Source organism: Aristolochia californica, unplaced genomic scaffold, assembly GCF_029961685.1.
Source record: "Aristolochia californica isolate CCGP_79_NKW_82.1479 unplaced genomic scaffold, dmAriCali1.0.hap1 SCAF_14, whole genome shotgun sequence".
NCBI lineage: Eukaryota > Viridiplantae > Streptophyta > Magnoliopsida > Piperales > Aristolochiaceae > Aristolochia > Aristolochia californica.
The window spans coordinates 5,585,158-5,706,454 of record NW_027181815.1 but is presented as its reverse complement, the minus strand read 5'-3'; the positions used below and the strand labels follow the sequence as shown (position 1 = coordinate 5,706,454).

General features: G+C 37.6%; 9 protein-coding genes and 1 non-coding gene across 16 annotated transcripts; 5 read left to right on the top strand and 5 right to left on the bottom strand.

The window, feature by feature from the left end:
* The first annotated feature begins 7,522 nt into the window (after positions 1-7,522).
* On the top strand, positions 7,523-14,622 carry LOC137950022 (clathrin interactor EPSIN 1-like). Of its 2 annotated transcripts, none has more exons than XM_068796362.1 (11): positions 7,523-7,837; positions 7,951-8,020; positions 8,104-8,155; positions 10,948-11,027; positions 11,143-11,221; positions 11,380-11,463; positions 11,593-11,738; positions 11,818-12,185; positions 13,046-13,239; positions 13,583-13,952; positions 14,211-14,622. In XM_068796362.1, exons 2-11 carry the CDS (start codon positions 7,980-7,982, stop codon positions 14,423-14,425), a joined length of 1,629 nt encoding a protein of 542 aa, XP_068652463.1. In that variant the 5' UTR covers positions 7,523-7,837; positions 7,951-7,979; the 3' UTR covers positions 14,426-14,622. The 2 variants fall into 2 exon arrangements, with proteins under 2 accessions (XP_068652463.1, XP_068652462.1); XM_068796361.1 differs by having other exon boundaries at positions 7,523-7,841.
* Positions 14,623-15,014: 392 nt separating this feature from the next.
* LOC137950570 (AP-4 complex subunit sigma) lies at positions 15,015-20,506 on the bottom strand. Its single transcript, XM_068797115.1, has 4 exons — positions 20,205-20,506; positions 17,843-17,929; positions 15,441-15,509; positions 15,015-15,323 (listed from the first exon to the last, which is right to left on the bottom strand). The coding sequence occupies exons 1-4, from the start codon at positions 20,343-20,345 to the stop codon at positions 15,189-15,191; spliced, it is 432 nt and encodes a 143-aa protein (XP_068653216.1). The 5' UTR covers positions 20,346-20,506; the 3' UTR covers positions 15,015-15,188.
* A 2,122-nt stretch (positions 20,507-22,628) lies between these two features.
* On the top strand, positions 22,629-26,336 carry LOC137950025 (serine/threonine-protein kinase Aurora-2-like). The gene is made up of 9 exons (XM_068796364.1): positions 22,629-22,807; positions 23,204-23,323; positions 24,024-24,170; positions 24,281-24,376; positions 24,616-24,711; positions 24,790-24,886; positions 24,967-25,084; positions 25,864-25,936; positions 26,032-26,336. Exons 1-9 carry the CDS (start codon positions 22,772-22,774, stop codon positions 26,173-26,175), a joined length of 927 nt encoding a protein of 308 aa, XP_068652465.1. The 5' UTR covers positions 22,629-22,771; the 3' UTR covers positions 26,176-26,336.
* A 604-nt stretch (positions 26,337-26,940) lies between these two features.
* LOC137950021 (uncharacterized) lies at positions 26,941-50,339 on the top strand. 2 transcript variants are annotated; one of them, XM_068796360.1, is made up of 15 exons: positions 26,941-27,852; positions 29,028-29,053; positions 29,429-29,487; positions 29,612-29,671; positions 29,845-29,928; positions 30,083-30,190; positions 30,361-30,423; positions 34,506-34,586; positions 36,686-36,751; positions 41,240-41,395; positions 41,554-41,631; positions 45,346-45,384; positions 49,076-49,158; positions 49,232-49,304; positions 50,074-50,339. In XM_068796360.1, the coding sequence occupies exons 1-15, from the start codon at positions 27,038-27,040 to the stop codon at positions 50,236-50,238; spliced, it is 1,956 nt and encodes a 651-aa protein (XP_068652461.1). In that variant the 5' UTR covers positions 26,941-27,037; the 3' UTR covers positions 50,239-50,339. The 2 variants fall into 2 exon arrangements, with proteins under 2 accessions (XP_068652461.1, XP_068652460.1); XM_068796359.1 differs by having other exon boundaries at positions 28,998-29,053.
* A 64-nt stretch (positions 50,340-50,403) lies between these two features.
* On the bottom strand, positions 50,404-57,271 carry LOC137950023 (ATP-dependent 6-phosphofructokinase 6-like). Its single transcript, XM_068796363.1, has 14 exons — positions 56,661-57,271; positions 55,961-56,007; positions 55,130-55,169; positions 54,854-54,916; positions 54,633-54,770; positions 54,298-54,456; positions 54,110-54,163; positions 53,786-53,854; positions 53,525-53,654; positions 53,147-53,187; positions 52,707-52,931; positions 52,574-52,622; positions 52,339-52,493; positions 50,404-50,956 (listed from the first exon to the last, which is right to left on the bottom strand). The coding sequence occupies exons 1-14, from the start codon at positions 56,760-56,762 to the stop codon at positions 50,741-50,743; spliced, it is 1,488 nt and encodes a 495-aa protein (XP_068652464.1). The 5' UTR covers positions 56,763-57,271; the 3' UTR covers positions 50,404-50,740.
* A 7,920-nt stretch (positions 57,272-65,191) lies between these two features.
* TRNAL-UAG (transfer RNA leucine (anticodon UAG)) lies at positions 65,192-65,271 on the top strand. Its single transcript has one exon. It is a non-coding gene; the product is annotated as a tRNA-Leu (tRNA).
* Positions 65,272-67,848: 2,577 nt separating this feature from the next.
* On the top strand, positions 67,849-73,258 carry LOC137949884 (deSI-like protein At4g17486). 3 transcript variants are annotated; one of them, XM_068796118.1, is made up of 4 exons: positions 67,849-68,138; positions 69,969-70,256; positions 72,779-72,859; positions 73,057-73,258. In XM_068796118.1, exons 1-4 carry the CDS (start codon positions 67,994-67,996, stop codon positions 73,092-73,094), a joined length of 552 nt encoding a protein of 183 aa, XP_068652219.1. In that variant the 5' UTR covers positions 67,849-67,993; the 3' UTR covers positions 73,095-73,258. The 3 variants fall into 3 exon arrangements, with proteins under 3 accessions (XP_068652219.1, XP_068652218.1, XP_068652217.1); XM_068796117.1 differs by having other exon boundaries at positions 72,964-73,258; XM_068796116.1 differs by having other exon boundaries at positions 72,961-73,258.
* Positions 73,259-74,324: 1,066 nt separating this feature from the next.
* LOC137949780 (mitochondrial-processing peptidase subunit alpha-like) lies at positions 74,325-82,032 on the bottom strand. Its single transcript, XM_068795963.1, has 13 exons — positions 81,909-82,032; positions 80,747-80,986; positions 80,359-80,655; positions 79,981-80,148; positions 79,717-79,884; positions 79,550-79,630; positions 79,251-79,317; positions 78,186-78,283; positions 76,130-76,202; positions 75,969-76,039; positions 75,833-75,882; positions 74,959-75,071; positions 74,325-74,869 (listed from the first exon to the last, which is right to left on the bottom strand). Exons 1-13 carry the CDS (start codon positions 81,945-81,947, stop codon positions 74,817-74,819), a joined length of 1,518 nt encoding a protein of 505 aa, XP_068652064.1. The 5' UTR covers positions 81,948-82,032; the 3' UTR covers positions 74,325-74,816.
* Positions 82,033-82,892: 860 nt separating this feature from the next.
* LOC137949503 (dnaJ homolog subfamily C GRV2) lies at positions 82,893-104,550 on the bottom strand. The gene is made up of 22 exons (XM_068795557.1): positions 103,349-104,550; positions 102,366-102,599; positions 102,097-102,184; positions 98,683-98,891; positions 97,716-97,817; positions 97,548-97,610; positions 95,217-97,436; positions 94,727-95,089; positions 94,404-94,544; positions 93,197-93,589; positions 92,617-93,111; positions 91,986-92,209; positions 91,538-91,882; positions 90,926-91,223; positions 87,255-87,710; positions 86,819-87,164; positions 86,165-86,508; positions 85,159-85,623; positions 84,759-84,883; positions 83,533-83,656; positions 83,389-83,457; positions 82,893-83,301 (listed from the first exon to the last, which is right to left on the bottom strand). The coding sequence occupies exons 1-22, from the start codon at positions 103,805-103,807 to the stop codon at positions 83,089-83,091; spliced, it is 7,776 nt and encodes a 2,591-aa protein (XP_068651658.1). The 5' UTR covers positions 103,808-104,550; the 3' UTR covers positions 82,893-83,088.
* Positions 104,551-105,064: 514 nt separating this feature from the next.
* On the bottom strand, positions 105,065-118,289 carry LOC137950356 (probable histone acetyltransferase type B catalytic subunit). Of its 3 annotated transcripts, none has more exons than XM_068796765.1 (10): positions 118,149-118,289; positions 112,825-112,866; positions 110,766-110,875; positions 110,047-110,142; positions 109,300-109,338; positions 109,152-109,228; positions 108,934-109,033; positions 108,494-108,581; positions 108,223-108,383; positions 105,065-105,918 (listed from the first exon to the last, which is right to left on the bottom strand). In XM_068796765.1, the coding sequence occupies exons 1-10, from the start codon at positions 118,219-118,221 to the stop codon at positions 105,259-105,261; spliced, it is 1,446 nt and encodes a 481-aa protein (XP_068652866.1). In that variant the 5' UTR covers positions 118,222-118,289; the 3' UTR covers positions 105,065-105,258. The 3 variants fall into 3 exon arrangements, with proteins under 3 accessions (XP_068652866.1, XP_068652867.1, XP_068652868.1); XM_068796766.1 differs by having other exon boundaries at positions 110,074-110,142; XM_068796767.1 differs by lacking the exon at positions 105,065-105,918 and adding an exon at positions 106,573-106,637.
* Between the last annotated feature and the right edge of the window lie 3,008 nt (positions 118,290-121,297).

The window sequence follows — 121,297 nt, the reverse complement described above, 5'->3', positions numbered from 1 at the left end:
AACATATTTAATGCCACCAAAACATAATAGTTAATAATTTTGCCACATCTGAATTGCTAATACATCTCAAAATACGATGCTCTAGCAAATTGTACTGCAGACTCCCTCCGAGTTGTTCTTTGAGTGTCTACATCATCCTCAAAATCATCACCACTATCATTGTCTACATATTCATTTGCATTGTTATCTTCACAATGTTCTACCAAAATCATCACTTGAATCATGTTCTTCATCATCAAATAAATCAATGTAATCTTCCATGTGTATATAGTTATGCAATATATAGCAAGCAATCACAACTTTTACATGGACATCAAAATCAAAAGGAGGAGTATATTTTAATATCTTGAAACGAGCTTTTAAAGCCCCAAATGTACGCTCGATAGTGTTCCGTAAAGACGAGTCTCTTCGGTTAAATAATTCTCTTTCATCGGTAATAGTATTAAGCATCAACCAAATAATTTTTGCACGTGATAACGAGTCCCTCGATAGGGAACCAAAAACCCTAGAAGATTTGCATATCCAACATGAACCAAATAATATTTGCCTACAATAAAATATCTATCTATCAAAATCTAATAAAAATAATAATAAATTTAAATAGACTATAGAGAGAAGTGACATTTACCTTTAGGAACACAAAGTTTATCTCATCTGGTTAATGCTGACTTCAATACATGTGAATCGATTGCTGATCCATCTCATTCAGCTAGTATATAAGTGAATTGCATGTCAAATATACATGCTACCATTACATTCTATGAGAGGAAACCCTTCCTATTTCAGAATTTTGCTTGTTGATCAAACGGGATATGACATTTAATATGAGTACCATTAGTGGCAACAGTACAATCCTGATAAAAAAATCATTAATACAAACATACATTTGATATTAACTGAAAATTATTCATCAAACGACTTTATATTTACCTTAAAAGTAAGGATAATAGATATCACTGTTCAAGATCTTTAAATGAGTACGTCTAGAAGGTCATTTGATGTAATCAGATTGTAGTTTGACAATAACATCTAACACCTTATTAAAATACGTACCAATGGTCTAATTTGATCTTTCAAACATCTCTGAGGTAACACTGTTTGATTGTTGTTGACCAAAAGTGGGACAAAAATATTCAAGTTGTTTTTCCACAGATATTGTCCTTGTATCAAATAAGAGTCATCTATTTTTCAAGATTCCAACCAACTTGAGAAAAGTAGTTTGATTCATCCTATACATTTTTTGAAATTTAATAAGCGATATTTCTAATGCTTTTTTAAAATATCGTGGATCACCTATATGATAACAACGTTGTACTCGCCTATTATGATCATTTAAGTATGAACTGACAAGGGCAAGTACAGTTGTGTAAGCTGCAATACAAATGCATATTTTCTCCCTATCTGTTAGATTATCCATGGGTACCTGCAATACTACACATTCAATTATCTATGTGAACGTGTTAACACAACCTGTACCATTAAAGAAGTCTCAACATCTACGTATTGAGACAAACAATAATAATTTTCTACCATTTTGTCATACAAAAAACACTTTCAATTTCTACCCACATTTTGTCATATTACATACACATTCACTATTTACCACAAAGACTCAATAATCAACGTCATTCATACAAAATCAAATGTGTCTCGTAAATATGGGTTAAACCTGTCAACTTCTGTGTAAGTTTATTACATTGCATTAAAGTTACACATCAGCCAGTCATATTGATATTCTTGTGTCATTTTGACAAACATATCCTTCTTATCTTTGGTGTCGAGTAACTGTGGGGCATGAAATTTGATTTCTCTGGGCAAGTTAGGTAATGCCTCAATAGCTTCGAACCATGGAAGTTGTGCATCGACATGTATGGGACTAAAGATCCTCGAAAGGGTTGATGACATATTGTTAATGGCATCAACGACCATTTTATCATTGTCAGCAAATGGTTTAGATCTCTTCCTACGCCGAGTAGTAGAAATTCTATCCTCAGCATTTCTTGGTGTTTTGCTTATCGGAGGAGCCTCACTTGGAGATTCCATACCGTTAGGTATTTGGATCTCCCTAATTGCATCATCATCATCTATGTCCTCAATCATTGACCCTTCTACAATATTTGGAAGGTTGTCTTCGGACTCAACGCTTGTTTGACTTGCTATCCCCATGGCAATAGAATTTTTGACAACTAAAGCCAATTTTTTCTCCCGACATTTTGGAGTTAAAATGAATTCACATGTCGACCAGAGTGAATTCACTTTCACTCGGGTTATGCGTAAAATGGGGGAAAGTGAATTACCCGTATAATTCACTTTCCCACTTAGGACTAACGGTTTTTTGTGCACTTTCAATAGGTAAAGTGAAATCCCTCTCAGGAGGGGTTAGTCTACAATGAAGCAGAGATGAATTACATGCGCATTACTCCGTTCATTCGATTAGGCTGTTAGTGGTAATCTTCTTAGGCAAAAATCGGGGAATCATGTTTCATACCTATTTTGAAAATCATTCACATAAAGCGATCGCGCGGGACACGTCTCTCCCTCCCCCGACGAATTTTTTTTCTCATTTCGCTCTATTCTCCCTCTCTCTCGGTCTTCCTCTCCCGAAATTTTTTTCTCCCTCTCGTCTGCTTCTCCAGATCTCCTCTCCCTCTCGGCTTTTCTCCCTTCTCGGTCTTCCTCCCCCGATTTTTTCCCTCTATCTTCTCCCTCTCTTCTCCCTTCCGGCCTCCATCGCAGAGCACGAGAGACCGAGCCTCTATCACAGAGTCTCTCGGCCCCCCTCTCTTCTCCCTCTTGGTGTACTGTCAAAGCACTGCCTCTGTCATCGTTGCCTTTCGTTGTCTCCCACAATTATCGACACCGTGAAGAAGACGACGCTGGTTTAATTTTTCCTAACTTATGAAAAATTAAACCAGCGTCATAATTTTATTATATTTATTTGGTAAAATAATCTATATTTTTTATTTATAAAAAATAATTATTTTTATTTATTCAGTATATTCGTTTTGTAATTATTGTATTAATTAGTGATTTAATAATATTAATTAAAATATTATTAAAGTAAACATTTGATAAAATATTTTGGTTTAATTATCCCATTGCTATAATTAATTAAACCAATGGTTTTAAATTTTGTGGCAATATATTATTAATTAATAATACATAAAAATATATATTATGTTATTGATAAAATAATCTTAATTTTTTTTATTTTTTTATTTTTATTACTGTATTATATTAGTGATTTTTAATGTTAAAATATATCTTATGTTATTAAAAAATAATTTATTTATTTATTATATTCACTTCTTTTATTTTTTACTTTTTTTATTTTTTTATAATTTTTTTGTCACACGTAATTATTATATTAATTTATAATAAACCGTAATCATTAAGTAATATAATATAGTCTTTCAGTAACACTGGAATCTATTTTCCAATGCACTTGAACTCGTCCACTCTAACGGTATTCGTTAGCAATCTTCATACGTGTATACACCTCTGCAAAATGGACTTGCTGAAAAAAAGAATGACCACTTACTTGAGGTTGCATGCACTATGATGATCCAAATGAAAGTCCCTAAACATTACTAGGGCAATGCAATTTCCACCGTGTATTTTTTAATTAATAGGATGTCTTCCTTTGTACTTGGTGGACAAATACCATTTGAAGTACTCTAGCCCCATATTGAATTGTTTCATCTCTACCTAAGTATATTTGGGTCTATTTGCTATATTCATATTCTTGGTCCTTAGCGGATAAATTGTCTCCTAGAGCAATTAAAGTGTTATTGTCCCTCTAAAAAAAAACATATGTCACTGCAGAAGTTACCTTTTTTATAATGTTTTGTTCTTTTGGCAGTCAATTCAGTCTAATATTGTTCATGTGGGTGTTGATATTGTAGATCCGCTTCTTGTTGAGATGTTTCCAATGATAAGCTAGTTCCTGAGAATATTTCGGTATCACCCAAGCCTTTGCAGTTATACAAGAGATGGACACCTTCCAAGGTTGTCTCTCCCACCTGGCTAGTGCTTTCCTCGTCTTCTGCTCCCAAGGTAAATGAATTGCATCTCCCTGTGTCCCTTCAAAAAGGGGTTCGTATTTGTATTAAAAAATGTACCGGATATCTGATCTCCAAATTTGTATTTTTTGCTCACTTGTCAAAGTCATTTAAATCCTCTGCATTATCATCGTCCTCTTGTTTTATTCTTTCTTCTTTACAAAAAGCATTATTATCACATATTTGGAAACATGTCATAAATGCTAAGATAGAAGCCTTAACTGATAGAGGATTTTGGACTTTGTGCAAGCCACCAATAGATGCAACCATAGTAGGTTGTTGTTGGGTGTATAAGGTGAAATATAAAGTTGATAGTTATGTTGAGAAACATAAAACAAACTTGTGGCAAAGGGATTTAGAGAAACTTACGGGGTGGATGTCTTTGAGACTTTTTCTCTCGTTGCCCGGTTATCTTCTGTTAGCATTTTGATATTCATTGTCATTAATCAGAGCTAGTTGTTACACCAAATGGATATAAAAAAATACTTTCTTGTATGGAGATCTAACTAAAGAGGTCTATATGGAACAACCTCTAGGGTATGTTACTCAGGTGGAGATAGGAAAACTATACAGGTTGCATAAGGCTATTTATGGTATTAGAATCTTAGAGTTTAGTTTGATAAGTTCAATAGGGGTTCTGAGGTCCTTGGGCTTTCAGAGGTGTTATTCTCCTCACTCTTTATCTGTGTGGAAGCAATCCTTCAGAATTGTGGTTTTGATTTTGTTACAAGACACCTACATGTGTAGCAGTGGCATGGCTAATAAATAATGATAAGTTCCATAGAGATAACATAGAATTACAATTATGCAAACTAGTATATGTCGTCTTATGTCTCTTTCCTTTTGAAACATGCAGCTCTAAGGGCATTGTAGTCATCTTAAACATCTTCCCACGACTATAAATATAGCCTCAAGGCATGAGGTAGAACATTCAAGCCTTTTTCTCTTGGCTCAAATTCGTCCTTATTATACCTCTCCCTCTTTTGCTCTTATTTCTCTCCTTTGATTTCTTTTTTCCTATCTCCCAATAGTTAGAGTTCTTCTATTCTCTCCTTCTCTTGAGATCTCTTTTATTTACGTGTTGGCCCTAGAAATCAATAAGGTATCAAAGCGGGCAAAGACCTGACATATAAAAGGAGAAGAAGATGGAGAAGAAAAAGAAAAAAAAAGTTTCTCATTTCCCCTGTAATACTTTTTTTTAATTCCTGTTTATCATTGGATTTTTTACTCTTTTACTATATATTTCATATAAAAATTTATATACCATTGGAATGACCTTTGAGTCTAGTCTCCAAATCAAAAAGAAGTGTTACATCATATTTTTCTAAAAAGAGAAATCGACATTTGAAGTAGCAAAGGTCAAGCAATAAAAAAAATTCAAGTAGTTGCAGAAAGCCTCAACTTTCTGAACAATTTGTACCAACATGACTTAGAAATTATATTGAGAATTATATCTCAATAGAAAGTTATGTGTGTCTACTTTCTATCCCCATAAACTCTTTCTGAATCTGACTTTCTAGAGATAGATATCCACATTGGAAGAATCAAAGGTCATGTTAATAGCCTATTGCATGCAAAAATCCGAATTTAAGCTGGTTATTTTTGTTTCACTTTTTAAGTTGTTAATGTTGGTTAATTTTCTTAATTTTTTTTTTAAATCTAATCAAGATTTTACTAACTTGAGTATCTTTCCTTGAAATTTTCTCTTCTTTAATCTCACATTACATTAGCTTCCTCAAGAGAAGTCTTTCCCTATATGAGTTCAATTTCCTTTTTGACAAAGTTTGAAAATTTTGAATTAGAAAGTCTTGTTCCTCATTCTAAATTCTATATATTAGTATCCCAAATCTCTCTAATTCCATAATTTATCTCTTAATTTTTTTTTTAAAAATAGGTTAAGATGTTTTATATGATAAATCTATTTTTAGAAAGTTTCCATTATTATGTTCCATCTCATAAAAAATTTATTGGAGATTTTTTTTTTAAGTTTCCTCAATCATCATGTTAATAGAGGAATTATTCTTTGAGGTCATACTTGGTAAAAAAAATTGATTTTTACAATTCTACATTTATAGTCTCCTTATAATTTTATTATCGTGGTGTTTATTCTCTCTTCCTTTAATCCCCCATCACCATTTTAATCGGTGGTTTTTCTCCTACCATCATTTTTTTACTCTTGTTTACCCTCTCAGGTTAACACTTTAGTGCGTTGTTGTGGTTATTTTTTTATATATGGGTGTTTTTAAGTCTATTGAAATATTTTTACTGGTAGCGTCAAGTGGGTTTACCTTGTTTAGTAACTATTATCACTATTTTGTTCAAAATCTTTTCAGGTTGGTTTAGACTACTGTTTTATCACTCACTTTTTTTACTTTTTGAGAGTTTATGTCTGATTAAGTACTTATTTTTGGGACACCGTGATGGAATAGATAGTTATTATAATTATTTTTTTGTTTCAAACTAGGATCACTACCATTACCTCCCAACTTGAGTGGGGGAATAGAAGGAGAAGTATGAATGATGAGGTAGGTGACAAAATCTACCATGATGAATTCTACAAGCTGAATCAAGCCTGGTCGCATTCATTACTCAATTGATTTGATGTATGTATATTATTTTTTTTTTGTGTAAGAAATCAAATTGGAAGTTGAGTACTACAATGGTTGTGCATCCTTTTGAATTGAATTATGATTGTTGTTATTAATTAAGAAGAAGAAGTATAATCTACAGTGAAGAATTATATGTGTTGTGGTAATCAAATTTTATGTGAATAAAATATCAAAGTAAGGGAAGAACAATATGAGAAGAAGATGGAGACTACAATTAAGATTTAAACAAGAACAAGATGAATCAAAGTAACACAATCAATTTTTTTTTTTAAATACACAAGTTTCTTGACCAAGATTATTCAAACAATAGATCATGTTGAGCATCTTCGGATGCCTCAATTTATCCTTTTTTTTCTACCTTGAATGGGTGATGGTGGTGTGTTACGGGAGAAAGGCATTGAGTGATAAAGGTGAAAGAGAAAATTGTGTGGAAATAATTTGAGGTGGAGTGAGTGGTCGTCGAGTAAATGGGTCAGCGGCAGAGGACGGGTGAAGGAAAAAAGTTTTTGCAATTCAATTTTTGTAAGTTTTGCTCTATAGCGTGTTTTTCGTATTGGATCGGGACTCCAATAAAATAATTATAATTTTTTTCTCATTGTTTAACATCATTATAATTTTGATTAAACTTCGAAGTTATTGCCATAGGTCATAAAACTTACAAAAAAATTATTTTATCAATAATACGTATAAAAACTTTACTTCCAATCACAGAGCTATACGCTGAGTTTACCAACTGAATAAAAAATTACGAAAAAAATGTCTTTCTCCTGTTGAAAATTAACATACACGAGTAACAACATCTCGAATCAAGCTGTTTTTTTTGTTTTAAACAATCTTGAATCAAGTCGACCGAGTTATCAATTATCTGGAGGGAAGTATATCAGCAGGTGCGATTTGTTGTGATGCAGAGGGCCAAATCGTCGATGACAGGCTGACAGAGTCGGTCGGCCAAGTGCCCCTAATCTACGTGTTAAGTGAAGGGTTTTGCTACGGCGCACGAGGTGAGGGATTTTGGTTCTCTGGTGCCGAATCTCCGCAGTCCAAGTCGGCATCAGGGTCAAATCGGATTCTTCAGCTCAACTCTTATCGACTTGTTTTAAAAGCGGAAAAATCCTGCAGTTACCAAACTACGCCCGAAGATCCTGAGTACTGCATACTCAATCCACTGTAGGTACTGTGTAGAACCTTCATGTTAGTCTGTAAAACTCTAGGGAACTATCAGATCTGGAAATCTGCATGTCCAATTTTTTTTTTTTTTTTTTTTTAACTTGTAAAAGCAGATTTAGGGGCATAATTGGTAGCTCAGACGATGGACCTCATGAAAGTTTTTGATCAAACGGTCCGAGAAATGTAAGATTTCCGATACTTATTGCCTTCATTTGCTTCTGAGTCTTTTGTTCTGTATCTGATTTATTTCCATTTTCCCAACTCAGAAAAAGAGAGGTGAACATCAAAGTTCTTAAGGTTCCCGAATTGGAACAAAAGGTATGCTATCTACCGAACAGTTTGAGTTTGTTGGTGATTGCTAGCTGCCTCTCTAATTTTTGGTTTGTGAGGTTCATTATCTGTAGCTTTTGAAGGAAGAAAATGAATTCTCTTGTTTCATATTTGCAAAATATAAGCAAAAAGTTACTTTTAAAACAGTGATTGAATTTCCTACGTGCATTCAACTTAGAAACCTTCTGGTAGTGCCTAAATGGGTTAGCCGGCGATTATGGCTTCTATCAATAAGCAAGTGTAACACAAACTTGTCATTATTTTCATACTGCTAAAAGCTAATCGCTGATCACATTCATAGGATGCATTACATACCTTGGATACCAGGCTTTGGCAGCAAGGATCAAATTTGCATGAAAGGTCACAAGAAAGATGTTTATTTCACTGTTATTGCCTCGTCAGTATTTGTCCAGTGTTTTTTTTTTTTTAATATGAAATCAATTTCATGCTAGTGCTGAGTATGCTTTAGCTCATTAGTCAAACTTATTTGTAAAGTTAGGTGCCCTGGTTCTAGTGTAAATTGGATGAAGCTTTTAGCTCAATGACCATAGGAGGGCATGCTTCTTTAGGTGAGGTCTGGGTCCAAGTCTGACTGGTAGAGGCATACTTGGGTGCATTTGTGAAAAAAATTAAAAAGAATAGGGAGAATTCTTGTGTGAAGTGGCTTTAAGTATGCTCTTTCTAATGAAGTAGTATTCTAGGTTATTATATAAAACACAGCAGAAAACTCTCAAAAGCAAAAGTATTGAGAGGAGGGGATTGGGTTCTTGTCACCAGGGATCCTCGTCCTTGTGGCCGATGGTGTCCTAGCCGTCTGACGCCATGTCTCCAGTAAGGATGACGCTAAAGGAGACCTGGAAAATGGAAGTATGGAGAAGGAATTAGGGGAAGAATGCTGCAAAACAAAGAACAAGCTCAGGAATCTGAGGAAAATGGCGAAATGGTAATTAATAGGCATAGAATCGTCAGAGAGGAGAGAAACAGCCAGAGGAGGAGAGTTATGGGATGAGACAGGAGGGGAAGGGAGTGACAATAAGATTTTCCTATTGGAAATCCCATTTAAGGAGCAGATTGGAACTTGGATATCGACCAGAGTATGTATCTGAATAACTTCAATCTTCATTCCTAGGGTGGTTCAGGTACTCAGGGCAAGCTGCAGGTCCAACCCCAAGAACTGAGCCACCCTTTTTGGAATCCAGTTTGACTCAGGCTAGTCGCAAAACCCTGCTAACCACACGATGGTAATTAGCTTGCGTTTTGAAATGCACCCAGGAAAAAGACAGCATTTGAGGGCTTAGCAGCTTCCAAATCAGCAAAGGAGATCTATGCAACTCATGTCAAGTAAGCAGTTATAAAGCAGTTCTATAAATTACTTGCCTAGCTGAGATCACTTCCATTTTCACATTTCTGAGTGTACTATTGATCAAGGTCATCATGGTGCTTGCTGGTCTGGAAGGCTTCATCATCACTTATAGAGTCCTAAAATTGAGATTTCAATGTCTTCTGCCATGATATTCTATTAAAGATTCATCAACTAGAATTGAAGGCTCTTTCTCAATTCCGAAGAGATCTGGGTAAAAAATCAGCAACTGAACCCTGCCTGACCCAACAGTCAGTCCAGAATTTCAGCAAGAATCATTTTAAACCTGGAAATGAATGCTGCTTCTTTACTTAACAAAACAGAATTAGCCTTGCCCATTGGAAGTGCAACTGACATTGTTCATATCAGACTATCAACATTTATGTTATGGGTTCTAAAATGTAGGGAGACTTAAGCAGCAAAAAGGAAATCGAGGAGGGTACAAGAAAGTGCACTTTTGAGATGTTTGCAATTCACTTATTTATTCAAGTTGTCTTGAACAGCCTTTTGAGATTCCAACACACACTCTCTATCTCTCTTTTGACTGTTTCTTCAATAGATTTTTTTTTCAGAGGTGAATTATTATGAAATGCCTTCATAAAAAAAATTATTATGAAATGCTATCAAAAGGTTACTTATGCTATTAAAAGGTTTCTTATGCTGTCATGAACATTTATGCATAAATAGATTAAAATTAAGATCTCTTGTGTGCATCCACAGTATGCATGTATCTTCACTGGCATTTCTAATAACATAATTTACAAGATTAAAAAAAATGTAAGAAAAACTATTTAAAGACGTTTTCAAGTAATTCTAACGACAAATACCCATTTTGAAAAAAATAAGAAAAAAATAATAAACTTGAATTTCTATAGCTTTTTATACATATGAGACTACTTTTAACATTCCTGATCATATGTGGGCTCTATTTATGCCTCCTACATGGGGATGACTTGGGTGGAGGCTCACATATGGATAATTGATCTGCTGCCATGTTAGTGTTAGGTCCAAGTCCATCCAAAAATGATTAGCGGAAGTTAGGAGGTCTCTTCTCATGTAGTAACACAGAAATTTTCTAATCCTGGATCGATACAAGGACTATTCTTAACAACACTGAATTAGATGATTTAAGATTTTCATCTATACAAATTTTAAGAAATTTAATCTAACAGCCCACAATTAATGACATACAAATCCAAATTGATTACCAAAAAATAGCCCAAAGCCCATAGATCATTTAGTTACAACTAACAACCTACAATTGGCTAACAACTTACAATTGGTAGTAAGGTGTTTGGATTGAAGCAAGAAATTGATTAGGTTAAAGGAATTTCAGTCATGTATGGTGTGTTTTAGTTCTTTATTTTGGCTAATATGATTGAATAGTACATCTTTGTGTTTTTTTTTTTTGGCATTACAGGTGCTTGATGCCACAAGCAATGAACCTTGGGGTCCACATGGATCTGCACTAGCAGAGATTGCACAAGCCACCAAAAAATTGTAACCTCACAATTGAGATCATTGACTTTCATTGATTCAGAATATTGTTGTTTCATCGTTTGCCCTGAATGGTTACCTCAATTTTCATTCTGATTTTTTGTAATTGATGATGCAGTCTTGATTGTCAGATGGTTATGAATGGTCTTTGGACTAGATTGACAGATACTGGTCGAAACTGGCGCCATGTGTATAAGGTTGTGCTAATTTCTAAAACTACTCTGGCAATCTGTTTATTATTGGAATAATCATGTCTAATCTTTAATTTTCAAGAATATATATATATATATATATATATATATATATATATAGCTTGTATCCATGTGCAGTTTTAATAAAGATATTTCTCTATCAGGCACTGGCTGTTATTGAATATTTACTGGCAAATGGATCTGAGCGTGCAGTTGATGACATTTTTGAGCATTCATTTCAGATCTCGGTAAGGCTGTCTGACTGCAAGCTACAATATTTAGCTTTCTATTTTATGTAGAGCATGGGATGTCTTTCCTTACCTTTTTTACTTTCTTGTAAAAAATGCTATTGTCTTAACTTCTTGGGCTTTGTATAGTCCCTATCAAGCTTTGAGTATGTTGAGCCTAATGGGAAGGATATGGGAATCAATGTGAGAAAGAAGGTTGAAGCCATAATGGGTCTTCTCAATAATAAGGATAAAATACAGGAAATTCGGAATAAAGCTGCTGCAAACCGTGATAAGTGAGTTCAAGAATTAAACTTATGTACCTTGGCTGCTTGGAAATGAACAAATGATCTTTACTATGCTCACTTTGTCTAGGTATGTTGGACTCTCCTCAAGTGGTATGACATATAGGCCAAGTTCAGCTTCTTATGGCAGTGGTAGCTTTCAAAATGAGCGTTTTGGCAGCTCCAAGGACGAATTTTATAAGGACAGTGACCAGTATGGATATGGAAATAAGTGGAGTGAAAATGACAAACTACAGTCAGGTAAAGGTATTTCTGGTGAAAATGAGGGAAACTACTTGAATAAACATTATGGTAGCACATCCAAGTTTTCTGCAAAAGATTCAGATTCATACTCAGATGATAACTATGCGCATGTTCCTTTTGAGAGCTCAAGTGCACCTCCAAACAATGATGAAGACGATTTTGATGATTTCAACCCTCGTGGATCTTCTAGAGCTGGTAAGTTCTATATTTATGGGGTGTGGAAGTAAAAAGTTCTTTATTTTTTACTTCTTTTCTTACTTTTGAGTAAGTCAAATGTTACTTGACCTCATTATGTGGACACCTAGACATTGAAGCATGCAAGGCCATCTGTTCAAAGTGAATTTATCCATCAGAAAATATCAGCATTCCTAAAACAAAAAACAAAACTCCATCTCCGCTCATTTTAGCATACAAAAGAAAAAGGATATTGATTCTTTTTATCACCCTGTAGTTTCCATCTGCAATCAAGCAGTTGAAAAGGAAGAATGAAAAGAGACCCTTGGACCAATTATGTTGTTCTGAGTTCCTTTTATCTGAAATTAGAGAGAGCAGGCAGGAAATCAAATGGGACAACTGGGGGACAGTGCAAAATGGTCATAAAAAGATCGTGATAACAGCAAATGACTGAAGTTGTAATAATACTCTTCATTTGAAATATTGGTGCAGTAATATGTGGAAGGTTGACCGACGTCCAGATTAATGCCAAAATGAGTTAGAAGTAGCTTCTAGAGTAATTGGGTGAGCATATTTTAGTTTTGATACCTTATATATATTAGTTAAACATCAATGCTTTTATGGGAAATTGCTCTTTGATAACACAGGTATTGTTGGATCCTTCTTGGTTTTGATTCAGTTTTGAATAGCTAGCTGGTCCTCTTGCCTCAATCCTATGTGGTAATAACCAAAAGAGGATTAATTTTATCCCTTGTTTTCTTGACTTCTAGAAAGTTGATTTAGTCTGACTTCTGACCCTATATGTTTAACTGAATTTGTGTACTGCACATTCACTGAGGGTGTAATGATTTTTCTTCTCACTGGTTGATTCTTATTGACAGGATCAGCAGCTCTAGCAACTCAGCAGACCAATTTATTTAGTGAAAGTTTAATTGATCTCATGGATGCACCGACATCCATTCCAACAGAAGCAACTGCCTCAAACGTTGATGTCTCAGCTGAGGTTGATCTCTTTGCTGACGCAACTTTTGTGTCAGCTCCTCAGAGAGAAGAACCAGATGGCTCCAATACTCAGGTCAGTTATCTAATAAAAGCACAAAATGTAATGTTGATATTATTTCTTGAGTAAATGCCTTGCCACCTGCTGTAGACTAGTAAATCACTACGTACAAGTAAACCCCCCCGCGCCCCCCCCCCCAAGAAAAAAAAATTATTTCCTGCACTTACCTGGTGAAAAATGTGATTGGGGGAGTGTCACAAATTTTAACTTGTGAAGGTGCAAGTGGAAACTTTCATTCTCCAAAAAGGAATGACATTGATGGAACTGAATGCATTTGGTTAGCTTTGAAGTTCATGTCATCTCCATTGCATGTCCATGTATATGATGATCACTGCATTTTCTTCAAATGGTTCTGCAGGCGAGTGTTGATCTTTTTGCACAGCAATCTGCCCCTCCTGCTTTCTCTTCTCCTATTGATCTTTTCACTGCTCCAACCCCATCAGTATCAATTGAAAATAAACCACCTCAACCGGAGGCAGCAAATCCTGGTGCCTTCGACCCCTTTGCTGCAGTGCCTCTAAACAATTTTGATGGGTTAGATGTCTTTGGTGATTTTACTTCCTCTACTGAGCCAACACAAAATTCTACTGACGGAGACCTGAAAAGCTCAGACCAGAAAACTTCAACAAAATCTAAAACACAGCCCAAGAAAGAAGCATTCCAGGTCAAGTCTGGTATTTGGGCAGATTCATTGAGCCGTGGACTGATTGATCTCAATATATCTGTCCGTAAGTCATCTGGATCCTTGTGTGACATTTGTTTTCATTTTCTTTCCTCATATTAACTTGATGCTGCAGTTCACGGATATTTTGAGCGGGCTCTGACGTTAAAACTCTACTCCACTAGCTTGACCTTTTATGACTAACCGTATGTTGAAACTTGATATGCTGCAGTTCACGGATATTTTGAGCCGGCTCTGACGTTAAAACTTCACTCCACTAGCTTGACCTTTAATGACTAACCGTATGTTGAAACTTGATATGCAGCCAAGAAGGTGTCTCTCGCAGACATCGGAATCGTTGGTGGGCTTAGCGATGGGGCAGATGAAGAGAAAGCCCCACAGGCCTCTGCATACATGGGGAGAGCCATGGGTATGGGATCGGCTATGAATAGATCAGCTTTTCCTTCGACAACAACAGGAAATGGAGGGGATACTAGCTCCTCAGGCCTTGGTCAACATCAGTTTGGAAGCTTCAAATGATTTATTGATTGATCATTGCTTTTGTTTTTCTAATTTTAGGTTTCTAGTTGGTCCAGAGAAATTTTTTGTGAATGCGAGTTCTGACTTTTGGCCATACACTATATCTAGTTTCAACGATTATAGCTGTTGTCTATACTCCAAATATAATAGAGTCTTGAAAAATAAATTGATTTGAGTTATCTTTTACCAATTTTTAACACTTCAAATGTCAATGGCACAACGGTATGGACCTTTTTTAATCTTCTCAGTCGTCAGTCAATCGTGAAAGTGTAAGGTTAAAATTTGCTGCAGATTGGGGTATCAAAAATATGACTCATACAATATTATAAATCATATTGGGTGAGACAAATTTATATTTTTTATCCATTCATACATGTTATGGATTGAAGAGGGTGACTTTGAAACCGTAATCCGTGAAAAAAAAATATGTAACATCAAAATTAAGAAAAATAAAAGGGAAAAGCAAGAAAAATCTAATGCCTATTAAGATTGGTGCGTAGAACGTATATGGAAACTAATCTATTCTTAATCACAAGCCTCGACGAGAGAGCCTTGAGCCACGTGAATACAGAACATGTAATCTTCTACATGCACAGACGAAATAACTGATAATATATAAAGCATTGTATCTGGTAGCAGCCGAACCCCTGACATTTAACATATAAACAACAGCCAATAATCTGAAAATGGACGATGGATCTGCTATTACAAATTCGTATGGTGTTTTAACTTTAAAGCTGGAGCGCAAACCACAAAGAACAAGCTAGGAGGCTTTTTCCATGAGCTGGATGGGAGATAAAATGTTAGATTTGCTCGTCTCCACAATGCAGCCATTCATGACCATCTCCTCCAGCATGAAGTGTGCTTTCTCAAGGTGGAACATGATGTCAAGTTCGCACTGCAAAGAATGAGAAAATGAGACAGTAAGATACTCAAGCCCTTTAAGATGGTGCTAGGAAAAAAAGATCTGCACTCATTCAAATATTCATTTCGTTAAGTCGTCATGAGAATGTACCACATTCCCAAAATGGCGATCCATGGTCTCCACTAACAGGTGTATGAATTCGAGAATAGCCAGCTCATTCTACATGCAAAAGAAAACAATGTTAGACCAAGGTACAAGAAGGTATTCCATGATTCTATGCCACTTGAAGATCAAGTACAGCATGCAGCAGCTTATAAACATGATATGTGAAGAGGTAGCAACTCAAGAATATTGACATTTTCTCTGTTTTTTAAAGAAGAAAAAATAGAACTTAAAAGTTTGCAAAAGATTCATTGTGGACAACATAAAACAAAATGACCCTATTAATGTGCAGAAACTCGGCACAAAGCTTGCCAGAAAAGCAATCCAAAGTTAAACAGCCATCTGTGGCAAATTTCAGTGGAGCTATTTGCAAAGAAATCTTCCCAACATGCTTGCAAGTAGAATCAAGCAAGTTTTCACTAGTTAAGCCAGCCAAAATTTGAGATCCCAGAGCAGCTTGGAAGGAGAGGAACACAAGTAACATGTGGCTTGGCCTCAGACTAAGACTTGTCCAGATCCCTCTAACAGAGCCTTTGTGGCACATCTCAAGTGTGATCAAAATGGAGCTCCCTGCCACTCCACCTGATTAGATAACTCAATCACTAACAATTTTCCCCATTATACCATCAGACAAGAAGCTGAAAAAGGGAAGACTTTCTTTGAGAAATTCTTGTCACAAAACTTCAAGGTCCTCATTTTGCCTGATCAGCAGTCCCTCATTCACAGCAGGAACAGTTTGAGAAGGTAAAACATAACCTTCTTTTATGCTTTCATTTAAAAAAATAATTCCTTCAGACCCAATTCAGTTTAGACACTTTTTTTCCTATAACCTTCTTTTATGCTTTCCAGATCCAATTCAGTTTAAACACCTTCTTTTGTAACATGGGGGGGGGGGGGGGGGGGGGGCGGGCGGTCATAGCCCCAAATATCAACAATACATCATCTACAAAAAAACCACACATACACACACTAACAAAGCTAAATGTTAAAATAAAAGGAGGCTATGACCAACAACAAAATGTGCCCAGGTAGCCCCACTCTCAGTCAAGGAACAAGCAAAGCAGTTGGTGCTTTGAAGCACATGAATCCAAGAGATACTCAACGGTTGGGAAATCTCCACAATCACATCAAAGTACATGGGGGAGTGCCCAGGGGAGATTTTCTCCCCAAGGAGTCTAGATAGAATTTTGTTTAATGACAGTCCCACAAACAGAAAGAGCTTTTAGCTACCAAAATGGCAGTCATCAACTTCAAAATAAGTTTTTTTTTTTATGAAAACTTCAAAATAAATTAATGTTGTTTTCTTTTTCATACAATTTTATTCTTGATTTTAAATGTAAGACCTCGATCCCTTACATTTATGCAACTACTTGGTGACTGTATAATATTTAGTAATAGAAGATATGAAATATTTGGGAAGCACTTTAGTAATAACTCTCACACATTAACTTTGTGAAGTTAGGTCCAAGGACCATCCCAAAATGACTAGCCAACTTAGGAAGCCTCTTCCCAACTAATAAACTCAAGATCTTTGTACTCACTAATCCATGTGGAACTATTCCTTAACACTCCCCCTCATGTGTAGGCCCTCTTTTGTGGTTCTACAACAGGATAATTTAGGTGTAGGCCCTCTTTTGTGGCTTTGGGTGTAGGCCCTCTTTTGTGGTTCTACAAGTAGATAATTTAGGTGTAGGCCCACATATGAGTACTTACTCTGATACCATGTCAAGTTGGGTCCAAAGCTCATCCCAGAATGATTAACCAACTTAGGAAGCCTTTTCCCCAACTAATAAATTCAAGATCTTGGTATTCACTAATCCATGTGGGACTATTCCATAACAACCTTAACTAGATCCTTTTCTTTTTACCACTTCTTCACAGCTTCCAGAATGTGTTAATCACTCTCATTTGCGTTGACAATAGCACTAACAACAAGAACCAAGATAGGATTCTTGTTTGTGGTTTCATAAATCCTCAATTTCCTCAAATAGGGTTCTCACCTTCCAATTTTCAAGACCACATTTTCATCTCCAAGAAGCATGTTGCTCCAAGAAGCTTTTTGAATAGAGACCAAAGCCTGAAAAGAAGCTTAACCTTCTTCAGCGGTTGCATCCTTCATGCGAACATGAAGCATCCAGTGGTTGTCCATACAAGCAGCAGTCTCCTTATTTTTTTTTTCTTCAGAAATCTCCTTACAATTTTTTTTGAGAAAGTCTCCTTCTGGTTCACTACTTTGACAACACGGCACAAAATCTAACATTTCCAAGATGTTTCTTGATAAACAAGAAGGAAAAGAACTGCTTGATGTAAAGTACATAACACAAAAAATTCCCATGACATGCTTAAAAGAAACATTTTACACTAGAATGGCTAAAAGAATGTAAGCTCACCTCATCATTGTCTACGCCTACCAAGAAAAAAAGAGATGCATAGCGCCTGTAGACAACTTTGTAGTTCCGATGCTCAACAAATGAACACTGCATACGATGATTGAACATTAGAAAGAACAAGCAAACAATAAATTTATTGATTGGTGAATTTATCAAACATATTTCACATCATTTAAAAAAAAAAATGTCAAACATAACGTCATTGGATGAAAATTTAATGGTAAAAACTACAGTGGTGTTACTAAGGGTGTGTTTGTACAAACTGGAAAGTGTAGGGAAAAAAAATGCCACGGGAAAGTTTTCCTTTGACTAAAATATTCCAGTGATCTTAATGGAATCAGCTGGGTTTATGGGAAGAGAACTCCCCTTCCCCCACCCCACCTCACAGGACGATTCTTAGTTTACAATGATGAAATTGAGGACCTTTCTGGAAATCTGAACGTTTCATGGCAGCACACCCTAAAAAGTGCAAACGGTATTGCAGATACTTTAACTAGGGAAGGGGTCTCTAGGCAGCACCTCACTGTGGATACCTCTATTCCTATTTCCTATGTGTCTCAACCCTCTTGGGTGCTGCTTTTGACTTTGTTTCCTCTCCTTCGTCTTTTGTCTTGTTTCTCCTTCTTGTATTTCATGTACCCTTCACTTTTTACAGAGCCTCCTTACAGAATCCTCTTTCTCATTGTTATCAAAATTAAAATTTGGTGTTTGTACCATTTTTGGGGATACAATATTTTTTTGCTTGATTCTTCTTGATTCCTCTTGTTTTTGAAAAATGTTAAAAAGATAGGAAAATGAGTTTCCTATTGCTCTACTAGAAAAGATAAAACAAATCAAAAAGTACTAAATGGATCTTGATCGCCTACCTCTTACTTTAACCTTATCTTTTATTTTTATTTTAAAAATAGTTTATATCTAGTGTAAACACAAGCACCATAATTTTTTTTTGTTGTTGTTTCTTATGACAACACAAATGTAGAAAACCGGTCAAAAGGAATTTTTTCCAATAGAAAAAATTTCCAATGAGAAAATTAGTCAAAAGGAAAATAATTTTCCCATCATTTTGTTCCTATGGCTGCACAAGTGATCCCTGGCACTGTCTGTGACCTCTTTCCTCCCCGATATGTGAAGACTGCAAATTTATTAGTAGTTGAAGTAACTGAACAGTTTAAGTGATGCACCTATATTATTTATTCTCAGTAACCCAAAATAAAATTTGACCAAGTGGAACTCAACCTTGTAGACTAAGACACAAAAAGCAGATAAGGCACTCTAAAACCAATCATTAAGAATCCAGTTACATATTTACCACTATCTGTTAATTTAACAGTTCAAAAGAAACCTATGCCGGACACTGATTAGTGAGACCTTTTTTAGCACACGCCCATTCACAGCAGGACCCTAAACTAGTAAATACTTTTCAAACTTTTTGACAAGTATGGCAGCCCACCAAGGTAAAGAATACAGTTGGACTTAAAGAATATTACAAAATTTTCAAATAACAAGACAGAGTGTCACTTGTTGAAGTTTTTAAGAAAAGCAAAAACTTGAAAACATCTTCAGGCAAAAAGGATTTTTTTGCTAGTAAGGAACAGCTCCACTTTGAGGCCTAATTGGATCCATTCCTGGAAAGTGTAAAAGCCACAATGTAAACGAGTAGGCCTTTGGCTCAGTCGCCACATGGAGGGATTTCTACTGGGAGGTCTTCTGTTCAAGTCTACTAGGGTATTCAGCATTCAAACTTAAAATGGGAAGAAAAAAAAAAGCCAATGGAAATTAAATTGTTGGGATCATCTGATGAAGAGAAAATCAGTAAATAAATAACTAAAATAAAACAAATTAAGCAGTGAAAATAATTTATCACGGTGCATACACGAAGATAAAGCATACTAGGGATCAACACACACAATGTCAGCTGAGATCCCTTCACCCTCAACAACTACATTGAGCTGTAATTAATAAACCTTAACAAACGCAGCGGTTCACGAAAAGAAATCCATCTAATGTGTGTATCTCCCATCTTTGTTTTCCTTTTTCCATAATTTCCATATGTACACCATTTGTTGCGAAATCTGCATGTTTCTATGTCCATAAGCAGAAGAGCCGAGACGGATAGATGTCCGAAATCTCTCCCACGAATATCACTAACACATACATAAAATAACGCAGAGGAACCAACCAAAGTAAGAAATAAATAAGATTACGGGACGGAACACAGAAACATAATACACCAACAAACAACAATTACAATATCGAAAACATCAGAAGTTCGGACTACAAAAATAAAAAACCGAAAAATATAAAACGATAAATCATATCGAAATAAATTACGGGATCCGGAATAACGAAGAAAGGAGAAAACCTGCTGTTCTGTTCGGGTAAGGCATTTTCTGACGATCTCGCCCTCTAGAGCCCTCCTTTCTTCCAGGGTAAGGTATTCGTAGTATTGAGCTAGCCTGGTTTGGCCTTGCTTGTTCACCAACAGAATGAAACGGATCCCCATTCTTTTTTTCTAGTTTTCCCTTTTCGTATCTCTCCGTTCGTGCCTTTGAAGAACAGGCGTACAGATCTTGCGATGAAGGAACTTGTTCAGTAGTTCAGGCCAGACCAAACTCTATATACTAACACCCGGACCAATCCACGTTCGTGGCGGCCTCGGCCGCCTCAACTTGTTATGATTTTTTTTCTATATATTTTAGATGTTGTATCTTATTTTATACAAATTTTTAATAACTTTTATAAGGCTATGTTAAAATTGAATGAGTCATGGGGCAACCTTGGCATGAGTTTTGATCATGTTTATGAGTTAGAGATGGGTTTTCAAAAACCCAAACTTGTGCTTACCACTAAATGGGAAGCAAGAGTGTTCACTCCCCTCCGCCTCTCTTTACAGTGGCAAAGGGAGCAAAAGGTGGAGGCCATTTTCCCTCTAGTATAGAAGTTCACATGGAACCTTCTCCTTTTGAAGGTAACAGAGGCACCCCCATGTCACCACTGTCATGCGTACATTCACAAAACATAAAAGTGCAATATGGGAAACTTTCACATGACAATAGGAGGGTGGAGGCCAACACCCCCTCCATAGGAAGTAGGGGGACAGGGAAAGCCCTTCCCTACTAGATTCATGCAACCAAACTCCCTCCTTACTAGGCCAAGGTTCGATTGGATATTGGTTTTAACCTTTCATAATCGGTGGATAGTTTTGTTGAACAAATTCAATCAACCGATCTAGCTTGGGTTTGATGAGATTGATTCTATTTATGACATCAATATATTTTGTTAATTATTCTTAGAGTTAAGTTTGAACAACAAAATATGACTTCTAAAAAATAATAAGGCAAAAATATGACATGAAAATTAATCCATATTTTCAAAGTGCACTAAAAGGCATCTCAAATCCATTTTTTGTTGTCAAATTTATTAGTAAAACCATGGTTATGCATATTGACAAGTTTACATGAGCAAGCCATCTCAAATTTTATTGATCATGGTCTTACTCATTTTAGACCTTTGCCCAACTTGACTCATCTCCAACTAGTCATATTGAATTTGGGCAACTTGAGGCCCCTTCCCTCACTTACAAACAAGAAGTGTTGGATGTCCACCTTTGTATGGGATGAATTCCCTCTTGGTGAAAAAAAATAAAACAAAAAAACTTGTTGGTCATGTTGGGTCAATAAAATTCACTAATGAAACCATTGCTCTTGAACTAGTCCACTTTAGATCTCATAATGCTTTTGATTAAAACATTAATTGAATCTTATTAAAGCTTGTTCAATTAGAGTTTTATTAAAATTTCATCTAGTTAACCATTTTAAAAATAATGATTTCTAAAATTTGCTCGAAATTGAATTTTGTACTTGTGATGTGGTGAGAATAATTAAGTGATATAATGTGGCATAATGCCATATTCGACCACAACCTTAAATTTGAAATAAAAAAATTATTATCCACTTAGATACTATATCTCAAATAATATCATGTATCATTTCTTAACATGACATTGTAATTCGAATGTAAACAGATGATTAAGTAACACCATTACTAAATCATTTGATTAAGTAACACCATTACTAAATCATTTATTAAGTAAGCGGCAACTTTACTCATTTATCATTTATTAAATGGAATAGAAGTAGATAATAGTTATTTAGTACCTGATTACTAATTATCATTTAATTCCAATATTTCACGTAATTTCTACAATATCAAAGGTATAACTTAGACGATATTTATTCTGATTTACCTCTAGAAATAAAAAAGATTAATTTTCTTATAATTATTTTTTAGATGATGTCTTTGTTTTTAAGGGCTATCTTATGTGTTATACGATATTTTTATAGGTCTTTGGATATTATGAAGTGATCTCATGTTTTTATTTTAAAATTTAAATTTTATATATGTATTAATATTTTAGTAATTTTGATTTCTTACCCGATTATCCATTTACCTAATTATAAAAGAAAATAAAATTCTCTTATTTATAATTGGATGAGTAATTTTTATTTCTTACCTGATTATCCATTTACCTAAGTTATTCAAAACAAAATAAGTCAGGGGGGGGGGGTTAGTCAACAAACTAGAAATTTGATCTTCATCTTCATCTCATGCATATACGTGATCTTCATCTTCGAAACGGGTATTATTAACTCATTTTTTATTGGAATTTTAATTTTTTAATTCTAATTTAAAATTAGAATGAGGTCAGTCGAGATTTTTTCTCGTACACCGTGTAGCCGGCACAGTTCCGCCGCGCTCAACCGAGAATTCAAAAATTAAAATTCCAATCAAGAATTTTTTCCGGACAACAGGTGACCGTTAGAGGCAGCCCTCAAAGCTCCGTTTGCATCTCGCCTCGCTGGAACAGACTACACTCCCTTGGGACCCTATCATTTCTCACTGCTGCTGCTCTCATTGCTGCGTTTTGTCATGACGATTGCTTCAGTGGTTCACCTGGAAGCGAATGTAAGTGAAGCACTTCTGTTGAGGATGAGCAAATGGTTTTTCGTCATCTTCAGTAGTAATCTTTCTTTTTCTTTTCCCTTTCTTCTTCTCGGTAGGGTATATCGGGCAAGCACAGAACAGTTTAATTCTTGTAAGATATATGTATTATTTCTTTGGTTTAGTCTAAGATCTCTTGTTTGAGGTTCTGTTGTTCAGTTTTCTTATCTCGGGTTCCTTTTTACTGTTTGAATTTTGACATTTAAGATTCATTCTAGAGAGGGGGCTTTCACATCAAGATTTTCTGTTTTCTCTTTCCAAATTTGTAGAATTAGCGTAGCATGCCGTTCTCACCTGTGATCTCGAATGTTGGCAGCAAATTTCATTTGATCTTATTTGTTTCCCCTCTTCCTAGTACAGGCACAATCGAGAGTTTCGGAATCAAAGAGAGAGCAAAGGTGGAGCCTCAACGATTTTGACATAGGAAAGCCTCTCGGCAGAGGAAAGTTTGGACATGTCTATTTGGCAAGAGAGAAGAAGGTACTACGACCTTTCCTGTTTGACCTTAAAAGAAGTGGCATATATTCGTCGCGGTTAAATAAGATGCTTAAACTCTAGTGAATTCTAAATTGTATAACAGTTCAAGTTCTATTTTTAGATCTCATTCTGAAAATATATTTCTGTTGTTTTCTGGTAAGATTTGTTTTCCTTAATCTGGTTTTGGTGAAACATTTTTTTTCCTGTTAGCTTTTCCTGTGTATTTTTCACTTCTTCTGTAACAACCTGCCATTTAGGATGAAGCTTTGGTTTACTAGTTCTATGGAATCCCACTTCTGTTTTTCGCATTGGAGCCACTTCAAAATAACTACCCAATTGGATGGTATGAGTTAATAGATGTCCTTGCTGTGAGTAGCCAAAATTTTGTCTATAGTTGACTTCAAATTTATTGCCCCATTCTTTTTTGGCTGCCTGTACCATCTCTTGTTCCTTCTTAGAAACGAATGAGACCCTGAAATTGGTGAAAAGAGCTCCGAGGCTTTGGAATTATTTGGCTATCATCTGAAATGGATCTCATGCATTTCGCACTGCTTTAATCACCTTTTAGTGGCTGACATAAATTAAACTGTGTTACATTTGAGTTGGCAATTTTTTGTTAGGAAACATGTGGATATATTTATTCTTTAGAAAACATGCAGAAATATTGAATGTTAGAATTTTTTCAAACGGTTCAATGGAACAGAGCAATCACTTAGTGGCACTCAAGGTTCTGTTCAAAAGTCAACTGAAAGAGTCTCAAGTTGAGCATCAACTGCGTAGAGAAATTGAGATTCAAAGCCACCTTAGACACCCCAACATCTTACGCCTATATGGATACTTCTATGATCAGGTTCATTTTCTTACTCATGCCTTTTCATATTTTCCTCATTTGAAGGCCTCCTGTTATGTGAATGAGAATCAACCGTCCTGATGCTATCTCCTTCGATTATTTGCTGGCAGTCTCGAGTCTATTTGATACTGGAATATGCACATAGGGGTGAGCTTTACAAGGAGCTCCAAAGGTGCAAATACTTCAATGAAAAACGTGCTGCCACTGTAAGTACTTTGAACTGTATCCAATCTATCACTGATATTAATCGTTGTGCTTGCTTTACACCTGTTCTTGAAACTAGGTTTTTCGTTTTCCAGTTTCAGGTTATGCTATATTTTTCTGGGATGGTCTCTCTCCCTACTAATTGCAATTTTATATTTTTTTTACCTAGTCTCTTTGATTTTTAGTAGATGGTAAACTCTGCTACTTCATTGTTAACGGAATTGTGCATTTAATGTTGCAGTATGTTGCTTCAATAGCGAGGGCCCTTATTTACTTGCATAGGAATCATATTATACATAGGGACATAAAACCAGAAAACCTTCTGATCTCTGCACAGGTATGCACACATCCCTTCAATCTTAGATCTCACTGGTTCATTGAAATTGGAATGTTTATCCTCAGCATTTTTCAACAGGGTGAACTCAAGATTGCGGACTTTGGCTGGTCTGTGCTCACATCTAATCGCAGGAGAACTATGTGCGGAACATTGGATTACCTTCCTCCTGAAATGGGTAAGAAAGATTTAGTACTTTGTGGTCCTAAGATATAGATATACAGCCTGAACTTTTACGAATTTTGTGTCTTTTGGCAGTGGAAAGTATGGAGCATGATGCAAATGTAGACATATGGAGCTTGGGTGTCTTGTGCTATGAATTTCTCTACGGGATCCCACCATTTGAAGCAAAAGAGCATTCAGATACATACAAAAGGTGCACTGAATTTTCTGCTTCTCTTTAAGTATTGGAGTGACAACATTCTTCTTGCCTTTTCTTCTGTGTGACTACCATGAACTCTTTTAATTCTCTCATAATTTCTTTTATGCATAGTATTTTGGTATTTTGCCCATTCGTGGGGGTATTCATGCCTTGTTTTCTAACCATTTAATTACTTTATGGCAGTATTTTAAATTGCATCACTGGAAATATTTCAGGTGGAGTTATACGTATTTTCAGCATATAGTATTTCATATTTAGGGTGTTAATGGGAAATACTTATAGGCGCAAACCAGTGGGAGAAGGAGAGAGAGGGATAAAGTGATTAGCCTATAGTGTTGGTGACTCGACCAGGATGACTGGTGGCAGCTCCTGTTGTCTAGGGGTTGGTCCAGCCAACGCTTGCGAGAGAGGAAGGAAAGAAGGAAATCTGAAGCGATGCAGGTTGTCCAGCAGTCGGTTCTGCTGTCAGAAGTGGTACTGGCACTGGCCACCAGAAATGGTGGAGAAGAAGATTACTAGGGGTAGGGAGTAGGAAGAGTTGATTTCTGAAAGTGAGCAGTCATTAATATGCTTACCTTAGTTCTGGTCACTTCCAGTATCTAGCTAACACTAGTGAACTACTGTTAACATTTGGAATACTAAAAATTCCACTTCCAGAATCCTAGCCTCTGGATTCTGCAGTTAGTAAGTTGCATGAATTTTTTTTGCATCATATTTAATTGTTGCGTTTAAAATATTACAGAAATTACCTAATATATTGCATATATTCTCAGGATAATAAAGGTTGATCTGAAGTTTCCTTCGAAACCAATTGTTTCATCTTCTGTGAAAGACCTCCTTAGTCAGGTGAAAACTTCTTGTCTTCCTCAATCGGTTCTGCCATCAACTGTGTTCTTTTAGAAGTTAGAAGTTTAACCCAATCAGCAATTTATCCACTGCAGATGTTGGTAAAAGATTCATCCGAGCGCCTCCCACTACACAAGCTACTTGAGCATCCATGGATTATCCAAAATGCAGATCCCTCTGGCGTATATAGGCACTTGTACAAAGCCTTAGACAACTCTAAGATGAGTATTCAGCTTTAAACCGTTTCTTCTCCGTTTAGACAAGAAAGACTAGATGGAGCTCTCCACTTCTTCCAGTACTTCTGGAAATCCCTCATTTACTTTTGCATTTCACATGCTGGAATTTTAATAGTTGATATCTCTAAAGCGAATTTTTGATCAGGTTCAAGTCGGACCTGTAAGTGAAGATATAATTGTGATCTTTTTCTTGATTTAAGCTTGGCAAATCGTCTAAGTTTAGAGAATCATCCAACTCCAATATTGTCTTGTACAAGGAATTTACTAGCGAACCAATGGTCTCCTAGCAAAAAAAAGGTTTTTAAAAAACAAAAGAAGGAAAAAGAATTTTGGGAAGGCGGAGGAGCTTCTGCGATCTTGGTCAGAAATAAAAAGTTTGAGATGCAACAGTTAAATTTAGAAAACTAGGAAAAGAGAAACCGAAAGGGCTTAAGATCATCTCCGATTCTTCTCCGATTCTGAACGAAGTACAATTCTATTTTATTCGTTTCTCACCAAGGGAAGAGAGGACTTGTCGAGTCACAAAGGGGGCAGCACCCGGAGGGGTTACAAGAGGTCAATCGAATGAAGTGCGGTTCCACTGACCCAGCCATGCCCGTCGTGCCCAACCCGGCTTGGCGAGTATGGTTAGCACTTCGCGGTTCTCGGAGAAGTCCAAAACCATCTTTTGGTACGAACTTGAGACTTGATTTCATTAGACACCGTACTTCTGTCACTAAATCAAAAACTACAGCAAAACAAAGCTAATGCGGGAAAAGTCGGGAACGCGCATTCATAACCTTACCGCGAACTAAGGGCACCGTCTTCCTTAGTTTGAATTTCCCGGCTTTTCCTTATCGACTCTTAATCTCCTCAGTCTCTGTTCATGCAAACTTCTTGTTGGCAGATCCCGGTAACTCCCCAAATGAGGAAGTTTCATCGTCTGTTCCGCGGAGGTCTTATTCTGAATCCTACCAAAAGTAAGTTTGAATCCAGTTGTAGTTTTCTCCCCATCGCATACTCTCGAAAGAATCCACCTCTCCATCATTTACACCTTTTGGAACTGAGAACTATTCATTCCACCTCGAATCGCTCTCAGGAACCAGAAGTCAATGCTGATATTGACCATCCGGGGGCTTTCTTAAGCTCTGATTCAAGCTCTGATTCCTGGAAGGATGAATTTAGTTCGGCCCACGGACATTCCAGTAAACCGTCTGGGGATGTAGGATCTAGCAACGGAGAGGTAAGCCCTAGAAGTTTGTCGGCTTCAGGTTTTAGGAAGCAGAACTTCTCTCCTCAGACACCCACTCGGGGCATTACGAAACCCGAACATGAAGGACCACGTTACAGAGTCCAAAACCGTAAGGCTGAAAGTTCTGCCCTCTCAACTGGTCCTGAGGCAAGGTCACAGTGGTCTACTCTGACGAAGAAAATGGCTAAAAGCAAAAGCAAGATTCATTGGGTATGCGATAATTGTGGAGCATCTTACGGACAATGGTTAGGCTTCTGTCGGCATTGCGGGGAGATGAATACTCTAAAGCAGTTTGCAGAAGCCGAGAAACTTGAGAGCAAGACCAGAGGGGCTGATGTTTCCGAAAAGCTTGTACGTTCCTGGTTCACTCAAAACCCAGTGGATTTGCGTCCTCAGAGTCTATCGGAAGTTTACCAAGGGATGACCCAGACACAATGGAGAACTCCTTTGTAAGTGTCTCTTGGCTGCCCTTCATTTTTCTGGCAAAAGGAGGTAATAGCTATAAAAAGGGAAAGAGCTTCAACTACTAAGAACTAGAGGCACTGTTTACCAGGGCAGATATACTATCCATTATCTACCTGAAGGCATGCGTCCAAATTTCAGATTCCATCACACATAGAAGGATATCCCCGGGGAACTTAATTATATCCAATAAGAGCTTATAGTGGGTCTGTATTATATGAATAAATTAGAATAATTTATCTGCCATAATCTTTATAGAAGGAGCTTTACACTGCACTAAGGTGATTAGTTCATTGGATGTGCTGTCTTCTGAGCACTCCTATTTGAGTTAAAATTGCAGGTGTTCAGAGTAAGAGATGCTCCTTGACAACCGTTATGCCTATTTTAGTCCAACTAAAGTTGAAAGTTTTGTCCATCTTCATTGTCCAAAATAGAGTTCATTAGGAGAAAAAATAGACCAATACTGTAGAAACACGTGGGAAGACATCCTGGTGGCACAGGCTAGATGTCTTGGTATTGATGACCTGACTGCTTTGTTGAGGAAGCAAGTGCACTCTTTGCTACACCCATTAGACTCTGCACTTATCTATTTTCACATATTTACCCTTGTATTCCAATTTCGACAAAAGAAAGTAGAGTTTGAAGACTTATGAGCTGTTGGAGCCATTGAAACATGTACAGGGTGATAAAGTACATTGGTTTGGTGAGCCATCATTTGTGATAAATTAAGGGAAGCAAGCAAATACACTTGCAGAAATCTTGGAAACTAATGCTATTACATCTTCCTGTCCCTGTGGGCCTTGCTTGATTGCATGGCTATGTTGAACATTTCGTGGCCATCCCAGTTCGTAGCTACAGTCATCCTGTAAACATAGGTCATCCATGTGGTATGCTAAAACATGGAGAAGGTGAAATACCTGATATTAGCAGTGATAGATGGAGAGACTCTTTGCCTTTATGCATAACATCATCAAAGCCTTCTCTCCTAAAACACTAGAAAAGGAGGCCTTCTTTCTAACTATGTTGTAGTTGGAGTGATAATAAAAGAAATTCTAACTGAGAAACAAATAGCTTCCACAATTTTTGTTTTTTAATCACGGGCAAGAGTTCCATATAAGGCTGTATTATGTAGGCCTGGGCTTTTTGGCGCAGAGGTTTCCAGAGTACTTGGCGGTGGTCTTGTACCAGGTACAGTTCTTGGACTAATTTTATAGATTGAAATGTTATCAGTGTTTATTTTATTCATGCCAAGGTGTCCATAATTCTGGTAGTGGCCTTGTTTCAGGGTTTGTTTATTTATTTATTTTACTCTCTTGTGCATTACAATAAAAAGTTTATTATTACACTGCAGAGATGTTTAGAATCTGGCTTTCCCTTGTAAAAATGAATTCCTTGCTTGAGCACAAAGATCTCTGTGGTTAAACTGTAGCTGTTAGTTGCACTGTAACACCTATAAAATTAATTTTTTTCTGAAACATATTTTGAGTGCCTTTGAATGCATAGTTCTTGGTTTTTGCATCTGACCTCAGTGAAGGTAGTTCACTCTTGCATGGTGTTGTATAGGCTCCTTGATTTTGGTAGGTGGTGATCCTGGTGTTGGGAAAAGTACACTACTGCTGCAGGTATTTGTGGTGGTTTTATTTGTTAATATTGACAGAAATGGTACCTGTAACTTGTAAATTCTTCTCTTATTCTGATTCCTTTTACTAGTCCAAGCTGATCGTAAGTTCATTTTGTGAATTTAAGATTGCTGCAATGTTAGCTGAAACCAGCAAGACTCGAGTTATCTATATCTCAGCTGAAGAGGTCAGCTAAGTTAACTTCACTTATCATCGTATATGTAACTGAATATAATTCCTCTTATCAGATTCATCTTTTTATGCTGCTCTTGATTTATTAATCATCACTGACTTTGTTTGATGCATCTGTCACTTGAATTCAATACTGAAAAAGTTAATTCATTTTATTTTGTTCTGCAGAGTGTTGAACAAATTGGCCATAGGGCTGATCGCATGAGAATTGGGACAGATGATCTTTTCTTATATTCAAGTACTGATATTGAGGTACCTCACACTTGTTGTTTGATTTCTTTGTTAATGGATGTTAAAGTTGGGCCCAAGTCTATCAAAAAATGGCTAGCTAAAGTTAGGATACCTTTTCTTAGAGCTTTCAATCTTTTTTTGTCTCTTTAGGTTAATATTGTCTGTTTCTGTGCAGGATATATTAGAAAAAATACATGTGCTCTCTCCCCAAGCTGTAATAGTGGATTCTATTCAGACGGTTTACCTCAGAGGAGTACCAGGAAGTGCTGGAAGTATCACTCAGGTTGTATCTTCTCATATTTTCAGGTTCTATATTTTTAGATGATTATAACCTTGTCATGATTCATGGCTGTTAGTGTTGAAAATTTTGATTCAAATATATCTGGATCAGAAAAGCACCATATACAATTACAATGGATTGGTAAAATTTTCTGGCTTTGTGACACTTAACAGGTGAGGGAGTGCACCTCAGCCTTGCTGCGCTTTGCTAAGGAGTCCAAGATACCAGTTCTTTTGGTAAGTTTTTGCAAGCAGATGTATCTTGTCAGTTATGCCGTCTTTTAGTACCAAGTTGAAAAACTTTTTAGTAATTGACATTCACTTGGACCAATTTTATTAAGGGACAATCCACGACTGCATGTGATCCTTGGTCTATTTATCTATGCCTGACCATATTATTCTGTTTAGTCATGGAAAAGCAAAGCTTCTAAAATGGGATTTGAAGATATTAAGAATGGGATGTCATTTTTGAAAATGCTGGGTAGAAACTCAGGAGATAACTTTGATCTTTACAACCTTCAACAACTGGCATCCCTTTGACAATTTTTGAAAGTATGATGGACTATGGAAGTAATAAACACAAGATCTCAAGGGAAGGAGAGAAGAGAGGAGAGTAGAAACCAAGGGAGAGAAAGATGAGGAAGATAGAGAGGTGTAAGGACGAATTTGAGCCAAGAGGAAGAGGTTTGAATGTTCTACCCCATGACTTGAGGTTGTATTTATAGTTGTGGGAAAATGTTTACAATGACTACAATGCCTTTATGGCTACGTGATTCAAAAGGAAAAGGACATAAGAGGACATACACTAGCTTGCATAATTACAATTCTATGCCATCTCTATGGAAGTTCTCTTTATTTACTAGTCATGCCACCCCTACATATGTGGGTGTCTTTTAACACTCCCTCTCAAGGTGGTGTTTGTAACTTCACTTTGCAAATAATTTTGGTCAAGAAACTTGTGTGCTTGAAAAAAAAATTTGATGGCCTTGCTTTGATTCATTCTTGTCCACATTTTGCTTGTAATCTTCATCTTGTTCTCCCCCTTGGATAATCTAGTCACATAAAATTTGATTACCACAACACGTGGAATTCTTTTTTGTAGATTATAATTTTTCTTCTTTTTAAATGTGGAATTTGGAAGGAGGCGCAACCACTGCAACACTCAACTTCTAATTTGAATTCTTACATGTAAAGAAAATAAGAAGAGGACGTACATCAAATCAACAGAGTAATAAATGCGACGTGACTTGATTCAACTTGTAGAATCTTTCATGGTAGATTCTATCACCTACCCCATCCTTCATCCTTTTCCTTCTATTCTCCCCCTCAAGCTAGGAGGTAATGGCAATGATCCCAACTTGAAACAAAAAATAGTTGGAATAATTATCGCCTCCATCAAGGTGTCCCAAGGATAAGTATTCAATCAGAAACACACTCTCAAAAAGTAACATAGGTGATAAAATTGGAGTTGAAATCAACCTCAAAGGATTTCGTACAAAATAGTGATAATAATCACTTAAACAGAGTAATGCCTGTCACTCAAAAGGACTTTCTCCCTTTTTCATTGTAAAAAACTTAATGTTTAAACAAATGTATGAATAGAAGTGCTAAAATGGAAAAAAATGATGAGTGAGAGAGAGAGAGAGAGAGTGAAGGACGGAGATAATGAGAAGGAGAATGATCGTCTAAGAAGGAGAAGCTCTTCTCCTCGTCCCATAAGCAGAGAGGAAGCTCGATTTCAACAACAACATAAAGGTAAGGAATTCTCACATACAGAAAAAGATAATGTACGTGAGATTCTAGAGAAGGAAGATAATTCTAGCTGGAGAAAAATGATCAGCAGAAGGACTCTTGAAGGCATCGGTGAATGACTTTGTTCGATTTGGTTCTTCAATCAATACTCAAAGAGGGATTGTTATATGACTTACGACAAGAACATGTATGAAACCGTGTTTTATTTCTATACCAGTCAATACTTGTTGTTCCTTCATCAAGTAGTTCAAGGCAATCACAATTGCCAACAGTAGAGTACATCTCACGAAGGATCTATGGACTGAGTCCCAGGTTTTCTATTTCTCAATCTTACAGTATCATGGGAAATGGGATTGCAACATAACTTAGATCAGACAAGAAAAAATCATGGGTTATGTTTATATTCTAGAATCCACCAATTCTTTGGATGGAAGACTTTACCGGATTGTCTCCATCAATTTGAGCTTTCAATACCAGCAGAAGAATCACCTCCAAATTCAAATCGTAGTAATTTTCCTCCCCTATCAAAGATAATTATTCGCAGCTCGAGTATTAAAAATCCATCTTTTGAACCTTTGGAAAATTCTTTGAAATATGCATTCCAGAGTGCGGGAAAATTGTTAGAAGTTGACATCTTCTATTGTTGTCAAAATTGATTGTACTCTTGAAAGAAAAGTTTCAAATCTCAAAGTGGTTTGCTGATCATCTACAGTTAGTCTATATTCCGCATTTCTTTTACCTTGGGAATTATTCATGGCTTATTTCATTTTGTTGTTCAAAAGACAAAATCTCTTCATTGAATATTCCTCTTCCTTCTAAACTCAAGATTTCTAAAGTCTATGCTTGGCCATCCTTATCAAAATTTTCAAAAAGTCAATGGCTAAAAATTCATGGTCTTTCGTTGGAGTTTTGGAATACTATTGGGAAGTTAGAACAAATAGTCGAAGCTACTAAAAGGTAGTATCGTCTAGACTATGCTCAAATTTAAGTTATTTTAGAAAAATCATTTCTGAAAAAAGCAATGGTGAAAGTTTCCTCCAACAACAATTCTGTATGGGTTCAAATTTTCTTGGAGACAGTCTCTCCTTTCTCTGAGCTAGTTGCTGAGAATTGGCCAAGACGATTGAGTCGAGTTGACTCAGCTAGGATGGAAGCTGATCTCACTTGGTCTAATTCAGTATCATAGAATCATGGCGGGAATAAAGGGGTTAGTATTGACCTTCCTAAAACTCACATTTCCAATACAAATTTAAATTGCTTAAATGCTTCTCCACAAGCTGTTTGCCCTTCAATTTTGCCTCATGAATGGCATAATGGGAGTAATTACTTCGCTGTCAGAAATGACAACATGCAAAGTCAAAGGGCTTTCAATAGTGTGCCAACTCAGTTGATTCAGTAGAATGATTACGATATAATGCCAACTCCATTTCACCTACCTGCTATTAATGGAGAAGGACAAAAACAAAATGATTATGGTATAATGCCAATGCATGGAGAAATTCCTAAACAAAGTGATTATCAACGCCATTTCACCTACTTGCTATTAACGAAGAAGGACAAAAGCAGAAGACTCTAGAATTGAATCGACAGTTAATTGATTTAATGCTGGTTACTATAATAACCAAGGCCGGGAAGAGCTTCAAATGGAAAGCAAATATCCTCCACCGGAGGCTGCTTTGGTTTTTTTGCCATTTTCTGCTTCATATGTCCATTTCTCTCTCTAGAAAAATTTAATGGCAAAAATTCTTTTTGAATTGGAAAATAGACTCAAAGATCTTTCTAACGGTATGTAATTTACTATATAAAGTGTATGGGTAAGAGAGAGAAAACCAACGAAAAACAAGAATTGGGAAATAAGACTAAAGGGAAAAACGAGAAACTCTTTTTTTCTTTTTCTTTTTCTTCGTCTTCCTCCCTTTCTTCTCTATTTTTTTTTTTTTTCATGTCAGATCTTTGCCTGCTTTGATACCTTGTTGATTTCTAGGGCCAACACATAAACACAAGAGATCTCAAGGGAAGGAGAGAAGAAAGGAACTCTAGCTCTTGGGAGAGGAGAGAAGAAACCAAGAGAGAGAAAGAAGAGGAAGAGAGAGAAGTGTAAGGACAAATCTGAGCCAAGAGGAAGAAGCTTGAATACTCTACGCTTTGGCTTGAGGTTGTATTTATAGTTGTGGGAAAGTGTTTACAATGACTACAATGATCTTAGGGCTACATACTTCAAAAGGAAAAAGACATAAGAGGACATTCACCAACTTGCATAATTACAATTTTATGCCATCTCTATGGAAGTTTTCCTTATTTACTAGTTATGCCACCCTTACATACGCAGATATCTTTTAACACCTGTCATGCATCTCCTTATTAACTTTCAGTTCCCTTTTGCATATGCTTCAATTTTGTGTTTGCACTTATTATTTATGATCAAATTAACAGTTGAAAACAGTTGAAAAATCTTTCCTTTTTACATGCAATATATTTCCCCTAAAGTGCAGTTGGGTGGCTTTTTTCAGTTTTCCTCAGAATTTGGACCTCTCTTAGCTTCATTTCATTATTGTTACATCTTTCAGATTGGACATGTGACAAAATCTGGAGATATAGCAGGGCCACGTGTCTTGGAGCATATAGTGGATACTGTTTTATATATGGAAGTAGGTATATTGTTAAATATGCAGGCACTGCTACTTTTCATGCAATGTTATTGTAGACATTATAGATTTTGTCATATTTCTACAATTTTTTTGGTGAGACAAAAAATATGATCAAAATACTTACAAGCAATATGATGTTTTACCAGTCATTACTTACTCATTTGTGTCCTGTTTAGTCAAAAACCTTTGTTAGTATTTTTTTAATGACAATTAGAAAAAAAGGTATCTGCTAAGAGAGCTCCTAAAGGAAAAGAGTGAGAAGATGATAATTACATTATGGGAGAATCTCAGTTCAAGTGATAAAGAAAAGATAAGAGAACATTTGTTGACATTGTTAGAAGTTATAATTTAGAATTTATGTAGTTTGTTTATTTTCTGGGAAAGTCATTTCCTATAGAAAGTGGTTTCTTTGGTTTTAAGGAGCGCAAGGACATGATTGTAATTTCTAATCTTTGATATATGTGGAACTATTCTTAACAGTAATCAATAGTTCTAAGTGGAAACGTAGTTCTATTGTTTCCCTATTCTTCCTGTGGCTGCACGACTTTGGAAGGCAGTCAGTAGCAAATTGGAATTAAGTTTCTCATGGATGTTTGGGAATGAAAAAACTGCATATGATGAACAAAGTACTCATCATGCCACTTTAGTGAATGAAATAGGATTTTTGAAAGGTTGTCTCTGGGTCATTTAAAAAAAAAAAGAAAAAGAAAGGTTGTCTCTGTTAGTAAGTATAATTACCTGGAAATTGTTGTTACACTTCACCCCAAGGTACCTGGAAATTGTTGTCACATATCAAAATTCATAAAAAAATCTTAATTGGCTGTTAGATTATGGTTGAATGAATGGATTGATGATAGAGGTCTGGCCGGAGCAATACCACATTCTTTCAGGGAGCTAGAGAACTCTCCTTTACATTCATGATCCAATACTTCTGAGAAGTAGGGCATTTGGATAGAATTAATCTCTGGTTAGGGCTAAATAAAGATGAAGCTCTAGTGTCCAGCAATTTGTTCTACGCCTCTGAGGAGGGGACAAGCTAGTGGTCTGACAAGGTGTCAGGTCAATTCTCTGTTGCCTCTCTCTCTATACTGTCATAAAAGCCTCAGCTTGAAATCCAATCCTCCTTGTGCCTCCTTGTGGAAACTCTGGTCCATCTCAATATTTTACATTTTATTTGGTGAGCAACCAGGAGAAAACACAAGGACAACTTGTTATGTTGAGACCGGTAGCTTGGCTGATGGAGCCTGTACCATATTTCCAGGACATGGCATACTTTTGTGCAAAGTTTGGTTTTAATCTGTGTTTTTCTGTATCATGCCTGGGTTTTTTTTTTCAAGCATCCATTAACTTCTCATGGGTAGACATAAACTCTGACTAAAGGTGGAGTAATCAGGTTGTCTTCAGACATTCCATACAAATGCAGCTCAAAAGACGCCTGATTGAAAGAATAATCCAACAGGTTCTAGAATAGGCAAGTCAAACTCAAGATGTCAATGACTACCTTGTGGGGTAATTAATCCAAAGAAGTGGATGTCCATCTTCTTCTCCTGAAGCAGGCCTTTAGTTTATCTGACAGGCCTGTTCCTCAATTAACCACTTAACTTTGATGGTAGCATGAAAGGAATAAGAAGTTGAGTGATCTGTAGTTGCAAACAGAGTATTCCATATTCAGGTCTTCTGGACATTGTGGATTCTGTTGAGGCATAGATATTCGAGGAACTCTGGCTTCTATCAGTTGAAGGATTGCTGTCATAATGACCTGTCTTAAGAAAAAATTCCTGCAGCCATGAAGATGACCATTTCTTTGATGTGGCATCCAACTATATAAACTGATTCTTGAGTACTAGTTGGTGCTTTTTACTCTGGTCTACTATGTGTTGTGGATTCTCACAGAAAGGAGGAATTGCATATCAACATTTTCTGAAGGGGATTCAGCTTCTTTCTTGATGTTATATGCTGTTAATGCTCCATAACTTTTTGGGCTGGGGCGTTGTTTAAAGTTTTTTATCTTTCAGAAAAAAAAAATGTTAGCTTAGTGGTTTAGAAGTTTGGAAGTTTATTCTGTGTGTGACTTGACACAAATTGTGTTCCTTTTGCAGGGTGAGAGGTACTCAGCTCATCGTTTACTACGTTCTGTGAAGAATCGATTCGGTTCAACTGATGAGGTTCTGCCTCTCCAAATTTCCTCAACTGTCAATTATCATTTCTGTTGAACCCGGTATCTGATTATTAGATTTGCGCTTCTTACTGCTCATGTTTTTTTTTTTTTTTAAATGAACTTCTTACTGTTCATGTTATGTTTGTTTTTGTGCTAACTCAAAATCTGTTTGTTTTTGGTACATTATTTGTTTATTTTTTGAATGGCAACTGTAATACATTTTAGATTGAAGGCTTTTCTATAGAAACAGGAACTGTTTAGTCATATTTGTGAGAAAATCAGCTCAAGGGTATTTTTGTCATTTTACATGTTCGGATATTTTATATTATGGCCCCATCTTGTTCAGCTTATTTGATTTAGTCTATGTACAAATATTTATATTTATAGGAAGAGGAGAATGAGAGTTATAAGGGAATAAGTGTTTTCTAAGTAAACGGGGCATTTTTATCATTTCTTTAAATTATGACTTAAACCTAAATAAATAGCATTGAAGGTCGTGCACAACCAACAATGCAGCTCATTCAGAGCTTTTGCATCTTTTCTCTCTTCTCTCTCTCTCTCTCTCTCTCTTTTCCTCTTCTCTGTCTCTAGATTTTTCCCATTTTTTACATGGTATCAAAGCAGTGATCGTTGCTGGGAGTACATCTTAGCCAACAAAGCCAACAAACCTCCTCTTTATCTGGATGTCTTCACAAAATCAAGGTTTTTTTAGATCTCCTCGGTCACTGGTTGGTAAAAATTCAAATTTTTTTCCTTTTTCTTCTGCCATGACCTTAGGGTTATTGGTTCTATGATACTTTAAAGGATTATTCATGTTTTGAGAGATCTTGAGATGCACATCACCTATCCTTAGACCTGTGCTTACATCAGTTTGATGCTGACGTCAACCCTAATTGTGGTCTATTCTTGGAAGATCTTCTATATATTTGGTATATGGTGTTGATTTGAGCATATATTACTTGTGCACTTCTCATTTCTTCTCTAACCCTATTTTTTTACGAAGTGGGACCCACATGTGGAATTTGCAAAAGTGTTTGGATATTGAAATTGAATTTTTTGGTGACTCTATACTTACTCTATGGCTGATTTGGGTGAATTTTATGTACTATCTAGAGATATGGATGGATCTAATGGCAAAGATGTTTGTGCTTATGACATCTAAGAAGTTAACAAGACCAAATTATCTCAATTGGGCTAGGTTTGTGAGAATGTTTTTGAAAGGAAGAAGGAGGACACAGTACATTAGAGATGATCTTCCAATCCCAACGACTGATGATTGGGAGGCTGAAGACAACCAAGTTATGATTTGGATTGTCAATAGTATTTATTCATCATTAAAGAATCAAGTGATGCATTGTGAAACAACAAAAGCCAATGTGGGTTTCGTTGGAGTATCTGTATGCTCAAGAGAGGAATTTATCTAGAGTTTATGTATTGTATTCCAATTTCTTTAGTTTGAAAAGGGGTAACATGACTGTTACACAATATTACAGTGCATTTGTGGGACTTTGGAAGAAAATTAATTTGTATCATTAATTCATTATGGATGAGCAAGAATTAAGTAAACAACATAACCAACAACTGGTGGCGGAGTTTCTTGATGGCTTAGGTGGGGAGTTTGATAGCATTAAGGTACAAATCTTGGCTTCGGAAGAGGAAGGTTCCCCACCACTTTCAACAAAATTGTGAGAGCAGAAACAACTTTGGTAACCAAAGAAGAAAAAAGGGGTAAAGTGACAGATGCTGTTGCACTTAATACTTTGGGCCCTAGTCCTAGCCCAGCAAACTCATCTCAAGGTCGGACAGGTTTTGGGAGAGGTAGAGGTAGAGACAGTTCAAGTAGAGGTGATGGTAAGTCTGAGAGGAAGTGTGGCCAAAGTGGACGAAATAACCTTTACTCTGATAGATGCTGGATAAAATTTGGAAAACCTGCCTGGGCAGACTCTACTAGCCATGAGATTAATGGAACAACATCAGAGGTTGTTGCTTTTCTCCCCTCAGGGGGAGCTGATGAGGTACGACAACTATTTCAGCAACAACAACAAATTATGCAGTGTCTTACTCAGTTATCAGTTGGTTCATCTTCAACATTTGTGGTTCATGCTTCTAATCTTACTTCAGTTATGTCCACTCTTCATGTGTCTTCTTCTTCTACTTGGGTTATTGATTCCGGAGCTACTACTCACATGTCGGGTATGTCATCCTTGTTTTCTAACATGAAAGAGTCATCACATATAAAACAAGTAAATTTAGATGATGAGTTTGTTTCCTCAGTCTAGGGTGTTGGCACTATTAACCTAGCATCATTCTTGTCTCTTCAGTTTGCTTTACTAGTTCTGAAATTTCCCTTAAATCTGCTATCAGTGAGCCAATTAACTAAATCTATGAATTGTTATCGGACGTTTTATCCTACTCTTTGTCTATTTCAAGATCTCGGGACGAAGAGGACAATTGGTTCAGCGTGTGAGAGAGGTGGTCTGTATTATTTGGAGAGCCACTTTCCAGATAATACACTACATGCACTTCATACATTTGCTACCCCATTCCAGTGGCATTTGCGATTAGGTTATCCTTCGCCGACAAAACTGATTCAAGTCTTTCTATAATTTTCTTCCAATCTTACATTTCAATGCAAGTTGTGTTAGCTGGGAAAGCACCACCGGAGTTCCTTTCCAGCCTTACATCATAAGACAAGTCAACTATTTGAGGTTATTCATTCAGATAGTTGGGGTCCTTATCCTATAACGAGTCTATTTGGATTTAGGTACTTTATTTCATTTAGTGATGACTTTAGTAGGTGTACTTAGGTCTATGTCCTTCGGGAGAAATCGGAAGCTTTTGATGTATTCAAACTCTTTTACAATGAAATAAAGAATCAGTTTTGTCAAAGTCAATGGATCATTCATCAAACCGCATGTGTGCTTACTCCACAAAAAAATGGAGTTGCAAAACGTCATCTACTAGAGGTAGCTCGCACTATGATATTATATATGAAGGTTCTTAAGTATATTAGGGGTGAGGTAGTGCTTATTGCATGCTACTTGGAACAATAGGAGGCATTGTTTGATCAAGGCAAGAGCAGCAAATTTTGTCCAGTTGTTTCTGATGTAGGCACTTTTGCAACAGAAATTATTTTCTGGTTGCAACCTATGCAAAGGTCAGGTGAATGATCTTCTCAAGCAACTCCTCATGGGTGGAAGCTTTGTTGGAAAAAACTCCAAAGTTTCTTTCATTCCAGATACACCAAGGGGTGATGGTAAATAATATTTGTCAAAGAATTTTCATAATGTGGAGGGGGAGTAAAAGCACATTGTAGGTTTTTGAATAGGGTGGCACAGGCTGATGTCGAAGAATTGGAAAGCATGGTGCCAGATGTGGAGGGAATATGGGAGTGGATGATGAGGTGGTCGGCAGATTCCTTGAAGTTGTTCAAGATCCTGCAAGGGTTGTTTATAATGGTGGCTTCTCTTCTGTCAAGGTTGTCAGCAGTGACGATTCCATTATTCATTGCACATGAAATGAAAACTTGGGCTCCATTGCACACTCATTCTCTCTTTCTCTTTACATATCTGGATTTTGACAGTATTTTTTGCATAAGTGATATTGTTAATGTTAGGTGGTGTCAGAAGGACCCCCAAGAGAACCAATGCATGTGTGTAAGAATGACTGTTAAGGAATAGTCCCACATGGATTAGGGAATACAAAGATCTTGAGTTTATTAGTTGGGAAAGAGGCTTCTTAAGGTGGCTAGTCATTTTGGGATGGGCCTTGGACCCAACTTATCATGGTATCAGAGCAAGTACTCATATGTGGGCCTGCACCTAAACTATCTACTTGTAGAGCCACAAAAGAGGACCTACACCTAAACTATCCACTTGTAGAGCCACAAAAGAGGGCCTACACCTAAACTGCCTATTCCTAAATTATCCACTTGTAAAGCCACAAAAAGAGGGTCTATACGTGAGGGGGAGTGTTAAGGAATAGTCCCACATGGATTGGTGAGTACAAAAATCTTGAGTTTATTAGTTGGGAAAGAGGCTTCCTAAGGTGGCTAGTCATTTTGGGATGGGCCTTGGACCCAACTTAACAATGACCAAAGCCATAGAAGTAGGAATATTGGGAGGCAACTAAGTATAATTATAGGAGAGTATTTATTTCTAGATTATGTGATAGTCCCTCAAGCCCTGAATGAAAGTTAATCTTGTATAGCAATTAGGGAATAGTCGGTAGCAAACAGTATGGCTGAATGTCAAGCTAGTTACTCCATTTAGGTTATGTTTTTTAATTAATTTTATTGTTTTAGTAAGTATTATATCACTTAGATCTCCTGCTTTTGTAAGTTTTTAGTGTTCTGATGGAAACTTAATGTAATATGATTTTGACTCCAACTCTAGTTGATAGAGGTATTGAAATAGTTAATTGCAATCAACTGCAGTCCTAAACAGGTATTGTCCCTTCCAACAATTTTATGATAAAGTTTGTTTATCTTTGCCAGCTTGGGGTGTTTGAAATGTCTGAAAGGGGTCTGCAAGTTGTTTCAAATCCTAGTGAGATATTCTTAAGTGAAAATAACTACTGTTCTGAGGTTTTGGCTGGCCTTGCTGTCACTGTCATAATTGATGGGTCACGCACTTTTGTAATTGAGATTCAGGTACTGTGCCAAATCCTTTCTTTTGTTTGTGTAGCCTCTATGGGATTTTCTCTGCTAGGGAAAGTGTACTGCGGCTTAACTAGTTACATAAATGATATTTCTTGTCATTGCTTTATTTTTTAATTATTTACTGTGGTGGTTTTGTGTTGCATATGCAGGCATTATGTTCGTCAGGCTCGATGGTTGCAAGGCAAGTTAATGGGGTTCCAGCAAATAGAGCTGACATGATCATTTCAGTAAGTTACAGTCATTATTGATTCTGACCTTTAAATACTGCAAACTTCTGGGGAAGGGACTTTTGGAGAAGTCTCGTTGAGGGGGAGACCTCGACCCCCTCTTCTCTTATTAATTGAAAATGGGTCAAAGTACTTAAATACGCTTATACACTTAACGATACAAAACTACTTATATCTCCCAATATACATAATCAAAATGAATGAAACTAAGTCTAAAGACATAATCAATTATATAGAATAAAACGATTTTAAAAAACAGAAACAGTAGCTAATGTGAAATGATGAAATTGCCCCTTGTCACATCGGAGGTTTTCTAAAAAATTATTTACTACTCATTTAAAAAAAAATTATTTACTACTATTAAATATACTGTAAAATAGTGAAGAAAGGAGAGTTGAGAGTGAGAAGAGCATACTAATATGGATAGGAGGCAAAGTTTGAGTCCCCCTATTCTTTATTAAGCTTGTACACCTTATATCTCCATAGGTCATGTCCGGAAGTTGTGATTATTGGACCATAGACAATTACAGACTTCCTGAAATTACTGGTACTCTCCCTGATATAACCAGACTACTTGAAATGACCAAACTACCGTTTACACATATACCATCATTCATTTATTTACCACTATCAAATGACACAGGGACTAAGACGATTTGAAGCCACCTAACTCGACACTTTTGCTAACTCTAGTGAAGTTCTATATGAAACCAACTTCACACGTGTACTACCTGGCATTCTCTTAATGAGAGCTGAGATGCTTGATATGTGTTGTTGTCTTTGAAGACAACTTTAATATTTGATTCTTGAATTTTTAGTTGGCTGGCGGGAGTTTTTTTCAGTCCTACAAAGTCTAGACCCACTGTACTGTCATTTACTTGTTTAAAACCTCACGTTTCACCTAATTTGTCCATCACCGACCCGCTTGCCTTCTCATGGCACATGCATAAACAGAGAAGCAAAGATGACAAAAATGCAAATCGTAGCACCTATTTATTTTATATTGGTTCAATTGATGAATCAAGAGATTGTTTGAATTGAAAACTAGAAATATGGAGCAAATCTGAGACTACAATGGTTTCATTATTGGTTCATTGAAGACTGAAAATATTTGCTGCAACTTCATTGACAAGTACTAAAGAGTGAGGGTCCAGCATAGACCAAGGTGAAGGATTTCTGTAACCTAAACCATGCTGATCAAAAGGGGAGACTGAGGAAGACACACACCATACAATTTTTTTTTGGCTAGAGTACAGTCTAGTGCCTGTATGAAGGCAAAATTCTACAAACCAACTGTTAGTGCTTTGCCAGAAATAATCTCGGGTGGCGGAGTGGAATGTTTATATGGACTTAGATATTGCATTACTTAGGATATTTAGAGTAGCTCCCTTGAACGATGGCCAAATCAGAGAGTAGTTTGAGATGGTTGTTGCATGTCCCAAGAACACTAGATAATACTGTAGTAAGAAGTATTCTTGTTTAAGTATAAGGGTGGTTATGCAATTTTTCTGTACTTGAGCTCTTGGACTGGAAGAGGTTATGTTCTGTAATTCTTTTCAGTTTACTTATTTACCCCTATTTTATTTACATAATCAGGATCGTATATGTAGTTAGTACTTTTTTCATCTTCTCTTCCCTTTTCTTCCCTAAACTTTGGCACTCGACCCACTTTCTATTAGAAATACTCAACATGTGCATAAAGACAGAAATATTCATCTCTATGAAGTAACAACTTAGGGGTGATCAAGTGTCAGATGTATCCTAGTAAGCACTCATATCTTGTAAAATCGAAGTCATCTATTCAGATAGAGGGAGAAAGAAGTTTATTCTCATCGTTCTCGAAAAAACTAAAAATCTCATAAACCATTCTTAGGTGATTCTAAAACAATGAAAATGAACCTCAAAAATCTTATGCTATGTGCTGACATGAGCCACAGAATGATTATTTGGATGGATAGAGAATGAAGAAGAAGAGGATGTAGAGGAAAGAAGAGTTGTCTTTTCTTTCTTAGCTCAGCAAAAGTTCTTGTGAGAAATGAAAATTTAGATCCTATATACCAGGTAAAGAGTAACAAAGGATGATAGGAAACAGATTGAGGGAAATGAGATTAGGGCTGTAAATGGATCTGGATTCGAATCCGACATGTCAGATAATATCTGAAATTTTGGATATTTTAGATCCTATTTGGATATCTGGATATGAAATAAAAGGTATTGGATCCGGAATTGTAATACAAAGATTTGGATCAGTTCAATGTCCGTATCCAGAACCAAAATGGGGAAACCCATTACCCATGTGTCCCGCTCAACACTCCCCCATACATTTCATTTTCCCCCTTCTATCCTCTATTCTCGGTCTCTCCCTCCCTAAACCCTAGCCTCCCTCCGTCCATCGAGCAACCCTAACACCGAGTCGTCGTTGCAGACTTTCGTCACTCCACCCCTCTCATCTCATTCTCTTCTCTCCTTATATAAACCATAGCCTCCATCTGTCCTTCGAGCAAGCCCACCAAGTCACCGTTGCAGACTCCCCCCCTCTCATCTCTTTCCCCTCTCTCCTTACCTAAACCCTAGCCTTCCTCTAACGTGCGTCTGTCTATCAAGCAACCCTAACTCCAGGTATCCATCACAGACTCTCGTCACTCCCCCCATCTCATCTAATTCTCCTCTCCTGACCAAAACCCTAGCCTCTGTCCGTCTGTCAAGCAACCCTAACACCCAATTGCTGTCTCAGACTCCCGTCTCTTCACCCTTCTCATGTCATTCTCCCTCTCTCCTTCCAGGCATATTGACCATCACAACATCACCTCGATGGCCCGATTTGGCGATTCCCTCTTTCCATATTAATTTATACTTCTTTCTCCCTCTATGATTCATTACTTTTAGTTTTCTCCCTTATTTCTCCATTTGAACGATTGAACATCCCCCTCTCTGTATCAATTTCCCTACAGCATACCAACTCCACTCAAACAGCAGGCCAGCGTTTCCCATTTTGCCATTCTCAGCCTCGTAAGTAGGCTTAACTATTGAACCTTCATTGTTGCCTCTCTGGTTTATTGGTTTCCTTTGTGTTCTTCTCCCTCTTAGGTTTAATAAAATTTCCCAGTTTCTGTTTTCTCAATTTCTTTCTAGTTTAGAGCTAACTCAAGGGATCTACATGTCACAGGATTTCGGATACTATCCAAACGAATCAGATTAGGATATCCAGGTTCGGATAGCTTCCCAGATATTCGGATTTTGGGTATCTGGATATCCGAACATGGATTGGATCCGGAATTCCAATATGCAGACCGAATCCGATCCATTTACACTCGTAAATGAGAAGAGAGAAGTATTTAATCTGATATAGCAGTATGACTCAAATAAAATGCGATAAGAAGTTTTGAGCACACTTGGATAGATATTAAAGTTCGTTGAAACCAGAAGTGACCCTGAATGTTGACATGACTATTAGTTGGTCCACTATGATTTCTTGTATCTAAGCAATCAAAACTGGCACTTAATGATCAGTTTGTCAGGGTCAACTGAAACCAATTCCATCAGCCTACCATAATGTCTTGTTTTAAAATCTTTCATGCTTTTCCTCATAACTTGATTTAGTATTGCTTGAGCATTTCAGACATCTTGATGCATGTATCTTTTTTCTACATCCGAACCTGTTCTAATTTGCAATATTTTAGCACTGACTGGTTGTATTTATGAATTTTATTTTAGGTTCTAATGAAACAGGCTGGACTGAAACTCCAAGATAATGTAAGATTTTTGTTCTTCTATCTACTTTTCCATGCTTTTTCTGTCATATAGTGTTAGAAAATACCTCTGGGGGTATTTTGGTCATTTTGTCACTTCAGTGGTTAATTTTCTTTATTTAATCTTGCTCTGCATGTAAAATTTATCAGTGGTTAAATTTTTGTGTAAATAGGATGTGTAGTTAGGGAGATATAAGGAGATTAAGGTTTATTAAGTGTATAGGGGCATTTTTGTAATTTTAAACTCAAAACACCTATTTAAGAAGTTTGGGAATTCGTGCACAGCTCCCAATGAAGCCTTTCAGACTGTTCAGAAATTTCTTCTTCTCCTTTCTTATTTTTCTCTCAATTTTCTCCTCTTCCTTCACCCAAATCTTGGGTTCTTGACTTAGGAGCCTCGAGACATATGTTAGGTATGTTGTCATTGTTTTCCGATTTAAAAGTCTCTGTGTCAAACATGTTAATCTTGTAGATGGTTTTACCTCTCTTGTCCAAGGAGTAGGCAATGTTACTTCTGCTTCCTTTTTGTCTCCTCAATTACTGCTTTTGTTCCCAAGTCTCCTCTAAATTTGTTGTCTATTAGTCAACTAGCCAGGTCAATGAGTTGTTCTCTCATGTTTTATCCTACTCATTGTGTTTTCAGGATATCGCGACAAGACGATTGGTTCCACTTGTGAGAGAGATGGACTATACTACTTGGAGAACCATCAACTTAATAATATTCAGGCATTACATACAACAAATTCTCCTCTATAGTGGTACTTGCGGCTAGGTCATCTGTCTGCAACAAAACTGACTCAAGTCTTTCCAAAGTTTCCGTCTAGTTCTTCTTTTTTGTGCGAGTTATGTCAACTGGGCAAGCATCACAAAAGTTCGTTTCTAGTTTCTTCTCATAAAACAAACCATCTATTTGAGATTGTACACTCAGATATCTGGGATCCTTGTCCTGTGACTAGTCAGTTTGATCATTGGTATTTTATTTTATTTATTGATGATTTTAGTAGGTGTACTTGGATTTACCTTCTAAAGGAAAAATCTAAGGCTTTTGATGTATTCAAACTTTTCTTCAATGAAATAAAAAATCAGTTTGCTGTTTCGTTTCATATCTTGTGTACTGATAATGGTCTCGAGTTCTTGAGTCATAAATTCCAAGTCTTTTGTCAAGAACATGGAATTATTCATCAGACATCGAGTGTCTTTACTTCTCAGCAAAATGGCGTAGCTAAAGTAAGAGTCGTCATATACTGGAGGTAACTAGGACAATGATGATACATATATGCATGTGCTCAAGATTTATTGGGGTGATTCTGTTCTTACAACCTATTTCTTAGTTAATAGACTGCCGTCGTCTGTGTTAGAACGAAGAATTCTCCCCGCGTGTTTGGATGTGTCTACTTTGCTCATGTATTTGGGTATTTCAAGTCTCCCTAAGTAGTTAAGCGTGTATTTTTGGGGTACTCTCACACATAAAAGGGGTACAAATGTTTTTGCCTATCCACTAGAAAAACATTTGTATCTGCTAATGTTATTTTTTTTGAGGATGTACCATTCTTTATCCTTGTACAAGTTGACGAGCCCATTAGACCGTCACAAACTGTCATTGTCGAGAAACCATTACAAGTATATATTCACGCTGGAAAGAAGTATCACCACCAACTCTCTCACCGGACCGTGACTCTACTTCGTCTCAAGATCTTGGAGGTAATGATCTACATCTTCCTATTGCACTCAAGAAGGGTGTCAGGAATTGTACATGATATCCGTTATCTCAGTATGTATCTTTTTGTTCCTTATCTGATTCCTACAAAAAAAATTGTTTTGTCCATTTCTTTCTGCACTATCCCTTCTTCAATGCAGGAGGCCTTCGTGTCTCCTCATTGGAAGCAAGCTATGGATGTTGAAATGGATGCTTTGATAGATCGGGATACTTGGCAATTGTGTGATCTACTATATGGGGCCAAAGTTGTTTGTTGTCATTGGGTTTATACTATCAAGTACAATGTAGACGGTTCTATTGAGTAGTATCAAGCTCGATTGGTTGCGGAGTGGTGTACTCAAACTTTTGGTATTGATGTGTTTGAAATCTTTTCGCATGTTGCTCGTTTGTCTTTTGTCCGTATTTTGCTTTCAGTTGCAGTGAATCAGGGGTGGTCCCTACGTCATTTGGACATTAAAAACGCCTTCTTATATGGTGTTCTGGAAGAAGAGGTATATATGGAGCAACCTCCAGGATATGTTGCTCAAGGGGAGACACATAAAGTATGCAAAGTTAAGAAGGCGATTTATGGGTTGAAGCAGAGTCCACGTGCTTGGTTTGAAAAGTTCAGCCAAGTTGTGGTATCTATGGGGTTCTAGAGGAGTCATTGTAATCACTCTTTGTTTGTGATGAAGAGGTCCTCTGGAATTGTGGTGTTTTTGGTTTATGTAGATGGTATTATATTATCTGGGAGTGATATTTTTGGTATAGAGGATTCAAAGTCTCATTTGTCTGCACATTTTCAGACTAAAGAATTGGGACTGTTGAAATACTTTCTTGGCATTGAAGTGGTGAAAAGTAAAAAAGGCGTTGTGATGACACAATGTAAGTATATCACAGATATGCTTCAAGAGTATGGTTTTTTGGGAGCCAAGCCAACTGATACCCCAATGGAAGTGGGACATGATCTCCATGATGAGTAGAGTGATGAATTAAATGACAGAACACAGTATCAGAAGTTAGTGGGAAAGTTATCGAAGGTTGTTGACCTGGCCCAATTGAGATAATTTGGTCTTGTCAACTTCTTAGATGTCATAAACACGACATATTTGCCATCAGATCCATCCTTATCTCTCTAGATGGTACATAAACTTCACCCAAATCCGCCATAAAGTATAGAGTTACCAAAAAATTCAATTTCAATAGCCAAACACTTTTGCAAATTCCACAGATGTGGGCCTCACTTTTTAAAAAATTAGGATAGGTGACATCAACATCAGACTGATGAGGTAGGCACTGGTCTAAGGATAGGTGACAGCACTTAAACCGCAATCAACCACTGAATAGACCAAACAACTCAACGATCTGCACTACAAAACTCCAACTTAACTTTGCACCCAACCTGTGGGCTCCTAACTACGAAACAAACTAGGGAAGAGATTAATATCAAAGTCCAGCATCAGAAATCAACCAATGCACACTGATTTATGCACACTAGTAACCACAGAACATGAATTTTTCCAATCTAGCCGGGTTTGCGGGAAAAATATCTGACCTTGGAAGGTCTTTGCACTGAGAGGTTCAGATCTGAACCTAGTAACAGTAAGAACACAACTAGTTGGGAGTCTAAAACGACTCAACCTCCTTTTGTTTATCACTCAAGTGAAATACATATCATGACCTTCATTACAATAACACCTCTTAATGCTAATTACTTGATCATTACTGGCTCAAGTGTAATGAAACTAGAGACTCTTCTATAACACCCTTAACACCATGTTTCTTGCTAAGTAAGAAAAAGCAGTTTGAGATCTCGCTAGGTGTGATGAATCACCTAACCATGCTTGTAATTTTGCTATCCTTGTCATCCATTAATGACCAATTGGAACTCCTTTCTCAACTGAACCATTTAATGGAAGATCATTTTCTTGATTTGATTTTGTACAAATTCTCAAACCTTAATTTGTTTCCCTTCGTGTGTGTGCTTTTGTGTGTGTAGGCCATTTTCTTGAATGTGGTCAGTGGAATCAAGCTAACAGAGACTGCTGCTGATCTAGCAGTAGCAGCTGCAATTTGCAGCAGGTATCTATTCTTATTCTTTATTATTTTCTACTCGGACAGGAATGTCATTTTTAACTGCAAGTTTCCTCGACAGTTTCCTCGAGTTCCCGCTTCCTAATAATGTCGCATTTATTGGGGAGATTGGCCTTGGTGGTGAACTGCGGACGGTAAGCACACCTTACCAAAATTATTCTAGTTCAAAGATGGTTACTAGCATCTATTGAATGAACTGTTTTTATATTAGTATGAATCTTTTAATTTTTTTTTCGGTTTGAATTATGACATGTTTCTCTAAAAGTGAAGAAACACATAAAACTAAATGTCCTATAATTGATCTCATGATACATTTTTGCGTTAAACTGGAGTGATTTGAACAATAGGTTCCCAATAAAGACTTGGAAACCGAATTTGACACCCAAAAGTTTAGGTTGAGTTATCCGAGTTGGGTCGACTCACTCAAGTCCCACAGCTTGACCTATTCAGCCATCAGGGATGGGCCTAAAATAAGTAGGCTTGACCCATTAAAATATAAATAAATAAAATAAATTATCAATTAAATACTATAAATAGGCTACATTATATCTTGCAAATTAATATATGGTGAAAATTGTAAATTATAGAAAATTCTATTTTGAGGGTTGATGTTCTACGAAATTATTAAAGATTGGAATTGAATTAGTTGTAAGTTAATCACTGTGATTTCTCATTTCCTATTCATATTTAACACTAATAAATCATATTTATTATTGACTGCTAAGATTGCTTTGCTATCCTTTAATTATTTTCAGTTGCTCGTGCAATTGGGGCAATTCGTATTCTGACCTGCATTATCTTTATTCTTTTTCCTATATATCTGCAGATATATGTTTGTGTATTTCACCTTTAATACTTGATCGTCCTACTCTAAAACCACTTTAAAACTTTTTTTTCTAAAAGGTCCCCAGATTGGACAAGAGAATCAATGCTGTGTCCAAATTGGGATATAAGAAGTGCGTCATTCCAAAAGTAGCTGAGAAATCTACCGGTGTACTTGATTTGGGAGATCTAGAAGTCATTGGTTGCAGGAATCTGAAAGAAGTTATCAACAGAGTTTTTGTATGATATGCAATTGAAGGTTGTTGACGAATACCTGGGAGGGCCGCTTTGTCAAAATCAATACTCCACCATTCGAACTAATCTTGTGTCTGTAAACTTCAGCTGTATATCTTGTTACAATCAAATTGGTCACTGCAGAAGCAGCAATTTGATATCCTTTAACGCTGTTCCTTTTGCAAGATCAGATCATTGAAAACGCAAGTTTAAGCCTTTACAAGGTTGATGGTCCTCCTAGCCAATGAAAGACTTGTTGCTGGAGATTAAACCTCCGGATGCTTACTGCTCATTGTTAACAAGAAGTCTTCATGAACGAAAACTTTCGACGTCGCATGTCACTAGGTTGTCATACAGAGTGCTCGCAGGCTTTATTTCTGCCTCCATACTCCACCAAATGAAGGGTAATGAAGCCAGTTTTGTGATGACTGGCTGCTGCATAAACAATTATACTAGTTCTAAAGCATAATTTAACTTCTGTAAATTGCTACATGTAAATACACTCATCCTCTCTTCAAAGTTTGTTATAAACGGTATTCTCATCTGTCACCACCGTTTCTGCATCCTTAGCACCATATCCTTCTAATAACTGTGTGTGCGACTCTTCATTCAATTTCTTCTCTTCCGCCAAATCTTTGGAACTTAAGAAACTGGGTTGATTGGTTGAAGCAAGCAGCCTGGCCCACATCCTGTCCGTTATTACTACCTTGTTTTGTGCTTCCGTTACACACTGCATCACACACAACAGAAAGTGGCACAGTCAGTACGTCGAAGGCAAATAATTGATTGAGAAAATGCAAATATGGCGCACGTTGAATTTTCTAAGGTATGCAATTTATCAGGAACATGTAGATATTTTGCAGGCTGAACTTGTTTCCACTTGCATTCAGAGAAAAAAACTAAAAGCCTCCTTTTAATCAACACCTAAAACCAAAAAGATATGTTGAAGATAACATAAAACAACATTAGCATTCAACAACCAAAAAACAATCTGAATCTATAGCAGTGAGAACATGGCTTCCTCAGTAAGACTACTAGCTCGTTAGAGGCTGTGAAACCTGAGGGCTGTTTGTTTGTTACATCTAGAACCAAAAAGGTAGTCAATCAATTCTGCTTTGCAGTTTCAAGTTTCTGAGCAATCAAAGAGGCAAATCCAAAAAAACATAAGACTTTGTCTGCTGTATCCGACTGAGCAATCTAAAGTATTGTTTTCAATGACTTATAGCACAAAATAGCCAACTAGCTAAGCAAAACATCAAACTGTGCTGTTTTAGGTTTGAGATTATCAATCAGTTCTGCAATCAGGAACCAAATCAGTGGTAGAATATATACAAAAAAACACATAGATAAGGTGTGGGATCATTTGTTTCAACTATGAATTATATGAGTCTAGTATCAAGTCCTAGATGTTTCTTCCCGCAGCTATTAGTGATAATTTTTTAAAAAGCTCCTTACATAAAAGATTACAAGTAGATTAGACTAATTTGCAAGGCACATATGATCATCCGTTGGAAGATTTTCTTGATACCAGGAAGAGAGAGGATAATGAAGTCAGCAAGTTCCATATAGACGATGTTATCTAAGAAGTCCCTTGCCACTTTTCCACGACAAGTGAGATTTTTTCAGAAGACCTGTCAAACAAAAACTCCCTTCCTAGGATAAGAAAAGCAGAAATGCCCCTGGATTAACCCTCAGATTCACTCTTCCTGAAGTTTGAAATTATTTTATTTGAAAAGCCATTGAAATTATAATATATATTACAAATTTAAAAGGACAACCAATAAATATATGGAATTTTTAGAATTTTCTTAAGTGATCAAAACAATGCAACCTGTTAAGATCTTCCACTAATCAACATCGATGCTGATATTAAAGAAATTTGGAAAAATCTGAAAAATAAGGATTTGATGGAAAAATTCAGGTGCTAAGAAAGTTTTTATGTGGATTAATAATTAATGAAAACATGGATCTGGCTTTTTTCCAAATATTCTACTAAAAGAGTGGGTAGTCTGATGCAAGGCAGCTAGTGAACACTCCAGAATTTTATGCTAATCACTAACAATCACCATTGACTTACTTTAGGAGCATTTATAAGTTGCATACAAAACTTACACAGAATGGTATATAAGCATGTCTTCCATTAACAGGACCCACGGTGAAGCCAGTGTATCCAGCCATTGCACCATGAATTGCACTGTGAGCTAGAAGTGTGCAGTAGACATTATCTGAAGCATTACTTGGAATGGCACGAATCATGTATGTAGGATCTGCAACAACAACACATTCAATGGTGACCTCTGGGAGGGGGGGAGGGGAGGGGATAGAGAGAGAGAGAGAGAAGCTTCACCAATATACTTCAGGTTTATCACCATTTTCTGCTTTTTTGTGAAATGTTCCTGAAACAACACCAAAAAAGAGATTTTTTATTCTGTTTTGAAAACCTAACTGCCACAATAAAGCTTTTGATTAACAAATACTACCTTTATTTTATCAGATAGCCAATGTCCAACATCATTAAGTTGCTTGTTTCCTGATGCATCCTGATTACCCATTGATCGCATGCTTTCATCAATTAAGTCTTGCCCTGCACCTTCAGCCACAACTATAACCATGTGCCCATTTTCCTTAAGCCGTTTTTCTATATAGTCAAATAGTCCACCTTTCCCTTCAAGATAGAAAGGCGATTCTGGAATCAAGCAGCAGTCCTGAATGAAGCCAACGGTAAGATCAATTATAATCTCAGAGGTTAAAATTGAAGTACAAGATTCAAAATATAGAATGTACAACAACAGACCAGGATAATGAAAGAGGAATACCCGAATTAGATTACCACTATTTAGTATGAACTTCAAGAATGGGAGATGGGTTGTAGGATGAGAATATATTTTCAACCAAAAACAAAAAGAAGAAAGGGGTATACCACATCTCGGCTTGCAAGGGTGGCATACATTGCAATGAACCCTGTAGGACAAAACCCCAACTAAATAACTTCCTTTAAAAAAAAACTACTAACGTAGATACCATCATCAGAAGCAAGAGGAATATTTACATTATAAACCAACGAGAAAAATGTTTCAGAAAGCATCTTAATAAATGCACCATCAGTCAACGAAATAAAAAGTACAAACAGAATATATCAAAGTCCTAGAACTGTTTGGCATTACTTTAACATTTTTTACCAAGAGACTAGTGCCCAGATGTTCAAGGCAGAACTGGACATTGGAGAACAGAATGACAATGCAATTTGATGCAGACAATTTCTAGCTTCAGAATTGCACCCAAGTCATTGCACCCTTACCACTATAGCGACCCATCAGTTTCACAAGGCCAACACCATTTTCTATACTTTCTGCTTCAACATGAGCTGCATTAATGGCACGTTGAGCCTCTTCCACAGCAGTGTCAAAACCAAAGGATTTGTCAATAACCTGATTTAGCATAAGGTAGTGAAAAATAGTCTCACCATCAATGCAAAGTACAAAAACAGACCATAAAACACTAACAGGCACAACTGATCATCATAAAGAAAATCAAGTGAAGCTTAAATCAAGACACATACTGCAATGTCATTATCAATCGTCTTAGGGATCCCGGCAACTACAACTTTGAGACCACGCCTTCGAATTTCCTGCATTTCATACAACTTGAACTCTAGAAAAGCTTAAAAAATCTTTGACTAGAGTTTTTTTTTCCAAGTGTTGTCCTTGTCATATCTCAACAAGTGAAATGCTCCATCTTACCTCAAGAACCAGACAAATGTACCTTAATGCATGTACAGAGAGAGAGAGAGAGAGAGAGCAATGCTTCTCCATCAAGAGCAGCACCTACATAATATTGTTACAGTTGCAGCTGGCAAATTTCTCATCTAGTCAGTAATAATTACCTCAAAAATTACGGATGCTCCTTTTTGAGTTCCATCACCTCCTAATATGTAGACCTGAAAGGGACAGAGATCAGAAAATTGTAAGTCAGTACAGCAACCATGACAAAAACTAGTAAAGGTTGAATCATTAGGCGCCTAAAGATTTGTTAAATAAATAACATAATGATAGTTCCAAGCCTAGTAAATACCTGGTTAATGCCCCGGTCTTGAATGCTGTCAACTATCTTTGAGGTGTCATGACCTCCTCGTGATGTGCCTAGGATGGTTCCACCACGCTTATGAATGTCACTGACAACCTTGGGTGTCAAAGGGATGGTGTTGCGAGCATAGAAACCCCTATATCCTCCCTAAGAATGCAAGTAACCACCATCAGTTGATGTGACCACAAAGACATCCATTGCAAATATTCAAAACTCAAACAAACCAATAAACATAAGCTACAAGAGCAATGGAAAATGGAGCTTTAGTTCATCTTAGTAAATAGCATCATGTAAAATGAACCTGGATAGTAATAAGCACTCACGTCTATCCCAAGAATTCTACGAACACCATACATGTGGTGCAAGCCACATACAAGTTCTCTGATCACTGTGTTAAGTCCAGGACAAAGACCACCGCATGTCACAATGCATGCATGCACTTCATCTGACTCAAAATACACCTGAATAAATAGTAAGGAATGTATATGAGTCATGTCCATCAGATAGTTCCAGCACTCATAAGATATGGATTGATCAAATTCACCTTCTGACGAGGCCCAGCACGTCGAAAGTGTGTTCCTCTAGGACTACTCTTGTGAACAACGATCTAAAACCAAGGACAAGTGAGAAAAATCTCCCAGTTTCTTATTTTGTCAACAAAATATAACATTAAAATTTTCAACTAAAGAATTTTAAACCTTTTCAATGGAAAAGAGCCATCCAAACATTAAACAAGAAAAGCATATCAGCAGAAGTTATATGCATAAATACAACAAATTGACATAGTTGACAAAAAATAAGGAAGTGTGATAGTACACACCTTCTGAGCGACTGTGTCATCAGTATTAACAAAATACTGCCTGCAAATAAAGAAGTTGTTAAGTGGGAAAAAGTCGTACATTCAAAAATGAGAAAAAAATTTAATGGGTCATAAGGTTGAAAAATAGACCTCCTAAGTGGCTACTCATTTTGGGATGGAACCGAACTCAACCCAAAAATTCAACATGGTATCAGAGCCAGATTCTCATACATGGGCCTCTATGTAATGCCACAAAAAAGGGCTTACACATGAGAGGGAGTATTAAAAAATAGTCTCACATAGATTAGTGAGTACAAAGACTTTGAGTTTATTAGTTGGGAAAGAGGCTTCCTAAATTAGCTAGTCATTTGCGGATGGGCCTTGGACCAACTTCACATGGTATTAGACCAGGTTGTGTAGGGGGGCTAAGACCCAGTTTGTGTTCCCCAAGTTATGTACATGTTATGGGCTCCATAGGGTAGGAGCATGTGTGTTGTGGATTTCATAAGGTGGGAGCCTGTGTGCCGTTAGAGGGTTTGTGTCCACATCTCAGGCTCGTTATGTGTAAGCTTGGATGTGAGGAGTGTTAAGTGGGAAAAAGTCGTACATTCAAAAATGAGAAAAAAAATTAATGGGTTATATGGTTGAGAAATAGAACTCCTAGATAGATAGTCATTTTTTGGGATGGAACCGAACTCAACCCAAAATTCCAATAGAAGCATTTATTGTTCATTTCTAAGGTTAATTGACGAGATCAGGAACTATCAGTTGGAAAACCTATAAAGGGAAAAAAGTATAAAAATGCACTATTAATTGAATTTTTACCAAAAGATTTAAAGTAAATGAACTTACTTCACAACTGAGTATGCTGGATTGTTTTGCAAAGGATTTAGATATGTCTGCAGAATTTGAAAAGTTAACAAGTTACAAGCAATGAAAGGAAGTTTTGCTCCAAATTCAAAAGTTTGACCTTATATTTCCCAGGAAAGACAGTAAGTTAACAAATTCAAACAAACCAGTAGCGAGTGTGACAAGTGCAGTGGATATAAGAAGACAACGAACAGCTTGAAATAAGCATGTGAACTATCAAATTGACTATGATGCTATCATTATCCTTCTCCAGTACCGCAATTCTACAAGGTTAATTTTTGGAGATTGTTCAACAACAACAAAAAAAAAATCAGACCATATAAACAAGAAGCTGGCTCAATTTTCAATCAGAAGGCTTTAATCCTAACATCCGATATAAATATTCGAGTATCGTCATTATTACTATTATTGTTATTGGTATCGTTATCGTTAATTTACTTGTGTAAAAAACAAATACACATCACTAGTTAATATTTAAAAAACGCCATCCTCGATTGTTGCTGATTCCAGTGAACATCGAAAAGTGAGGGGACCAGAAAAACCGTCTAGGAGAAGAATTGAAGTTCAACTAAGTTTGATTTGTACTCTTTAAGAGGTTAGTAAATCAGCCAGTACAGCATAGCGACAACTACTACTTATAAAAACGTCAAGATCACGCATAAGCACGAGCACAGCAACTCACTGGCAGATCGGGAATATAATCAGTCAAATGAGGCACGTCTTCAAGAACATATCCAGCTTCTCCATGAACGATCTTTGGATCAGAAATGGCAAAAGACCCCATGGCGTGGTTAGCACTACCGGTATAGTTACCGTTTTCCGCGTGAACCTGATTTTGAACAGTACTTCGAACGCCGATGTGACGACTGGAAGCAAAATTATAATCGGAATGAAAAAAAAAAGTCTAGGAGGCAAAGGAGCGCGATAAACAGACTCCGTCACAGCTGGAGGAAGAAAAACTGGAAGCTTCGAGAAGAACGATTGGAGCCTGTGGAGATGAAGGCAACATGTTTATATTTAGAGAGATGACGGAGGCGTCGACCGCAAAAATAAATGGTAGACCAAGCTCGTAAAAAGACGGAAAAATCAAGCAGCAGCCGTCTGGTTTTGCGAACGACGGAAGGGCGAAGGAGGGAGTAAGAGAGGGAGGGGACGGGAGAGTGGACTGGTTGAAACTCGAAACTGGTAATGAAAAAAATGAATTAGTTATCAAAAAAAATTGGACGAGCTACAAGCTTGCGCTTGCGGTTACCAAGCAAGCCCTTTGGACGTGGGGAAGCAGCGACCCAGGACACCCTCCTGTTACAAAGTCTATACGGACAGACGCTGGAAATGGACGCGGTATAAAACGTCCACTTGATCTTATCTGTATCGTTTTCTTGTCGTAATCAAGCTTTAGAAGACACGTATCCGTTTTTCAGAACCATGTTATTACCTTGTAGTATCACCTGATTTTATCCCGTAGAGAGATCAGACTAGCTTTAGCTACCCTCCACCGTATGCTGACAGGTGTTTCCCTAAGACATTTTCCTAATTTCAGTATTCTAAAGCTGTTGAGATGACTTGGCAGTAACACGTGGCAAAACCGAATCGTCAGCGCGAACTTTCTACAACCTTCTGGACCTCGGGCTTCAAAATAGACCCGTAAAATAAAAGGAATCTGGGAAAGCGGACATAAACTTCTAGAAACAAAGCGCAGTATCAATTCAAGCGATACGGATCCCTTTCTCTTTTCTCGTTTTTTGACCGCGTGATGGCATAACCGATGCCGCCGCTGGTTTAATTTTCGCTCCGCGGTTTCCCGTACACACAGAATCGGAAAAGGACACGGCCAAGATTCTGATCGGCGGTCCCTACGGTCGGAACCGATAAATGGTTAAGATCAGAAGCGGGTGAGAAGGTCCAGGCGTCCCAAACTTGAAGATCATCTTATTTCTTTTCCCATTCATTATCTTAATACCAAGAACTCGTAAATAAATTTAACGGGACTCTTTTTCATTATACATGAACAGGTCCCTGAAAGTGAAAAAAATCTATTGGTATAGATGCAAATTTGGCTAGAATTGGGGTTTATATTCTATGAGCTAATGTAACCCCTTGAAAATTTATATTCAGGAAAAATTAGAAGTATTTTTTTCTGGATACATATTTTAAATGTGCTGAATTTATAGAACATATAAATACTTCATTGACCTCGTCAATTTTTTATAATCAGAATACATGAACCTCTATTTATAATAGAAGAAATTAGTAAAATCCAATTATAATAAAACTAATTTTGCCCCAATTATACCCAAACTCAATATAGATAAAAGACAAATATAACTCAAACTAGAACTCTTCTAAAACGTGACCATAAGATAAAGATACATTTATGAGTCATTCTTGATATTTTAATTTATATGATAAAGATTACACCTAAACTCTAACATTGATAAACTCTAACATAATTAAATAATTCAATATAGATAAAAGGACAAATATAACTCAAACAAGAACTTTTCTAAGACGTGACCATAAGATAAAAATAAATTTGTGAGTCCTTATTTATCTTTTAACTTAGGGGGGGTTAGTCCACAATGAAGTGGAATGAATTACCCCCGCATTACTTAGTTCATCCCATTTATGGTATTAGTCTAGAATGACTTGAATTGAAGTGAGATAACACCATTTCATTCGCTCAGGCAAAAACGGGGGAAAACTGTTTCCTACCTATTTTGCAAATCATCTACTTTCCACGCGCGACGCGCGTTGCTTCTTCCCCTCCCCCTTCTCGTCAGCCTCTCCAGACGCAGAGCCCCCTCGGCCTCCCTCTCTTCCCCCCCCCCCCCCTCCGCGATTTTTTTTCTTCCCTTTGCCCCCACCCCCGTCGGTCGTCCTCCCTCTGTCCCCACCTCCGTCGCAGAGCACGGGAGGCTCTGTAGCAGAGCCCCTCGGCTTCCCTCTCTTTCCCCCCCCCTTCGGCCTTCCTTCCTCCCTCTCTCGACCTTCGTTGCAGAGCACGGGAGGCCAGAGCCCCTCGGCCTCCCTCTCTTTCCGCCTCTCCCCCCCCCCGTCGGCCTTCCTTCCTCCCTCTCTCGACCTCCGTCGCAGAGCACGGGAGGCCAGAGCCCCTCGGCCTCCCTATTTTCTCCCTCTCAGCCCACCGTCGGAGCATCACCGTTGCCCGCTGCCATCGCCGTTACCAAGATCGCCGCAGAGGAAGACAAAGACGATATTTAATTTTTCCTAAGGAAAAATTAATCATCGTCGGTTTAATTATCCAATTAATTAAACCATTAGTTTTTATTTTTTGTTAATATATTATTAAATAATAATATTTAAAATGTATATTATGTTATTGATAAATTAATATATTTATTTATTTTATTAAAATAATGAGTTTTAATGTTAAACTATATCTTATGTTATTACAGAATAATTTATTTATTTATTATATTCACTTATGTTATTTTTAATTTTATTTATTTATTTTAAATAATTTATTCTAGTCACACGTAATTAGTATATTAATTTATAATAAACTGTAATCATTAATTGGTTTAATTATCCAATTGTTATAATTAATTAAACCATAATTGTTGTTTTAATTTATAATAAATTATAATCATTAAGCAATATAATATAAATTTTCATTAATTAGGATATTAATATATTCTAATACTACACGTTAAATCACTTATAAGTGTAGTAACCACGTTTATTTTTGTTAATTATATGTTTAGGTATATGTTCTATTTAAGTATATTATAAAATGTTACTTATTCTATTTTTTATATCATATTTTTCATTTAGGGGCACTAACACTGGAATCTGTTTTCCAGCCACTTGAACTCGTCTATACTAACACCCAAACATGAATTGAAGCGGAAGCAATTCATCTCACTTCAATTCAATTTTTCACTTCATTCCCACTTCATTGTGGACTAACCCCCCCTTATGTGATAAGGATGTCAGTTCATGGTAACCTTGGTGGGTTCTGCTTCTTATGGGATTGGGCCCATCTTGTGGGCCTTCCTTGGTCGTTAGAGCTTATCTTCCAACAAAATGAACATTTTTCAAAGAAAAAAATAAAAATAATAATCAATCTTAGTAAAATAAATTATCAAATACAAAATTCTTTTGTTTAAAGTATTAGTCAAATACTTATTCAAAAAACATAACTTTAAATACTTATTACCATAACTCTTCTTGTCATAGAATATGTGAATTGTGTTATCAATACCCATAATGGAATAAACTGACTTTCTAATCCAAACAACTTTAAATATTGTCAATGTAAATGCATTACTTAGATTGTGCAATTGTTGTTTTCTTCCTCTTCCAGGATACCAAGTAAGGCCCAAATAAGACACGCAACTAAAAATAAACAACTATCTGCAGGAGCAGTTTATGACATAAACCTTTTAGTTATAAAAATAATTAACAATTGACAACAGGGTAACGAATCACTGACATGCGAACTTGCTTGAGTATGTGCCATATCCAAAAACTGAAATAACTAAGATTGTACTTTTTTGTTTTGATTGCTTTGCGAGTATATTTTAATTTTTATGTTTGCAATGTCTTAGAACATGAATAAACAAAAAAAAAAAAAAGAGAAGATAAAACCAAAGACACCTGCACTTTCCATTGTCGATGCTAAAGAAAATTTCGGGATCCAGGGAAGGTAGTAGCCGGACGAGGATTATTTGGAAATTGACGGAGGCGACTATGAGGGGGCAATCAACGGCACCACTGGCCAAGGAGGCTGTAATGAAAAGCAAGTGATCGACAGGATTCGGGAGATGGCGCTCTGATCTACGGAAGCCACGTCGAAAGCGGACTGATCCAGGTACGGGTTCTCCCTGCCGAATCTCTAGTGCTCTTTCGCATCAATGCTTCAACAAAACTACCTGTCAGTTTCATTTCCCGTTTAGCGACATATCACAACAGCTCAAGCCTCAGCTTCAACAGACCATCTATGGAGTCATAAGCATTATTAAAACTGGTTAGATTCTGAAGCATGAAGTTGTGTCCTCAATATATGCAAGAGGCTTGTTCGGACGCTGAACTGTCTTAACTAAAACAACACAACGGAAAAGATATATCAATTCCCCGTTTCAAAACATCAAGCCAAGCTGTTAACCTTTGCCAGGGGAAGCTGTTGCCAAGGCAATGCCTATAAAAAATTCATCTTCTACAGCAGCACTTGTCGCTGTAAGTCTCATAATCTCATTTGGCCCTTCCGCAACCCAACTGAAACACAAAGTAGCTAGGATAAGAAAGAAGATAAGCAGATGAAAGATATGAGAATTCCTCGAAAGTAGATGTGATAAATAAAAGCAAAATGCAAGTCATAATCGAAATATATATGCAGCATGGTGAGAAATGAGGGGAAAAGAGTCGTTTCTACTCATTGGGTTTCGAAGATGAATATTTTTAAAATATAAAATTTGATTTTTGAGTCCATCGAACTGTAAAAAATATGTGAAAATATCAGAGAGCGACTCTGATGCTTCAAGACCATGCATGCGGAGGAACCCCTACCTCGATCATTCTGATTTTGGCATGGCTTCCGTGGATCGGAGCAGGATCTCGCGAACCCCTTCGATCACTCATTTTCAGTCACAACCTCCTCAGGAGTGGCGCCGCCAACCGCCCCCTCTCAGTCGTCTCCGTCACCTTCCAGAAAACCCCCGTCTACCAGCCTCTTTCCAAGTATCACGATCTGGGAAGAGAGGATCCAAAGAGGAGCGCTAGATCCCTCCTCTCTTCCCGGTTTATTTAGCACCGACGATCCCCTATGTGCTCTTCGGCTCCAATTTCACGAGGTCTGCCACCGCTTTCTTTCCTCACCCGTTCCGTTCTTCTCGAGATGATAGTGGGACGGGAGAGATGGGTCATCTTATACGGAAGAATCGAGACTGGAGGAGCCCAGGTGGCGGAGGAAATGCCCTGCAGCCTCAATCGCTTCGCACGTTTTTTCTAAAAACTGATTTTTGTTACGATAAAAACAAAACGGATGGTAGTAGTAGAGTTAAATGAGTAACGTGATACGACCTAACTCTCAACACGTAGAGAAGGAATGCAAGCCATAGGTGTCGAGGGAAACGCCCGACTGCGGGGCACATTTGCCTGCTCTAAGGTATGGTGTAGAACAAGGTTGAAAAACGAAAAATTAGGGGTTATTGAGTGGGATTGTGATTCTTAAACCGTGTTGCCAGCCCTAGTCTTGGTTCAAGTATTATGGGGGGGTAAGAGGGTGTGTGTGCAATTAACATAGGAAAAAGAAACTAATGGACCTGGTTCGACTTCGGTCCTGTGTGGTTAAAGTTGTTTCTACATGGTTAAGAAAAGAGAGAATAAATCGGGTTTGCATGAGTATAAATGGTTTGGTTCGGTCTGGATCGCAAAAAGGGTGGGAAAGAGAAATTAAACCAAATCTGATAAGCGGGGAAAGGGTGGGGTCGGATCCTGTTGGTGAAACTGGACAGAAACACGAGTTTGTATCCAGTATCATTCGGCGGATTTTCACCCCGGATCAAAGCTTCGGATCCGGTTTTAGTCGTCGGACTAGGTACGGATTCACTCACCAGATCCGAAACCTGCGCCACTGTTAGACGATCGGAACCACGTATCGAGTCCACAGATGGGTCTGTTTTCCGGATCCCAGTTCCAGCAGACCAGTTTACGTGCTAAACTGAAAGAGGCACGCTGGCTCGTCTTCTGCCCGAAAACGCGGTGATTGAGCGCCTTCTTCCAGCGTTTATCGCCAAGATACGGGAAAATTGATCTAAAATCTTAATATTTAACGATAATTCTCAATATGATTTTTTTCACATTATACACGTCTCCAACAAGCAACAGAGCTTGTTTCAAGGGATTTCCACATTCAGCTTATCTGCAAGGAAGCCTCTCAAAGCGAGCGCAATTTGGGCTACACTTTGGATAAAGCCTCAGCTGCCATATTGATAATTTTTAGTGTAAGTTCATACTTCATGCAGATGAGAAATTATAACGGTACAGATGACCATCGGATAAAAAATGAAAGCCAAGCACATTAGAACACCACAAAGGAAATACTCTTGCCATCTTCCCACAAAAGAGCTTAACTGCACGTACACTGGCCACACTTAGAACAACAAAGACTTACAACAAATCCCCGGCAAAGATGGTGTCTGTTGGAATCTGTAATAGTAAATTCTAATTCAGAATTTACAACATGCTAGAATATTAGGATTGAAAACATAACTGGATCCATTCCGTGAATTTTCGTCTTCTGATGCAGAATTTACTGTGACGAACGATAAGAACGGATATTGATATTGTGGTCTTCCTCAACTAAATCGCCTTATTCCTCAATGGGACCTTCATCTCTCTTTCGGATGGGGAGAAGAAAAAACTGTGTGATTTAATATATCGGGGATCATAACCATGTTGTGTCTCTTTATATAGGGTTCCCATAATTCTCTATGGTATCTACTCAATTGGCTCATATCCATGGCCCATTCCTTAATGGGCTTAACAAAATTAGATCACTTAATTTCAACCCATTCCATTAATAATAGAAAATATAATTATATAATAAATATGTTACCCAAATTAGAATAGAAAATATGAATTTCCTAACAATCTCCCACTTGGGTTACATATCATTCCTGAAACAATTATATCATAATTCTTTAGGTGCGCATCTGTATACTATTAATAATGGAATCATCATATATATTAATAATGGAATTATCGCGACTTTCATCACATTACATTCGTGACTAAACCATGATGATCACCATACTAATACACTCAATGATATAGATCAAATATGGATGAGTAGCATAGAAATTATACGCAATGTGATATCAAACATGCATATTTTCAACTGGTCCTTCTTTAGTCTTTAGTGAGATCTTTCCATAGTCCTTAATGCAATGTTTACATTGCACATAGAAAAACACAAGCAAGTTTATAAATAAAATAATAAGCAATCAATTTTATGAAAAAAATCAAATAACTCAATATCTAAAGCAAACATATAGTACAAAAATGATTCCCACTAAACCAAGGTATTCTTAGAAATAACGCCCATATGAGTAGTGTGCTCATGAAAGACCTTGGGCGATAAACCCTTGGTTAATGGGTCTACTAGCATAGAGTCTGTCCCTATATGTTCTATAAAAATTTGCTTATTTTGAACTCTGTCCTTAACAACTAAAAACTTGATGTCAATAAACTTTGACTTTTTCGAGCTCCTATTGTTGTTGGAATAAAGTACCGCCGAATTATTGTTACAGTAAATCTTTAATGACCTGTCAATGCTATCTACCACTCGTAGCCCAGTGACAAAAATTCGCAACTATATTCTGTGGTTGGATGCTTCAAAACAAGTAATGAACTCCATAGTCATGGTTGAAGAAGCTATGAGAGTCTGCTTAGCAGACTTCTATGAGATAGCTCATTCACCCAACATAAAGATGTAGCCTGATGTAGAGCGTCTGCTATCTTGGCATCCGACAAAGTCGGAGTCAGAGAACCCAATGATCTCTAAACTGTCTGATCTCCGATAAGTAAACATGTAATATTTTGTTCTCCTCAAATAACGCATAATGAGTTTGGCTGCCTTCTAATATCGCATACCCGGATTACTCAAATACCTGCCCAGAATTCCTACTATAAATGGTATGTCGAGATGAGTGCAAACTTGAGAGTACATTAAACTCCCTACTACTGATGCATAGGGAATTTTTTGTATCTCTGTTCTTTCAAGATCATTTTTAGGGCACTGTTTGAGACTAAACTTGTCTCCTTTAGCGACGGGTGTGTCTCCTGGTTTACTATCTTTTATGGCGAATCTACTCAATACTTTATCAATATAGTTCTTTTGTGACAACCTGAGGATACTTTAAGAGCGATCTCCTATAACCTTTCAGCACCTTACATAACCTTTCAGCACCTTACATACGCAAGCACAACGCTGTGTGCCGCCAATGGCACCGGAAATAGCAGTACAACAAGCCTGATTGGCAACAAGGCTAAGGCATGGATCTAAAGAAGAACACTGACAGGGGAAATGATTTCTCTGCCATGAACGAGCGAATCAGGATGAGCGCTGTGGATGATCGCCAAACAACTGGAACAAGTAGCAAAGCTGCCAACGAAGAGTACATGTCATGTTTGAGGGTTGTACAGATAATTAAAATCAAGTAGCAATTGTTTGCTTCTTTCAAACAAGAAGACAGTTTGGCCGAGTGGTCTAAGGCGCCAGATTTAGGCTCTGGTCCGAAAGGGCGTGGGTTCAAATCCCACAGCTGTCATATTTTTTTTTTTTAGTCCTTAAATTATTTTGTATAACATAACCAATCAACTAACGCCGTAGTTGTTCGTTGGATTTTAATAATAAATAGGTAAATTTTGAAAACAGGGTATCTAGAAAGTTGCATGTTACAATGTAACTCTTCAAGTGAATCATATATTAAATGTATATAAAAAACGGAGAATTACGTTAAATTTCATACCCAATCAAATACCTTTCTTAGTTGCTTGCCATATTTTGAGTCTGAATTGTAAGATCAAAGTCCATAGTAATAATTGTTAGTATTTTTGCCATAGGCGTGAGGTAGAACACTTTTATTAGCCCGTTACAATTCACAAATAAATAATCTTTTTGGACATTTAATTTCATATTATCCACTCGATTTATTATGATAATTAGGGGTGGCACCAAACCAAATAGGCTCGCAAACTGTTCAAGCTAGACTCGAAAAAAACTCTAATCGGTTCAGTTTTTACTTGAGCTTGGCTCAAACTCAAACTTGAAATAAGGCTCGTTAAGTATAACAAGCCAAACATGAGATTTTCCAAGTTCGATTTGTTAACTCGTGAGTTGATTTGTTAGCATAGATTTTTTTTTTTACGAAAATATCATTTACTCTAATTGTTCTCGTCAATTCCCTCTTTAGTTGGTTGATAGTTGTTCTTATTTATATCAAACCTAAAAAAAGATCGATAGTTCAACCCTTTTAGGTCTTTCAACGTTTAATATTGTTATTTGTCAATAAAATAAATACTATTGATGGAAGTATTTGCTATTTCTTTTAAGTTTGTTAGGGTGATTATTATACATTAGTATGTTCTATTGTAAAGTTTAGGTTAGAGCTCAAACCCAGCTCGAACTCAAAGTCGGTTAAATTTTTTGAACTCTAAATCATTTCAATTTTAGGTTTAAGGCTAAGCTCGAGCTTGAGTATAAAGTATTCAAATCAAGCCAAAACTCGAATAATGCCCCCATAATGACAATTAAGAATGCCGAGGCTGGGGGCTTTGGAATTAACAATCTCTTTTTTATCTCAAGCATGGCAATAAAAAATTGGGTAACTCACGTAATTATACAAAATTGTTTTGGTAACTCACATAATTATCCTACCCAAGATAAAAATAGTTACCAAAATGCATTGAGGGCCCTTGTCGAGCAAGATTTCTGAATCAGAGAGTAAAACCTTATCTTGGGTAGGATAGTAGTTTTACCTGGCTATATCCAGTTTGGTAACTAGTCGAGAGTTTTACAGAGTTCAGGAAAGTGCATGATAGAGCCCTCAATGAACCCTGCCGAAGGAGATCGCCTGATTCGGTTCAACTTTTTTGCATTAGCTTATACAGCTGGTAGTCGGATACTGAAAAACGCCTTTGCTGCTGCTGAGGCAAGTTTTCCTTGCTAAATCGAAACATCTCCTTCTCAGCTCTCTGGCTGCTGTGCCGCAACCGAGCAAGCCGACTCTTATCATTCCAGAAAGGATTCTCTTTTTGTTAATTTCGCTTGCCAGTTGCCATTGGAACTCCGGCTGCAGTGCTGCTTGCTCCAGTCTCGTCACGTATAGGGAGAAATAATTCTGGAGTCCAGAGTCGGGACAGATTGATTGACCTGTCAAAATGGCCATGCGGCGAGACGAGACGCCAAATTTGAGTTCAGATTCGTGATCAATTTTACTCACGACTCTGAACTCATTCATACGCTGCACTTGATCTGTAGCTATCAAGATTTGTTGATCCACATGGACCACCAGAAGCGGAATTTTATATTACATTTACTGCTCTACTTCAAAATAGGAAAAAATAAATTTGGACCGTTGATCCAGTAAATATCCAGTAAATGTGATTTAGGAGTGTTAAGACATTGACATTATTCTGAAGATTAATTTCCGACTTTGTGCTAAAATATGGCATAATTATTATGTAGATAGGCTTGAAATATTATTGAAATTATATTCACAGCATTAACATTGAATTCTTCTGTCAATTAATTCTATCGATGCAAGTGTTAATCTTGCGTGAGTTAATCCAAGCAACCTTTTTTTATTGTCTATTTTTTACGTCTTGATTCTTGCATGTAAATTTCTTTCATTTTCCTTGTTTCAATGTCGACAGACGTATTCTTCAGAGGCTAATCAAACATGAATGCCGCTGGAAATGCATTTTGGCGTCTTCGATTCAATTCCAGATATCTGAATTTCATTTTGGTTGAGTTTTTTTAGAGAAAAAATATTTCTCGAACAATCTGCCAAATTCCAAACCAGACATGGTGATGGCAGTAATGAACAATCGAGTAATCAAGCAATTGCCTGTTGAATATATTTCTGTTTCGGAGAAAACAACAACTTTGCAGACTCTCTCGAGTCTTTTAGTTCTTAATAGAAAAGAGTAATCCAATTTTTCTTTTTGTTAGAATTATCGATGATTATCCGTGGCAGATGGCAATTGGATCCATGATTCTTAACACCTTCTGACTGAAGAGTCGAGACCCCGTAAAAGCACTTTACCCTTACACTTTATCTGATTAAAAAAGACAACTTTTTATATTTCATTTTTTATTTTGCTGTAAACGTGCGCCACTCTGCGGCTCTGCCTGCTTGGACGACAACTAGAGCGTTCGTTTCTCTGTTATCTTTCTGCAAGATTTGGGAAAGCCCTCTTTTCCCGTGTATGCAAGTTTGCGAGTTGGATTGAAGCGTTCGTGAGTTCTCCGTGGGAGGACTGGTTTTGATGGGGAGTGCTTTCTCTAGCTCTGGTTCCGAAGAGAGAGATGGAAATTACAACACTCCAGTGGTGTTGAACATCTACGATCTCTCTCCGTTGAACAGTTACACGTACTGCTTTGGAGTAGGCATTTTTCATTCTGGAATTGCAGGTGAGATCTGCTGCCAGAAATATGAGAACCAGAGAAAATCTAGAAACAACCATTCATGTTTCATTTTCCTTCTCATTTTCGTCTCTTATGCAAATTCGTTGTTTCCAACCGTTTGGTGGTAGTTTTAGTGAAACTTCTGAGAAATTTCTTCACGGGGACCTTTTGATTTTAACTGCTTTGCACTTTGTACTGGCATTATATATTGTTGTGTTTTTTAGTTAGTTACATTTTTTCTTCTATTCCTATTTTCTTTCCTGGAAGTGGACTGTAGCTTTAGTTAATACCTGGATAATTTTGCGCTCCTCACTTGTGAGAATGGGATTTTTTTTTTTTGTTGTTGTATTATAGTGTTATCCGGATTTCTCTTTTTAGTCCGATTTTTTTTTTCATGTCTATCTTTTATGCGACGGAAATATCTTTTTCTTTTCTCGTTCCTTGAGTTTTGAATTTCGAGTCATGGTCTTTCTAGATTTTCAAGTGCTAATAAGCCACCGGATGGAATCCATGGTTGTTCCTTGAAGTTACTGTACCAAATAAAAGATAGCTGACTATTTTGTGTTGGGTATTTGTTTAATTGTCTTCTCTGAAGCGATGCATTTTTAACTGTCCAGGGCAACTATTTTATGTTTCTTTGGTTTGAGCTGGGCGCCGCTTACTTGTTCAGTCGAAGTGGAATTTGTTGTTTTTACTTATAATTTGAATGACTTTTAAACTTATAGTCAGAGTAGGAAGAAGAAAGATGTTCATTTCTCTCCTTGGCCTTTTTAGTCGGAATGACTTGTAATTTTGTAAATCAGAGATTACTGTTTGGTTGATCGAGCTTGGAACTGGTCTTGTGGGAAGGAGAAGAAAGCCCAAGTCTGTTTACATTTAGACTTTGTTTTGGTGGCTGGGAGGGTCTTTGAAATTTAATAGTTTCAGTGAAGAAAAAAAATTAATTATATGATCTTGAGCTGATTTTTAGGAGCAAGGGCACATGTTTCTTGCTCTATATTTCTTTCCAGTTGTCTTCTTGGCTAATGCTAGTTAGTTATTAGCATGTCCTGGTTTGCTGAACATTAAGAATCTGAATGATGACACTGTACTGTGAATTTTTGGTTTGTTGTTGTCTTGGTGGGATGACAGTGAAATAAGTGTAATCTTGTAATTTGATGCCGGAAATGAATTTTATCCTTGTTTTGAGTATCGTTTTTTTTGTTTATTCTTGGCTTTCGGCAGAATACATGTAAGATAAAAATTAAGGCTTATCTTGTAATTTGTCTATGCATGCTCTGTGCCTGATTTTTCTTGACAGCATAAGTCAATTAGTATGTAATCCTGTATTGATTGACTGAGGTTTCTGTTTTTATCTATGCTTTCCATTTTGGGAGTTTTGACATTCGCACCAATACGCCCAGAACTAATGCTGTTTAACGTAAAGTTGAGCTTTGTATATCTGATTATTGCTATCCTTTACATGAAAGGAGAGGAAGATTTTCTCTATATAGGAGTCTGTCTTTTAACACATGTTTTCTGTAATAGTTCTTTTAACATTTGTTATGCATCCTACAAAAATGCTTGTTGTATTTCAATATCCAGAAATATCCCAATGCTTCATTAGCATTCTGGAGCATAATGTCATCTAACAGAGGGTTTGGGTGGGCCGATTATTCGCCTGGGCTGCCTAACCCACAAGATTTCAGACTGCTGTCTAGAATATACTCAGACTACTGCACCTTGGTTTTCTGTTTTCTTCTTCATATCATTTTTTCTTTTCTCAATCACTTAAATCTCAAAAAGTAGTCTCCTCCATCCTAATGGTTTTCAAATTGTTGTTTGAAATGTACGCAGTTCATGGAATGGAGTATGGATTTGGGGCACATGATTTCCCAACAAGTGGAGTTTTTGAGGTTGAACCAAAAACCTGCCCTGGTTTTATCTACCGAAGCTCTATTACATTAGGCAATCTAAACATGCCTCCTTCACAGTTTCGAGCATTTATGGAAAATTTAGCTTCGGAATACCATGGGGACACCTACCATCTTATCTCAAAAAATTGCAACCACTTTACTGATGATGTCAGCATGAGATTGACAGGGAAAGGGATTCCTGGGTGGGTCAACAGGCTTGCACGCTTAGGTAAGGCTTCAGTCTGTTTTTTTTTGCTAAACACTTTCAGACTATGTTAATTTGTCTTAATTTGAGGTTTCCCTCTTCCTTAAGCCATTAATTCCGGTTGCTCATATTCTGCTTTTAACTGCTCTTTTTGACTCAATTAGATTCCACAAACTGGCTCTTTCCTATTGATGGTTATTGCTGTGTGTTTCTGTATTCCAGCCTTTGGCAACTAATAGTATCACCTTTTTTGGCCATTTGTATTTAGAGTACTGAAATTTAGGCAAGTAGACAATTTGCCTTTGATCAATTTTTCATCTTCTTCTGTTTTTGGAATAGCTGTATTTAGTCATCAGCCAGGCAGCTAGAAGTGATTTAATGTGAGATTGTGATGGGCATGGTGGGATTGCAATATGTTTGAATGTTTATATACATATACAGACATATATATGATAGATAGATGGATAGATAGAAGTCGGTAACAAAGTGGTCTAGCAAATGAAGCAAGCACATTACTGCTGAAATTCCTAAAGATACCTCTGATACTGGAGGAACCAGGATTGCCAAGAGATGAACCATCAAACTTGAGCTTGATGAGATCACCATCTGGGAAAGACCATTTCACATGTGATTTGCATTTTGGGTGGAAAAGTTGAGCCACCTGGGACCGATTGCTTCTAATTGTTCCACCATTCACATCTTAAAAAATATCTAGAGAGCAAAGCCATCAAATCAACTGAGATATGATCCTTTCAGCAGCAACCATCCAAGTGGAAGACTTTTGGTTGAAACTTCACTGATTGCTTTCTCCCCAAATTCCCCAAGAAACAAAGGCCAAAGTGTCTTTGAACATGGTGGAGCCTAACAGAGGAAAAGGGTTGCTAGAGTAGAGAATCATGGAGCCATAAAGAGAGCTAGGCATATAGAGCAACAAGCCAAATAAACCGATAAAATAGCTCTAAATATGCTACGCATAAGTACAATGGAGGAGCATGTGATTGATTGTTTCTTCCACCTGACCACAAAGGCAAATAAAAGCTACTTGGTAGAATAGAGCCTCGTTTGAGAAGATTGTCTCTAGTCAGGATTCTCCCATGATGCATGCTCCAGATAAAAAACTTTTATTTTAGAATGACTGGAGAGAGATCAGGCAGAGGCAACGACAATACTATTAAATGAAGGACCCTCAATCAATACATCATAACATGTGGCAACTAAAAATGAGCGATTGGCTGAGGGGCGCCTAATCATCTTATCCAGCCGATCCTGCTTGATATAGAGCTGATCCAGGTCCTTTGTTAAATTACAAATCTCAAAGGCCTTGGCGTCATTTAAATCTCTTCTAAATAGGGAACTCTTGATGCCTTGAAACCTGTCATGGACCATGAAACTGGAAAGGAGGATCTTCTGAGCACATGCCAAATTGAGAAGTTGAGGATAGTAGGATTTTAGTGGGGAGTTGTTGATCCAAAGATCAGACTAGAAATCCAGAAGGCTCTCATTACCAGCCAAGACTCAAATGTGCGGTTGATGTGGTTAAAGATATGGTATATATATATATCCAAATACGTGAAAGCTGACTTGGAGAACCTCCTCCCTGCCACCAACAAGCACTTCACCCCATCTTGAAGAGAACCCAAGCCAAAGAGATTAGTGACCTCCAGCACCATTTGGTAACGAGAACAACATTAGAATCCTCGATTTGTCAAATCCCCATCTATTTCACCAACTGATGCTTAAACCCATCAGATGACCTTTTCCAATGAAAATCCCTCATTATTTTGTCTAAACCACTTCAAATATTCTGTATCAGTGTGATGTTAGGTTTATTATGAAGTCTCAGACAGATTTAGGATTAGAAATATCATGGTGTTTATTACTTGGGGAGAGGTCATAAAACTTTGGTTAGTCATTTTAGGATGGAACTGGATTCAACCTTAACATACTATTAGAGCGGGTACCTGTATATGGGCTTCCACCCTAAATTGTTCACCTGTAGGAACCACAAAGAAGTCTTACATGTGAGAGAGTGTTAAAAACAATCCCACAAAGATACAGGATTAGAAAAATCTTGTGGTTATTGCTTGGGAAGAGGCTTTCTAGCTTCGGTTTGTTATTTCGAGATGAACCTGGACCCAACTTTAATGAAACAACTTCTCAGTGGTTGACCTTTTAAATTATGGCCATGGTGTACCAAGCACTGACCATCGGTATCACATAATTGACCTGGCGTTATTTCCAAGGAACTATTATCTTTCAATAGGACCTACACTACAGAAGACAATAACGACAAAATGGATTGAATTTGTTCTTGAAGCATCTTGGGTGTATATTTCTGTACGATACAAATTTCCTTGAGTGGTCTACACTGCAATAATGGTTTCTCTCTATCAACTTAGTCCATGAGCAGTTTATTTCAGCAGCTTAATTTCAAGTTATGTTTAAATATTAATTTTCTCTTGTTCCATTTTGTCTGTAATTATGTGATACTTATTAAATGCTGCAATTCTGGTTTAACTGAGAATCAACTCCATGTTTATTTTCAGGTGCAATGTGCAGTTGTCTTCTTCCTGACAGCCTCCAAGTGACTTCTGTTAAACAACTCCCTGATTATCAATTGTATTCTGGTAAGCCAGCTCTTGAGAACAATTTTATTTCAATTTTTCTGAGAAAGATAAAACTCTAGCTTTGATTCATCTGATTTCTTAGTATTTTCTGACTTGTCCAGAAGATGGGTCAGAATCCTTTTCCATCAACACCCCTCATGAGCCAACTGAAAGTGATGATACGGATACTGACAAACAACTTCTTGTGCCATCTTCAGGTGGGGAAGTTTGTTTTCTTAAAGAGGCGCATAGGTGAAAAAACAGGCCTGTATTAGGAAAACAATAATTCTATTTGTTATGCAGTCTCCATGTTGTCTTTGGTCCATTATATTTTGATTAGTCATTTGGGGTTTCGAATGCAGCAACTGTAACATATACAATTTTTTCAACTATATTTTAGATCTCAGTGGTCATTGTGTCCTTGTGCAGAATACTCGCAGCCTAAACTGTATACGTTTAAAGCTTTATGACTATCCAAAGGTCCTCAGGCTATAAAACTCAAATTGATTAGGCAACGTTGAAGGAATAAGAGATCCCAACAACTAAAAGTAAAAAGTCCGCCAGTTTTATAGCTTTTTTACCTCCACTGTTTCAAAGTGAGAACTATGACAGAGGAAAGTGTTAAATTTTGTTTGTTGTTGTGAGTCACAAGTTCTTGTTTAGGTAGGCGGTATAAGAAATCTTTGAATAGGTGTGTTTAGTGAGTTGTTGCAAATCACTGTGCAGGTCTAGGCTTCTATAATCTAGTCTTGGTTAGATTACTTAATTTTTGTTGTATCATTCGTGAAACTAAGCTATTGTAAGACTGACCTAAGTTCCTATGTTGGTTTAAGAGTCAATTTGCTGATAACCCAAACCAAATGTAAGGAATTAAATCTGAGGTGAAAATACCTTGTTAGTGGACTAACAATACACAAAGAGGATTATCAAACACTACAAATCGGTGTTTATTGTTTAAGTTAATATTTGTAGTAAGTTATTACATGCACTTGGACCTTAATTTTAATATTCTCAGTTAATCTTGTAAACTTACATATCATTTTAATACAAAAGTAAATATGGAAAACCCCCTCCTGGATATTAAAGTGAGCTGGATCAAATTTTCTTGTAACCCTAACCCAACCCGTGTCTACCCCTTGAGGCATAAGTAGCTCAAAACCAAATTCTTCTCTTAAACAACAAATCCAGATCTCAATTATTATTTGTGCTCGAATGTTCACAGTGAAAATAGGTGAGTGCCCAATGAACAAAAGATATTCAGAAGAGAGTAACCACTTTTTACAGAGAAGACCGGGCTAAATTATTAGTTTATAGAACCCATGGAATTAGATTTTGTATTTTTTTATTTTTGAGTTAATAAGTGAGAAAGAGAGGTTACTACATTTTAAAAACTGAATAGCCTAAACTAGGATCAGTCAATCCAATTAAACAAGCGACCTAACAATTGAAGTACTGTTTAACAGATTAGATGTCATTCAAACAAAACTTGCAAAAATATTGTTGGACCTTCCTAGTAAATGACAGTCATACCATGACACAAGACCGGGTTGCTGACTTATTTAAGGCAGACATCCAATGTGATCCAGAAGAGTCAGTGGATGCAAATTCATTTGAGTAATAGAAAAGAGGAAAAGACAACACTTCAACAAGCGACTTTACGAATAAATGAATGCAACGTCTATCAACGTCAAGGATTAAGATAATACAGACGAATCAGAACAAATACATGAGGATGCTGGACTGAAAATCACCATAATCTTTTGGGATGGTCGAGCCCTTAAGCTTGGCTGTGAGCTCTAACAGCAAATGATGCGTCAAACGTTCATTTATTCATTGATCCCACGGAATTCTCGGTGTACCTTGCTAGTTCCGCTGTTTATTTCAGCAGAGATTTGGCGGAGAATCAGAAAAACATCCTTCAAAATTGTGGGTGGAACTAAAAGGACAAGCAATGAGAAAAACATAGCCAAGGGGGCTTTCATTTTGACTGGAACTTGCTGCTGACAGAATTGTAACTCGGGACAGTCAGAACTGCATTCAATTAACATGGAATGCGTTAAAAGAAGAATAAATAAGGCTAATGAGAATAGAAACGAAAATTTGGAATCTTAGGGAGGTACCATCTCCCCATGATGCCATTGTGAGAGGTGATGCAAGCATCTTTTGGGCTATTGTAGAAATATCTTTCAAAGTTACTTCATCCACAGCCTTCAAGAAATGTTCAACAGGCTTCCTGCAAATATCACACACAAAAGGTGATAGTAAAATATGTTTGCTACCAGCACAGGTATAACTGCATGGAATCCTGAAAATCAGCAGTACTTCCTGTGCTTTTTAGAATGAGGCAAACAACTAAAGCAGTCAGGTGTCTTTTTATCAAATGGTCAGGATGCATCAGTATCAGAGAACCCAGCAGAGTTAGCTGAGAGAGGTTTTAAAATTCTAATACAATGAAGCAATATTTAGCTTATCAAGCATATTTTGAGTTCAACCAAGTGATTTTTTAACTATTATTAGGTCACTGAAGTCCATCTGACAGCATCAAAATCTCTCCATGTCCTTTTTCACTCTCTAGATTGTGAAGAAAGTCAACTTCTACTGAGAATGAGTAGTTTCGTTCACTATGCCATGCTTATTAATAAAAGAATATATCAATGCACAAAGCATAATTTACAAATCCAATTATAAGAGTATGCAGCAACACAATCCTAAACAGTGAAAATTTTCAGTTGATGAATATCAATGAGTAAGAGAATCAAATGCTCAATCATAAGCCTCGTGACAGCAACTGAACCCATATTATGATATTTAGCTTTTCAATGTCACAAATATATGCACTTTCTTGAAAAAGTTGTGGTTAGATGGTTGTTCTCTGATTCATCAGTAGCCTAGTTTGCTTCATATAATTTTGAGACCGTTGTAAAGAAAAATATGCATAAATACTATCAGATAAACATTTAAAAAAGCATATAAATTTTTTCTGATTGAACACACCTTTCCCCGTATGTCAAGATCTGGCGCCCAATATCTTCGGCAGCAACCATCTGCATGCCAGAAAACATGGTCCTTAATATACAGAGTTAAAATAACACTCTTTATTGACTGTCAATAAAAAGAAATGAAAACATACTCTTGACTCCAGGTTCATCAGAACAGCAGATTTTGTTGATTCTTTAGCACGATCAAGTTGCAACTGATTAACTGTGATACATGAAGAAAATGTTAGGGCGCAGATGTAGCCAAATTTCACCTTATTGACAGCCAGTAAGAATTATTTCGCAGCAACAAAACCTTCTCCAGGAGTAGCAACTGCAATAAGTTCCCGTGCTATCAAGTCCACAGCTTTAGCCGCAAATTCCGGGCCCTGATTGAAAGATGACATTTGGAAGCATAAAAAGTCACAATAGAAGTCAAAATGATTTTTTATTTTATTTTTTGAAAAGGGAAAGAAATCAAAACGATGTAATACAGAAACAAATAACCACCAAAAAAAACCTTGGTCTACAAATGTGACTTAATGTACACTACAATGAAGGGGGCTTCATGACATGATGCAAATGCTTAATGCACATAAAAGCAAACAGCCAGTATTGCACATTAGAGAACTCAAATACATGAAATTCACCACAAAGATTTCAGATGAAGAATAGAAATATCCAAATAAGTGCTTTTTCATCAGGTTCACCGCCAGACAAACTATCAATCATACACTGGAGTAGGTTTGCACAGAACGAATAGGAGGCATAGATTTTTAATATGAACTTGCATCTGATACATAATGGCTTACAGATATGGCCAACTACTATATGGGTTTACCAATTCAGAATGTACAATGGTGGTGTTTTTCCTTTTTATATAATTTCTCTTGAAGAGCCAAGCTGGTAATGTTCAACCTGAAGGAGTGAAAACAAAGGAAGATGCTATGGGCATAAGCCTCTTAACAATTCAACTTCTGTAGAAGGAGAAAATATCATGACTAGAAAGTCAAAAAAGGGGAAGAAGGAAGTAGAATGCAAGAAAAAAGTAAAAGCTTAACACAATTTAACTAGAAAATCTTAAAATTTGAATCAATGCCTACTCATCGGTCAAAAAATAATAATAATTATTTAATCAGAATATTAGCTCATGATATTTATGCCCAAAAATGAAGAATAAATATGTGCATGATAATATCCCTCCCCATCCCATCTTATATTTGGACTTGCAATTACTTCTGATTGTTAAACTAAACTACCATCACTTATTGCAATGGTTTGCAGCCTATTCCAATCAATCAAATCATTTGTATCTGGAATCTGGAAACTCATCTGATAGTCAAAGTTAGCAATTGAACTGAAAAATAAATAAATTAAGAATTAAAGCTCATTTGTTGGTTAAGTTAATAAGTTTTTAGCCAAACCCAAAAAAAAAAAAAAAAACACGATCACAATTTCTGTTCAGAACGTAAAGTAAACAACTTAAAATGGAAATGACACAAATAATGTGAAGTGTAAAACAGATGAGGTAATCGAACAAATGAGAGGTATAAATCAGATGGGGAATCCAGCAATGTGAAGTATAAAACAGATGTGGCAATCCAACAAGCTTGATTTCCTTAGTAAATTTCTCCCAAATGTAAAAGTAACTGAATGAACTTCTGTGGAAGCTTTGTCATTAACCATAACATCAACAACAATTTCATTCAATGGCTGTCAAAGAGATAAGATTTGCTCTATTACCTCATGACTAGAAATGGGTATTCTGAATTGTTTCATGTGTTTGGAGTTATATATCAAGATCAGCTAATCAGTTAGCAGATTCTCTTGCTAAGCAAGGGGCCTCCAATCTTTCATTGTAACGGAGTCCCCTTCCTAATTTTGCTCTCTCACGTTTTGCTTTTCGAATAAAACTTAAGAAATGGAGTCAATGGAGGCTGAACTTTTTTTAAGCTAACAGATTGGTCTTGTACAAGAAGCTAGATGTAATCTATGATCTCAATATGTAAATTATGAATTTATTAAAATATTAAAAAATACCAATACTGATTGAGGACCACGTATTTCCCAATGCAAATGGAAGACAATGCCTTGGTTAGTAGATGGATGCAAAACAGTTGGTGGTCTAACTCATGGTAGACCAAATAGTAAATCAAGATGCATAAACCAACAGAAAGGCAACAAGAAATAATGACGCTTAATCAGAGATACAAATAACATATAATTATATCATACCAAGAAAACGAAAGACAATAAATACAAATCCACCCAAATGAGCGCAGGAAAGAAAAAGAAAGGCATTAATACAAATATATCAAAAATACATGCAGGCTACATCATCAAATAGGAAAATCCTGAAGGCAACAACTTACAGTGGTTGCATGGATCCCAAAGATGCCAGTAGTATTGTATATACTGTTGAAGGCAGAAAATGATTGAACCTCTTGAAATTCGTTCAAGACACGAAGATCTGTCATAACATTCAAAAGTGAGAAGAGTTCTTTCTTTTTCACACTGATCCCATAGAATAAAGATTTCCTAAAGCCCAGATTTAACATTTAAGTAACCCCATGGGGCCACTGAGGCAACAGTCCAAACCACAACGGTGATTTTAGAAGCTCCTCCTATCACAGGAGTTCCATATAATGCTAGGTGAGCCAAATAGAAGACAGTAAACATAATTTATTCATAAAAAATATTCTAGAGTTGAAATATCGAAAATAGTGAAAATAAATATTTTATACAACAGTAGGAGTCAAACACTAGTTGAACAGCTAGCCCAGGTTTAACATTTAAGTAACCCCATGTGGTCACTGAGGCAACAGTTCAAACCACAACAGTGATATTAGAAGTTTCTCCTATCACAGGAGTTACATATGATGCTGGGTGAACCAAATAGAAGACAGTAAACATAATTTATTCATAAAAGAAATTCTAGAGTAAAAATAGAGAAAGTAGTGAAAATAAATATTTTATAAAAACAGTAGGAGTCAAACACAAGTTGAACAGTTAATCCAATAATTTGCAGTTGGATTTGCTGTTACCACTAAAACAAGTTTGCTCTAACATAAATCAAAGAGATATAAATAGAAGGACACATAAGAGGAGTTTGACTATCATAACAGCAAGACCAATTTCCAGAGATTTGTGGACAAATAAAATGATGTAAAGGAAGGTCCCACTGTTACACATTCTGTACAATAGGATCTTTATTCTTGATCACGTGTAATTGTTAACATCTGCATATGCTATACACAACAGATCACTGTCCTCTTTAAAATGTAAAGGATTGTGTTTACACATACCAAACACATTTTGGTCTTACTTTTATTTCGTGTGAATATGTTCATATTTTTACACCTGATACACATTAAAATTGTATTTTATGGGTTTCCTCATTTTTCTCCATGAAATACCAAATGGTTACTTCAACTTACATAAACGGGAGTACATTCCTTTCCCAGGACCTCCAGCAGAGAAAGAGCCACCTCCTCCCATGAGCATCTGCAAAAAATCAGTGAAATTAGTATCAACCCCTTTTATCCTTTTGAATGTTGAGTCTCATACCCTTGTGAGACTTGAAGCCAAGTGTCAAAATAGAAACCCTAATACAAACTATATATAAGCATGGAACAACACCGGTTGGACAAATATCCACAATTTTATTTTGACAATATAGAAATATCAAAGACTCTTCAGAAAAGACCAAGAAGGATTCAAGCTTCAAGAAGAGAACCTGAAGAACTGTCATAGTCATGGCTTCCTTCTCATTGAGCCAGCCACCAGAAACTTCAAAAGCAAGAGCTACATGTGTCTTCTGCTCTCAGAAAGAAAACAGGATTAATGAGTAATTAATAAGCAGTAAAGAAGTTCAAAGCACAATAGGATAATTTCATTCCACACCTCTGAATCAGCTTGACAACGATAGTCACCTCCAATGTAAACAGATTTTGGCACCTTTGGACGAGCTACCTTAGGAAGGTCAGATAAAAGAGGTTCAGCATATTGCAATAATTCTTCATGTTCTACCCCAGATGCTGCAAGAACCATCCTTGAGGCAGTGTAATTCTCCTGGATAATTGAAAAGCCACAGGATTAAGAGGAGGATGAACATGAGCTATAACATAAATGTTAACCACATAAAACAGCTAATAGACCAAATCTTACAGCAACAAATTCCTCCAAAATTGAACCATCCAATCTGTTTATTGCAGATTCTGGGGCCAAGAGAGGATTTGCCAGTGCACCAGAATACCCAGTGGAATGAATTGCTTCAAGAAGCAAGCCTTGAGGATTGTTATATATTTCTAATACCTCGGCATTCACTTTCTTCAACTGCAATATGAAGAAATATGTTATGAATATGGCTCTACATATGGCATCTAACATCATAAAACAGTTCTTTTACATGTTGATTATACACACCCACACTGCACCACAAACAACAGTGAGACTACAACCAAAAGAAAGAATGGCAGAAACCACCTTTTGGTCACTGAGGCAAAGATCCAATTCAAAAAATAAAAGACCAGATAAATGAAATACCTGCTCATTAACCTCCCAATCAAGAAAGATAGGGTTCCGCACAGAATCAATGAGCACCTCAACCATTTCAGGCACATAAGTTTTGAGGGCATCATAAGAATAACCCATCTGTTCACGAGAGGCTGAGGCAGTTACATTACCCCCAATGGCTTCCACCTCCCGAACAATACGAAGATGGCTACGGTTGCTTGTGCTCTTAAAGGCCATCCTTTCTAAAAGATGTGTGCAGCCATACGAAATTGGTGTTTCATAAACTGAACCACAATCCACATATAATCCTATAGAAGCAGCCGGGCTCTGCTTAAAAAGTAACTAAGTCAATCTTTTGGGGAAAGAGATCAGAACAAAAAAAATGATGACAATGGGAGTAAAATGCAGAAACACATACAGCCGAAGTTTCTGAAGCAACTACAACACCGTTAGGAAGAGTTGTAATTTTTGTCTTTCCCAGTTCAACATAATCAGGCAAAGGAGGTGGAAGAGTAACACCTTGAAGAGGAACTTCAAGGAAAGGGAGTGTTTTGGATTTTTCACCAGTAAGCCAGGTAAAGATACCTCCGGAGGAGGTGGTTTTTGCGACACTTGTACTGGCATATCTGCTAGCAAATGCCCGATCACCTGCACGACTCTGTAGAGATCAAAAAATTATTTGAATGTTTCAAGCTTCAAAATGCAACCAATACTAAGACAGCAAACCATGAACTCTAACCACTGACACCCATATCTAACCCAGCATTGAACTGTACACTCAGAATTGAAGTCTTGAGAAATGATCTTTTGTCTATATATAAAAAGAACTAGTGAAACTGAATAAAGAAGGAGAGTTTGTACATCTCGCTATATTTCCTTCTTGTTTTTGCTTTTATTTTTTTCCTTCGTTAGTGGCAACAAAAAAACACACACACAACGAAACGGGAAACTAAAAGAGAAACCACAAAGGAACCATGAAAGAGCAACGAATGACAAGGAATATATATATAAGTTGAGGAGAAAACATCAACAGCCAAGAAAAAGGAAGTAAACTGAACTATCAGAAGCTGGTAAGTGGCAGGGAAAAGCACCGTAAACATATTTCATCTTTCCATGTCCCCTCCTAAAATAATTACCAACGACAATGCATAAATAGTTTGCTCAGATTAAAGTCAGTAGAATTGTATTTTCCTATGGCTCTAATACCCATTTGCAAAGTTTTGTAATCACATTTCAAGTATACACAGGAATAAATCGTTGATACAGCAGGTACAAGTGCCGCCGATCGACCAAAAATAAACAGATAAAACATGTAAAAAGCCACGCATTGATCGCATGAAAACTATAATATTGCCCAAAAAAGGGGAAAAAAAGATCTAGGAGATGCCTCACAAGAGGAAACAAAAGGTAACAACAAGCGGTCGGAAACAGCAAAAAAATCAACCTCCCAGTCAAAAAATAAAAATAAAAAAAATCGAAAAACTCTTAAAAATAATTAACTTGCCTTCAGCGATCTTACGATAGCAGAAGAAACGAGAAAATAAGACAAGAAACCGATAAGATGATTCCACAAGACTGACCTTAAGGGCCTTGAGCCTTGAAGCGGTAGTTCTGTACATGGTCAAAGTGAACAAGCCCTGATCCAATGAGCACCCAAGAGGTAACAGAAGCGACGTAGAAAGGGAGCTGCAGACTCGCGCTCGCTCTATAAGAAAGAAGTGTAGTTTTAGCGGTTTAAAGATAATAATATTTTATGCGCTTTCCCAATGAAAATTTCAAATTTTCTCTGAAAAAACAACAAATAATATAAACATTGATAAAATACCCTCTACCAGCCAATTTGCAAATTTGCTGAGAGAAAAATATATTCTCTTCCAGCAAATTTATAAATTTGTCCGAAGAAGGTGTCGTTTCTGCTAGCGAGGCAGAGAGTCGAAGTGAATTTTGAAATAATTTACTGATAGAAAAGACACATTCTCTAAATGAATTAATAAAACTACTAATAGAGGTTTAAATTCTTCAACTGAGTTTGTAAATTCGCTAATAGAGATTTAAATTTCTGACAGCGAATTGACAAATTTCATAGCAGTTCTACTAGTAGAAACACGCAAACGAATTCTACCAGATTTTTTTGCTGGGAGAACTTCTTCCACCAAATTTTGAACTTCTGCCAACCAAAAAAAATTCACTGGCAAAAGTCTATTTTTAAGTATGCATATATATAAAATTCAAATCCGGTTGCATTAGAAATTAGAATCCTCAAACAGACTGACCAAGTTGATTCGTTCATCAGATAAACTCCTGGTTTCACCCTTTTAAACATTAGAAGTATGAGGGCTTAAATGGTTATTGAGCAAAACCGCTTGGCATAACTCTATAGAAGATCACAATTCATCCTGGGGCATCTCAAGGTTAGTTTAATCAGAAAATGGCTCACCCAAAATATCAGACAAAACAGTATCACGCGGGGGAAACATTTGTGAAGCATTTCAAATTCTGAAAATCCCAAGAGGAACAAATTGCACGAATGTACAGGTATTCAGCCAAAACACCTCACCATATGGTTAAACTGGGAAAAGATACAAGAATGCCTCATAATGGTGATACTCTATATACACAAAAAAGAATCATTCAGTTTCTCTTTCTTACTTCTATGTGAGCTTATAAGAAGAATTAAGAAAAATAAAATGAGAAAAAAGAAAGGATGAAGGGAATGTACACGATGTATTATACACTCATATTATGTAAAAGAGAAGTGCTTCAGTCGTTTTCGTCCAGCTGCTTGATGGTTGGATTAGAAGGGGATGAAGCAGGCAGCTTTCCAAGAGCAGGCTGTGGAGGTGGTGCAGCAATTGCATACGCAGGCCTTGAAGAAGAAGAATTCTCAATGAGCCCAGCAACTCCTGCTGCAGCGTATTGTGCATTTGAAGGAAGGAAAAGGTCGTGTTTCTGGTCTTTGTAAGCACTCCAGACCTGACACACATGTTTTGGGGTCATATATGTCAAGAACTAATCGCTCCTCAAAAAGTCCAGAAAAGTGGAAAAAAATAGTAAACGTACCTCTGATGCGTTCAGTATTTCACGAACTTTTGTACAGTGGGCACCCTCAGTTGCAAGTGCGTGTAAGACCTGGGATCAATGGGTTTCAGAAAAAAAGGCTTTTTCTCCTAAACTGTATACGAATTCACAAGGGTCAAGTCAAACCTCTATTGCAAGCACTCGTCCCACAGAAGCTTCAGATTCGTTCCATTTCATTTGGGCACAGAGTCCATTTCTTCCACCAGCTCTCCAATCAAGGAGGCCAAGAAGTACTTCGACAAGGCCAACCCTACATTCATGTATAGTAGATTAGGAAAAGTTGCAAAAGGACTTCAACAATTGGTTCATGAGGACAAGTACATAGTAAAATATAGAAAGGTTAAATCCTTAGCTCTGTTTTGTCATATTGCCAGTCTAGGAAGGGAAAGATTAAGGGTTAATGGTTATCCACACTCGCAACTTGCAAAACTCAAAAGCACTCCCACAAGTAAAGATTCTTAACTGGAATTACTCAGACTGCATCATATTCCAGATCTTGAGCTAAGATTTTTTTTCATTAGCTACGAGAAAGTCTTTTCCATTTTTTTTTTTATCTTTGTGTGTTGCAACTTTTGTTTGTCTTGCTATCTAAAGTATAGATAGCGGAGTGAACAATAAGAACAAAGATGATTAAACCAGCAACCTAGAAACTTTTAACATAATGGGGGATAAGAGAAGCTGACTATATTATCTGCATCTGGAAAACATTAGGCAGGAATGGCATCAGGAAATTGCCAAATGTTTCAAGACAAAAGAGAAACATAGTTGGTTTCCTTCTGAACATATATAGATAAGAGAGAGAGAGAGAGAGAAGAAAGTGCAATAGAAGGAAACTGAAATCTAAGCCATCTGATATGATCTAATGCCTAAATGGCAGCTATTCTAGAGCCCGTATTCCTTTGTAAACATGAGTTAACAAAATTTATAGATTTTTAAAAGATATACCCTGTCACTTAACCAGTGTTTGATAATCAAACTGGATACCAACCAAAAGGATGGAATTCCATACTAGTCCATCGAAACCACAGGCTCCGCTCTAACCAACCAATCTAATAAATAACAAAGTGGATACCAAAAAGCATAACCGAAACAGAAAAGCATCCTTGATCTTTATTTTGAATAATTAAATCCACTGAAAAAACCTCCAATTTCACATCGTTACCATTTTTTTATTTTTTGTCAGAGCATAAAATGAAGCAGCAGTCCAGACAAACTAATTCCCAATTACTTCAAGCAACTCAGATTCAGAACAAACAGGGAAGTGCCAAACCTTGCTCAAGTATCTCTGTTTCCACTTTCAGACCATACAATGACTATAATTCAGAAAGCTTTTTATTAAATGATATACTTACTTAAGTCCTTGTGCAACTAGTGCATCCCTAGCTCGATTTCCAGCAACAACCACACGTTTTAGCGTCTCCAAGGCCAGTATGCTCCCACCTTGCCATCCAATTGCTTTCATCAGCAAGGGGACAACCTGCAAACATAGAGAAGTAACGTCTTAAATAGGATAGCACATATAATTAAAAATAATATAACAAAAATAAAAAGGATAAAAACAAAAAGTGATGTTCACTGTCATGAATGAAATTTTGAGTGAAGTTCAAATTCAAGTTAAAATCCTGATGCCTTCTGTACCAATACTCTTCTGCAGTTAATTAAACACATAATTCCCATGACTTCATAAGGAAATACACAGACTTCTTTTAGAACTATGAAAAAATTCAAATAAGAAAAGTGATAATGAATTACCTGTGGAGTTCCTACACTGGTTGCTGCCATTGCTTCAGCACAGGTTGTACTAGCTGCAAGTTGATGCAAGACCCTCAAACAACTAAGCCGCACTCGCTCTTGAGGGGTCTGCAAATTAGGCTGCCCATCCTCTGTCCCATAGAACTCATCAGAATGGTTATGACCATTTTTATCCTCTCCAGCTGCCATGGTTTCTCGCCTGCCTTCATATGCCATTGCTGTAACAAGTTTGGGAACATAACCCAGGTATCCAACATGATCAGCAAGTGCCGGATGAACACGTAATAATGAAACTAAGGCAGCCGACAACAGCAAAGGGAGTTCCACATCAATAGCATGTGTTCCATAGTGGGTAGCAGCAATAGAAGATACATATTGATCCAGCAAGCCTTCCAAAAATCTCTTTGGATTTCTAAGGGGGAACTTCGGATCTTTCAGGAACAACCTTACATAAATGCCACCAACCTATATAACAAAGTTAGTGAAATAGTTAAAAAATGCCTCCTAGATCAAAGAAAATAAAGTAATTTCTGTTTCTCATTCGCTATTAGTTTCTAAGAGGCAGTATAGATACCATACAATTTCTTGTTTAAGTAGTAGTAAGTTGTAACAAGTGAAAGTGAACTTGTCACACTGGGACGCAGTCTGGGCTTTCACGAATAACAATTGACCAAAATATATGTTGTAAAAAATCAAGATAAAATTTCCAAGTCCTTTCTTTTTTACATGTTAATTACACAAGCACATTACACCCAATAGCCCAGGTAGGGCTTGAATTTTTACATGTAAAACATTTGGTTGTTGACCTGGGTAGGCCTGTTCATTAGGATTGTCAAAACATGGATATAACCGGTAGAAAGAGACAAGCTCTTGTTACTAATTTAATTACTTCAAAAGATCCAGGATCAGGCTTGAGTTTTTCAATCAAACCAGGCTCCTCTCAAGGACCTGGCATGAAATCAATGCATTTACAACTCTTAAGTCCTTTTACGTAAAAGAGTCATACCTGGGGTTCATCACGCATTTCCTGCTGGCCAGAAGCCTGCTCAGGTACATCCCAATCAATCTCACGACCTTTCATTTGCTCACGATAGAGGTCAGATGCCATTGTTGATATCTGGGCAGAGAGGGAAGTAGCCATTGCAGGGGTCCACACAAGCTCTGGTGTTTCAGTTGTCTGGTCAAGAGCAGCAACCACCACCTCACCAGGACCATCTCTAATAGCTGATACTAAACCATCAGGAAAAAATCTTGCTAGTGTTATTGACACACGAGGACCATGCATTGGCTGCCCAACAAGCTTTCCCAACAAAGAAGCAGCAGCTGCTCGTTGTTGAACAGGGATTTCTTCTGCAAAGGATCATTTTTGTATTAGTAAGTTAACAAATCCAATAGTAGAAATATACATCCATGTTCTACACTATCAATGAATTAACGAACACCCAATGACTATTTACATCACCATAACACATGTATCTCATATTCAGTATTCAAAGGCCAAACATTCCAAGAACAATCCCTTCTAATATTTAAAGAAAGCATTATCTGTGATGGGGAATACTTCCTCTATTTAATTTTTGAAGGTGCATCCATCAATTGAATTGGTCTTATTTGTAGAGCTGAAGCTCCTAAATATCAAAGAATAGGTTTGAAGCACTACCTTCCAAAGGTAAGAGAATTTCCAGAATGTACACAACTCCACCATGCTTGGCAGCAGCCCATGCAAGCTCAGGGGTACTCGCCAAGGCATAAAGGACATGGAGAACCCCCTCCCGACAAGTGGGAGAAGAGTGCAGCATTTGTAGCAAGAGTACAAGACTTGTCCTGTCAGCAACCATGGCCTCCAAGCACGGAGCATATGCGGTCAATAGTGAAAGCACTTGAAGACAAAGCTGGGGAATTTTGCTGTCCGATGGAACAGGTACCGAAAAGCATTCAAAAAGAGGAATTAATTGTTCTTTCGTCGAAAAAATGGATGCGAGGCTGGGATTGCTTGTCAGTAAATTCTGAAACAACAAAAACACAAGTACCTCACAATATTAAATAAATATTTCATACTAAACCAGGATAGGAAAGGGTATGATCAAGTGATTTACCTGAAGAGAAGTCAATCCAATCTGCAGATTCTTAATTAACATTGACCCTCCTTTGCTAACTTCCGTGTTCCCAGAGATTGGTGGGGTATCAAGAACCTGTTCTTCAGATTTAGGCCCATCCATTGCACCATTTTGGGCCTCAGAAGATCCACCAAGTGAATGGTTAAGTTCAGACTGCTCTAGCACATCAGAACTTGTTGCACCATTACTATGCACTAACTGTGATATAAAATCCAATAGAGCAACACAGAAAACTTCTGGTTCGCTTATCTCAAAGTCAGGTTGATCATTGTAAACCCTCAAATAAACATTGCCTACATGAAGTTCTTTGGACAGTGCTTGGTATTTAAAAGAATGTGAAGCCTTCAAGTCATATGAGCCATCAGGGCCTTGGCTTGCTCGCTGTTGATCCACAAATTTCAGCAGTTCTGCTCGTGTTGATGAATTCCAAATAATCTGCAATTATAAATTTAGTAAATAAGTGATACACATGATTGAGTTAAAGAAAAAAGTAGTTTCGCTTCATTTGAAAAAAAAAATAGAGAACTGGCAGGCCAGTAGTCATTTAGAGAATAATTTCCACCAAATGGCGACTTCTTCCGACAATCTTGGGACGTGATCAGAGAGGATGTACATAATTTTGTAAACAACTTTCATCAAGTTGGTCTCACATATAAATCGGTCGGTGCCTCCTTCATTGCCCTTATCCCCAAAAAATCCTCCTCTGTCTCAACCAAAGATTATAGACCCATAAGCCTCATCTCAAGCTCTTACAAAATCATTGCCCGTCTCTTAGCCAAGCGCTTCAAATCAGTACTTCCTAAAATCATTAGTCCTTGCCAAAGTGGTTTTATTGCTGGTAGAAACATCCTGGACTCATCAATGGCCGCCCATGAAATCCACCATTCTTTTAAAAAATAAAAAAAGCCCAGAGTAGTTATTAAGATTGATTTTGAAAAAGCCTTTGATAGAGTCAACTGGAAGTTAGTAGATCACATCCTTGACAAAATGGGTTTCTCCACTCGTTGAAAATTTTGGATGAGAAGTTGTATATCAAATGAGTCCTACTCTGTTCTAGTTAATGGTAAGCCTTGTGGTTACTTTAAGGGCTCCAGGGGAATCAGACAGGGTGACCCTCTTTCTCCCTTTCTGTTCACCCTCATTGGAGAACATTTGGCTGCCATGGTTCGTCTAGCAAAAATATCTGGTTGGCTTAAACCCATCTCTGCTGATCTTGTCCTAGATGTCAGTCTCCTCCAATATGCGGATGATACTATCCTCTTCTGTGATGGTTCCCTTCCCCAAATTCATAACTTGAGCGCCCTTCTGAGTTTGTTCGAACTTTCTTCAAGGCAAAAAACTAGCTGGGAAAAATCTTCTATCTTTGGATACAACATTGACTTTGGGTGACTTAGTTCGATGGCAAACTATTTGGGCTGCAACAAAGAACAGTCTATTGGATCGTATTTGGGGCTACCTCTGACCCCCCCACCTACCCTCTAAAGCTTCCTGGCACCCTGTCATTGAACGCCTAGAGGGGAGACTTGTCACTTGGCGTGGGAGATTTTCATCTAAGGCAGGTAAGTTAGTTCTAATCAAATCATGCCTACAGGGAATCCCCACTTATTTTCTATCTATGTTCCCCTATCCTGCATCCATCAAAAACAGAATTGACACTCTTAAATGGCGCTTCCTTTGGGGAGGCCCAAATGGCGAAAAGAAGTATCATTTAGTCAAATGGGTTCCGTATGTAAACCAAAAATTTTGGGTGGTTTGGGAATCCAGAACATCAAAGACACTAACTCGGCTCTACTACTTAAATGGATATGGAAATTTAATATGTACCCAAATTTGATTTGGAGAGGCTTTGTAGCAGAAAAGGCTAATATTCAATCTGGTTGGTGGACTGAAGGGGGGAGGCTCTACTCCCTCTCGCCTGTTTGGAAGAAAATTGTTCGGCTTCTCCCAAAATTCAAAGAAGCTACTAAATGTTATCTTGGTAATGGTAGATCAACCAAATTCTGGACCAACTGGTGGACTGGACAATCTCCTATTCGCGCCAGTTTTCCAGAAATCTACAACCTTGCCGGCAACTCGGAAGCTCTCATTTCTGATCTTCAATCTGATAATGGGGATTGGAATTTAGGCCTCAGAAGACATCTCTCTGACCCAAAAGCTCTCCATGCGTCAGATCTCCTCAATCTCCTCCCAACCAGGAAACCGAATAACTCAGGTGACACTCTCATCTGGTCCCCATGTCCGAAAGGTTCCTTCTCCACATCCTCCGCTAATAAATTTCTCAGCCATCCATCCCCAAATCTTCCAAAGCACCCTGTTGCCTATGTTTGGGACCTCATTGCCCCTACTCGAGCCAAATTCTTCATATGGTCTGCTTATAAAAACAAAATCCTTACATCAGACTCCTTAATTCGTAGGGGTACCTCTATCATAGATCCTCTTCGTCCTTTCTGCAGACTCATCCCAGAAACTGCGACCCATGTTCTCCTCACTTGCCAGTTCGCCTACCAAGTCTGGTCGTCCCTCTTAAACAAAATTGGTCTCTAATACTGCTCGCCTGGGAACCACATTGACACCCTTTTGTCACTCATTAACTCAAACCTATCAAAGCTAGGAAAAATGCTTATCTCTTGCTGCGTGGGGCATACTATCTGGGCTCTCTGGAAGGAGAGAAATAAGAGGAAATTCAATCTCAAAACCTCCTCTGTTGAAGCTATGACTGAGCAAATCTCTAATCAAATTTCGGTTTGGTTATTAAATAAAAAAGAATTCAGCAATTTGGGTGGATCAAACTTCAGAAATAACTGGAAATCTATTGCTGGCCTATCTCTTCCCCCTCGCCCTCCAACTATGGCACTTTGGACCCCTCCTCCCCCTGGATTTTTGAAGCTCAATTTTGATGGAAGTGCCCTTGGCTACCCAGGCCCAGCTGGGTTTGGTGGTGTCATCCAAGATGAAAAAGGTAATCTCCTCTTCTCCAATGCTGGCCCCCTTGGCATCTCAGATTCTACTTCAGCAGAGCTTTCGGGTCTCCTACATGGGCTCCAAGTCTTCTCTAGCAACCTCTCCGGTCCCCTTTGCATTGAAGGAGACTCTACAGTGGTCGTCAACTGGTGTGCCAACCATGGCCACCCCCCATGGCGTCACTGGGATATATTCAATGACATATGTAATTTATTTTCCCCTTTAAATTGTAAGTGGAGCCATATTCCCCGATCTGCCAACCACTTGGCAAATACCCAAGCTAAAGCGGGTATTTCTCTCCAACATTTTGTTGTGGAGTCATACCCCGGCAGTAGGTTTGTATTCTTCTCTTGGTATTTAATATATTCACCTATTCATAAAAAATAAAAATAAAAGTGGCATTGCTCTCTAAAATGCTTAAGTGTGTATATGAGGGCAACACAAGTAACTCCCTATAAGCACTTGAACCCTAGTAACTTTGAAGATTTTAAAGAAAACAAAAAAACAGCTCCAAAGGTAGATGTTAAATTAACACTATTCAGTGGAAAATAATCAGAAAATTAAGGATAAAACCACGTCACATGATGTAAACCGGCATAAAGAATATTTTAATCATATGTACTTTTCATATGTATGGTAGCTTTCTTTATTTTTCACAGTAAATAAGGAGAAGAAAATGGAGAATTTACCTCTGGAGACTCAAGATTGGTATTCAGGTTCAGTAGTAGATCTTTTGGAACATCTTGCTTCAGCAAGCTTGCAACTTTTGGCGTAAACAAGGCTCGGAGAGCATTTGTAGCACCTTCATGGTATGGTGTAGAGACGCCATCTGCAGAAATCCCACTAATCCTTGAAAGGGCCTGAGATGCACGAACGGCATGCAAGTTTTTAGCAATTTGTACACTTTCACCAACCCCATGTGCTTCAGTTGTCACATCTGCTTCATCAGCAGTGGAGTCATACTGAAGTAACAGCGGTAAAAGATACCTGCAATGATAGTGCAGCTAATAAGTATCAAGCTTCAAAAGTACCAGAAAAAAGATAAAGTTATATAAAATCAGAGAATCATAAGAGATGATGCAAATCTATGACAAGCAAATGAGTTAATAAAGAATATCCAGATCCATAAACTTCTCACCAATTATCTAGAGAAACTATTGGACCAATACGGCATTAAATTAAAAAAGCATACAAACCACAAAAACAAACAAGCAGGTGCACCATCTATGAGAAAGTTCAGTACAAAACTGATTATAACTCCTTTAGAAGATAAAGACAGACTACCACCAATCAGAACATACCACAGTATTCCAGCCTTCAACAAAGCATCTTGAAATTCAGCTGAGACACAAACATGAGCAGCTGTTTGTAGAGAAGCATCAACGGCTGCGGGCACGAGTTCTAGCTCTGTACACTGCACAATGTCATCGACTAGGCCCCCAAACTTTAGCATCTCCTTTCTTGCACTCTCAAATTGACTCAAAACAGCAAAAGTGCGCATCACATTTGTAACTATTACAGCTGCCGGCTCAGTTGCTGGAGTAGTCGGTTGAACTACACACATGCAGCGAGAAAGAATAGTTGCCAGTAGTGGGATTCCTTCATCTCTTACAAGCTCTTCCCCATTCAGTGAAGAAGCTGCACACCTGATATAAATTTAAATCCCAACATTAGTTTACTCCATTTGACAAAAGAGAACTGCTGCAACCACTAATATACCCTAGCATGCAAAGCAATAAAAATATTTACGTCAGCCAAGTCAGCTCTGAGGCTGCAACAAGGAGTGGTACTCTATCAGAAGAAAGAAAATTGTTGTCGTCCTTGTCTACGGTAATGGCATTGAGCAACATTGGATAACCAGCATATTTAAAGGGTTCCAGGACATCCCCATATCGCCTGTACAAAATACATTGTCCTTTCAAGAGAAGTAACAATCTCCAAAGCTGTGGACCTTGCAATCCTTGCATAGTAGCCTGGATCAGAAAAGAAAGATTCAGCAAATGCATGGAAAGAACGATAAGGAATATTTCTTTCAAGAGTGACATAAACACATTATAACATCTTGCAAACTAATTTCTGAGACAAACCTGCATCATTCCTGTTTCAGTAAACTCGGCAAAAGGTTTTTTCATCATCCCCTCCACTAAACATAACATACACTTGCATATTGTATGCATGTATAGACATTAGTACTTAAATTTGCTTTGCACATATTTATGAGTTTATAAAGTGAGTCAGATACTTCATGTTTATCAATGATATGTACATGACCACACAACTTTTACCTTATCCAGAAAGATTTTGGGGTTAAGAATCAAACCTGTGGAACAGACATCTTGAAAAACTCATAAATTTGACATACACAGAAACTAATTACTACCTGCAAGCGCTCATAAGCCTTCTGCACAGCAACAAATTTTTCCCTCCCTTCAGGATTCTTGTCAGGATGGAATCTCATTGCAAGTTTTCTATACTGCCGTTTCAGCTTTTCCTCATCAATATTCACTACCTGCTTGGGTGTGTCAGATGCCCCTTCATCACTCTCAATAGTTTGCCTGCTATCAATACCCTCACAGGTTACATCTTGAAGAGATATCTCCAATATTTTGCAAGCTTCTTCCTCAGAAAGGTCCATTGGCCGTCTAGTCAACTCTTCACGCCACATTGCAAGCAATGACTGCAAGAATTCCACATGCTCAACAATAGGCCAATTTGGAAAGCGAATCTCATCACATAAGTTCCTTAGGTAATATCGGTGACACCACATTTCATCTCTTAGCTCAGGATATGTGACTGGAGGCATAGGAGCATAATCATACAACGAATGACAATGTTGTGACAACTTCTGTGGAAAATCGCCAAGATGTTGTAGAACCTTATAGATCAAAACAGAAGAAGAAAATGAGTGCTTTCTGGGTTTGACCTTATAAATAAAAAGAAAGATTAAACTCATGAAGCACCTGACGAATTAAATGTTCTGCTCGCATCTTATGTGTCCATATGATCTCTGGAGTATCAGAATCAGAGACCATTGCTGCTGAAAATGCGGCAGGACCACTACGCTCCAGCACGTATAAAAGGGACTCAGGCAGAAGCCCCCCTAGCACACTACGCTTAGCCAAGGGCAACGAGGAAGACAAAGCAGCTTCTTCACCACCATGGAATGCTTGATGCACGTGTGTAACAGAAAAGAGTTGTGCAATTGAGAGGAGGTTAGATCCAGGATATGCCAGGGTAAAGTAGAAAGCACCTGTGCTGTATAGTCGTATCATAGCCTTGGGGTTTCTCGTCACAATAGCCTTTAGCAACACAGCAGCACCCTCAACAATGCTAGGCTCGCCAGTAAGCATAGCCTACATGTTTGTTGTTCAGCAATGAAGAAATAAAGCAATGAAAAGTTGCATATAGAGTTGCTTCTTTAGATACGATAACAGGGCAATGATAGGATTGGTTCAACAGTAACATTTAGAGTACAGTTAAGAATCAGATAAGAAAAATAAGCTGTTTCTACCTTGAATGGTAACAACAAGAATACTAGGATTTGATTATTGCTGTCTGAAGCACAAAGTAAATTTATGTCCACAATTATTAGAAGAAAAGAAAGTTAAATTTTCTTAAGGAATAAAAAATTCAATTACAGCACTGAGATGCTTCTCACCATATGAAGATGATCATCACATACACCACCAAACACTTCAGATGTGAATCATTGGGTCTGGTTTCCATGTATGGTCACACCAATCACCAAACAAAACTTTGTGTGGATATACTACCAATTCTACTGCTAGTTAATAATAATTAGAATAAAGACCATCGTCAACATCCTTATTGGAAGCTTTTTTCCAGCTATTGAAATTCTCCTTCATTATCCCTTTCATATGCTGCTTGGCCTCCTTTCAAGTGTTCTTCCTCCCATCAATGTCCTTTTCAGGCTTCCTCTATTCTTCCTTGTCTCTCAATCGAAATAGACAATACTCTCCTAGTAGTGTACTACAGGGTCTTCTTTATTAATAATAATAACAGTATGGGCACTCTTTTAGCATATGTAGCACATTGATCAAGAAAATAAGACAACATTTACACAGCACATCAGAGCAAAAGAGTAATTTTTGTGGGAATGACTGAATTCAGTCAGGCACACATCAAACAAGAGAACTGCAAACTCACCTGTGCAACATGTGGAAGACAGCGTGGACTTGATAAAATCCATTTCACTCTTGGAGTCGGAGTCACTATCTCTCCAGCATCATCAAGATCAGAATGTGCAGATACCATACTATGTAAGATAGACAATGCTGCCTCTCCGACCTGAATTGCAGAAAATATTAAATAAGACAAAGCAAAAGGGAAACTCTGATTTTGAATTTTTACATTTTAATGTTGATTACACCCACATGCACAGTACACTCAAAACCACTGGTAAGACTTGAAGTCAAGACCTCATAATGCCCCTCCCTTCATAGGATTCATTTCAAATACTTCCACGATACCTGAGTTGGATTGAGAACAGGAACACGAGTTGTAAGTGCCCAACGCAGTTCACGGATGTCACGCAACTTCTTCCAATCCAGCATCCCTGAGGCCCAGCATTTAGTTGTCCAGTCAATAGCTTTTTTTGACCAAAATCTTCTGATAGCATCCTTTTCCAATGGTCCCACTTGTGCGCCTTCCTTATCGATGATCGTCCATTCCTTCAGCGGTTCCATGAAAGCAGTGGCCGCTATTAAGTTGGATTGCAATGGAATGGAAGTCCTTTCAGAAGCTTCATGGGCCACAGTCAAAAGATCTACAGCTAATACACATCCACCAACCAAGACACAGACCTCCACATTTGGCAGAACTTTCATTAGAACCTACAGGCAACAAAATCAGTAGATACTTAATACACACATATTCTATTCATGAAGTGGACATGCATTCACATCTAAGGAAACCTCATGGCAGACAGCATTTACAAAAAATTTGCCGCAGTAGACCTACCTTCAAAAGAAGAAGTAACCTGTGCCTCAGAGCTCGATCACCAGTCCTATCTAACAAAACAGTGATGTGAGCAGTACCCTCAAAATGCCCTACAGTCTTATAATGCTGCTCATACACGATTGCCATTGCCCTTGCACAAAGCTCCCTGACAGAAGATCCCCCACCACCTCCAAACCCATCAAGCCTTCCCATATCACACCAATCATCAGACGACCCCAGTTCATCAGGAACAGCACCATCCACAGTAAGCCCTATGTCAGCATCACAAAGGAATCGGTGATATAATGCTCTAAAGAATGCCACTGGATCTCGTAGAGGAAAATCCTGTGCTCTGCCACTTGTCCCACTTTCAAGCAACAAACGTAGATAATATTGACCCACACAAACTTCTTTGGATAAACTGGCATAGCTAACTGAAAACTCGGAATAGTTCCATGATATCTGAGTTACACTTTCTTTACCATCCCCAGCTTCTCCTAAAGTTCCACCAGGCACAATATCTTCAGTACGTGCTTTTTCAACATCTAGTTTATGAACCTCGGCTTGCAGAGCCTCTCTCAGCTCTTGCCTTGTACGCTCATTCCATATGAGGTCAGCACGGTTATGATCGAGACCAAAAGCTCGCCAAAACTCTGGCCAGTTGCAGAGTAATCTACCAGACCCCACAGGTGTGTTCTCCATAACAACTTGGGCAGGGGCAGGGGCATCCAAATTAGAGGAACCAATCTCAGGTTCAGCTGAATCTGCAGTATTTGCATCTGAAGGCTGTGAAGTGCCAGGGAAATCCACAGCTGCAGCAACTTCATTGATGCCTGCAGAAGAGGGGTCACATGCCATGTTCCTGCCAGGACTGACAGAAGATTGTGCTGTGGGTCCAAATTTTGGATCGATGGTGGAACTCAGGTAATTTTCTATGCCTTTAGAAGCACCAGCACCTGTCTGCTTTGCAAACTCCCCATATTCAGCATTACTAACAATAGGTAAACCATGTTCTTGTGATGGTATGCCTCTCATATTACGACCTTTCCGCTGCTGAAGTATGCGTCTCTGTCTCCTCCTCCTCAGAGGTACCACTTCATTTTGTGCTTCTTCAGCAGAAGTCCCATCAGTTCGTGTGTGTAAGTAAGCAACAAGACCGGGTGGAAGAACTCTTGACAGCAGATCAAGAGCTGGCTGGTAAGAATCTGCCCAAAGAGCAACAAGTTGTCTACTAACATCACGTCTCTCCCCTGGAGGAAGAAAGAAAGCATGCAACAGGTGCCTCAAAAGAGCCCCATCTCGCAAAGCAGCATCCCGCATGAACTCTGCTGCAATTGCATCTTCCTCTGCTATAGTGCGCATTATTACAGCCACGGTCTCTCTCACACTTTCTGCAGGATGCCCAAACAATGCAAACAGACGACGACGCAGACCAGCCACTTGACGCAATAACTCAACAAAGGTAGCATACTGGGTCGTCTCACCATGAGGTTCACAAAGCATGGTTTCAAGAATTTCCACAACAGACATGGACAATAACGGTGAGACAGACATGGGTTTCAATCTGTTGACAAGGATTGTAACATAAATCTGATTAGCAAATAAAACAGACTTAGTATGCATGAATGTTGCATGACGCTCTCCTTTGGAATCCATTAATATATTTGACTCGCCTGGCCCACCACCGATAAGTACAGCAACAAGACCCGCTGCTTCAGCTGCAACCCCCTCTGAACCATTTCTCAGAAGCCCCATTATTCTCCCTACTGCAGCAGGAAAGGACATCACATGCGAAGCTGCACTTCGTGAAGCAAGTAACCTACGTAGGCAAGCAATGAATCCCATAACTGTTGCAGCCGCTTTAGGAGAGGGGGGTGGTAGGGGAGGAGATTCTGGAGGAAGGTTTGGGGTTGCTGGAAGCATGGTGATTAAAGCCATCAAGACCACCTCAGGAACTTCAATATTGGGAGGAATTCCACTATATGGTATGCAAGCATTAAATTCTCTTATTCTACGCCATAATTTGGCTCGTGATCCTGGAATTGAACCGCCTTCAGCTACAGCATCTTTGGCATATGCACCTAGATGTTTCAGATGCATAGATGCAGTCTCCACATCTGCAACAGGTTGTTGCTGTCCAGCAGGATATTGTCGGAGTTGTAAATGAACTCTTCCACATGGAGGATCAATACGGTGGCCGGGCATTGTCAATCTTGGCAATACAGGAACAGGACACTGTCCCTACAGAAGTTAAACCAAAGGTGCATCAGCTCCATCTATTGTAAATAAATCTGCAGTGTTTTAATCATTCCAACAAGAAATTAGTCATTCACATTGAACACATCTACCTACTTCCGTTTGCAAAACATCACGAACTGCAGCAAGTAAACTGTCACGTGAGGTGCTTGTATAAACCTGAAGTTTAAATGAAAGAAACCATTTAGAGAGAAGTCACAGCAAATGACACTTATTGGACAATATCCACCGCAAGCAATTAAAAATAAAAGGTGAACAACTCACATGAATAGGACAACCATCATTGAACTCTATTGCAAACATCTGAGGCTCTTCAGCAAACCGAACAAGAGCACTCACCGCAGATAAGGGACGAACAATGACAGCCTGAAAAATCCACAATAAATCCAAGTCAGACCTTTTAAAGAGAATCTACAAAGTACAGTGCTAATTATCCAAAACCAGGCTTAGTTTAACAACGACCGCTAACATAGCAAGTAGGAGACTAGAGAAACAGGTAGTGGACCAAGACAGATAGACAAAAAGGCAGTAATAAGAGAGAGTGAAAACAAGGCGATCAAGCAGTTGATAACTAAATTACTCCTAATGACATCCAAACTAAGAGCACCATGCAAAAGCTCAAGAACAATCATGAAAAATCACTATTATAAAGGTAAGAGAAAAGTGATCGCACTAAAGAATGCCAACACCCACAATCAGAAAAAAGGCAAGGAAAACATGATCAAACAAAAGAATGTCAACACACATGTTTGAAACAATAATAACAATAAAAAATGTGAACAACCACACTGCACAGTCTTCACTGTTGTAGTAGTCAAGATATGCTGGTTTTCATTTCAGATATACAGAACATGGGATGAGTCAAACAAAAGAACAGATAAATTTTCAATCAACATACAGCTTGCAAAGGATATCAGAATTGTATATAATGACACTAACACTCAACTAGTGCTTCAACATACCTCTTTCGATGGATAAACAATACCAACAAACTTAATATTGAATGAACATCCATCAGTCCAAAATCTGCCCCAAAAAATAAATTCAAGACACCAGAAGGGGATAAAAGGTGGTCCTTATTGACTCTGAACGTAAGGAGACAGTTGAAAAACAAAAGGCCATCTTAGTCACTCAAACAGACCCAACATCAACATTGCAAATATATTGCATCAAAAATAAATTTGCACAACGATCAGAGGTTCCAGAAACCACCTTTAAAACCTGCACGTACCTCATAGTTCTCTGGGCGCCTTTCAGCAATTGAAACCTTAGTTAGGATTAGTTGACGAGATACTGCATCACCTTGCTCACCAAGACCTCCCTTAGGTCCAATACCCAAACCTAGTCCAAATATATTAGCAGTTCCATGAGCAGCTGATCGCAACCTTGTCACAGACCATCCACCAAAAGGGGTTTCTTCTGCACCAACTGCCTCCTTCGCTGCACATGAAACATTTGAAGAGACAAATAAACTAAACTAAAACATGACAGGCACTTTTAATCTTCAACAATACAAGGAACAGACTAGACAAAACAAAATGATGGAGATATAATCATCTACCACAACACGATCAATAAAACAAATTCATTGCAAGGCATAAAAAGAAAAGCAGACAATTTAAAGTACCCTTTTGCAGATGTCAATGCCTAAGTTGAGCCTGTTCCTTAAAATGACTAGCCAAAGCTGGCCACCAAACAGAAACCAACCTGGACTTAAACAGAGAACATACTAAAGGTCCACATAACAGAACTAGAACTGAACTTTTATTTTCTATGATACCATATTGAAGTTGGGCCAATATAATTGCCCAAAAAAAAAAAAAAGGTGGACTGGACCTTTAGCTCAATGGCAATTGGGGGTTTCTACTGTGAGGTCTAGGTTATAAGGGATTCGACATTCAAAAAAATAAAATAATAATAATAATTAATAATACTTTAAATAAATAAATTTAAAAAATTGCAAAGAAACTAGCCAAAGTCACAAGGTTTTTACCTAACTTATAATGTTGGACTACCCAAAACAGTTGTAGGACATTCACCCACCAACCACCATCTCATGCCTATACAACCAGACACCTATGGACTGCAAAAAGGTGAGTCTTTTTACACGCAAACAACTAATGATTCAGATTAATTGCCTTAAAGTACCAGATAATGGGTCTACTAAGTACCAGAGGAACTGCACTGCCCCTGCATGTGCGATTTCTTTTCTTTTTTATTATGTTCAGCCTTCTTCTTTTTTAATGCTTAGCATAGACAATGGACCTACACAGTACCTAAATATTGGCCTTCTTAACAACATGCAGCCATACTCAGTTGTATGCAAGCCTCTCTCCCATCATCTTACCTTGGCTTGCCTCCTCTCATCAGTTATTCCTCCAAGGGTCCTCCAAACCCTATCATCCAGCACTTCAAAAAGCAACTGTCAACTTAGAAGAAAACTTCCATTATCTTGCTGGCCACATAACCATTACTAAACCTACACTTGTGGGCCTTCCCTCTTACTATCCCTCCCTTCTCTGTTTCCGAGCCAGCTCTGCGAATCACATAGAGGCTACTGAGAGGAATTTTCTCTGAAGGGACACCTCATCTGATTTCAAATACCACCTGGTGAACTATAAGTAAGTTTGCTTGCCAAACCACCACATGGCGGATCTTCGCTTTCAGCGTTTTCAACCTTACCGGGAGAGACCAGCCAAGGTTGGGGTTATTTGGGAGTGGTTGCCATCAACTGGCGAGGTTAGCAACAAAGCACCGATCAAGCAGCCAAGAGTTCTCGAAACAGAAGGGAGAGCGGCCCCATGAGGAGGGTGAGTGTTTATTTGAATCGGCCAGTGGTCCGAGCAAGCTCGGTTGAGGTCTTGCCCAATGGTATTCCCATACAAGTGGAGTCAGTCAGGATTTGCAAGGAATCTGTCAAGTATGGAGAGAATTGGGGGGCCAGTTTTGACCAGGTGAACTCTTTACCAAACAAAGAGATTTCCAAAAGATTGAGGCAACCGATGAGGTTAGTGAAAACCAGCGTGGTGGAAATGAATTTTTTGGATGGAGGAGATTTTTCACAACAAAGGTGAATGGCATTAAAAGTCCACGACAAGGAGCTAGGGAAGGTTCCAGAGTTGGACAAGGTGTAGAAGTTCATCCCAGAATTTGACGCGGTCATGATGGCGAGTGGGGCCGTAGATGCCCGCGAGGGCCCAAAAATGTCCCAACGAACGGTCCCGGAACTGGATTCCAATGGAATACGTGGCCGGGGTAGCGAAAATGGCTTCAACGCTATTTGGGTTCCAAATTATGAGGATGCCGCCGGCATGGCCAATGGCATTAACCGTGGCACACTCTAGGTCCGGGGAGTACCAAAGCTCACGAATTATAGAGTTGTCAAGAGATCGAAGCTTAGTTTCTTGAAATATTACAACTGACGCTTTACATTCAAGAAGGATAGCTTTGACAGTGGCTTGCTTTGAGCGCGACCCGATTCCCCTAATATTCCAAGAGAGAATTATCATATTAGGGGGACCAGGGGGATTGGTTCAGGCTCTTCTCCGTTGTTCAACCGGCCATTGTAGACTGTGTCAAATTCCACGGCGAGTTCCATCATCTTCTCCCATTCATGAGGGGATATATGTGCCTTCTAGGCTGGAGGGCCTCAATGAAGCACCGGGAACGCTGACTGGGGACAGGGTTGGGCGCCCAAGGGCAGGCCCGATTTGGGAGTTGTTGGAAAGGTTGGTGGATTCACAGGATTCGGCTAGGGCATCTTTCTGGGCTCAGGTTTTATTTCGCCAACAGAAGTAAGTATATTTGATCGGGGTAGTGGTAGATTGGTTGAAGGATTCAGCATCGAAGAGTTCGGGTTGGAGTTGTGCACTAGGTAAAATATATTAATGGTATTTGTGTTATTTTTAAAATTAAATCCAAAATTAGGCATAATGCCATCATTTTCATATTCTTGCGAATTGTGTTATTTGTGTCTTTTTTTTGGAATCCATAAAACTTGAAGCCAAATTTCAAGCAAAAAAATTGTATATACATTCATACCAACAGGAAAAAGTAGTCATACTTCATAACTACAACTTATTTTGACCTAAACTCAGTTGAATAAATAATTGTTTATTAGCAAGTGTAACAGTTACTAAAGAGTCCTACGTTTAAAACAGCTGCCAGTTATTTGGGTGCAAAAGTTCCACTTTGTTGAAGCAATTTAAGCAAGCCATGACTTAGTCAAAGTTCCAAATATGGCTTGTGCACAAAAGATGCTGCATGTAGAATAACCATAAATGTTAATCTGAAGTTTGTCATTGAATATCATTTTTTAATATATCTATCTTGTACTAGTAGTTTTGCAATCATTTCAGCTTTGACAAAACTGCAACCATCAAAAAATATTTTTGATCAGAGAAAAGAGGGACTTCACTCAACAAAGCCATAAAAAAGAAAAAGATTCGAGGTCAAGACTTAAGAAATTAGTCTTGACATGCATCACACCATAAAAAAGAAATAATAAATTATCAATGACAGGTAGAAATACTAAAACAATGACCAATATATTGATGAACACATGAAATTCAGACTAACATGAAGTCTGAAGATTTACTTGCAAGGAAAAAACCAAAAAAAAAAAAAAGAAAGAAATTTTGCCTACCTCTTTTCTTGATAAATTCTGTTGTACTCATTGATTGGGAAGCATCCACAGATAGTGACAAACCAACCATAGATTTGGCAGTTTTAGTCTGCCAAGGAAGATCAACAGGACACAACAAGAACAAAGTCAAATCCAAATGAACCAATGCAAGCAAAAGTAGATTTTCCATTCTTTAAAATTCTCAAGCTTTTCAGGAAATATCTCTTAAAAACCACCATCCAAATTAGACAAGAGAAATGTTAGAACTAAAGAAGCAGTTCATATTGTACCAAAGTAGCTATGATTGCAGAGTTTGTGGTTCCTGGGCCAGCAAGAAAAGCTTTAGATTTCCTTCCATATAATGGACAAAGGACGAAACCTCCACCTTCAATGCTTTTCTTCCCATAATTGTCAGAAAGAACTATAACAGCAGGGGAGTCCATATCTCTAAAATCCAAACACCAGCGCAAATCTCCAGAGTGTCCATCCATGAGTTCAACACCAACAGCAGTAACTTTTAGTTTCTGAAAAAGATACATCAATAATGTAGTCAACACAACCAACTAACATACAGACCAACATACACTTAATCTCCAAACCTGATAGGGAGTTTTTTCCCCATATCCCTAGCGTAGGAGTACCACATATAAATACAGAATGACAACAAACTAATTAGCTTTATTCGGAAGCTCAGGGCAAGTAAGGAGCTTTTTTTTTAGAACGTTGATTACACACATGCACATACATCTAAACCCACGGTGAGACTTGAACCCAAAATCTCTTATGAGAAACCCACCCAACCCCCGGTGTGACTGTTGAAGCAAATGCCCAAGCCATTCTTTAATTACGCCAAAATCATCCAACCTGCTGTTGAGGAAGTTAAGTAACAATATGCAACTAATTTAACACAGTAACAATAAAGAGCTCAAACAATCCCCACACTCCAGACTCATTTTTTTAGTTTGTTCAGCAACGGAATTATTCAAAGAGTTTGAGTGGTAACAGATCACTACACTAACAACACAAGACAAGCACTTTGTCTCACATAGGTTATTTTCATGGCGGAGATATTATGGTATTCAAGACAGTTTCATCCTTCATACACTAAGTTTGCTGAAAGAATACAGAGGTAGGATGCTCTTACAGAGACTCTGGGACACCGCTAATGTTAAATCTAAAAGGTTCATAACAGAGAAAATTGGTGACAAAGAAGAACAAAGACCCATCAGTAAAGTTATTTGGGCAGGCATATATCCGCCAGTAGGTAACTTACAAAAGTGACCCACTCTGAAGTCCTCCTCCTCAGATGCAGTACATGATATTCCGCAATAACTCCAATTTTACTCCGTCTCAGCCGATGCAATTCTGTCAAAATGCTTGCCCTGAACCTTGACGAAAATTTAATGCCCTTAAACTTGCCACGCCCATCTGTGCGAACACTTAAACTGAATTCCTGTGAATTCTCATCCCGCCCCAAAATGGGAGCCGCACCTTCGTAATCATTAGCTACGTCATATGAGTTGGTGGTGGAGAGAGTAGATGGATCCAAAGTGATTATTGCAACATTAGAAATACAAAGAATTCTTTTGTAACGACCACGCCAAGAATGCTTCACAACCATGTACCTCGCCAAGTACTCGAGTTCTTCGGCTGCCACAGGAGCTGAAGAAGGCTCACCTGTCGGTGGCTGATTATCGGGCACAGAAGAAGCATGACGACTTACAAAATCCATCTGAGGGAGAAATTCAAGATAGTGAGTCTGACGTGCATTAGGGCGGAGGAAGAACCAGAGTCCCAAGCCTGCCTTGGCGGCTGGTGGGCTTTGGCGAGACTGATTCGCCCCCAGTGCTTACAATTGAGATGGATATCCTGATACTCGTCAGCCCTCTGTCCAAAGCAACACGAGAAAACACCACGGCTTAATGGAAAAGGGCACCAGTCTTTCCCCAAATAAAGAAAAACTTCCTTGCAACTTCATCAACCACTTATTAACGACTTATATACCGTCAAAGAATTCCCACTGTACTAAATCCAATTCCAATAAAATGGAAAAACAGACAATAATGTCCCACAACGATTATCCCAAGAATCCTTCAGCTCATTCTGGCATATTCAACGCCACGTATACCTTTAGGGTTCTCCACGCCTCACTGATTCAGATCGAAGCATCAAAAGATCCAAATAAAATCAAGACTTAAATCCAAGGACTCCAAACTACTCAACTTCTCCCAGAAAATGGGTTTCCCGCAATCTTTCTACCAACCGAATTAATTCAATTGACGAGAATTCCGATCAAAAACTCCGAAATGTTAAAGGCAGTCGCTGTTCATTTACCGACAAGAAAAGGCGATGGAATTTCGATGATCGGTAAAAATAACAAATAAAACAAACAAACCAAGGGAGCTGCGGAGGTGAAGAGAAGAAAAATGGAAGCTGAGAAAGAGTGAGGGACCGGAATGCAGCCAGCGAGGGAGAGCCGGTCTTCTCGTTATGACTAGTGAACACTCTGTCAGAAGTTTTCTGGCCCGAAAATAGACTCTTTATGAAAAGATTTGATGAACATGTCGGTTTCTTTTTTTAAGACAAGGGCCCGCTCTATAATGGGCCATTAGAGCCCACTCAAACGGCGATTGAGATGGCCTGGCGGTTAGTAAGGCCTCATGATGAGTGCTGTGTGGAGTCATCGACCCAGACTTATGACTGATGAACCCACTCGGACACTGAAGACCCTGGTTGAGTTATCCAAATCGGATCAGGAATTGTAAATCGAGTTGCCGAAGTCAGGTCGAGTTAGGGGCGACTGAGCCAAAAAAGAAAATAGTCAGAAATGATCTCATCCATCTTAATTTTCTGAGTTTTCTCGGGACAGATTGGCTGACCCGACTAGAATTTCACCAGGTCCGTGTCATGTCCAGGGTCGGACCTTAGCACTTTGTGGATAATTATAATAAAGCCGGAAAGTTGAAGGCGATTTACGCGCACGAAAATCTAAAACAAGCAACCGCCCACATCCACCGCTGACGGATGAGCAAAATTAACTGCAAACCATCTCAAGGATCCTACATACAAATACAAAAAGAAAAATATCGCCGTAATATACAAGCCTACTTCACGTATTCAACAGCCCTTATAAACTTTAATCGACTGCCAAAGGATTCCAGATCGGGAAAAATCCCCAACTTGTTAAGACTTGGCTGCATGCATAGCGACCTTTTTGGCGATCTCCATAATCTCTTCGACGTGCTTATCCACTACTTGATTCAACTGGTCGTCCTGAATATTGTTTTCATTACCATTAACACCTGCTCCATCCACCTTTACTTGGGATGCTGCTGCTTGGAACACTACAAAAGTCATTTGGGGGTTATAGTCGCTTGGTACATCAATCACACTCTTCCCGTTGGTCTCAGGGCTTTTCTCTAGTATATCAGCCTTCAATCGATCTGCAATGCAGGTTCTGAAATTTTCCATGGATTTCTGGTCATCGGGATGAAGGTAGAGAAAAATAAGAACTTCCCAGCATCGTACAAACTGTTTCTTATTAATTTTTAGCTGCTTTCTGGCTTCTTCAATGATGGCCGCTGGAGGATCCGACCAAAATTTGCCAACTCTTTTTGATAATTTACTTTCTTTCAGTTGAGAAGCGATGGAGGTGACTGATGACTTGACTGGCTCAAAGGTTAGCAAGCGAAGAGTGTCTATGCAGACTCGAATTTGTTGGAGATAATCAGAAGGCTCCTCTGCAGTGACATCATAAACATCTTCAGCAATTGCAATAGAGTTGATAGTCTCCAGGAGAATACTGCCGTGGCCATGGCCTTGGTAGGGAGGCAATACCAACAGCTGCCAAAAAAATACCATTCAGATAGCTGAAATAGAGCGCATGGAATTAAACAAAGATAAATGAATAGCACGGCAAAGTTGTAAAGTGGTGTCAGTTATGGTCTTTTTGAACGAAGACAATGTTCCTCCCAATAATTACTTACCCTTCTCCCCAATAGGTAAGGTGCAGATTAATCCCTTAAAAGGATAAATAACTACTGTCACCAAAACTTTATCAACCACCTTAAAACACAACCAAATCAGTTGTTCAATTTGTCAAAGCAAAAAGTTTAAACCACCAATTTAATATAAAACTGCATACATCAATTTAGATCTGGTAACTCTCACAACTTTAAAAGATTTTCCATTAAAAGTCTAGAAAATGCTAATGCAACTTAAGAAAACCTTACTTCTTTGTGTTTATGCACCAACGTTTAATTGCTACAAACCACTTCATCCAAACACCTAGGTTTTACCTAGAGAGAGAATACAGAGGCGAAGACTGTGATTTTGAAAAAGAGTTGAAAAGAATAAGAGAATAAGTTTTTAGGGCTTTGTCAAAATATAACTGACCTAGAAATTTCATCAAACCACCCTGAAGTTCGTAAGGCTTTCTTAAACACATCTGAAAAAATAGGTAGTTGAGCAAACACGTAGAAATGAACATGTTCCCCAGCCCTCTGCCTCAGCCAGCTACATTGCTCGAACTACTCACTCAATTGGCAGGATAGAGAACTATTCTGCACAAGCAACTTACAGAAGCCATATCATTTGTTTAATGCAGTCACTAGCGATAACTTCTTTTTGCAAATTGACATAAGTTTCTATTGAAAAGAACTTAATAATGATACATGAGGCATTTGACAAAGGGAAACTCCCAAGTTTACAGAGAAAGGATGTTTCCAACAAAAAGAGGGGCTCAGGTGGCACCTTGACTACACTCGCAGAATCACTTCAATGAGTTAAGGATGGAATCTCCCATTAATTGGTCCCCAACTGTGGATGATAGGTTTGAGCACATTTTTATAGCCACTCAAGGGTATTTCTGGTGGTGGCAAAATCATTAGATACTTGGCCAACATCATTCATGTCTGTCCCTTTCCGTCAGTATGATTCTACAGAAGCAGAAGAGTTACAGGCCCTTCTCCAGTGTCTTACAGTTTATGCCAGCTGCTGTTCTCGACCACGTAAGAAAGATAGAAATAACCCCCCCCCCGCTCCAAATTCTTACAGGTATTCAGTGAGACCAAGGACTAGGTCCTGAACCATCACTTGGACGTGCTCAAAGAAAAGCAAATTGCTTAGCTAATTCCTTGGTTACAAAAAAGCTTCCTATGAACATCTCATCGTGGGTGACAATTGCCACTTGATTAGTCTTTCTTTTTCTGGCAATATTCCTATCCTTCTACTGTTATATCCCTGATTCAACCTCGCTGCGATTTCCCAATATACCCAGGAAGTTCCTTTCTCAATAAAAAAAAATTATGTTCAAATGAAACCAAAGGTAGATTACCTTAACGCATGAAACCTTTAGACAAGTATTTATCTCATAAGAGTATTTAACTAAACATGGCTCCGTGGAAACAATGCTTAAAGTCTACCATTACTTATTGGCCTCTAAAATAACCTTATGTTCCATTAATTCAATATGGGATCTAACTCTCAAAATCAGGATTCCAAACAAAGTGCCATCCTTCTGTTGAGTTGAAAGATAAAATAGGCCATATTGTCAAAAGGAAGGCAAATTCATCAGGAAAATAAATCTATCTTAGAGAATGACACTGTCTTCTTTAAATAATCCTCAAATACTTGTGATATACTATGTGCAGTAGACAAACTAAAGCAAGAAGTCAACACAAAAGCCAGAAAGTTTTTGAAAGAGAATGTGGGAAGAGCTATTTTCTAGAGGGTGCATCAGTGTGTATAGAAACACTACTTCCCACGCGTGGAAAAACCCCATCCTAAAAGTACTATCCCAGAAACAAAGAGAAGGGCTCTTTAGAAAATTGTCCATGATCAGACAACACCAGGCCTCTTCACACTGATTCTGGCCGAATAAGAACCTAAATAGGCCGTCACAGTCAGGCAAAAATGTTTGAGCAGTGACTGTCCATGGATAATCAGCTACTCCATATTAACGGTAATTCAGATGCTTAATAGTTGGGGTGTTATCAGCATTAAACAGTATCAAATTAGAGATTGCATTCAGAACATCGTGAATCTAACACTGGCACTGCTAGAAATGTCCTTAAAATTGCAGAGATGTGTGTGCAAAGAAAGAGAGAGATTGCAGAGTAACAACTAAGTTCCATGTAAGTAGCTAACCTGGCTGATCCTAAAGCGTGTACTGTCTGGGTGGTGATAAAAGCGATACATGGTTGCAAAGCCATGTAATTTGATACCAATAGACCCCAACTGATTGGACTCCTTCTCAACAGCAAAATAGATGTCCCATCTTGGATCTGATATGTCAATTGGCCTTCCACCTAAACCAATATCTTGAAACTCTTACCAAATTTGCATTCATTGCATTATAGTATCAGATAATACAATACACTTTTCAAAAGCAGGATATCATATTCTTAGGTAAGAGTACCTTCAACCAAAAGAAGAACAAGAGGTACCAAACGACTATATAACTGGCCAACAGGTCCACTACTTGGATCCATCCGAATAACCTGGTGCTGTAGAAAGTGTGAAAGCAGCACTCATCAAAATCAATATTTAGCTAATTATCACAATAATAGTCATAATAAATTAGCAGTATCTAACTGATTCATTCTCTTAAGGCATTTACTGTGCCACATATAATGTCTCTTACATGGTTCAGTGTCTCATGTACAAATAAGGGTAGGTGCTCAAAAAAAATTAAGGATTAGTACATAATCTAACTAATGTCTACGCAACATTGTAACCAATAAAAAACTTATCCTGATTAATGGCCAACAGCCAAGAATGTTTCAAGTGCTTATTGGTTAGATGGCATTAACAACAAAAGGATGACTCAAGGGAAAGAAGTCCAAGATTTAAAAATACCTCTGTCTTAGGAGACTCTTCTTCAGAGAGGTAATTTAAAGAGTCATCATGTTTCTCCAAGACTTTAGAGTGTATAACCATTCCATTTGAGACAATGTCCCTAAAGACAGCATATAAAGTTGCATTCAGAAATAATGCAATTGAACAATAAAAAATGTGAAAGTTGAAACTACACGCCGCAAGAATCGTATGAAAGTCAAAATGTGGCAAAGTCATACCTAATATAGTTATGTTCTGTAGAGAATGTATCAAGAAATTCATCTTTTTTAACAACCAGAGATTCCCCAAACATGATCTGTAAGGAAACAAAAGGGTCAAATTTACTATTGAGACTGACAATCAAAACATGTTACGAGTGTTCCTTACCTGAAAAACAGGGTTCAAATCTGTAATCCCCATTGTCCCCTACAACGGATAAAAATAATTAAATCCAAAAATATCAGATAAAGAAATGACAGTGAATTTCACTACATATGCCTAGTTGTTCATCAATGTTAGAAAATATAGAGTCAGGGGTATTTGCAAATTCTCTATGTATCTATATCTCATTTTGGTTTGATAGTGTCATAGATTCAGTGTCTTTATTTCAGGACACTTTAGTTTTGTCTTTATGCCTTCGAATGCTCATATAAGGCTAACACATGTAATAGAGGCATTATTTATCTCTTTCACACTTAAGCTAGTATAAAGACTGAATTAAGGTTGATTAACTCCTGATCTGTTGCTGCTCTTTCTACACAGCTTTCCTGTCTTCTTCTCTCTTATTTTCTTCTCTTTTCTCTTCAATTTCTCCTATTATCAGTTTCTACAACCAAGAAGTAAGAAATGATAAACAAGCAGAAACATTTAGTATTGGAAAAGAGACAACCATAACAAGTACTCACCATAAGGCAACACGACAGAGTTCATTAGTGTTTCTTTTGAAGAGTAAATAAAAAAATAGCAGGAGATCATTTTCCAAGCTTTCCTTCAGCTATGATATCCAGGGAGAATAACTACGAAAAGAATCTACGAGCAACCAACTCACAGTTGCACAAAACACCAATATTTTGCCTTTACGAGACAAAAGGGGAAAAAATAGACAATCAGATAATATGGCAGCCAAAACTGTACCTTGACACACCCTGCAGTTCTACTTACTTTGAATGATTTTTGGAAAGAAATCTCAGGATATGCATGGAAAGATCTGCTGCTCAACCAAATGTTGATCTGCACAAAAGGGGTTTGCAAAGTAAAGCAATTTAGATGGAACAAAAAGAACAACTGTAAAGAGCAAAGTTCAACAATTAATCCCAAAGGAATAACAAACTACTTTCCAAAATAACATCTCCAACATAAAAAGAGATAAGCGATAAAAGAAAAATATGTATACATGAAGTGATCAAATCCATTATTGTAGATGACATACACCACAATAGGAAAACAAAATACATTTAAGAGTTTGTGTTATGTCCATGCTATCCTGAAGCCAAAAGTCACTAACTTGTCAGGGATTTCTGTTTCAATATTTGACCAGTGGAAATGCCTAGACAATGGCAAAGCAGGAGAGAATGGCAAACAAAAACTAAGACAAATTATGTAATAATTACTGTAGCTACTATATTGGCAATTCAATTGCCCAGTCACCCTGCACTCCTCATACTGCAAGGTTAGAAGTGGAGTCACCCCAGGTTCAAGCAAATATTAGATTGTGAAAATATTATCCATTAGCATCATGAGTACCAAGTGAATGTTAATTTCTATGACTTCACCCACTGGTAATTCATCTAAGGTTTAATTGACTTTTGCAAATTTGTTCACATCAACATATGCAATATAGAGAAGGAAATAACCTTCAAATCTTTGTAACCATATATCTTTCCATCTTCACCAAAAAATTGATTCAAGTCAACTGGGCTAATACAAAAGCTCTCAGCACAATCTACTTCTTCTGGCTTGCTTACTGCAATGGGAAGCAAACAGATAGCAAGTTAGTATCAGCACTAGAATTATTCAAAATCTTATTATGAGTTTCACAAAATTGAGGAACTTCAGTATAACACGTAGAACTTTTTTTTTTATTTTTTGAAACGTGTCATTTTATTGAAAGCAGCAAGGGAACAAAATAGAAACAGCAGAATAAAGACTAAAGGAGAGATGATCCAGCACAACAAGGTGTTGAAGGTCAGCCCCCTCCATTACATGCTTTATCAGTTAAACAGTTGTCACAGACAATGATACAGAAATACAAAGAGAAATATCATGAGGTTCATCAAACATGTAACCAAATTTCCTGGAATTAAAAACTCGTAATCAATCTTTTATCTTTCTCATAAAAGTAGTGTACTCATTTCACTAAAACTTCAACAAGAGAGCGTATGGCTTATACACCTGGAATTGAGGACCAAATCAGCTAAAGTATCTCCTAATTCATCATCGAACTAGGTTTTTTTTTTTTGAAGAAGAAGAAGAAGTGTATTTGAAGCCCAGGGGTAAAGGAGACAAAATTTAAGAGAGGAGACCCTTACAATGAGGGATTGGAGGGTCACCCCCTATTGGCTAGAGAAACAGCAAACAAGTTGCTGATCTCAGTACATGCATCCAACTACAAGACACATCTGAAACAATGTCCACTATTTGATGCCAAGGGGGCTTGCTGGCTATGGAGCACCAACCAATCACAACACTAGAGCCCCCCTTGATCCATAGCTGACCACCAACAGAAGACTTGAAGATGATAAAGCCCTGGCACAGGCTGAGGAGTTCCGCCAAGGTGGAGTCCGAGTGACCGATAGGGCCAGAGTAATTAGCAATAGTCAAGCCATCATGGATACGAGAAACTCCTTCAATACCAGCCAGTCCAGGATACCCATGAGAACAGCCAGATGAACTAGGTTAATCCAGATGAACTTAGACTCACGTCAGTTCATTGTGCTAAAATCATTTTATTAAAATCACAACAATCATGGTCTTACTGGTTGAAACAGTATATTCTAATGTAGAAAGATTTAAACTAAATTTAAACAGCTAATCTGTACCAGAATTATCCACCTTAAATCACAAATGAAACCCAGATACAGCCACAAACACTACTTGAAAATAATTAAAAAAGGAACTCCTAGTTTAATGGACTACAGCATCACATGTCCATGTCAAGACTTAAATCTACAACCTTGAACTCACCATTTGCACCAACTTAAAAAAAGCGCTATAGCCATCAAATGTAAACAAGTTCACTTAAACCAAAGTAATGCTATAGCCACCGAGTTTTGACAACTGCCCAGCTTAATCAACTCAGTGACTAGGTCACATGGGGAAGGGACCACCCCTGTGAGAGTCAGCAGAGGGGAAATGTCAGCAGAATTATCCTCTCTTTCAATGTCAACGGAAAAGAGCAAGAACCTCTCCCTCATGAGGGGCATAGCTTTATCTCAATCCCTTCTGTCTGCTAAGAGAGGGTCCTCCCTTCCTCCACCATGTGAAATTCTTAAACAACTTAGGGGACGGTGGGGGGCCCTCCTGTTTTCTCTCCAAGCGGGGGAGGGACTCCTTTGCCATTCTGAGCTCAGCATGACGATGTGTGCAATAGAAACAAAGAGAGAGAAGGTCAGCCCTCGCCCCTAATAGAATTTTTTTAACCTTTCAAATTTTCTTTAAAAAATTTATGATGCCTAAAGACATAAAGAACAAGTCAACAAGTAGACAAACACAGTAAACCCAGGTTCAACTGAACCCAGTCACTTTTTTAAGTCATTGACCAGGCCAGGTTTAATAAAATTGGTTTGTTTACCATCAAAAAATATTTCAAACTAAAAATGCTCAAAAAAATCAAATATATATACCAATTGAATATGTTTCTATGAAAATATAAACAGAGCACGAAAGAGAGAGAAAGAGAGAGAGAGGGATTACCAAGAAAAATTTTAACACACTCATTTGCTTCAATTCCAATATCTGCACACAGTAAACAAAACAGACATAAAGGATCATCCAACAAGTCCAAAACAGAGAACACATTGAAGCTCTAGCACAGAGGAATAAATAGCACTTTGCATGGTCCAGAGCAAATGAATAAGCTTGGTAACTAACCAAAGAACTATAATCATAGTGACTAGAAAACTACCACATCAATGAAAAATGTCTTAACCATGGCAGTAGAATCAGCTGACTAAAGTTTGCCGTCTCTAGGGCACACTTGGGTGGGACTAAATCAAATCCCTGCTATTGGGTGGGGAATGGTTTGCAGGCTGACCTAAAAGAGAGAGGAAAAAATTTTAGACAAATGAGTTTTAGTGGTCATTTAGTTCCATGAAACCATGAGTTAAGTAATTTCTTTTTAAAATATTGATAACTTTTATACAAAGAATGAAAGATTATAAATGAAGAAATCCAGCTACAGAAGGAGAGATCTCCCAATTACAAAAGAGGACCTGGATACACCTTCAGCTAGAACATCAAGCATACTGTTAGCAGCCCTTGAAGTGTACAGCCAAGAGATTTCTAGAGGTGAGCACATGTTTTTCTACTTCCTCAAACAAGTATCCAAAACTCCATGGAGGATTAGAAGCTCCTTTATCCATCCAATAACAATGCCTGAATCGCATTCAACCACTAAAAGGGATGAGAAGTTCTGCATATATAACATTATGCCTTGTCTGAGCTCTGCAATTTCTGCTTTAGCTGAGTCTTTTCCACCAATTGGCCCTGAAGAAGCTAGAAGCACTGAACCTTCATGGTCCCTAATAACACCTCCAATGCCGTCTGGCCACGGATTACCGAAAAATCCTCCATCGAAGTTCATTTTCAGGCTTCTCTGGAAAAGAGGTGACCATGCCACAAGATTGAGCAATGGATGATTTCTGAAATTTGTTACAAATTGTCAATTGCTGTTAATGATTGAGAAAGGGATTGGAGCAGCCCTTTGTAAGTTTTAACCTAGGTCAAAACAGAGGTTAAAATCTGTTTGATGAGACTTCCTTTTCAAGAAGCAGTTCTCATAAATGTCTTATTATTGTGCTCCTTCCACAAGAACCATGAAAGCAAGACAATAGATACTTTCTATAGAGTTTGGCCAATGAGAAGAATATTCATAGAGACCTTAAACAAACTGAATAGTTTTGTAAGTTCATTTTTTTTTTATTTTGAGAATGTAACTGAAAAATCTTTATTGAACTTTTTAATTCAAAATAAGTTCATCAGCATTCTTAGTAAATATGAACTATTTCAATAAAAATGCACTACCACTATGTGGTTGATGTCAATGATTATGAGATTAATTGGACTATAGGGCTGATCCAAGAAACAACTAAACCATATTTTAGTTGCATTTTTTACATCATTTTCATAAGTTTTTTGTTGTCTTCAAACAACCAAAGCTATATCCAAGGAACACCCTACTTTTTTTGTCTCACATCCCGAGATCAGCAAATTTCGTGGCCAAGCAAGGACCTTCCTTGGAATCTCTTGTTGTTAGGGGATAGATCCCCTTTTTTCTCTAGTTCTTTTAATCAAATCATCTCTCATTAAAAAAAAAAAAAAACTCCATTTAGAAAGGAAAATAAATACCATAAAAATGAAGAAAGCCAGCAACAAAACCAGACAAAAATAACAAATTAAACTACCTCAAGAGGAAGAAAATCTTCCAGAACAAATTGAAGGAACAACCCACTTCTAGATAGAGAATCTGTAAGAAAAATTTACAGTCAACACTACAAGAAACTATGACACTATAACAGAATAACAAATTGGCCAAGGAATATCCTACTTAGAGCCTCTTTCTCAACTTTTTTTTTTTTTGAAGTTTCTTGTACAGAGGCATAAGGGTTTAACTATTAATTTGAATACAGCTTCATATTCAAGCTAAACCTGACCTAATTATTTATCCAATCACCAAGCCAACTTGTTTACAACTTGACTTTGGTTGGGTCAAATAAATGGGGATAGGGTTGGTTAGGATTCTGGGTTCAGGTCAGCCTCTGCTACCAGTAATCCAGATAAGAGGCAAAAAGACTATTTGTAGAAGCTTGACTATGCTTGAACCACTTCAAATTGGCCAACATATTCTAACTGTGGCTTCATCAATCATCCATTAGAGTTTTCTCATTCTCCACCAGGAAAACCTAAGAAATCAATTAATCATCAGTCTCCACCTGTGCTACACGAAAAAATTAATCTATAGTTGTCATCCTATAAAGGTGGATTTTAACTCTCTTGCCTGAGCCTCCCTCCCGTCAAAGCTACCCATTCACATTTAAAAACAAAAAAAAAAAAAGCTACCCTCACCCTTCCCAATCGCTTATTATCGTTTGTCATTCACCCCACAAGTGTACCTTCCCAACTTGAACATACTAGAGATTTCTTTGGCATGGCTCATTTGGTAGTTTTAGATTCCATCCTGTAAATAGAGAAGTGGCCTACCACCCAAAAACCTTAAGGTTTTGGGGATCCGGCTCTTTCAGACTAAGAACTTGCAATCCGGTGTAATGGCTTTCTAGATAGGGAAAGACACTAACTCCTTATAGAGAAAAACTGTAGCCAGTAAGTACAGGTTGAGACCGATGGTTCAACTACTAGTGGCTTCACTCCTCCCCTAGCCTCCTCTGTGGAGAACCATCTGCCTTATGAAGGATAAGATCATGCCAAGTTTGAGATTTCATGACTATTCTAGACATTAAGTGTTTGGACACTTGTCAACCACTCTTACTAATATCTTCCCAATCCTTTTTGACTTTCACACAGACCCCTCAATTTCTGTTATGACTCCATGATTTTGGTCAACTGTTGGATTTAGAGTTTTAAGCTCAATGGACACCTTTTCAAGCAAAAAGCCATTGGTTCCAGCCTCAGAAAAACTACACATCCACCATCACGGTTGCCACCACCCCATTTGGACTCCCAGCCTCTTTAGGTGAGTTGATTGCTACCTCTCTTTATTACCCCCCCCCCCCCCCCAACAAAAAAAAGATGGATCCTAATAATTTGCTCTCCAAGACTCCAACTATCTGTCCCAAGAAGGCTATGCCATGCGTGTTGTGTTTAAAAGGAATTGGCATTCACCTGTCCTGTCATTGCACCTGTGACTTGAAGACTTGGGTTTTGTGATGCACAAATTTGGTGATTTGTACAGCAATCTTATCTCCTAAGGTGATTTTGTCTTCACAACAAATTAGCCACCTTAGGCCACACTGTTTGAGGAACATAAGTTGCAGCTATCCCTTGATGCATTTCCACTTGGCTAGAATAACCTTGACGAGAGATATCCATCACTATGTTAACTAACAGAGTTATACTATGCACTGTTGGATTAACCTAACTAAGGGCACTAAGGACTCCTCAAAGCTCGTTAACGCAATGATATTTTAGAAATGGAGACCCCTTGAACTCCTCCTTGCCTCTTACAGTGATGAATGGTCAGCTGGCAAACTCCCTCATCAAGATGCTTAGAATTTCACTTTATTGCAACTCTAGTAGAAATCTGGGCCCTGAAAAATGATGTGGCATCCTCTAGAAGCATGCTAATTGTATTCTAAGTCTTCGGGCTGTACTTGCTCCATTAAAGCTAAAATTGCAACCCTTCTTCATAATCTCCGTGTCTATAGAGAGTTTTATGTCAACTTGAGATTTAGATTGATTAGAAAGTGGTCATTAATTGACTTTCTTTGAGTACTTGTCCTTCTTGGCTTTCTGTTTTTAAAATGATGAAAAACAAAAAGATTATACTAGAGAAAGAGAAGGACACACCAAACTTTCAAAGGAGTAAGATTGATGCAACCTTAGATGATGATTCACAAGAAGAACAACATAATCCAGTAGAGAAAATGAAGAGCAAAATTAAAAAGAAAAATTTGAATGCAAAACAATCTTAGAACATCTGTCTGAATAGTAGAAAGCGATTGGGACAGGAAGGATTATTTTTACAACTTAGCAATTATCAGTAAAGGATCATTTTTATACTGAGCTGACTTTCATATATTTAATGTCTGTAAAACTATTTAATTTGATTTATATTAGAATAAATTGACTTTGGTCTAATTCAAATTTCATTGATAGAGAGTAGAGGAGGAGACTTATTTAAAAAGATGGAAAGTGATCCATAGTAATGACATGGTAATTTTTAATACTTAGGAGAATGTAAAATGGGTAAGCTTATCAAATCAAAAGGTACTTTATCTTTTCATAACAAACAATTATATCCATTTAAATATATATTTCTTTGAATCTAATTGAAGTCGAACCATCAAAGACAATAGACTTATTATTTATTATTTCATTTGCTAATATTGGACATATTATTCTATGAAAATATATTCGTTTCCCTGAAAATTGATGATTCATTGGGCACGCATATGGGTCCAGAAGGAGATTGTTGAAGTGTTTAAGTTTGATTAACTGGGGAAAATGGGATTTTGCCAAACTAAGTAAAATTTTAATCATTTAATAACACTTGAAGTAGAGGATTTGAATTGAATGGTGGTGAAGGCAGCCAAAATTAGATGGACCTAACTTTATCTAACCTCACTTCGCAGTCATACCCAACTGAATTAGCAATGACAAACACTTAGTGCGTACAGATGGAAACTTAAGATATTGAATCGATGCGGTTCTCTTTACATGTTCATGAAACCTCAATTCTTTAAAATTTCATGCCAACATCCACAATCACACAAGCTTACTAGCACTTGAAACATGAATGCAGGGTGTGGATAATATTGTGACTAAAGCTCCATCAAATTGCGTTTAGGGTAAGACCATGTTTAACAAGTTCAGCATAAATCCATTTTCGTGAATGGCAGAATTCACAGCATTATGTCACAGAACCCGACGAAATTCGGTAAGATTCAAAGACATCGATTGCTTTGCTTCTGCCTTTCGGCTGTAAATATATTTCACCATTTCAACATAGAAAAAAAATGAAGGTAGGGAATGATCCAACCAAACCGCAGCTTGTTCGCCTAATTCCACGGCCAAAATAATAGAAAAATGGAAATGAAGAGAACCAAAACAGTGTTTGTTTGTTCAAATCCAGCCCAGTCATTGTTTCCGACAAGAACAGATGAATATCTTTGCCAGAACTCTCAAAATATGGAGCAACAGAGAGAAATACGACATGCAGGAGAAAAATTAGAGTATGTGGAGTCACTGTGCACAACACCGGCCCCTTGCCCATATCGCCTGTCCACTCTCAGGAAGTGAAAATGAAAAAATTTACATCGGGCAGGGTTCGAGGGCAACATTACCGAATTCCGTGAATCCGACACGCTTACGCCTTTTAGCATCCGGCTGCCCGCTGTCACGTCTCTTCAGACCCATCTCTCCGTCCGGCAAATACCTTTGCTGTGATTAGGGTTTCCGACAGCGGGAACGAGGAAGGGAGGCGGGAAATGTGTAAATTACAAATGGGAAAAATTACGGTTTGTGGTTTATATACCGGCCAGCTTCTTTCAGGCGAGGCGCAATATTTTCGTTTTTCTCCATGCTTTCGCGCCAGTGACACGCGTGCTCTCTTGGAAGTGACCTGGGTCTGTTGTAATGTCACCTGGTCGTAACCATTTTAAATTTTAATTCAACTACGATCGAGCGAGTCAAAAGTCTTCATTTCCCAAACAATAAACATGATTTCCGATTTGGAATTGAGAAATCCACCTAAAAGATTAAAAAATAAGGGGAATTTTAGGATATTACCTAAATTTTTTAACATAATAACACAAATCACCAACTTTTTAACTTATTTACATAAATACCTAATTTTGACCGGTCAATTGCATATGTGTACAGTCAAAGTTGATACTTAAACTTCTTTGCCTGTTTATGTGGTGCATGTTATCGAGCCATATCAGCACCCAAAAATTCTTAAGCCACATCAACTAACACGACAACGTAGAGACATGTTATCCTCCATATAGGATGACACATCATTAAATGCCACATGAGCCTTTCTCGTAAACTTTTATGCACTTTTTATTCCCTAATATTTACAATAATAAAATATAAAATAAGAATATTAATTAAAAAATCTTATTCTTACCTATTTATCACCTTTTATTATCGATTTAAGATATTTTTAATTTAAAATTAATTTATAATTTTTTAAAAAGTTTTCAAGAATCTTTTTTTTTGGGAACACATTTCATTATCTTTAATTTATTAAAATATAATATAATTTTTAACTATTAATTATTACAAAATATATTCAAATATGATTAACACCTATGATTATCGATTTAAGATTTTTTCAAAAAAATTAAAAGTTAAAATGATGTGGTAGATGACTTGGCTTGTCGATTATGTGTTGATTGATGTGGCGTAAGACTCTTCAGTGATAGCGTGGCATGCTAACACGTCTCCACGTAATCGGTCAAAGCTTTTGTGTCACTTTTGAGTATGCACATGTGTAATTAACGTGTCAAAGACGAGTATTTGTGCAATAAAGTTAAAAATTTGGTTATTTATGTTATTATATTAAAAAAATTGGATAATATGCTAAAATTCCCAAAATTAAGTTAATATAAGTATAAGTGAGATCCATCTTAAACATAATCATATGAATGTTAATAAATACCGATAAATATTAACCTGAATTGGATTAATTAACACGTTAATACTTATAAATAAATAATATCTAAGTTTAAATATTAATTAACACATTAATACTTAATAAATAAACAGTGCCTATGTTTAAATTTAGGTTATGGACATTTTCAAACCTCAAGAGAGAAAGGGAATAATAGCTAAGAAACTAATGGTCGGGGGGGATCCTATGAGAGATTCGATACAAAATCCTACTTAAAAATTATTTTTAATATATAAGCTAATAATAAATTAAAGGGTGAGCATGGGTTAATTTAGGTCTACAGTAAGTTAGGCATTGAAATGTACCATTAAAATAGAAAAAAAATGATAGCATTAAATAATTTGTTACAAATAGTTTTGCTTGAAAAAAGAGTTAGCATGGGTTAATTTAAATGGGAACCTGACCCAACCAGCTGAAAAAACATATGACGGGCTAACAAACAAGCTTACTACTCTGTGCACATATTAAAGCCTCCAAAGTTGAACGGTGTAATCTAATAAGTTTCAAGCCCAATGTTCTACCCCTAGTACTAAATATTGATTATGATGTTGTTGGAAATCGTAGGGAAAAAATGGGAGAGATAAGAGTTTTCTAAACCCTTATCCTTATTTATAATATAACTAATTATCAAAACTGTATCCATGTCCATATAAAACATAAACCCTAAATCTAGTTTTCAAAATAAAATACTTTTCAAAAAAATAAGTAAGATTTAATTATATCTTCCACCTTTCCTCTCAAGGTGGAGCATATAGCTCTAGTTTAATTACGAAATTTGTCTTACAGACCCCATAAGTATTAAAATTTGTAGCATATGTGGTCTTCACTTGTTGAACTTGCATTGTTGAATTTTCTTCATTTTTCTATTCTCCCCCTCATTTAGACAGTTTTTTTTTTTTCAAAACTTGTGGAATTCTTCATGGTAGGTTGTTTCACATACCTTTCTGTTTGTACTTCTTCATTTACTTCTCCCCTTTAACCTAGGATCGCTCTTTCTTTCTAAGAGGCCTCAAGGGAATTTTTCACTCACATTTTTTTCTCTCAATAACGTTTTATGAAACTTTGTGATATGATATATCTCAATTTGTTAGACAATATCTCCCCTACCTCAGCCAATACAAACATCTTGCATTTATGGGTGAGGTGATTCACTTCATTGACTCCTTGCCTATGACTCTTTATCCCTTCTCCACCTCTAAATTGAACTTGACCTTTTACCAACCATGGATGCTGTAACAGGAGAGTACCCCATCCTAGAGGATAAACCACCTTGAATGCTAGCCTTTTTCGTAATTCACCCACTTATGCCATATTATGGAGATGTCGTTCCCAACAATATCATCCAAAATCACCCCACAAAGATCCCCATGTTGTGATGAATGGCCATGGAAGACTATCAACCATGAGGAGAGATCGATTGGTGACTATAGAGAAAAGTGTGACCAAATTGGGAACCATTGGAGAGAACCAATGCTACCAACATGTATGACGAGAAATTTAGGCTTTTGTTGGATGTTATATCGACAGAGTGGCATCTAAAGGTAGCATAACCTGGTGAAGGTGTTTGCCTTAGTGGTGACTTATCAATCACAATGCCTCTCGAGGCCCTAGCTTTGGCAAATATGGCAATGCTCGTTGGATTAGGGATAAAAAACAGTAAATAAGCACTCAAAATAGAAAAAGGGGACTCTTTTGAACTATTTCAAAGAAAACAGCCAAGCTAATGCCATGTTGCTATTTTTGGAATTGTGTTTTGAACCATTTTTCTGAACAATGATAAGAGTTAACAATTGGCTATGAATCAAGGAAGAAACT

What these genes read in the sequence shown, in the direction of transcription:
- LOC137949503 (XM_068795557.1), bottom strand. Translation starts at nt 103,807, where the DNA reads ATGGATTTTGTAAGTCGTCATGCTTCTTCTGTGCCCGATAATCAGCCA. An exon ending in TCAGAGCTGACTTGGCTGAC is followed by an intron (nt 91,883 to 91,985) that starts GTAAATATTTTT and finishes AATTTATATCAG; the next exon opens with GTGTGCAGCTTCTTCACTGA. An exon ending in CCAGTGTAGGAACTCCACAG is followed by an intron (nt 84,884 to 85,158) that starts GTAATTCATTAT and finishes CTATGTTTGCAG; the next exon opens with GTTGTCCCCTTGCTGATGAA.
- LOC137950356 (XM_068796765.1), bottom strand. Translation starts at nt 118,221, where the DNA reads ATGGGTCTGAAGAGACGTGACAGCGGGCAGCCGGATGCTAAAAGGCGT. An exon ending in GTGTGTTAAAATTTTTCTTG is followed by an intron (nt 110,876 to 112,824) that starts GTAATCCCTCTC and finishes TTCCCATTGCAG; the next exon opens with TAAGCAAGCCAGAAGAAGTA. An exon ending in CACGCTTTAGGATCAGCCAG is followed by an intron (nt 105,919 to 108,222) that starts GTTAGCTACTTA and finishes TTTTTTTGGCAG; the next exon opens with CTGTTGGTATTGCCTCCCTA.
- LOC137950570 (XM_068797115.1), bottom strand. Translation starts at nt 20,345, where the DNA reads ATGGGGATCCGTTTCATTCTGTTGGTGAACAAGCAAGGCCAAACCAGG. An exon ending in TTACCCGAACAGAACAGCAG is followed by an intron (nt 17,930 to 20,204) that starts GTTTTCTCCTTT and finishes CATCGTATGCAG; the next exon opens with TGTTCATTTGTTGAGCATCG. An exon ending in ATCGCCATTTTGGGAATGTG is followed by an intron (nt 15,324 to 15,440) that starts GTACATTCTCAT and finishes CATTCTTTGCAG; the next exon opens with TGCGAACTTGACATCATGTT.
- LOC137949884 (XM_068796116.1), top strand. Translation starts at nt 67,994, where the DNA reads ATGGGGAGTGCTTTCTCTAGCTCTGGTTCCGAAGAGAGAGATGGAAAT. An exon ending in TTTTCATTCTGGAATTGCAG is followed by an intron (nt 68,139 to 69,968) that starts GTGAGATCTGCT and finishes AAATGTACGCAG; the next exon opens with TTCATGGAATGGAGTATGGA. An exon ending in CAACAGGCTTGCACGCTTAG is followed by an intron (nt 70,257 to 72,778) that starts GTAAGGCTTCAG and finishes GTTTATTTTCAG; the next exon opens with GTGCAATGTGCAGTTGTCTT.
- LOC137950021 (XM_068796359.1), top strand. Translation starts at nt 27,038, where the DNA reads ATGCAAACTTCTTGTTGGCAGATCCCGGTAACTCCCCAAATGAGGAAG. An exon ending in TCTATATCTCAGCTGAAGAG is followed by an intron (nt 29,672 to 29,844) that starts GTCAGCTAAGTT and finishes TTTGTTCTGCAG; the next exon opens with AGTGTTGAACAAATTGGCCA. An exon ending in TTGGTGGTGAACTGCGGACG is followed by an intron (nt 49,305 to 50,073) that starts GTAAGCACACCT and finishes TTTTTCTAAAAG; the next exon opens with GTCCCCAGATTGGACAAGAG.
- LOC137950023 (XM_068796363.1), bottom strand. Translation starts at nt 56,762, where the DNA reads ATGGGGTCTTTTGCCATTTCTGATCCAAAGATCGTTCATGGAGAAGCT. An exon ending in CCAGCATACTCAGTTGTGAA is followed by an intron (nt 55,170 to 55,960) that starts GTAAGTTCATTT and finishes CTTTATTTGCAG; the next exon opens with GCAGTATTTTGTTAATACTG. An exon ending in GGCTATCTGATAAAATAAAG is followed by an intron (nt 52,623 to 52,706) that starts GTAGTATTTGTT and finishes GTGTTGTTTCAG; the next exon opens with GAACATTTCACAAAAAAGCA.
- LOC137949780 (XM_068795963.1), bottom strand. Translation starts at nt 81,947, where the DNA reads ATGTACAGAACTACCGCTTCAAGGCTCAAGGCCCTTAAG. An exon ending in CAAGGCTCAAGGCCCTTAAG is followed by an intron (nt 80,987 to 81,908) that starts GTCAGTCTTGTG and finishes TGATCTCTACAG; the next exon opens with AGTCGTGCAGGTGATCGGGC. An exon ending in ATCTTGACATACGGGGAAAG is followed by an intron (nt 75,072 to 75,832) that starts GTGTGTTCAATC and finishes TGATATTTGCAG; the next exon opens with GAAGCCTGTTGAACATTTCT.
- LOC137950025 (XM_068796364.1), top strand. Translation starts at nt 22,772, where the DNA reads ATGACGATTGCTTCAGTGGTTCACCTGGAAGCGAAT. An exon ending in ATGGATACTTCTATGATCAG is followed by an intron (nt 24,171 to 24,280) that starts GTTCATTTTCTT and finishes ATTTGCTGGCAG; the next exon opens with TCTCGAGTCTATTTGATACT. An exon ending in ATGAAAAACGTGCTGCCACT is followed by an intron (nt 24,377 to 24,615) that starts GTAAGTACTTTG and finishes TTAATGTTGCAG; the next exon opens with TATGTTGCTTCAATAGCGAG.
- LOC137950022 (XM_068796362.1), top strand. Translation starts at nt 7,980, where the DNA reads ATGGACCTCATGAAAGTTTTTGATCAAACGGTCCGAGAAAT. An exon ending in GATCAAACGGTCCGAGAAAT is followed by an intron (nt 8,021 to 8,103) that starts GTAAGATTTCCG and finishes TTCCCAACTCAG; the next exon opens with AAAAAGAGAGGTGAACATCA. An exon ending in TCGTGGATCTTCTAGAGCTG is followed by an intron (nt 12,186 to 13,045) that starts GTAAGTTCTATA and finishes TCTTATTGACAG; the next exon opens with GATCAGCAGCTCTAGCAACT.